Source organism: Terrapene carolina, unplaced genomic scaffold (assembly GCF_002925995.2).
Source record: "Terrapene carolina triunguis isolate 2854851 unplaced genomic scaffold, T_m_triunguis-2.0 Scaffold69, whole genome shotgun sequence".
In the NCBI taxonomy this organism is placed as follows: Eukaryota; Metazoa; Chordata; order Testudines; family Emydidae; genus Terrapene; species Terrapene triunguis.
Genome location: NW_020664420.1, coordinates 27,771,198 through 27,915,376, shown reverse-complemented (window position 1 = coordinate 27,915,376; position 144,179 = coordinate 27,771,198). Strand labels below are relative to the sequence as shown.

The following is a 144,179-nucleotide window of genomic DNA, read 5'->3' as shown; positions in this document are numbered from 1 at the left end:
CTGGGAATACGGGTACTTCCCACTTATGTGCCAACTCGTGATTCGCTAGACAATACCAATGTTCATTTTCGTTAACCAGTAACATAGAAGATACCCTATTGGTATCCAATAAACCTATGTACAAAATCATGAACAAAAAAGGGGTCTTCATGCTTTCCTTCCCTATAGGCAAACAGAGAAAGAGACACAATTAAAACCTTATGGTGGCTTAGCATCATCTTTTGATTGTTTTTTTACTGCAATTTCCCTGCTTTCTTTCCATGACTTTAATTGCGAAGAATGAAACCATTTGGGAACCCTCTTTTTCCCTGTGGAAATTTCTAATAAGTACACAGTAGGACTTGCCTTTTCCAGTATGACAGCCAGACCTGCCCATCTAGGGGAGAACGGATGGTGTTTCTCTGAAAAATATCAGAAGAGGACTTTATCCCCTAAATCCCATTCCACAAAAGATAAATTGTTCTTCAAATGCTGGTCCATTTTCTTGGTAACGTCCTTTAAATTAACAGCAACCTGCTTCTGCACTAAGCTGATGGTATTCAGCTGTTCTTTGATATAGCAGTCCAATTTAAACTGTGGCACATAGTTATCTGGAGGCATCCCTCCTTCTAACCACCAGTATTCTGGAGTTCTCATCATTCGTTCAGTAAGGGCTTCATGAGGAGAAAACCCGATCACACTGCAAGTTGAACGAATTGCCATAAGAATTAAAGGCAGCTTGACGTCCCAATTTTTTCCTGAGATTTCTACTATCTTCCTGAGAGCATTCTTTAATGTGAAGTTGCTTCTTTCAACTTGACCAGATGTTTAGGGGTGTCCCTCAACATGAAATCTTTGCTTAATGCCAAGTGCCACACAAAGCTCTCGCATTAGCTCGCCTGTAAACTGGGTACTCTGGTCCGAATCTATAACTTTTGATAACCCAAACTGGCTAAAAGCTTGCTCTAAAAGTACTCTAGTGGTGGTGTTTGCCATGCAGTTCTTCGTGGGATAGGCCTCTATCTATCTATCTATAGCTGCATGATTTGCCTAGCTTGTTTTGTCATTTGGGCAGTATCCATCTGATGTTGTGCCACTGCCTTCTCCAGTTCCAACCCATTTGTTTTCTCCTGATCTTTTGCCTGGTTGGCTAGGGCTTTTAGGTGACTCACCCTACCATCCAATTCCCTGCACACCATGGTGAGCCCATAAATCAATGCTCGCTTTTGTAATTTTTTTCTTGGGAACCGGCTTGCTTGCCAAATACTGTCCCCACAATATTTGTAATTTTTGTAGTGCCTCATCTCCCTGGAAAGCCCATTCCTTCCAAGGGTTTTGCGATTTCCCAAAAACAGACACTGCATACTCCAAACTATTTTTATTAGACTGCCAGGACCATCCTTCTAGGCTGAAGACCTTCTCCATCTTACCATGGGTAAAATAGACAGTAGTTATGTCAAAGCCCACTGTCCTAGACTTGTGGTGACTATTCGCTTATCGTCAGTAACTCACAAGAACCCACAGCTGCCTCCTTCGGAACCCAGCAGTGCTCGGTCATGACCACGGACAATTGTCCTAGAGATGGACAGTTAGGGCCTTACCCTCCACCTCTGCCTTAGATTAAGTGACTGGCCAGGTCCACTTAACTCAGGACTTGACAGTCTGCCTTGCTGCAGGCTGCTTGGGTCCGCTCCCTAGGCTACTGGCGTAAGCAAAATCCTACACTGCAGTGAGCCTCAGCCTGTGGGCCTCTAGCTCAGTCTACATAAACTACAACCAAATGGGGAGACAAAATATGTCTGAACAGGCAGTGACCTGGGGAACCCGTCCAACCAACCAGTCGACGCCCTCACTGATACTGTTCCAAACCCTTCCCTCCCCGAGTCTATGGACCATTAGCCGGAATCTATTCAACCTAAGGACCCCAATCAGGGAGCTAAATCTTTGAGGAGTCCTGCGCGGTCGCCAGTAAATTTTACCCCAAAATCTCTGTTGTAGAATAATAAGGAGGTGACATATAATAACAGGTTCAACTCCTACCAGCATCTATCAACTGGGAGCCTTAGAAATCTGTGTGCCTCCTGCCCGTGTTGCATTGAAATAAAGGATAGAGCGAATATAACCTTAAACAGAAATAAGATTTATTAAGGCATAGTTACAACTGGGGTGAGGGATCCACTAAGGGGATCACTACAAATACCCAAGAATAGATTCCAGCAAGGGGCCTAGAGCCTAGAACCTTAAACCGCCCCTTGGTTAAACTATTAAGTGCCTGAAAAACAATTACTGTCTCTCTTTCACTGCAGTCTCTGCAGATGAAGGTCACCAGCAACTGATGGACTGTCTCAGAGGATCTGGCTCTCTACCACCGAAGCAGGAGATCAACAGATCTAGGCTGATAGCAAAGTCTACAGGAATCAGATATCAGGTAAGTATCAAAGTCCTTGGCAGATATTAGCGGCCAAAGTCTTGATCCGATGCCCGCGCAAAGAAACTGAACGTGGCTGCCTTGATGGTGGACAGCCCCTGCGTCATCACTGACAGTTCCTCATATGCTCTCTGTGGTGCGAATTCCCGAGGCACACTCTGGCAGACACTGCCCCCAACCAGTTCCAGATAGCTCTCAGTCCCTCAGGTTCCAGCGGGAAACAGAGTTTTGGCGGGAAAATGCCATGAAGAAAGGATACCAAGATGGAGTTCAAACCTCTCCTACCACTTGCGCCAGCTTGAATTTTTAGACTCCATTTTGAATTGCAGTAATATTTATTATAATACATAACAAGAGTATAACCATACACCAATAACATCTTACATCCTGTACAGCTGAGTTGTTAACAGGCATCTGGAATAAAAGGGACCATGATGGTTTATGGCCATACACATTTGAATGTGACCGGGCAAGTTGGAAGGGAATATATCTTTATTAACAATATTATTAATGATGACATGGTCTTGACAACTTGTTGCTCAATTAGGGTACAGTGTGTATTTTCTCCCAACCTACCACCTAAAAGTTCTAGCTCTGTTGTAACAGTGTGCAATGACCCTTAATACTACAGCTTACCAGAATACAAGCACTCTTTTTTAAAATAACTTGTTTCACAGCCTTCCATGAAGGGTTGTCTGGAATAAAAACCAAAAGAAAAAACTAAATACAAAATAGTTTTGAAGCGTTTCACTGCAATACCAGGTGAAAGCTGACAGTTCCAACTGAGTTTTGCTTTGGGTGTTTTGGGTTCATTCATACCTGAAATTCAAGGAATGCCATGTGACTATAAACTGAAGAAAATATTTGCACAAACCTTTCAGAACTAGAACCACTGAGTTCTATTGTGTGGTCTATAGCAAGCATTTGTGTATTTGCTATTGCTGTGGCAGGTGTCATCAGGTGGCACTGTTACACAAAGTCTTCCACATTCTTTTTCTTAGCGTGTGATCAAATGTTCAGTCCTAAGAAGACATATGCTGTGTTGTTGTTGATTTATGTCATGCAACATTCTGGGAAGAAGCAATGGTCCATGAAGAAGAAGCTGTGTGAGCAACAGGAGAGTTTGCTCTCTGCCTTGGTCTTTGATTGGAGTCATTTCTTGAGGCAGAATTGCTCCCTGGGAAAAGTGTGTTCAGCTGAGATTCCTGAAAGAAGGGTTTACCCGGCTGTTTGAACACACCTGTGCTAGGGCTGGTATATTTGTATGAATATGACAAGCTACACTTACAATATACCCAGAATGTTTCACATCACTGATTTCTCCTCCACTAAGAAGCCGATCTGCAGGGCTCTGGATATCTGCTACTGTTCAGCAGCAGGGTAACTCTGGTGTAAGAACGGGACACTGGAAGATGGGTCAACTGTGTAAAATAACTAAAAAACAACCTACTGTAAGTTAGACGTGTCCCACATTGCCTTCACTTAACCATTGTCCTCTTTCAGACCACTATCTGCTTTTCCCTCCTTAACTGTATGTAAGGCCCAGTTCCAGAAGACTTACAGGCATGGAGCATTCTGTTCCCTCTAAAGTGAGAAGGGGAAAACCCAAGTCTGGCCAGCCTTATTTACATAATTATAATATTGCTTACCCATAATTCTATTTATTGAGTTTTGTTGCTTTAGTTGGAATTTGTTTATGTTTTGATTGTATCTGTGATAGATTATTATTATCATTACTGTATTCCTAAAAGGGAATAGGTAATGTGCAAGATATGCCCTGGAATGTGTGGGTGACCAGGTGTGTATAGGTTGTGGATTTTGGTTTGGTAACCAAAACTCAAGCTCAGCAAGGAAGGGGAAAGGACTTTGTGTTAGATACCAGGAACTGAATCCGAAGGAACAGAGATCCTATTTTGCTTTAGGTTCCTCACGATTCTGGGTCTTGTGTGGAATGAGGTATAGGTGCTGAACTGAGCTTTTAGGGAAGCCTGACTGGACTAGTAGTGACAGTGCAGAACTGACTTAGCAGTGCACTGGCTCACTAGGCCAGCAGAAGCAGAGCTGACCTCACAGACCTGGACAAAGTAGCTGTATGTCAGAGCAAAACCTGGTAGAGTAGATCTTCATGGAGTGGAGCAGACTAGCAGAAAAGAGGCACTCCCTGACTATCACTGAGCCTGGACCTGTGAGTGTGGTTCAGTTCTGTGGGGTTTCTGGTGGGACTAAAGATTCTCAAAAAGTCAGATACTTATTGTTCAGAATTGCGGGGGTGAGCACACTCCTGATGTACTGGTTTGAGTGACTTGTTTTCCTATATGTAAATACAGAAAGAGTTGTCATATTTCTTTTGATTGTTTCCCTTTTCCCCAAATACAAAGATACTTGTCGTTCCATTTTCCAAAGGACTCTGTATGCTTGTGAATGGGGACGAACCATCTGCAAAGGTGACCAGACAGGTTATAATTTAATTTCACAGAACTAGTAGCAGGAAAGGGGATTGAGAAAAAGGACCCCTAGCCAGATTGAATCCAGAAGTTGTTGCTGCCATTGCACCTGATGGAAGGCATAGTTGTATTGACTTATGAACAAGCACTCCTTTTGCATGTGCGCCCATTCATGTTTGTGTTCTTCTAACTAGCACAATTCCAGGAATGGCCAATAATGATCCACCACAGAAAACAAACACAGAACAAATTCTCCCTCTCTTCCAGGTGGAAGATCCCAGTTAATTTGAAGCCCAATCCTTCAGCCCTAACACCGATGAGAAATGTTCATTCACATAAGCAGTCCCATTGAAGTAACAGAAATAAGGATTAAATGCTTGAGAATTATGGTAAACTATTAATTTACTTGAATAAAAACCATTGAGATCTTTTATATTTTAAAAGTTTGGACTAAATAAAAAAAACGTTTTAATAAATGTAAGGAAACGAATATTTTCTGCAGAGGAGAACAATAGAGGGCCCTTCCTGTCTTGTTCTGTGAGCTACCTTTTGAGTTTGGAAGTTTGCTTATGTTCCAAAATACTTGTTGTGCTCTGAGAATAGTAACACTCAACAGTTATTTCTAGTGTGGACTATAATAGAGAATAATTCAAGGCACCCACAATCTATTTCATGATGCAGGCATTTCTCTTTCACTTATGCAGTTCCTAGGCTGTGGTGCCATTCTGTTCACCATTCTTAAATAAACACTACCCTGGAGATTTCTTAAATAGTTCTAAGTTGTGCCTGAGGAAACATTAGAAACACATACTGAAAGCATGAATATGCTGTTGATGAAACTACTTTGAATGTCCATTTTTGTGCACATACTGGCCTGGAAGATCATGTAAAGCAAGAGTGTTTAAGATAAACTTGTCAGTAATGATACTATAATAGCAAAGCTTCCTAAATATTTATTCCTGATAAGCTTTTCACAAGCCCTCCTTGGCTTGTGAGTTCATAAATTTTTAACATAAGAATTGTTTGAGAAGGAATAATTAATTACCATCAATTTTGCAATCTGCTTAGTAGACCTGATTGAATGGAATATAATTTACTATTTATTTTTAACAATTCATTTGTTGTTGTAATGCTTATCTTATTTATTATAAGGAGCATATATAGGTCCCTTAGATTTCAGAGCCTAATGTAAAATGGTCACCATTTAAAAAGTCAACATTTTGAGAACAGATGCCACAGAGTTATTCCTTATTCTAAGTACAGGAAGAAAGTATGGAAATCCAGATGGGATCATGTGGTAGATTTGCAGATTTGTTAATGGCAATTGCAGTCTTCAGAGCATTGTAAAGCAGTTATTATGGATGCCCGGGGACATTTGGATAATCCTTTGCTGGAGAATTTGAATTTTTCCTTTACTTTTCAAGATTTGCAGGAAAAGCAGCAAAAATAATGAAGTGAGAAGTTTCCTTGGCAGGTGATGCTTCTTGATTTTATCTGATTTTTATTCTTCTCTGGGGAAAGCTTTGGGAAACTTATTGTGTGTGAATGTGTTATTTTCCCTTAACCTTAACCACCCATTTCTAGTTCATGAGGAGGTCAGAGCTTACAATAAAATAGCCCTCCCCCTTCTTGATGCATTCCAACTCTGGGTTAAATCTTGCCTCGTAGGTGGAAGAAAGCACAGGGAGCCTTTAAACCACTCTTCCCCTGAACAGTCACCTCAGGCAGGGTAGGATTCTTACCCTGAAGGGGCAGTAACTAAGGCAGCCACTGGCCCCCTGCCATAAAGTGTTGTGCTCTCTTGGTTAGCTCCCACGTAGCAAGGAGGAGATGAAGGTTTCTCCTTTTCAAAGGAATAATAAAGTGCACTGCAAAACATGTTCCCTCTTCACCCCCTGCCCACTAGCAGGGTGCCTGTAGGAGGCTGGCACCTTCTGCCCCTCCTTACAATGCAGTCCCTGTGGGTGAGGGAAGGGCAGAATTTTGTTCTATACTCACAGAGGGTTTCAGGGAGTTCAAGCTTACTTTCTGAAATAGCAATACAAAGGCATGTGAGCCTGAAAATGATTCTAGTGTGTTCTGAGTGACCCCTGGCTTTGAACCACAGAAACATTTACTCAAACAGAACACAGACAATCCAGAGGAGTGCCCAGGCAATAAAACATTTGTAGATGCATGTGTTATCAGTACACAGTGAGTGTGACTAAGGTAGACAGGAGCACTTACACCGGCTGGTAGCTTGATGAGTTGATGAGGTAATTAGCTCACCAGCTGGAGAAGCCAGGAAGGAAAGCAGGTAGTATAAATTGCAAACCCAGGGACCAGGAGAGGGTTCCTTATAACTGCTACTATAGAGTTGTATTGTACCTAGAGTTTAAGGTAATGAACCATAAACACAAGTGGTCAAAGTACCTTGGTGGACCCGTGTGCTGCTTAATTCACCAAGAGGGCTAACTAGTCCAGAGTTTCTAGGCACTGAATGGGGGCTTCTCTGGGCTTCACTTGGCAACCAGGAAGGTTGAGAGGCAGCCTGTGTGAGGACAGGCTGAACTGGAAAAACGGGGGAGCTGATGTAGTGGCCAGCAGAACAACTGAAGGAGATATAGAGGACACTGCAGGCCTTCTAGCTGACCCAGCAGACAGAGCGACAATCCCTGCTGGGATGACAGGTGGAGCAACAGTGAGTATTTCAGTAATTCATGATGGAACAGACCTAGGTACAGCAGCATATAATGCAAAATGTGACACGTCCTGCCATGGGGAATGGAAGTTGGGGGATGGGAGGCTGGGATGCTGTAAAATGGGCCCTGGGGATGAGCCTGATGCATTCTTTCTGACTTTTTTGAAAGAATTGCTACTAATGAGGGCTGAGATAAAGGGTTATGGGCTGTACAGTTAGTCCCTTATCTGGTGGGAGAAGCCCAAGTGGCTTACATGGCATTCTGTGAAGAACAGGCCAAGAACTTTAATATGTTAAAGGCTGCTGTATTGGACCATGTAGGTTTGTCAGCCAAAAGATACTGGCAAAAATATAGGCAGCCATGTGGTAAAGCAGAGAGGATTTGAGCAGAAGTTAACTGATTGGGCCAATCAGCAGCTGAGATGAAGGGGGCAAGATGTTGAAGTACTGTGATCTTAAACAGTTTATGCAGAGCCTCCCAGATACCACTAAGGTCTGGGTGAGGAGACACCAACCAGAGACACTGAAAGCAGCAGTAAAATTGGCCAAAAAGTGTATAGAAGCTGATTTTCCGCCCCCCCCCCCCCGCCCCCGCCCCCGGCTAAAGAAAGTGGCTTGTTCTATGCTAGTAGGTGAAGGGGAGGGGAAAAAGGCAAGATTCCTTAAGCAGTAAGGCCTGTGGAGTGTGAGATGTGGGGAGGGGGGAAGCCACTTCAGAGAGCCAGGATAAAACCATTTGCCCCTCTCACAGGTAGCAGGTCACTTTAAGTGGGACTGCCCATATATGGAATGCAGACTGGGGAGATACTGCAGCGGGATAGTGCTCGCTTGTGCAGAGCATGCTGGCTGGTTTCAGGAGTGGAATGCTCTAGGCAGAGAATACATACATGAGGGGTGGGGGAGAACCTACCCAGTGGCACCAGTCCCATTGGAAGTACATGAGAGGTGTTGGTGGAAAAGGGCTGGGGCAATAAGAACCTTGCCCCATCCTGTGGTCATGGGGACTGATTGGAACCCATTCCTTATAAGGAGAAGAACGGACCCTGAGGGAAGGAACCTCAATGGAGAGTCAGGAAAAGAGGCCTTGGGGTTAAGCATGGGATCCAGAGCCTATGGGGGGAGATATGAGATCCCTAAATGGAAGACAACAAGCCAAGAAAGTGGGGACCAGGTAGGAAAGGCCCAGGCAAAGGGGAAGTGGGAAAATGAAAACTCTAGACAAATATCGAGGAATTGAGGCCCAGATGGAGAATACTGGAGCAGAAGAGAAGCTGGAAAAGGGGGCAAAGGAGCTGGGTGACCCACACAAGGACAGCCTGAAGAAAGGATGGCAGGCCATGCCATAGCTGGGGGGTCTGGAGGAAGGAGTGACCTCCAAAGGCCTAACTCCTAAATGAGATCAGAGACCCTTGGAGTGTGAGGGGTTAGTTGAGGAAGAAACCCCAGTGTGCTTCCCACAGGATGGGGGTAGATCTCAAGCCAGAATCTGTAGGTCGTCCCTGGTGTGATGACCTGTGGGACTAAACTGCATTGTGGGATAAACCCCTGCCTAAAAAGTCCTTGTTCTGTGGATGACGCATGGGAAACCCACACAGTTGGCCCATGGAAAGGCAGACTAAGGGAACTTCAGGGGCAGTGTGGGATTGCTGCCTCCACAAGGAAGGTAGAGCTTGCTCAGGGAGAAAACGGCCGTAGTGGAAAGGAGGTCGGGGGGGGCTAGCAGGGAACTTAAAGGAGGCAGGTATGTGACAGGATGCTGTTAATGGATTTAAAGGGAGTTCTGCTAGCCTGTACCCTGCTCACTTAACTGGGTGTTCTAAGGTAGAAGGGGGGCACTTCCACCTGCTGATAGCCTGATGAGTTAATGAGGTAATTAGTTCACTCGCTGGAGAACCCAGGAAGGAAAGCATGCAATACGAAAGCCTAATTCAGGGAGCAAGAGAGGGTTCCTCGTAATTGCTGTTATATGGCTGTATTGTACCTGCTGCTTAAGAAGGAGATGAACAATAAACACGTGGTGTAGGTACTTTAGTGGATCTGCAGGCTGCTTAATTCACCAAGAGGGCTTACTAGCCAAGGGCTGCCAGGAGCTGAAGAGGAAACCCATTCACCCTGTGGCAAAACTTCCATTAACTTCCAGGAGATCAGGATTTGAACCTAAAAGCATTTTGCATGTCAGAGAACACTTTGCAAGGTTTTGCCCCCTACTAGTCCCATGAGAGATGTACTACTTGCCATGATGATGCATGCGTATGATTTGGAAGATGGAATGTAAACAGAAAACTGTTCAAGTAGAAATGCTTTAACTTTATAATATTAAAAACAACTAACATTCACAATCGGATACAAGGAAATGACCAGAATCCTTCAATATCATAATAAGCACTTCATTATATACTAGACTTGCTTTTCATAATTGGTTTGCATGATATAAATATTTGTTTAAGCGATATGCACGGAAGATTGTTTCTGGTTGTTTCAGACATTTATGATGTCCCATTAGCAACTGTATTTGCTATCCTCCCAATCTGATTGTTTTTATTTGCTGTTGTACATAATGCATGTACTAATTAATAGTATGTAAGTAAAATAGATTGGGCAGAAAATGTTATTTCAGTTACAAAAGTCTCATGTCAGGTAGAAAATTCTAAACTATGCTAATAAGGTATTGTAGCAAAGTAAGTGTAGAGAGGAAGGTGGCCCAGCAGTTAGGGTACTAGCCTGAGACTTGTGTACTCCTGGGTTTGGTTCTCTGCTCTATCACAGACTTCCTATGTGACTGGACAAGTCACTTAGCCTCTCTGAACTTCCATTCCCCATCTGTAAAATGAGGATAACTGCACTCCCCTATCTCACAGGGTGTTGTGAGAGTAAATACATTGAGTTTCTCAGCTACTATGGTACTGGAGGGCACAAGTATCATCTATTCTATACAGGTCTATGCAGTGTTGTTGTAACTGTATTGGTCCCAGGATCTTAGAGAGACAAGGTGGGTGAGGTAAATTTTTTTTTTTTATTGGACCAACTTCTGTTGGTGAGTGTCTCGTCTACCTTGTCCCTCTAGTCTATATAGGCTCGTTTAGCATACTCGTCACTGTCGTGTCTGAGCATTTTTCAGTAGTGCATTAAGCAACATGGCTAACATCTATCCTGCATTCTTTTTTCTCTCATCCTTCCCCCTCCCCTCCCCTCCAGTGGGGAGTGTGTGTAGTGGAGTCTCTTGTTTTGGTAGGGATCTTTGTTTTTTATTTTGGGGGAAGGTGGTTAATATGCATGTTGCAATGTATGCCTGTTGGAGAAGGCAAGGTCCAAGAAACATGCCTTACACTTGGAGCAGAAGGTGGTGAGCTTTGTGATGCTCTTTAGTTTTTGCGGGAGTTCGTTCCCTATCTCAGATCATCTCTGAGATAGTTCTGTCTCTCGCACAGAAGAGTTTTGTCCTTATGATAGTGTTTCCACCCTCCATCTTCATCCTGCAACTTTAGGAGATCTCTTAGAGAACCTGGGCCCAGGCTCTCTGAGTGCCTTGAACATAATTAACAAGATACGTTAGAGATCTCACCATGCTCGAGACAGACAAGTGGAATTGGCCGTTCATAACAGACCAGAAAGTTCCTGGGGCCTCATTTTCCTCTGTGTTCTACCTGTAAAATGGCCCATAGTCTCCCCTGGCATATTTTTATTACGAAGCTTTATGGATTGGTTTGTCAATAAAAAGTATAAGCAGTAGGGGTGGACAAAAGGGTTGAGAAATAAGGAATACAAGGGAACTTTCATTAGATTTTTGGATGAAACAGAACTCTTGAGATTACAGCAAGTTCAAGTTTCCCTGCTTCCACCTTCTTGCAAGAATGGAAAGTGGCTGCAGCAATATATTGTGAGAGGGGGGCTGCTGTTACCAGCATTGCTAAAACCACTCAGTCGTGGAAACCTCACAGGAAAGCATGCTGTGACATTTCTAAACCAAGGAGCTGAAGAGACAGTTGACTAAGGTCTGGTTATCTTGGATAAGTGTCTGAAACTCAGCACCTGAATCTTTAGAAATGATCCTGCTGAGTTTTGCACTGCTCAGGTGTATTGTACATATATGGTTTGGACAGTGTAGTATGCTCCTGTGCAAACTGTATATGAAAGCTTGGGGTAGGGACTATCTCTATGTGGAAAGCATCTACCACTATCTGGGCCATGCTGCAGTCTAACTCTGTGAGTAGGATGGGAGTGAGCCAGAGATCCACAACTACCTGGGTCCATTGGCCGACCTTCCACCATGTCTGCCAGCTATGGGAACACAATTAAATGGAAGGAAGAGGATCTTTGGCCCAGTAGGAAGGCTCAGCAATCTGGTAGTGGGGTCCTTGGCCAAGCAGAAGTTGAGTTAGGGAGCACGAGGGTTTTTTTTTCTCCCCTAGAAGGGAAGAAGGGAGTAGAGCAGGTGGAAGTTTTCATGGGGGTGGGGGGAAGGGGGGTGGGGGCAGGGCCGGCTTTAGGAAGTGCGGGGCCCAATTCGAACATTTTCGGCGGGGCCCCGGCAGGGATGACTAAAAATAAAAAAACATTAAAAAAAGCCTTTCATTTCTTAGCAACCGGTTCCCTATAAAAAGTTCTGATTTAAGGGATGTGCCACAGTATGTATTTTTTGTACCAATAAGGGTTACCATACGTCCGTATTTTCCCGGACGGCGATTTAAGAACCAAAAAGCCTGACATGTCCGGGAAAATATGGATGTATGTTAACCCTACTTAAAGTTCTTTTTTAAAAAGATGGGCCTGAACTAGAAATGAGCTCCGTTTCACATGTGTGGGTCCCCACCACTCCCTGGGGGTGTGTGCACATGTGTGGGTCCCAGCTGCCCCCTGCCCCCCTCATTGAAGCAGGTGTGCAGGGTTACTGCCCTGGGAACTGCAGGGCACCACTGGACATGGGGCTGGCTGGAGGCAGGACAGGGGCTGACTGGAGGTAGGGTCTGGCTGCAGGCAGGGCAAGGGGTGCAGGGCTGAATGGAGGGGGGTGTGGGGTGGGCTGGCTGGCTTCAGGCAGGGCCGCAGGGGGATGCGGCATGGGTTGGCAGGGCTGGAGACAGAGGAGTGCGGGACTGGCTGGCTTCAGGCAGGGGGGTGCGGCAGGGGCTGGCTACAGGCAGGGCAGGGGGTGTGGGGCTGGCTGGAGACAGGGGCTGGTGCGGGCAGGGCAGGGGGTGCAGGGCTGGAGACAGGGCAGGGGGTGCGGGGCTGGTGCGGGCAGAGGGTGCGGGTACAGCCCACCCTGTACGGTAAGTGCTCCCTCCTCCACCGGGGTAGCAGCAGGAGCCCGGGGCTTGGGGTCTATTTAAAGGGCCCGGGGCTCCCCTGCTTCCACCACCTCGGCCCTTTAAATAGCCACGGGAGCCCTGGGGAAGTGGCAGGGCTCCAGCGGCTATTTAAAGGCCCAGGGCGGTAGAAGCAACGGGAGCCCCGGACTTTTTAAATAGTCCCCAGAGCCCCGCAGCCCTACCCCAGGGCTCCAGTAGTGGGGATCTGGTGGCAATTTAAAGGGCCTGGGGCTCCAGCCCCTGCTGGGAGCCCCAGCCCCTTTAAATTGCCCCCTGGGGAAGCCGGGCCACCCCGGTACGGCGCACCGGCTCTTGTCGGTACGCCATACCAGGGCTTGGGCGCGGGACCCTCTTAGGGGCGGGGCCCGATTCAGGGGAATTGGTTGAATTGGCCTAAAGCCGGCCCTGGGTGGGGGGAAAGCAGCAAGGCAGGATTCCACCACATAGTTTGGGCAACAGCCCTCAATGCCTCTGCACATAGGGGACACTGTAGCTTCCCTAGAACAGCTCCAGTACCACTACATGGCTAGGGGAAAGGGCTGGGGTGGGGGTAGAAGTCCATCATAGAACACCCTCGTCCTCCACCCACGCCACACGTTGGGCCTTAATGTCTCCAAGCAGCATTATGCCAAGAGAAATCAACAGGGACTGCAGCATTGTGTAGTGCAGTGAATTGAAAGAAATAGGATGCATCCTGTATGTGTTGAGGCTGGAGCCTCTTCTCAGATATTGAATAAACAATGACAATGAGGTAAAGATCCCAAAAAACCCTGACAGGATATGGCCCACTTTTCTCATCACTGCTGTCTGGAAATTCAAAATGTGATGCCAATTGAACATGCACATGTGTTTCTAAGTTCATTCATGCCAAGTGGGGCTTCTAATCTTTTGAACTTCAACCAGTCTGAACAAAAGGAATACGGTTTCCCTTTAAAGTCCACTGGCTCTTTGTATTGCCTTTGTCTTTTCACTAGTTGCCCCTATGCCTTAAAGATCAAATAGCATTATTACTCGTTATAACATCCTATGTCAGCTGTAATTTTTCCCCATAAAAATTTCAGTGAAAATTGAACTCTTCATTTTAATCTAGATTTTTTTTGCAAAAAAAATCTTCAGCTTTTCATCAGAAAGCCAAGAACCCAAAGGACCAAACATTTTTCCGTGCCAACAAAAACCTCAATATTTTGGTATTAAAATCTTTTTTGTGAAAACCCCACTTTTCAACAAACCACTATACAAAACTTTTTGTCAACTATTTTTTTAATGGTTCTGCTAATAACTATCCCCTTCCCTTCCCCAGAAAAATTGCTCAGGGCTGTGCATAAACACTTCAAAAATCAGAAAGTTCCAAACAAAATGAAAGAGCACTCACAAATATCAAAGAGAAGCAATGTATGATGAGTCTCTAGTGAATATCTAAACTTCCACTAAAAGGTGCCATTATGGCAGTTTAGTGCAACACTTTTTCTTTCCTAAACAAACAAAACAAAAAATTTTTTCATAGCTCTGTTTTTGAGATGGAGTTATGATTTAAGGGCATGAATGCGGAAAGGAATATCCAGTGAAAGTTATTGTCTCTCTGCGTATAATGCAAATGCCACTGTGATGCTATCGGAGTGCTAATTTCGCTGTTTTGTAAATACTTTGAAAATTGATAAAGGAGTAAAAGCATTTTTAGATGCACTTACCACAACCAAGTAAGATTTAGATCATAAAACTAATTATGACCAGCCTAAAAAATTAAACATTCCTTTCTTGTGTGATGATGTTGGAATCCTTCATTGCAAAGCAACTGCATAATCATCAGTAAACAGCATGTATGTGCCTAGGCATTTGCCAAGTGCAATAAATAACCTTTGTTCTTTGAGAATCTTTTGTAGGCTTCCTCAATAACGGTTAAAAGATTATAAATAAAAACACAGCATTTTAAATGGCCATTATTATTTTCTTTGGAAGCTCACAGGGTTTTTTCCTCGGGGGGGGCGGGGGGAGAAAACCCCAGAAGATGGCAGTTGACTAAGTGCTTCTACAAAACTCAGGACAAATGCTCTTTCTGGGCTGTTTGCACAAAGCAGAAGTAATTCTCGATGATGAGTTAAGTTAATTAGATGTCTGCATTCCATAGCTCTATTCCTAGGATTTATACTGTACCAGCTCATTTCTCATACTTACAGTTGCTCTAGAATCTAATCAAAAAACAATTTGCCTTTTGTGGCAAGTGTCCAGCAAATTCTAGTGGCACCAGTTGCACCTATCTAGGTGAATTGCATCTAATCTATCACTTGCACACAGACACTCACCCCTCTGTATTTTCAATGAACTTTGAACAACGCCATGCAAATAGACTTGCGTGTAAGTTCTTTGACACAAGCAATTTATTTGCCATTTAGGCTTAAAATCAGTTCAACCAGTGTTTAGTGCATCAGTTCATTTCTGAAGCAAGAATCTATATACATTTTATCCTTTAATGAGTAGATAGCAAGATTTGGCCTCATTAGAGCCACAACACGTGTACATGCCCAAGTTGTCAAAGTACAATGGTGTACAGATCCAGGGTTTGTGTTTGGGGTTCATCCCTGGTTTTATCATTCTGCAACCCTTAAGTGTTCGTTTGCAGAATATTTTTGAAGCATACTGATAGACACAAATTTTCAAGAACACAGCAATCTTTCACTTGCGTTTAATTGTGAGTGCTAACTAATGCATGCAATACATAGGTAGGGTTGAGGGCAGCTAAAGATCAGGAGCCAATATATACTGCTTTGAATATATAAATTATTCAACTACCAGTGTGTGGAAAGAATCTAGCACCTCTCTGGGCCACATTGCAGTCTCCGGTATAACTAACCTGGTGGTGGAGAAATGTGAGAAACCTAGTGCGAGTCAGAAGGAAACCTTTCTTCTCTGCTCTCGGCAGTTGGAAAGCCTGATGTTCAGGCTGCAAGGATCGCATCATGGACATAATTCTTAAAAATGATGAACCTCTTCAAAATCCTAGAGGTGTACGTGAAACTCATTACTTTCAGCATGTTTCATCTGAGTAGCAAATAGCACAACTGTTGCTGTTCTAGACCAAATGCTGCCTTCTCTGGGTTGGTGCAATAGCTGGGGAAGGTGCAAGGAGCCTTTCACAGATGTTTATGCACCACCACATACACCCTGTGCAGGGGTGAAGCATAATCCTCATGAAGAATGCAGGCACCATGGATATAACATGTAGTTCTCCTATATCACTTTTCATTAGTACATCTCAGAGCACTTTAGAAAGGAGATCGGAATCACTATCGCCATTTCACAGATGGGGAAACTGAGGAATGGAGAGTGAAGTGACTTGCCCAAGTAAAAGCAAAGCCAGTAATAGAGCCCATGTCCCTTGAGACCCACTCTGGTGCTCTATCCATTAAACCACACTACTATGAAGAGAAACCAGAATATTCGCTACTCTGTGATGGGATGTTTAACCCACACAAACATGTTGTGAGAGGGTTAATATGGGCCTGAGAGGCCAAATAACCTGCCTTGAGGGTGAAACAAAGCCCAGTTGTGGAAGAGCCAGCCTTCTTTCCATAAAGAGTTGGGTGAGTGCTGTCGGAGGTAGGCAACCTAGAAGAGAGGAGATGAGAAGCAGGCTAAGAAGGTACAAGGGAAGAAGACTAGATGGACTTTGGCAGGGGAAAGCTGGAAGCCTGACTGAGATGTGGGGGACTTGATGAACTGGAGCCTACCTGAACCCCTCTGAGTAAGGGAAGGAGGGTCCTAGATCCTTGATCATGAGGTGGATTGAGGCACAGTGTAAAGCAGCAGAAGTAGGCTTATGATGAGGTGGCTGCTGGCTGAGGAGGCTGAAGGTCTGGTTTTGTGTACGTTTTTGTTGTCCTTTTGGTAAAGGACTCCATGGCTCCAGAATGGGCAGGACTCTGTAAAGTGGTCTGGCTGGAGGGCCAGGACAACCTATGGTGAAGTAGGCCAAAGGAAAGTGGGGGGCTGAGGGGGAAACTGAGGCACCGCTGCTGCAATGCCACATCTGGCCACAAAGGAGGGTAGCAACTTGTCACATACCCAAAAAGTAGTGCAGAGAGGGCACAGCCCTGGTCCCATACCAAGTCCAGCTCGTGGGGCACTCTGTACTCATTGAAAGTGTGGCAGAACTCCCATTGCAATGTGTGCTTCTGGGGGACTCCCAGGAGGAATTCTGAGTAAGTCCCCCTGCTTCAGAGAAGTGCTTCTGCATCACAGCCTCTGTACATTGCCTCCAGCAGAGATAATGGTTTAAGAGCCTTAGTTTCATAATTTTCTCCCTTGTCCTGCGCAAATCTGGTGCCCTTAAAAATGTCAGTGTTTAAAAATCAAACAAAGAACAAGGGAAGGTCTAACTGGTTATGAAGGGCAGTGCCAGGTTCCTTGGCCGCTGGCCTAGAGGGACAGAAACTAGACAGTTTGAAAGGATTAGCTGTATTAGTAGGAGAACAATAAAAATAATTTGAAAGAAAAATGAATTTTGTGTCAGTCACACAACAATGTGATACAAAAAATTCTAGATACAGAAAATAGTAATGATATGGCAAGTTTATAACCAAACTTCTCTAGCATAGCTGATGCCTGGTACAGCTTTAATATCCAATTGAAATAATCTCAAATGTGGAGCTCCCAAGGAAATCTAAATTCAGAAGTGAAGGGGTTAAAACCAAGTCAATTGTTTTTGAACTTACAGGCCCCACTAAGCAGTGAACAACACTTCATTTTATAGCTTAATGTAGGTCTTTTTCCTTTTGAAAAATGATCTGACAAGAAATATAAACAGTCCTTTGTAGAACCCCTTTATCTTCCTTCATCATCATCATCATTCCTAGCAGCTATGTTTTATTATAAACAGTATAGGCAGAGTTGGGGAAGCAATATAGAAGGAAGAGCACAGACTCTCATGAGAGGTTGAAACAAAGTGCATTTAGAAATTCTTATGGGGGCTTTTGACCATTATTTATCACTGCAGAATTAGATGGAAATGCACAGATCTCAAAGAAAAACTAGTAAATATAAAGAAGAAAAATAAAGATCACATTCCACAAAAGTTTCTCCATTTGGAAAAACACTTGGCATCCATATTTCCGGTACAAGTCTATAAGTGGTATTTTTACAAGCTAAGAATATCTCTCACACAGACAAAGATGTTAAGAGAACACAATTAAATTGCAAAGTTAACAAAAGTTAAGAAATGCCAGAATTAAGGTTGCCTATGCAACTTTAATTCAACTCCCTTGTGTGTTTGGATTATGATAGTCTTTAATTACATGACAACATGCTATTATTTCCACAGGACCCTGCCTCATTTCGTGCACAGGATGGATGGGGCTCAGTTAAGGAGAAGCTATTCAATATTCTGCTTTCTCCTCATTGTTTAATGTGTGCCCCTATGCCTTAATTACTGCCCGCTATTCATCCTCAGAGCAGGGTTTGGAATTATTAATTTCTTCACAGGCTTTTCTATGACGCTCATTATAGTACCCGAGTACTTCACACACATTAATGAATTTATTTTCACAACAGCCCTGTAAGGTGAGCGTCTTCTGTTATCCCCAATTTGCATTTGGGGATCTGAGGCACAGAGATTAAGGTCAAATGTATCCACTAATTTTGGATGCTCAGTTTGAGACACCTAGGACCTGCTTTTTTTTCAGAGCGCTTAGTATTTTATAACACTTTATACGTTCAAAGCACAGCTCCCATTGACTTCAGTTGCAGCTGTGGGTACCCAGCACTTCTGCAAATCAGATCCCAAGACCGGCACCAAGAAAATGACAGAAACACAGGCTATATGCACACTGTAAGCTAAGGATGTGATTTTGTTTTTTCCCTTGCTTGTGTGCACCTACCCACGCTAGCTCTCATCGAGCTAGTGCAAGTATAAATAGCAGGCCAGCATGACCATCAGCAGCAGAGGCAGGGGTGAGCCATGCTGAGTATAAACCCACCTACACCAGTGGGTATGTACACAGCACATGACTCTGCTACCCATGCTACTGCAACTACACTGCTATTTATACTCCCACTAGCTTGATGAGAGAGAACGCAAGTATGTGTGCATAAGCAGGGAATCACATCCTTAGCTCATAGCGTAGACATATCCTTAGTGACCAACCCTTGTCACCCATGCTAGTACCTCTTGAACTTTTAAAGCTGCGAATTCAACTGCATGTTTACAATCAACTTTTCTTCATCCAAATGATTTACATTCAGCTGGGAATTTCCTTCCCATTTTTTTTTCATGTCCACTGCCCTGTAAACTGAAGCTTTCTAGGGTAAATGCATATTCTTTCACTTTTACCAGTGCCCTTCTTGGACTCAGGCCTTGTCTCTGCTACCGGGGTAAATTGACCTAAATTATGCTAAGTCGACGTACCTTAGGTTGACTTACCACAGTGTCTTCACTGCGCTGCATCGATGGGAGATGCTCTCTAGTCGACTTACCTTACTCTTCTCGGAGCTGGAGTACCGGGGTCAACCAGAGAGCACTCTGCCATCAATGTAGCGCAGGGGTAGTCAATAGGCGGACCACAGGCCAAATCTGGACCGCCACACACTTTTTTTTTTTTTAAACAGACTGTGAAATCTTTTTATTTACTTATTATCATTATTGTTATTGGGGTGTGAAAAGATGTTACCCTGGAGTCTGGACCTTAACTACACCTTGACCAAGAAATTTGAATCTTGACAAAAAATAGACTACCCCGATTTAGTGGATCTTCACTAGACCCACTAAATCGACACCCACTGCATCTACTGCAGCAACTTTGATCTCCCCAGTAGTGAAGACAAGCCCTCAGATAGGAGATGTATTTCATCTTACTGTAAATCATGGTCCTTTTCACTGATGTTTTAGGTGTCTGTATTTTCCATTGAAGCATGTGGACGTTTTTGAAGTGTTGTGCTGCATCTACTCTTCTGCATACATTCAAGTACAGGCATCTTGGGAGCCCTGTTGGGCGTCCTGGAGAAAGGAGGCTATCTTATTTAATGTAGACTGAGATAAGGCACTGTGGGAAGATTTAATTCTTGTTTTTAGGACTCAACACCATTCTTTTTAATTTAAAAAAAAAATTGTGGGGAGCATGTACAGTTTGCAAATTGGAATTTCTCTTCTGCTTGCATCACAAACTATTCTCACAGTGTAGCTATCATCAAAGTATTATGTGATTCAGCCAGTGAAATGTACAGAGACACTGTTGTCTGTATTGTGTATGTGTTAAGAAAGAAAATGAAAGATACAGGGTCTGATCCAAAGTCCACTTAAGCCAATGGATGTGAGGAAAGTGGAGGTGCTCCTAATTTATTTTTTATTTTATACTGCAAAGTTCATATGTATTCCATGCTGTGATCTTAACCACCTCTGAAGCAATTTTTCTGGTAAGGCTTAGTCACCAAACTAATGTTGGCACAATCAGGGCAATCTGACATGGAGACAACAGCCTTATTCAAGAGCTGGCAACCACTTTCTGTGGATGGCCCACAGAGTAAGGATTTCCCAGTACTGCTTTGTTTCAGGTAGATTGGGTGTGCTATGGAAGACCAGACCAGAGCTACCCTGTATGGATAGAAACCTCTTTAATATTTTTAATGAAATAAATACTACTAGGAATTGTGTGATTATGGGAGACTTTAATTTCCCAGCTATAGATTGGAGGACAAGTGTTACTAATGGGCGCAGACCTTCCTCGATGTGATAGCTGACAGACTTCTTCACCAAATAGTCACCAACCCAACAAGAGGTGATGCCATTTTAGATTTAATATTGATGTCCTCAGAAGAATTGGTTGTAGGGGACAACCTTGGTTCAAGTGCTCATGAGCTAATTCAATTTAAACTAAAGGGAAGGATAAACAAAAATAGATCTGCAACTAGGGTCCTTGATTTTAAAAGGGCAAACCTTAAAAAAATTAAGGGAATTAGTGAGGGAAGTGGACTGGACTGAAGAACTCGAGGATTTGAAGGTGAAGGAGGCTTAAATTAATTTAGAGTCAAAGTTGCAGAAGCTATATGACTCTTCCACCCAAAAAGGGGGAGAAAATGAGTAGGGTTGCAGACCAAACTGGATGAGCAAGCATCTCAAACAGGTTATTAAGAGAGAGAGAGCCTACAAGGAATGGAAGATGGGAAGGATCAGAAAGGAAAGCTACCTCTTGAAAATCAGAATGTGCGGGGGGGGGGGGGGGGGAATTGGAAAACCAGTAGTAAAAGGTTCTATAGCCATATAAATAAAAAGAAAACAAGGAAAGAAAAAAATGGGACTGCTAAACACTGAGGATGGAGAGGAGATTCAAGATAATCTAGGCTTGGCCCTACATGAATGTTTTGTTTCCGTTTTTAATAAGAGTAATGAAGAACTTGGGGGTAGTGGCAGAGTGGTTATTGGAAATCAGGCTATGAAAATGGAAAGTACCACATCTGAGGTGGGAGTCAAACTCAAACATCTTAATGGGACTAAATCAGGGACCTGGATAATCTCCATCCAAGAATATTAAAGGAACTGGCACATGAAATTGCAAGCCCAATAGCAAGGATTTTTATTGACTCCATAAACTCTGTGGTCATACCCTATGACTGGAGAATTGCTAATATAGTACCTATTTTTAAGAAGGGGGTGGGAGGGGGGGAGGTGATCTGGGAAACTACTGGCCTGTTAGTTTGACCTCAATTTTATGCAAGGTCTTGGAAAAAATTTTGAAAAAGAAAGTAGTTAAGGACATAGAGGTGAATAGTAATTGGGCTAAAATACAACATGGTTTTACAAAGGGTATCATGCCAGACCAACCTGATCTCCTTCTTTAAGAAGATAACTGATTTTTATTTATTTATTTTAGACAAAGGAGATCCAGTAGATCTAATTTACCTGGATTTCAGTAAGGAATTTGATAACTAATAATTTCTCATTTGGAACTATGTTAATCCCCATCTGCTCCAATTTGAGAATTGAAAGGTGGATAAGGAACTGGTTAAAGGGGAGATTACAGTGCATCATACTAAAAGGTGAACTGTCAGGCTGGAGGGAGGTTACTAGTGGAGTTCCTCAGGGATCAGTCTTGGGACTAATCTTATTTAACATTTTTATTAATGACCTTGGCTCAAAAAGTGGGAGTGTGCTAATAAAAGTTGTGGATGATACAAAGTTGGGAGGTATTGCCAATACAGAAGAGGACCAGAATATCCTACAAAAAGATATGGATGATTTGAAAACTGGAGTAATAGAAATGGGATGAAATGTAATAGTGCAAAGTCTAAGGTCATGCACGTAGGGACTAACAAAAAGCATTTTTGATACAAGATGGGGACTTATCAGTTGGAAATGACAGAAGAGAAGAAAGACCTGAGTGTATTGGTTGATCACAGGATGACTGAGCCTCCAGTGTGATGAGGCGATGAAAAAGGCTAATACAGTCCTAGGATGCATCAGGTGAGGTATTTCCAGTAAAGCCAGGGAAGTGTTAGTACCATTATGCAAGGCACTGGTGAGACCTCATCTGGAATACTGTGTGCAATTCTGGTCTCCCATGTTTAAGAAAGATGAATTCAAACTGAAAAAGGTGCAGAAAAGTGCTACTAAGATGATCAGAGGGAAGGAAAACCTACCTTCTGAGAGGAGACTCAAAGAGCTTGCCTTATTTAGCCTAACCAAAGGAAGGCGGAGGGGAGATGTGATTGCTCTCTATAAATACGTCAGAGGGATAAATATCAAGGAGGAGAGAGGAGTTATTTAAGTTAAGCACCAATGTTGACACAAGAAGAAATGGATATAAACTGGCCATCAACAAGTTTAGGCTTGAAATTAGACAAATGTTTCTAACCATTGGAGGAGTGAAGTTCTGGAACAGCCTTCCAAGGGGAAACATGGGGCCAAAAAACCTAACTGGCTTCAAGACTGAGCTTGATAAGTTTATAGAGGGAATGGTATGTTGAAACTGCCTGTGGCTCATCTGCAACTGCTAGTAGCAAATATCCCCAACCACTAGAGATGGGACTCTAGATGGGGAGGGCTCTGAGTTACTACAGAGAATTCTTTCCCGGGTGTCTGGCTAGTGGGTCTTGCCAACGTGCTTAGGGTTCAACTGATTGCCATATTTGGTGTTAGGAAGGAATTCTCCATCTGGTCAGATTGGCTGAGACAATGAGGGGGTTTCGCCTTCATCTACAGCCTGCAGCACAGGTCACTTGCAAGTTTAAACTAGAGTAAACAGTGGATTCTCTGTAACTTGAAGACTTTAAATCATGATTTGAGGACTTCAGTAATTCAGCCAGAGGTTTAGGGGCCTATTACAGGGGTGGGTAGGTGAGGTTCTGTGGCGATATGCAGGAGATCAGACTAGGTGATCATGATGGTCTCTTCTGGCCTTGAAGTCTATGAACTAATAACGGTCTGCCTAAGAAAATTATGAACAACACAGTCTTTGATCCATAGCAGAGCTCTTGTCAGTGTCAATAAATTATGTTCACCCAGACTGAAGGCAGTTGACCTTTTTAAAAAGTAGTATTTAACAGGGACAAACTTGCAAGGAGGTTTCAACCCTGGCCCTAGTATATTCTAAATAGCCTTAAATTACTGAAATATATTACATAGTTTCAAATGTTTTAAAAATAAGCAAAGCATTTTGAGACCATAAATATATGGAGCACTCATTATTTTGCCAGTTATGGGACAGTTATGGAAGAGCTACAAAACATCACATGTAAGGAATCTGTCAGAAACCGCCTAAAACAGGCCTGAATCCAAATTGAAGAGATCCAAACAAAAGATAAGGCTTAGAGAGAGCAAAAAGGAGCTGGCCAGTAGCAAGTGGAGGAGAATTGGTGAGTCTCTCTGACATCCCTGTTGTGAAAACCTTGGATTGTCTTCCTTGTAGATTAGTCTTTGTGTGCAAATCATCATAGCCCATGGGAGTGTGCCTGCCAGGAAGCCTCATGTCAGGGGTTTATATATGCCTGACACACCGTGGATGAGGTTGAGAAGAGGGAATCCACAATTAAATTTCTAACAACTTGTGGCACCAAAACAGCACATTAAAATCAGACATATGGGAATCCCAAGAAAGTAAATGAAGATCAGTATATCTCCTTTACTGTATTTCTTCCAGTTTCCCTGTCAAGATCCAATTTTATTAATTGATACTGCCCTATAAAGGCCGATATCTAACTTTTTAATAGGATCTGTAAGTGCTTTCCACCCCATCATACTATTGAAGAGTGGTTCATGCTGTTAATGTGCAGAACCTGATGTGTTTGCAATGGAAATCATAAAGGGCAGATTGTGATTCTAGGCAGAGCACTAAGCAAGGGGTAGCACATAAAGTGCATCTCCTCATAAATAGCATTGGGAAGCACTGTGACTGACACACATCCTGAGTTGCATTTCCTCCCCTACTTCCTCCTTGCTCACAGAAAGTATTCATTTACTGCAACAGTAGTCCAAATTTCTTGGTCAAGGTATAGTCAAGGTCCAGACTCCAAAGATAACAATGATAAGTAAGTCAAAAGATTTCAGGGTCTGTTCAAAAGAGTCTGGTGGTCTGGATTTGGCCCATGGTCCACCTATTGACAACTCCTGATTACTGCTTGCCGATATTAGCAGTAACTTACTACCCACCTCCTTTGTGCTGCCTTAGCTACTCTGGTGAGTGAGTATGAGGGAAGTGGAGCCAGGCTCTACCCATTTCCCATCTACTTGCTCCTGGAAGAGTTATCAAGCAAGTAGCCCCACTTACTCCTGTGCACCTGGATGCAAGATCTGGGTAGCTCATAAAGTGTACAAGAGCGTGTCTGTGCATGGGGGGAATTCTTACTCCCTCTTGTTCTCTTGCACAGGCATGTAATCCAAGTGTCTGGCTAGCCCATAGTTTGGCTTGGCAGAATTCAATTTTTATTTTATAATTTCAACAGATATCCATTTATTTTCAACCTTTTAAAAAAAATCTGTTTTTTGTTTAACTTTCACAGTTGAAATTATGGGGAGGGGGTGTCAGACAATAATTGTTTAATGACAGTAGATGTTGAAGTTCAGAAATTTAAAGGTCTATAACTGTTAAAACACAAATTTGTCAACATCACCAGACAAAATATACAAAGTAAATATCCTTAAATCAAAGTTCTTATGCAGAATTTTTGTACTCTCCCTATCTGGAAATATTTTTTTCATAGGTTTGTGTATGTGTGCAATGAAATCACCATATGCACACATTGTTTACTGACATTTGCCAATAAAGATCGAATCTGTCCAAGCCTGCCCATAGTGATGCAGAACAAAAGCTACCTTTCAGCGTGGTTTTTACCATATCTTTACTCCTCACTGTAGAATGAGTTCTGGCTTCTAGGAGGTACGTTATGTACAGTACTACACGAGGGCCTGAACTAATACCCCAGAGTGAAACACTGGTTCTGGATTTAGGATGTCTTTTAAGACTACCCGTGTTAAGAGCAGGGGTGTCTGTTTGCCTTATCACAGAGTTCAGAGGCAGCTGCAATATTTGCATACAGATGTCAATCCATTCTCCTCCCTCTTCCCCATTATGCTTGGATCCTCTTTGGGGTCTGCCCCATCTCAAATTAAACGCATATTCTTTCTGAAATGCATATTTAGTATATATTTCATATATATGCAGGGTCTCATCTGTTGCATTTTTTTCAGGCATGTGGAACAGGATAAAACAACATAAACCCTGTGATGCACAGGGTGTCCACTTGAATACAAACTCAGACTAATATAGTATATACCTCAGGGCCTGTGAGTGCTGCCTGTTTGCACTGTTGGCTAAACTCTACCCTTGACCTTTGCATAAGGTCAAAGGGAGTTAAACATAGATCTAGGGCAATGTATGACCCACAGGCACATGGAGAACATTAAAAGAGTTAATCTTTAGGTTCCCTTCCTACCCCGGTAGTTTAGTCATGCCAAAAGCAGGTTCAATACTGTTTAGATTTAAAAAAAAAAAAAAGTCAGATGAATTAAGAAATGCTGATAGTAGACATGCTGGTAAACTGGTTTCTTCTGAATTTTTAAAAGCATGAGTGTTGATGGAAAAGGGTTGGAGGGACAGCCTGAAGCCTTTGTTTATCCATGGAATGGGTACACTAATCAAATAGAGATGCAAACTTCCTCACACAGCCCAACCAACCAGCCTCAATCCCGTCTTGTAAACCCCTGTTTCTCTAGGGGTCCTGACCCAAAAGGGAGTCAGTCACAAGACTATTGTGTGTGTATTGGGGTGAGGGGAGGGGGTTGCAGTATTTTTACCCTTACTTCTGCACTGCTGTCAGAGCTGGATCGCTGGAGAGCAGTGGCTGCTGGCCAGGCACCCAGCTCTGAAGGCAGCATTGCCGTCAGCAGCAGTGCAGAAGTAAGGGTGGCATAATATGGGAGGGTTGTCACTTTTTAGGTGCATGGGGTCATCACAGCCTAAAATATTTTCAAAGGAGGGCCCAGCCAAAAAAGCTTGAGAGCCCCTGCCCAGGCCATCTCACTCTCTCATGCATACCCACTGTGAAGGGGCAGCTTTAGCCCTACATGCACGCACTACTCTAGCACTTTCTCTGTACCACCAGAGCAAAGCAGACAAATGGCCCACTGAAATGAGCCCACGGTTGGGCTTCCTGAATGAAATGTTTTGTGGTGTTTTTTTTGTTTTTGTGTTTTTGGGTTTTTTTTAAGTAGGTATTTGAGGGGGAGGGGAAGGGGAAGGAGAATGTTCGGCACACGGAGGTGGGAGGCTGTCTCAATGTGTAGTGGTGGCAGAAAAGAAGTTACAAACCACTGTCTTAAGGGATATGCTTATATTTAATCCATTGTAATTGACAGAAGATGAAAAGCAGTCTAAAAGCCAGCTGGGAACCAGTGTTTCTTCCTGTGTCTCTAGGGCTGTTTTCTTGTTGTAACAAACCAGAGCAGAGTACTGCTTGGACAAAAACCACAGCCTTTTGATTTTTCTCTCATCTACAGCATTCTGTATTTTTATCAGTATTGCTATGTAGATTGAAGAAAAAAAAACACTATATCAAATGGACCTTTTGGCTAAAATGTGGCAGCTGGTTTATGTCAAACGTGAATAATTTTACATCTTTGATCTTGCAGCTAGGGCAACTAGGCCTGCACTTTTAATGACTCTCACTAGACAGAATGAAGTCTGTTGCTGAGAAAACAGGAGGGGTACCATTAATCTATTTTTTTAAAATAAACAGAGTTGTAATAGCTCTTTAAGCTGAAGAGGATAGATCCTGAGCTGGAATGAAGCACCTAAGTATCAGCCAAGTTCTGTGAATAGTGTGTATATAATAACTTATTGTGGTAGTGCTTTTTTGTGATCTACAAGAACGCGTTCATGGTGTTACCAATTTAGCAACTGCATGAGAGAGAGAAATATTTGTAATCACTAGGTGCATTGGCTACACATTTCCCCCCCTTCCCCCCCCCCCAAAAAAAAACATTTTAGTGGCTTTTTTTCTTTATCTATTCAGCTTACAGACTATGTATGTTGTATTGTCCTTTCACCTAAAGGACCTCAACTTAAAACTAATTAAAATCAGACATTTCTGATGCATGTTAGTACTATAGTGACTAGAACACATCAGGCTACATCAAGAATTGCTGTTAACTAAATCTGCCCCTCTTTGTATTCACTGCATACAAGTTCCACTAAGCAGAAGCCCAATATAGTGACTATGGCAAACAGTTTCTTTCTCTCTTTCTAATCTAATCTGGGGTGCCTATCCCAATGGCAGCTAAATGTCATTTTCTTCTGAACCTTAAGAAACAGGTGGCTTTCAGGGTGGGTCAGGCACAAGTCAGGCTACAGGGACTGTTCAGATTGTGGTCTTTTTACAGCGTAATCCCCTTATGACAAAGGGCATGTCTACACTTTCCATTTAAAGTGCAAAAAGTCCCTTTTTTGCGCAAAAACCATGGGAGCGTCTGCACTTGCCAATGACTTTTTGCGGTGAAACTCAGAAGTTTCATCACAAACAGAAAACCACCTCCACGAGAGGTGTCTAGCTCTTACCAAGCAACAGAGGGTCCTGTGGCACCTTTAAGACTAACAGAAGTATTGGGAGCATAAGCTTTCATGGGTAAGAACCTCACTTGCATCTGAAGAAGTGAGGTTCTTACCCACGAAAGCTTATGCTCCCAATACTTATGTTAGTCTTAAAGGTGCCACTGGACCCTCTGTTGCTTTTTACAGATTCAGACTAACACGGCTACCCCTCTGATACTTAGCTCTTACCAGTAATACTTTTGTGGTGATGTGCAAGTGAAGACACGTTCTTCCTGTTTACACAGCTTTTAGCCTCCAGAGGATATCCCATAGTGCCTAGATGACCACTGTGGCCAGCAGCTCTGCTGCTCTGATGCCAGGTAAACAGACATCCGCCCCTCCCCCTGTAAAGCCCTGGGAACTTTGAAACTCCCCTTCCTGTTTTCTTGGCAAGTGCTCACTTATCTGGCCAGGTGACAATGCCTGCTCCACATGATCCCCTGCTTGGAGCAATGCTGAGCTACTGGAGCTGACCTGTGTTTGGGGAGAGGAGGCTGTGCAGGGACCCAGGATGCCCCATGATCACCCCCCCCCCTCCACAAGACCTATCCTCAAAATGGAGAGAGCTGCCCTGTGGATAGCTGCCCTCAGTGGTGACAGAAATGCTGCAAATAATGCCTGTGGAAGTAAGTGAACACAAACCAGCTCTTTTCTTTTTACCGGTTCCCTATTACCAGTGAAACTGCCAGCACAAAAACTCTGCAAGTGTAGACATAACCAAAGAAAAGGTAAGCCTCTGTGTTGGTGGTTGTTTTTTTCTAATCTTCTATACAGTCTGGGCTGGCTTAGTATTGACCATGTGCTCAGGACCTTGCTAAATGCAAAGTAACTGTTTACAAGCTGTTCTGGAAAGTCACCAGTTCCCTTCCAGTGGACTGTCTTAATATGGTTCGCTAACAAGCTTCAAACTTGTCAGCCTGCAACAGTTCACTGGGTTTTCAGTTGTTAAGCCATAAATCCATTTAGCTAACAAGTCTTCATGGAGCCTAAATCGTGTCTTGATGGGCTTTCGTCAGACTGAAACAATAGCACCAGTAGATTAAAATACGTGTAAGCAAAAGTGCCTGTAAATGGCAACAGGTCACAAGAGGTAAGTCACTAGCATGATGCAATGTGGAGAGAATTCCCTGATGTCACTAGAGCATTTAACAATCACTAGAATTACCTCAGGGTTCAGTTCCAAGTTTGTTGCCTTTTCAATTTTTTTTATTGATGACTTTGACTTAATGAGTTGGAGCTGTGTATGGGGTCTTTCCATTGACTGGAGCTGGATCATGCCTTTAGAGTGGTAAAAATTTAATATCCACAATGAGTATGTATTCAGTCTTTACTCGGTCCTGACTCAAGCAATCTCCCATTGAAGTCCACAGTAACACGCCCTGCCCCGCTGACCAGAAGTACCAAGGTGGGACAGCATGTAAAGGGAGGGCTCTGTAACTCAGTTGGGGCTGGACCAGGGAAGGAGGTGGACATTTCCTTTAGGGAGCCAACCCCTCTGGCGGAGCCCAGACCAGCAGCCAAGCAGATCAGCGCCCTACTAACTGGGAAGCCGGAAGGTGTCAAGGAGTTGCTGGAGAGGATGCCGAGCCCCCCCCCCCCCCCCTCAAAGCTCGGCCCCGTCACTCACTCCTCTCCTCCCTCCCCCCGTTGCTTGCTGGATTGTCAAAAGAAGCCTGCCTGCAGGTAGGAGGTGGCCCTGGGTGAGCAGGGGCTGGCGCTGGTCAGTGACCCGGCGCCACATCCATCCTGCAGTAACCGGACTTTTGGTTTGGGTGCCATTTAAGGTTGCCGGGTCCCCAAAAATCAGGCACCCCTGGAAACCCTAAATGGCACCTGGACACAGAAGCCAAAAACCAGACTGTCTGGGTAAAAAGCGGACAGGTGGCAATCCTACTCCCTCCGGACCCGAGAGAGAGGGACCATTACAGTCCTGTATGTATTTTAATGGTGACATTTCAGTAGGATCTGGTTTGATTTCACATAGGGATGTATTTTTTACATGAGTCCTGTTTAGATAGAAATACAGTGTGACAAAAGTATTGCTCCAGCACCCTTAACTAAACTAACTTAAAATATAGCACACTGTATCCCATTAAAATATCAGCAAAATGGGCAGTGTTGTAGCATGGTTCCCCTTTTGCTTACACCAGTGTCCCTCATCTAACCAGCAGTAGCAGATGTTTGAGGCTTTGCTGGTTGGCTTCCGAATGGAGGAGAAATCAGTGATGTGAAGTCTGGGTACATTCTAAGTGCAACATGTTTTATTTACACACATCCATCCATTCTGGAGCAGAGAGCCTGCAAGGCAATTGGGAATTTCAGCCTAATTGGTGTCCTGTTCCCAGAAAGCAGAACTGCCTTAAGAACATTCTCTAGTCAGAGACCACCACAGGCAGCATACTCTCCTGCTGCTCGCACAGCTCCCTCTTCAAGGGCAACACCACCATCTCAACACAGACCCTTCCACATCCAAAACGAACAACACAGCATGTCTGAACATTTGCTTGCACACTGAGAACTAGGAAGACTATGTAACAGCGCCACCTACATGGCACCTGCGATAGCATTGCACTATTTATAAATATACACTTATAACAGAATATTAAACTATCAAAAGTACAATAGAGAATATATTTTCCCCAGAAAATATTTGTAACATCAAAAATAATAATTTCATGGTCAATAACTTACCTCCAGCTTATTTTAGTGTTTCTTAGTCAATGTATTATCATCACTCCAAATGTACAAGGTTTTCCACCATTTCACACAGTATTTTATGTGGTGGGAAGCAAAATCCAGACAATAACTATCTTCTGATGGAATTGGAGTTCTGTTTGCACCAAAGGTTCTGTTAATGCTTTTCTATATTTATTGATTAAAACTTGTTTGTGCTGTCTCCAGCAATTAGACATTTGGATCAGCTAGCCAGGGATCAGACCATGTACTGTAACATGTAACAGATGCCCTGAAAGCACGTCCTGCTCTCCTAATCTTGTGCCCCTTTCTTTTGCTAGTTAGTAATGTGAATTTGTTTCTAAATTAGCAAAAGGTCAGTAATCAGCAAACGTGTACAGAATGAGGTTGAAATGGATGGGAGACAGCCTGTTCCTTTTGGACTAGTTATTCAGTCCAGATGTGTCTTGCATAATTATTTTGCATAAAACCTTAGGTGTCTAGACATGCTGAGCCAGATTTTTGTTTGGTGTAAATTGTCACTGCACAATTGACTTCAGTGGAGCTATGCTGATTTACACCAGCTGAGGATCTGACCTGCTCAATAGATATATTTTTGGAAAGAAGGAATCTTATCTATGTCCTTCAAATAGAATAACTCCAGGTGCCACCAAACCTGCTGTGTCTGGAGACCTTGGGCAAAGCAGACATTTTGAGTTCTATTTGTTTTGACTATAAGTCTGTATCAGCCCTAGAGGAGCTGGCATAATGGGGAGTCTGAAATAGGGGATTTCCTTTGCCTCAGAACACAAGCCTCTGCTACTTAGCTGATCTGTATCTGACATCCCAGCATGGCCGCCTGGCAGACATTTCAGTTCACCTCTGCCTGAGACATAGCAGCATTGATTGTGTTCATGGTAGCTAGTAGAAAAGTTCAGGCCAAACCGAGCCCAAAGAACCAAAAACTGTTCTAGGAAGGATGTAAGGGAAGTATTTTTTATTATTTAAGCTAATTTACATGGGGGGGGCGGTTATTTTAGAGAACTTTTATCTGAGGGATAGCTACTCACATGAGCTCCACTAGTCTTAGCAATGGAGGAAGAAAGGAAAAATAACCCATCTAAATATATTTTAGACTTTGGAAGATAAGGAGCTGAGTGGAATATTTCTGGTGGGACCAGGGGCATGACTTTGATCTTGCTAACACTAATGTATAAAAGAAGTAACTCAGTGGAGTTACAACAGGCCTATGGTTTCCAATCATGTGTGATTTATTGAGCTGAATATAGTATGTCTGTGAAGCACAGGAAAAATAGCCCAAGCTTCTATTCACTTGGAGCTGGGCAGGGAATCTTCCCCTCCTCCACTGAACAAACTGCTAAAAGACATACAGAAAGCTGTTGCAGAGATAATAACTAAAGGATTTGCAGCAGGTGTTGAGCATTCTAGTACCATCTGGGCCGGTCTAATTCCAGCCAAAACAATCTCCTCTGCAATTGCACAGAAGGGTAGAGATCTGATAGTAGCTAGTAGTAAATCAAAGTCAGGACAGGGGGAAAGGAGAGCAGAAGCCCTGGCTCAAGCATGGAGACTGTTACGGAGGCTAGTAAGGTGGTGGTGGTTCCATTAATCATAAGGAAATGTTAATGCTAGTGACCAGCTCGCATTCTTTGTGCAATAACTTTTATTTATGTATCATGAAATTTTAAATTTGCTCTGGCTCAGAACTGTTCGGGCATGTGCCAAGTTACAAAATCAATGCAAAACACACCAACAAATAAATGAACAAAGGGTCCCCTGCCTGAGTTCAGTTAAAATATTTTCCCTTCACTTAACTCTGACATAAGGCTGATAAAATAGATGGGCCATACACCATGCCCTGAAACACAACCATCACTTAAAATTCACAGTCACAATCAGTGTTCTGTATTGCAGCCAGAAAATGACTGGAAATCAGTAGAGACTTCAGATCTAAAAACTTCAGCAATAGGGAACTCATGACAACTGCCCCAGGACTGATGGGGTGGGGACAGCTGGGGAGGAGAGACCATTGTAATGAGACCCTGAGTTCAGGGGGCTCCCCAAAACATATACCATCTATGTAAATAAAAAAATGGGAGGGGTACCGTCCCAACAAACATGATGTAACAGGGCCCCATACTTCCCTTGACAAGCCTGTGGGAGTGGCATCACTAAATAACCTGCATTCTGCACCAGCTGCAGCTTTTGAGTGAACTTAAGGACTCTCCCTCTCACTCTAAAATGTGGCAGCTGCAGGATGTCTGTGCAGCAGCTACACAGGGACAGACAGACCCACACCTCAACCCTGCACCCCAAACCCCTCATCCCTAGCCTAGAGCCCCCTCCCACACTCTGAACCCCTCATTCCTGGCCCTACCCTACAGCCCTCACCCCTGCACCCCAACCCTAAGCCCCTCCCAAACCCCTCATGTCCAGCTCCGTTGGGTCACGGGCATCAACAATTTTCTTCAACTGGGTCCCCAGGGAAAAAAGCTTGAAAACCACTGCTGTAGGCTACATCGCAATAGCAAAGTTGGGGAAAATGCTCATAAATCTCATTACTGCAGAAATGTATTTGATTCTGCACTTTTTCTTACTCGAAAAATAAGAACTAGACAATGGATAGTCATTAAGAAACCTATAATTCACTGTTATTGAAATATAAATGTAAAGGTGGGATCATACTTCAAACACTTATCAGAAGCCAGGGCCCTCTGTACTCCTCCATGAATTATTTGTAGTAATGTATGTTAGATAAATGGACATGAGCAGGAAGTGAAATACTCTTGTAGCTCACAAGGTTTGAAATAAGGCACTATGACCCAAACTAAATACCCAGAAACGGTTAAGAACTGAGCGCCTGTTTCAATAACTAACTTATGACTCCTGATGCTGAATCTTGAAGCAGAAGATGTAACAAGGAGACAGGTATCAGGACCCCCAATGAATGTCATGCCAGTTGAGACTCTTAGTCCTTAATGCTGCTTCCTGCAATGGTCAAAACTTGATGTTTCAGAGAAAGGTTGGGAAGCCCATTACGTTACCTTACTGCCATAGACTATGGGTGGGATATTCAAAAGTCCTCCGTATTGGCCTAACTGTACTCTCTCTGATGTCAATGGGAGCAGAGTTAGGCTGCTTTTAAAAATCTTACCCTATAAATGCAGAATCTCCTTCCAATGTAAATATATAGCCTGGAAGCCTGTATTAATTTAGTTACTATGCTGTGGCTAATCACCAATTCATCAATATTTCTTGATCGCTTTCATAGAGGTGACTGTATTGAAATATTTTCTCCTTGATTCTGTTTTTCTCTTATATATGTTAACATTTTTGTAGAGGAAAAGAATTTAATAAAAAGATCTTACAAAAAACTTGGGCTACAGAATGTTGCGATACAAATTAGCCTGGATATTTGTAATTGCAGCATTTATAGTGCCTAGGAGAAAATACTGTGCCAGTGGGGCTTGAGCTAGCATGCTAACAATAGCAGTGTGGACGTTGTGGCTCGGGCTCTCAGGTCCCCCAGCTTTCGATCCGGAGCCACACTGCTATTTTTTAGCATACTAGCTCAAGTCTGTCTATCCAGGCTGAGTGGGTGGCTCAGTTCTCCCACTATGGTTGTTTCTGCACTGCAGCTGGAAGCAAAAGTATAATGAGCGTATGTATTAACTTCCAGCCCAGCACGTCATAGCCTGCAATTTTGCAGGTCATGGAATGCCAGCATTCAGTAGCCAGAAGCCATATTTTTTCCTTGGCAGCTGAAAGTGTTAATTCCCATGACGTGATAACACAATCATGTTATCTTGTGGTGCTGAGGAGATCATGCAGGTCTCCATTGTGAATCTTTTATATCTTGCCCATTTTTTTTCACAGATTCTGATTTTAAATGAAGTGTCTACACAGAGTTTTCTATGATCCAAATGCAGATTTTGGTCATAATTAGTACAGTTTGGGACTCTCCTATCAATAGGTGGGTAATAGTACTCCATTATTTATTAATAATCATGTTTGTCACAGTTTCAGGATTAACTGCACCTTTGACACACAGTCTTCCTTGAGAGCACCCACTTAAGATTTTATGCTTTCCACCTGTTTCTCTAAGGGTGGAGATTCATGTGTCCCTCTCTTCAGATGGGGGGGTTTAGGCTTGGAATCCTTCTACACCTCACTACAATTTCCCAGCAGGTCTGATCAGTGTCTGGCACCTGTGTTTAACTCTTTCTTCAGGGGATAATACAGTATATGCCAATTACCAGCCAACTTTCACAAAGCAAACCATTTAATCTTAGGGCAAAAGCATTTACAGAGAAAACATATAAAAGAACCTCCATGTATGCTAAAAATGTACCAAAGGTCATCCCCAAATCCAACCTAGGGCTCTCATAGACATCAGTCTTTTAAACTGGGTTGCAGCTACCAATGCAGAGTACTAAAATGTTCAGTCTAGAAGTGGGGTACCAGAACATCAGAGCAGGAGTACACAAGTACACTAGGGTTTGTTCTTGAAAGGGGGTTAGCAAGGTTGTGTCATGTCTCTGCCAGGCCAGAGACAGTGGTGAGTGATCAGCAGTCAATAATGATCTAGTCAAAGTAGCACAGCTTGGGACAATGGGTTTGCTCTAGCTGGGAGAAGACACTTCCTCCTCTTGTCTGAAGGGATGGGGTTTGGGAGTAATGTGAAGTTACCAGAAGCTTCACAGCTTTGGATGGAGTGCTGGGGTGTGTTTAAGTGTGCCCAAGGGGCTTGGTGGCTGGACACTAGGTTCCAATGCTGAGGTGGGGAGTGCCAGACATTAGGTTTGCAGAGGGGTTCCTAGTGATCCTGAGAGTGGGGCACTGGCTGGACTCCATCCAGGCTCCAGGAGCTTGAAACACCCCAGGGATCCAGAGTGGCAGAGGCTTCAACTCCTCTCACAACAGTCCTGTGGGTAGCCAGGAAGGGGTGGGCACTCACTAAGATCAGTAATGGTTTATTACAATATTGTGTAGGAACCAACTGAGATTGGACCCCATTATGCTAGGCTCTGTACAAACACAGAGTAGTAGATAGTCCCTGCCCCTATCCAACAAAATAATTTCCTAAACTCTTTTGCATCATCTCTCAGAGCTCTGGAACAGCTCCCTATGATTGATTATGTATATTGCTTTAAACTTGATCCAAACTGTTAGTGCCTGTGCTTATAAATACTGGCCTCGCTCCATACAGCATGTTTTCCTATGTCATATCACAGATTATGGAAACTAGATCTTTTTCCATCTTTTATTTTCTATCATCTTGTCCCTCCCTCTGTCAGTTCAGGAATGTTCTCTACAATATATTTCAGAGTATCTTTTCCTGTTTAGTTTTAAGTGACCTTCAGGCTTCCATCAGACTATTTTGTAGTCTCATAGATCATTGCCAGGAAAAAATTCCAGATTGCCTAAACTTTACTTTGTTCAGTTTCATCCCACTATTTCTAATTGTTGTCTTTGCTTTTACTGGTAAGTAAAGGACCTGGATCCCTTTAGGTTTTGGCTTCTTGGGAAGTGTGAAATAATTCTGGAGTTAGGTGCTATGGAAAATCCTAAAATAGATAGGAAGTATAAGCGGGACACAATAGGTAGAACATTACTAAATATTTTGGAGCTATGCAGCGTGGATCTGCCTCAAACTTAAAACAACAAATTATTGACATTTTATGTTTCTTCTATGAATAAGCTTTCTTCCTATTATCCCACTTACTGCCCATACAACCCACCTCTGCTTCAAAATTCAGTGGATAGAATTTTTCCTGTAAATATTACTTTTTTCATCCTTCCATCTATTTTTAATCCATTGCTTTAAAAAAAACATTGCCATGTATGTTCCATGTTTGCATTCAAGCCCATAGCCTTTGACCCTATTCTGATAGAGCCTCTTTTTTCTTCCAAATCATTCTGCTCCACCACCATCCCCTTCAGAAAGAGTCCAGTGGATAGGCCACCCTAATTAACTAGCAGTATTATCTAGATAATCTCATTAGACTTCATAATCCTGATTAAAATGTGCAGCCAACAACAAATGACAGTGTGTGGCTAAAACAGTTTCACGGGACTGCAATTTTTAGTTGTCATTCTCAGACCGTAAAATAGTGCCTTTTACATTCAAGGGATCTTAAAAGTTAGCACTCTAAAAATAATAATCATTTAGAGACCAGTTATGCAGTGGCTATTCAGGCAACTACAGTGCCTACGGTCTTCAGTAGTATTTTATACACAGCCTTCAACAGTTGGTACATTATTGTATCTAATCTAGCTATTACATTTATATGCCTATCACCTTGGTTATTGGACCTGCTTCTTTTGTAGAGAGAGGAATATTGCCTGGGATGCTAGGTATATTACCACATTGCCTACTTCTGTAGAACAACTAAAATGACAACTCTGCCAGTGCAGTATCCCTTAATGCACTCATGCTACATCTCTTTCTACTCTTTGCAGCTGAGGCTGTACTCGCTTTGCTCTGCAATGTATCCTAAAGAGGTGCTTTCCAGCTCAGTGTTTGGCCCAGTGACATCCGGTCACCACTTGCTCTGCTTCTGGCTGCGCTCTTGGAGGTTGGAGCTTTCCCTTCACTACTCTGATAGTTGCTGGCTCAGGGGAAGAGAAGTTAATGTTCTTTGAATCTTCACCCCTATGTTGGGGAGGATTTGTCTATAGCCCCAAGTCAGAGCAGGAGAGGAATGGTGCCTTGCATTGCTGACATCTCAGCAACAAATGTAGAGCAAGAACCATTCTGTATAGGGAGGGCTGTTCTGGGCTGGACTTCTTTCGGTGAAGCAAAATCAAGCAGGCAATATAGGGGAGAAACTCTGAGTGGAACTTCAGGCACACCCCTTTGGCATATTGAAACTTTGGTCCTCATTCTCATTTCCTGTGCTTCTGATAGAATTTCCACTGGTCTTTGGCCCCCACCTCTTCTCACTCCTGAACACCAGGACAGTGACATGCTAATCATCCTTGCACCAAACCATGGCAGCAAGGTTGCAAAGGAAATGGCCTTCCTGTAAGCTGCTGTTTGCTTATCTTTGCCAGGCAGTCTTATGTATGCTGAGCTTTCTATCTGCTTTCCAAGTCGGAGAACCTTATCTTCTCCCTTCGCTTGAGTACTCTTCTACTGCAGGAAGAGTAAACCTGCTGAGACATCTGATATAGCACTGACAGCTATTGTGTGCAATATTTTGTTACTGCCTTTTCAGATGATTTGTTGGACTAAATTCACCCCCAGTGAACTCCACTGATATCCATGAATTTCTGCCAGGATGGATTTGTCCACTGTATTTAAGCAGCTCTTGTACAAGCTCTGGCTGAGAGCTATACTGACCTTTCAGTCACCTATCAAAGCACTGATGAAACATCTGTTTTCTATTCCCTAATCAGAGAATTATTCCTTTTGAGGGTCTCTTTGTAGTTTTCCTCACTTCTGATTCTCATTTGTAAAAGTTTGGCAGAGAAAATGCCACTGCACCAAACCTGATGTAGAACTTCATTTCTCAGCGTGTTCCATTAAATCTAAACTTCAAAGTAGTATACCTTAGACTATGTGCATCTTAAGACGCATGTCAGTTTCACGACGTAACTGAGTTCCTGATGAATATGGAACAGCCTTTATTTCTCATTCTTTGAATTCTTTAAAAAAGCACTGACAACAGATGGCTTTAAAAAGCATGTGGGGAACTGGAATGCATTGGGGGACTGGTAATGGCATACAGAACCTTTCACCTCTAGGTCACCAGATCAAATCTAAACAAGCTCGGTAGTGACTGCAAGTCATTGCTATCTGATAACTGTTTGGTGGCCTATGAGAAATGAGTTGGTGGTGTCACTGTTGTTCCTACTGGACAAATGTCCACATCACTAATTGATATTAATTTGTATCCTGACAGCCAATCTCCGCAAAGAAGACAAGGACTTGTTGGGGAAGAGATTGAACCCTGTTCCTGTAAGGAGGTTAGGTAAACCGATGAGTAGCTTATATTGCTATTATCTGCACTGTACTAGTTCTGTATATTACTACTACCTGTACTGTACCTGCTCTGCAGAGACAGCTGAGCTCTTCAGTACTGAAAACAATTAGTCCAGCCTCTTTCCAAGAACCAAATTCACGTCAACAAATAGTATCTGGCTACATAATGGTGCAGTGGTCACTGCGGTGCTTGTGCATGTTCCGGTGCCCCTAGTGTGATCCTCAGCTCTTTAAGGAAAGCGTATTGCGGGGGATTTATGTGACTGTGCCAAGACTGTATAAACTAGTCTGACCTCTAGTATAACACAGGCCATAGAACTTCCCCAGAATTGCTAAAAGACTTGCTCTCAGAATTAAACATCCAATTTTGATTTTAAAATCACCCATGATAGAGAATCCACCATGACCCTTGGTAAATTGTTCCAGTGATTAATCAGCCTCACTGTTAAAAATTTACAGTTCTGAGGAAAGAATCCTTGGTGTTAGAAGGGGAAGATGGCCATTGAGAGACCAGAGTGAGAGAGGTCAGATTTAATCTGTTGCTTTCCACCACAGAAGTTGGGAGGCACTTGGCCAAGGCAGGACATCATCCTTTCTACAACTTCTCTCAGTGGAGGTAGAATTCTGCTAGAGTTGTTGCAAGCTGCTCCATCCTGATTATAAGTTATAAATCTGCTGTGATGTAAGAAAGTTCAGTATATGGCTCTCTATTATCTTTGTTTAATAAAAGGCATTTGTTTCAGTTTCTACGTTCATTGCAATCTTTCTTTTCATAAACTTTCCTATAATCAAACTTAACATCCAGTTAAAGACTGTGTGCGTGTTTGTAAGTAATACGAGTTAGAGTTGATTCAACACTAGATTACAAATAATATTCATTGCAAAATTAGCCCTCTTCTAATTAATGAAAATTATTTTTGGCTGATCCTAATTTTACTACCCTCTCCTTTACTAGGCTGACAGGTATTCCTTCAAAACCCACAAATAACTATTCATGAAAAATTCTCTTTAAATTGCTTGATTGCTCATCTAAGGGATTGTCAACATGGGAAATTTACTGGCAGAAATATAACAGTACATTATACCACTCTAGCTATGCTGGTATAACTTCCCATGTGGACACTCTGATTTCAGAATATGTGGGCATTTTTTTTCTGGCATAGTTTCACTCTGAAAGCAGTAAAGTATGACAGGAAAAGGTAGTGGACAACAAATAACACATTGCCAATTCAAAATTAAGATAACTAGATATTAATTCATGTTAAAATTAGTTTGTGAATCATGAAAGTTTCATGATTCACAAACAAGATTATCTGGTCACATGGCTGCCAGAATACTTGTGAATAACTAATGACTCCACAGTCTCATCAAACCAAACTAAAGGCTTTAAACATTAAAAGTATGTACAAATCAGTTTCTTTACTACTTCTGGACAGCACCCCTAATGTTGATGCACCTCAAATCCAAGCATCTTTTTCTAAAAAAAAAAAAAAAAAAAAAAAACCCACCAGATCTAATCCATAAAAATCAGCCTTGAGTTTATAACTTGGACTATTAGTAATAAAGTTAGTCTCTCATGTTTTCTCCCATACACACAGCCTCATTCCTCCCCCAGATAATGTGGTAATTAATAATTTGGGATTATAATCTTCATAATTGTTACCCAGTTAAAGAAAAGAATGAGCTGCTATTCTGTAGGAATGCAATTGTTCCACAAAGTGAAGATTAAAAACCTGCTTAAGAAACTTTAAATACTACTAGGACTAGTAAGTGACACTACCATTTAAATAGACATTCACGCTATCTTGTATGTTTCTTTCAGTGCTGTCCAAAGGCTTGTCTTGCAAAGTCATCTCTTTTTGTGGTGGTTTTTCAGAGTCAATGAGCTAGTGAGATGACAGCCATGCCTTCCTTCATACCAGGCTACACTCAGATTCTTCTCTTTCTGCTTTCACTGCCTTTCTGTTTATTCCTGTTATACCTTAACACTACATCAATACTCTGAAAGATTGAGACACATGTTACATAGCTTGACCTACATGGAGAGGGGGAGAGTGAAGGGCCAGATCACTCCTTGCTTTGTTCCCTTTAAAACAAAGATGAAGCAGAAATGCCTGCATGACTAGCAGTAGCATAGTACAATCAAAAAGCAGGTGGAGCGTGCCTGACACTTCAGTAATACATGTTTAGCATGTGATTAAAAAGCTTTCCTTTGGCACCTACTCTTCATGGTCTTCTCTCCTAAAGAGTTAAATGATCAGTGTTATTTGAGACTCTTGTTTTGCTCTGCTCAGGAAGTCATGTGACTTGCACACAGCAGGTGCTTCAAATAGTGTGTAGGAAGAAGGGTGTGCTTGGCAGCTGAGCTACAAGCAGACATGCTTGGGATGTGCTCTGATGCTATCTGTATCACAGCTACTATTTAGTGAGAAACTCAACAGGTGATCATAAATGTGACTAGATTAAGTATCCAGAATAGGGGATATCTCAGAATTCTCTGAGATAATCAACTGGAGGGGGGGGGGGAAACCGGCATTGATCTCTTATCTCTCTGATTTTCCATCATAAACATAAATGTGCTTCAGAATATGTCTCCTAATTAGGAAGATACTTTGTGTGGTTTTAGGATGGAATATCGCTCAAGAGCCTGTTCTGTATTTGGCAGCCAGAACAAGCCAACATATGCTTTAAATCTTACCCAAAAAAATGGGGTCAGCTTTTGACAGAATATTAACCATGTTTTCTCCAAGCAAATGAGAACCCCTCTGACAGTCTGATGTATTTACTGAGATTCATGTTCCCACTGCCTCGCTCACACACAGATCAGCAGCCAATTGGGAGAACAGCCTGGGTGTCTTGTCAGCAGAATTTAGCTCTTAGGATGGATCTACACTTGGCAAAATGAGCAAGTCACAGTGACTTTTCTTAGTCAGACAAGGAGCGTCTCTGACACCAGCTGGCCGCTAGAGTGTCCTGCATCTGAGGATCTCAGGCACACAGTTCTATTGAGCAGTGAATATTATGTTTTAGTTACTGGGCCTTTCTGTCCTTAATGCTGCTTTAATTGAATAAACATTGCAAGAGTATTTCCCCTGAACAAGACACTTGCAGAAAAGTTCATGTTTGTTTTGCATTGTTCCTAAGGGAGTAAAATCTCACCGTTATCTTTCCTAACACTTGTTTTCCCTCTCATCCTGTCCAGTACATGCTTTACTTTAATTTTTGTTGATCAAAGTGAGAAATGTTTCTCTTTCTACTGAAAACAGAAGAATGGCAGTTTTGCCAGAAAAGGATGTGTTAGTGTGATATATCTTGAGCATCACTGCTAATGCAGACTCTGGATTTGGGAGGAAGATTTGCAGTTTCATGTGTCACCTAGTGTGCCACATAAAACTTAATCCAATGTGACGTACTTTGCACTTAAATATTGCACTGCGCCATGCAGCGCTGCTATTCTGATCAGGTACTCTGGCTCCATAAAATGCCAAGCTAATTATTGCCTCAGTTCAAACTGCAGAGTTCCAAAGCCCTAGCTTAGGGGCTGGTTATGTCATATGGACATAGTCCTGTATGTGGGGCTGTGCAGAGCCACAGTACTCTAGAAGGAACAATGCCTTTGAGAGCTCCCCATTATACAGAGGCAGCATTCTTCTGCTATGCTCACAAGGTTTAGATTCCTACTCCCTCTGTGGCCAAATGCTGAGGTGAGCGGAGTCATAGCGGAGTCATGGCCACACACTCCCATACTTTCTGAAGTGCCTATGAGAATAAAGAGGGAGCTGTCCCTGCTTTTTTTTTCTTTTTTTTTTTTTCTTCTTCTTCTTCTTCTTCACACGGGTACTCCAGGTCTCCCTGCCCTTATAAACATTGCACAAGGGGTTGAGGCTGCTCTCGCGCTCCCCAACTCTTGGATACCCATATAAAAGTCCTGCAGAATCTGGCTTTAGTAAGTACAAGGTGACCTGAATATTCCAAATATCTCTCACACCATTTACATGGTATTTCATCATGATTCAGGATACAATTTAGTCATGAATATTTTTAGTAAAAGCCCTGGACAGGTCATGGGCAATAAACAAAAATTCAAGGCCTGTGACCAGTCCATGACTTGTACTTAGGGACCTACCAAATTCACGGTCCATTTCACGGTCATAGGAATTTAAAAATCATAAATTTCATGATTTCAGCTAATTAAATCTGAAATTTCATGGTGGTGTAATTGTAGGGGTCCTGACCCAAAAAGCTCACAGAGATTAAGGCCTTGATCCTGACATCAACAGGCTACATACACACACAGTGGTCTGCCCACTCTGGTAAACTGCAGGAACAGGGCCTATGTGACTTTCCCAAGGTCACACACAAGGCTAGTGGCAGAGGTGGGAGGGATAGCTCGGTGGTTTGCGCATTGGCCTGGTAAACCCAGGGCTGTGAGTTCAATCCTTGAGGGGGCCACTTAGGAATCTGGGGCAAAAATCAGTACTTGGTCCTGCTAGTGAAGGCAGGGGGCTGGACTTGATCTTTCAGGATCCCTTCCAGTTCTATGAGAGAAGCATATCTCCATACATTTATTTATTAAACTTAGACCTCCTAAGTTCCCGGTCCAGCACCTCACCCGAAGACCATCATTCTTCTCTCTACCATCAGCCCTACTGTAGATTTTCTTGAGAAGCACACTTTAAGCTTGTATGCTTGCATTTTCACTGAGCGCACACACTCTGAATTGTGCAACTAACCACCAAGTGTGCAAATTTCAAACTGGGAATCTTACATGTCCTCTGTTGGTTAATAATTTAAGTTCTCCAGTGAAGGGAGAAACAATTCCATGTGATGTGTAACTAATCCACACAGAGCAGAACAGACTGAGTCTCCATTTGAGAATCTGCAGATGAATATTTACCCATTGAAGCAGTCTTGGACAGCTAACACAAAAAGACAAATTCACCAAATAAACTGTTTGTTGTGAATTGTCTGCCTGTATTCGCAGTAAACAAAGTCAGATGAGTAAAGGTGTTAACCCCTTGCAAGATAAGTCTAATGGATAGCACTGGCCTGGCACTCAGGCAGATGTAGGTTCTAGTCTCAGTTTTCCCACTGGCCTGCTGTGTGACTATAGGCAAGTCACTTCACCTCAGTGTTTGTACAGTAGAGTCCTGGTCTTAGCTTGGGCCTCTAGGTGCTATAGTCATATAAATAATAATTCCAGTGATACAGCTGGACAGGTGAGTTCATACGTAGATAACAAAGCCCTTGGGGAACTGTCTATATGATTTGTGCTACATCAAAGTAATACCTAAAATCATCATAATTAATTGCCTCTTTCAGAGCCATATTAAGTGTGGACTTCATGTGCACTCAGCATCTGGAATTGCATCAACTCTTGATACCTGTAGCAGTGCTTTGTGATGCAGTTATAATAGCAATTTGGGATACTTAGTGGCTGATCAGTCACATTTTACTTTTCTTCCATTTTGTTTGTTCTGAAACTACTTCAAATGCTTCATCTTTTAGTTCCTCCTATGTGTGCCCATGTTGATTCTGTTCAGTCAGCAGGGTTAAATATTCTCCTTGTGGTTTGAGTTTTGTGGATACGTGCACAGGATTAAATCGAACACTACAATATAAATGCAATAATAAAATGTGCAGATCTACTGTGCCCAGTTACTGGTAGTACACGTAATGCCTTTCTGATCGACAGTGCTGAGAACTAGCAGTTGAACCAGCACTCTGGTCACTGTAAATCCAGTTAGTTCCCTGGAGAGGATCTGATTGATGGATGGGAGTGGCTAATTACTAGACTGGGAAGGGCTAAGAAGCTAATTAGCCTGTTAATTGCAAGAGTAGAAAAGAAGTACAGGAAGGAAGCGCACAGTGAGAGGGAGAAAGGTCAGCATAGCCAGGGCAAAGGGAGATCTCTGCCCCCTCTTATGATTATATAACACTGTAAATAGAATTGCTGCATGGGGCTGTAAGAGGATGATTAATAAAACACAAAGTGCGCCGTGGTTGTGACAAACCAGAGGTGTCAGAGCCATTTATATGAGAAGATAGGAACAGAAGGCAACTGATCAAAAGACAAGTTAATGAACTAAGGTCTGAGCTCAGTCAGAGTTCTGGGTGTGCAAGGAATGCAGTGCTAGGCCCTTTGTGATGTAGTCAGGCCGCAGTTTCTAATCAGCTTACTTGTTCTCATATTTGGGGCTTAGGGAAGCACTTGCTTTGAAATGTAAAATATATTTGATCACAAATTTAACATGGATTAAGAAACATCCATGTATGGGAGAGTTTTTGTTATTTTTTTTATATATTTATATATGCCTTATAAATCTGATATTTACCTAGTTAAACATGGACTAACCATGTAAAAAGCAAAGTTAAACAAGAAATTATTAGGCTTATATCATTTGACTTTCATCTGCTTCTACACAGGTTTTTATGTTTGAGTTTATGAACTATGGGATAGGGATCAAAGACTGAAAAGTCAAACTAATTTGTTATGGTTTATACTAACAAATAGATGCTGCTGCCTGGTCGTTGTATACAGTCTCTGTATACTGTACAAAATCATTTTGGTTTTGTTTTAGAACTGTGTGAAGTTCCATTCTTAATTTTTAATTATATTTGCAGCTGCAAACATATCCCAATCTAAACAGGTTTTTCTTTTTAATTTTGCAAAAAATGTTTTACCTTTTATGTAAATAAACCTAAATTCTCACTGGTTTTAGCAGTATCCCAGTATCTTCCACTTCATTCAAACTGGCTTCATAAGATAGAGATGAAGACCCTGGCACATTCCCAATTACTGGTGCTAGGAGCACTGCTAGACAAGGGTAGAAGGCACTCTCTAGATCGTCATGTGTCAGGCAGAGGGGGAAAAAATCATTCCAAAGGCCTGGAACTACTGGAGTGCTAACATAACCACAGCAGCATGAAACAGAAATCTTTACTACACATGTTGTTTAAAAACATGAGCCTTCATGACTGGTATTCTAGGAAAACTTATTTGTACCCAATATAGTGTAGCAGTTGATGGCTAGAGCTAATGTTTGCATCTGCGTATAATTACATTTCTATTACTGCAGAGGCCAATGTCTGAATGGATTTGATCACTATTTGCCAGTCATATAAGCAAAGCTGCCTAGGAGCAGACTTAGATGAACACCTAGGCCTGGTCTACACTTAAAAATTACATCGTGATTTGTGTGGGGGGGGGGGGGGGGCAAGCGTAGAATTAAATTAAGTAAAAATCCTAAATGAACCAAGCTGTACTATAGAATTTCTATGGATAGTAATTCCATGCTCTAATAATAAGAATATAGAAGTAGAGATATATTACCGATCACCTGACCAGGATGGGGATAGTGACTGTGATATGGTCAGGGAGATTAGAGAGGCTATTAAAATAAAAAAAACTCAGGAATAATGGGAGATTTCAACTATCCCCATATTGACTGGGTACACGTCACCTCAGACGGGATGCAGAGATGAAGTTTCTTGACATCTTAAATGACTGCTTCTTGGAACAGCTAGTCCTGGAACCCACAAGAGGAGAGGCAATTCTTGATTTAGTCCTTGGTGGAGCACAGGATCTGGTCCAAGAGGTGAATATAGCTGGACCGCTTGGTAATAGTGACCATAATATAATTTAAATTATAACATCCCTGTTGCAGGGAAAACACCACACCAGCCCAACACTGTAGCATTTAATTTTAGAAAGGGGGACTACACAAATACGAGGAAGGTAGTGAAACAGAAATTAAAAGGTACAGCGCCAAAAATGAAATCCCTGCAAGCTGCATGGAAACTTTTTAAAGACCCCATAATAGAGGCTCAACTTAAATGTATACCCCAAATTAAAAAACATAGAGAACCAAAAAAGTGACACTGTAGCTAAACAACAAAGTAAAAGAAACAGTGAGAGGCAAAAAGGCATCCTTTAAAAGGTGGAAGTTAAAAATATGTTGCTATTACTTTTTGAGTCTTTGGCTAGCTGTACTTCAAATTCTTTCTTGGCCTTCCTAATTATAATTTTTACACTTCATTTGCCAGAGGTTATGCTCCTTTCTATTTTCCTCACTAGGATTTAAGTACCTCAGAAGCAGGAAGCCTGCTAAACTACCAGTGGAGCCACTGGATGATTGAGATGTTAAAGGAGCACTCAAGGACGATAAGGCCACTGCGGAGAAACAAAATGAATTCTTTGCATCGGTCTTCATGGCTCAAGATGTGAGGGAGATTCCCAAACCTGATCCAGTCTTTTTAGATGACAAATCTGAGGAACGGTCCCCAGATTGAGGTGTCATTAGAGTTCCATTAGCGTTTTGGAACAAATTGATAAATTAAACAGTAATACGTCACCAAGACCAGATGGTATTCACCCAAGAGTTTTGAAGGAACTCAAATGTAAAATTGCAGAACTACTAACTGTAGTCTGTAACCTATTGTTTAAATCAGCTTCAGTTCCACATGAGTAGAGGATAGTAATGTGATGCCAATTTTTAAAAAGGACTCCAGACATGATCCCAGCAATTACAGGCCAGTAAGCTCGACTTCAGTACCGGGCAAACTGGTTGAAACTATAGTGAAGAACAAAATTGTCAGACACATAGATAAACATAATTTGTTGGGGAAGAGTCAATATGGTTTTGGTAAAGGGAAATCTTGCTTCACCAATCTACTAGAATTCTTTGAGGGGGTCAACAAGCATGCGGACAAGAGGGATCCAGTGGATATAATGTACTTAGATTTTCAGAGAGCCTTTGTCAAGGTCCCTCACCAAAGGCTTTTAAACAAAGTAATGGGATAAGAGGGAAGGTCCTTTCATGGAGTTGGTAACTGGTTAAAAGGTAGGAATAAATAGTCGGTTTTCAGAATGGAGAGAGGTAAATAGTGGTGTCCTCCAGGGTCTGTACTGGGACCAGTGCTGTTCAACATATTCATAAATGATCTGGAAAAGTGGGTAAACAGTGAGGTGGCAAAATTTGCAGATGATACAAAACTACTCAAGGTAGTTAAGTCCCAGGCAGACTGCAAAGAGCTACAAAAGGATCTCTCAAAACTAGGTGACTGGGCAACAAAATGGCAGATGAAATTCAACGTTGATAAATGCAAAGTAATGCACATTGGAAAACTTAATCCCAACTATACATATAAAATTATGGGGTCTAAATTAGCTGTTACCACTCAAGAAAGAGATCTTGGTGTCATTGTGGATAGTTCTCTGAAAGCATCCACTCAATGTGCAGTGGCAATCAAAAATGTGAACAGAATGTTGGGCATCATTAAAAAAGAACTAGATAAATTCATGGAAGATAGGTCTGTCAATGGCTATTAGCCAGGATGGGCAGGGATGATGTCCCTAGCCTCTGTTAGCCAGAAGCTGGGAATGAGCGACAGGGAATGGATCACTTGATGATTACCTGTTCTGTTCATTCCCTCTGGGGCACCTGGCATTGGCCACTGTTGGAAGACAGGATACTTGGCTAGATGGACCTTTGGTCTGACCCAGTATGGCCATTCTTTATGTTCTTATCAAACTGGCTACATTTTCTGCCCTGAGCACTGTAGTTAGAGATCTAACCTCCGATGTAGATGCAGCTAGGTCAACAGGAGAATTCTTCCATCACCCTGGCAAAAGCCTCTTGGAGAGATGGATTAACTACAGTGATGGTAAAACCCATTCCTAGGTTTCTTCTGACAATTTCTTTCAACCTAGTGCTCCCTGTTCTCTGTTTAGTTTTGCCCATTTAGATTTGCACACTTCCCAGGTTAAACCATCTAAATGTCCCATTCCACAATGAGAAGAGGCAAAATGATCAAAGTTCACCATCTAGTGGAATTTGGCAGCATTACACTAATGCTATAAATCGTTGAGCGGAATTGCAGTGTTGACTGTGATATGTTACTGTCTAATAGAATCTTGGCAATGTAACAAACATACTGTGCCAAATCCTAGTCCCGCTGAAGTCAATGGCACAATTCAGACTGATTCAGTAGGACCAGGATGTGGCCCTGTATATCGGTGGCCAAATGAAAAATCTGGGGGGAAAAAAACACCATTTTTAGTTCAAACCAAAACTGAACTCTTGTTTCACATGACAAAATGAACACCGCTCCCCTCCCCCCCGCCCAAAATCATTTGAGTCCAACAAAATTCCATTTGATTCAAAATGAATTTTTTTCAGGTTTTGTTGCTACTGCTGCTATGGTTGTTACATTATCAAGTGGTTTTTACCTTTTTTAAAAAAATTAAAGAAATCTAGCTAAATTTCTAACCCCTATCACTTCAAAACAGAGTAAAAACGTTTTGTTTCCAAATGGTCAAAATGATCTGTGTTTTGACTCTTTAAAAAAACATTTTTTAATTCATCCTAAACTGTTCTCGAATAAAATTTAGTGAATAGTTTTGGTTGTCCAGAAACTGCCTTATTTGGCAAATAAAACGTTTGACTGAAAAATTTCTTTCAGCTCTAGTCTGATTATTTTATATTTCATCTGCTATATCTCAAGATCCAAAATTGGCTTCATTCTTTACTTCTCTGGCCACTTTTTTTTTATCTTTATCATTAACTGTTTAGTAGAGGAGCATACATAGGACTGGAACTTAAACTCTCCTAGTGGTACATGAAGCAATCCATTTTCCCACTGCTGTCTATCCAGAGCAAGATGTTTGACTCCATTGTGAGTTGTCTCCATGATGGGAGCCTCGTTTTTGATCATCCTGCAATAGGTCATTCTTTGTCCTCCAGGTAGAATCCTATCTAAGTCATACCTTGTGCTGCTGTCACAGGATTGCCTGATGACATGGCCGAAACACTACAGCTGTCTTTGTCTAATTATTGAGTCCAGTCTGCTGACTAGGGTTGCCAACTTTCCAATCGCACAAAACCAAACATCCTGCCCCTTCTCTGAGGCCCCACCCCGTGCTCGCTTCTTCCCCCCCCCCCCCCTTTCCCCGCCCCCCCCCCCCCCCCCCCTTTTCCCCCCCCCCCCCCATTGCTCGCTCTCCGACGCTCTCACCTACTTTCACCAGGCGGGGGGTTGGAGTGCGGGAAGGGGTGAGGGCTTGCTCTGGGGTGGGGTTGGGGATGAGGGGTTTGGGTGCAGGAGAGGGCTCCAGGTTGGGGCAGGGGGTTGGGGTGCAGGACCGGGTGAGGGCTTGGGCTGGGGATGCGGGCTCTGGGGTGGGGCAAGGGATAAGGGGCTTGGGGTGTAGGAGGGGGCTCCAGGCTGGAGCAGGGGGTTGGGGTGTATGTGGGGGTGTGGGGTCTGGGTGGTACTTACCGCGGCTCCCAGGAAATTGGCCGCCAGGTCCCTACGGCCCCTAGGTATATGGGCAGCCAGGGAGCCTCAGCGCACTGCCCTCGCACTCACAAGCACTGCCTCTGCAGCTCCAGTTGGTCTAAGTTCCCGGCCAATGGGAGCTGTGGAGCTGGCACTCAGGGCGGGGCCAGCGTATGGAGCCTCCCTGGCTGCCCATGTGTTTAGGGGCCGCAGGGACATGGCGGCTGCTTCTGGGAGCCGCAGGGAGCCTGCCTTAGCCCTGGGCTTTTAATGGCCCAGTCAGTGGTGCCGACCGGAGCTGCCAGGGTCCCTTTTTGACCAGGCATTCCGGTCAAAATACAGATGCCTGGCAACCCTACTGCTGACCCATGTAGTGCAGCACTTCCACATTGGTTACACTTTTTTCTCCAATGAATTCCCAAGATTTTTCTTAAACAATGCTAGTGGAATGCATTCAGCTTCTTCTTTTTTACTTTTTTAGTCATACAGCAGTGTTGGAAGGACAGTAGAATTATACAATCTAATTTTAGCGTGTAGATCTATCTTCTTACTCTTCCAGATATTTGACAAATGGGAAAATATCAAGAGGCTTTACCAGTTCTTACCTTCACTTTAGTGAGCTGGCCACTATCCGCTATTGTACTTCCAAGATAGACAAAGTCATCAACTTTTTCCTAATCTTTTCCATTAATCACACATCCACCAGTGTTGACAGCATTCTCTGTCTCCATGGTCTTGGGTCTTCTGCACATTCATATGAAGTCCCACTTTAGCAGCTTCTGTTTTTATGGTCCTAAAAAGCCTTTCATTCCATCCAAGTTAGTATCCAATATGTTTGTGTCATCTCAAAATCAAGTCTCTCAGCTTCTCTCTCGCCCAAACAATACCAGTGTCTTTGGCAGCTGCAGTCTATGGCAATGCAGAAGAGAAGTGGGGATAGTATGCAACCTTGCCTTATGCCACTAACAATTTAAACGTTCTGTGTCTCCACTCTGTCCTGCTTCAACCAGCAGATTTGTCCTAGAAATTTTATACTAAATTAAAAATCTTTTTGCTGGAATTCCACAGTGTCTCAGGGGATCTTCCAGAGGGTTTCTCTGTGGACACTATATTAAATGCTTTTCTAAAATCAAGGAAGTTAAAAACCATCTTAGGCCCTGAATACCAGCAGTTCTCAGTAAGTCTTCTCAAGGTGAAAATCTGGTCTGAATATAACCTACCAGATCAAAATCCAGCTGCTGCTTCTCTGAGTACTTCGTCAACAGCAGTTTTCATCCTATTCAAAGTGATAATGCAAAACACTTTTTATTGCCAGGTACAAATAGGTGTGTCACCTCTCTCCAGGTATCCCAAATAAACTGTTCCCCCTTTTTAGGGAATCGATAGATGACACCTCTTCTCCAATCTTTAGGATAGATCTCCTTTTCCCAAACCATCCAGCACATGTAACTCACCATCACTTGCTTTCCAGCTTTTTACATTTCACTTCTGTCTCCTCAAAGCTTGGTGCTTTACCACACTGGAAGGGTCCTCCTGGGTCATCAAGTCCAGGCACTTGCTATTGCAGGCAGCCCCATTAGATAATCCCATTCATAAATGTATCAAGCTCCATCTGAAAACTAACTGATGGCCCCCACTGCTCCTGTTGATTACAGAATGTCACTCCTCTGATGGTTAGAAACCCTCTTCTAATTTCCAGCCTGAACTTATTCATGGCCAGTTTATATCCATTTGTTCTTGTGCCAAGATTGTCCTTTAGCTTAAATAGCTCTTCTCCCTTTCAGGTATTTAACCCTCTGATGTATTTCTACAGAGCAATCATATCCCCTCTCAGCCTTTGTTTTGCTAGACTAAACAAGCCAAGCTCTTTGGATGTGTCTGTGCGGCAACTAGGAGCCAGCCTGGGTAGACAGACTAGGGTTGCCAATTTTGGTTGGATGTATTCCTGGAGGTTACATCATGTGACAATCTTTAATTAAAAAGATTAATCTTGGAGATTCCAGGACAATCCTGGAGGGTTAGCAACCCTAAAACAGACTCGTACTAGTTCCGCTCAAGCTAGTGGGCTAAAAATAGCCATGTGGATGTTGTGACTCAGGTGGCAGCGTGGGCTCTCAAGCCCACTTGATCCCCTTCGGTCCAAGTTTTGGTCACTAGTCCAAGGTGCCGCAATGTCCACGCTGCTATTTTTAGCACACTAGCTTGAGTCCACCTAGCACAAGTCTGTCTTCCCAGGCTGGGAGGTGCACTCGCAGGTGCAGTGTAGACATACTTTGAGACTTTCTTCTGAGCCTCAGCTAAATATTCAGATCAGGGAGCCACAAGGCCCACTTGAATTGAGTCAGTAATCAAGCCCTATTGTAATACTTATCCACATGTGGGAGATTACTGTTACCTTTGTCACTTCCTGACTTGCGTGCTTAACCATGGAACCCTCATGTTCTCTGATTGCCAGCTGTCTTGCACCAATTGCTACTCTTTCACTCCTTGTTCTGTATCAACCATCAACTCCTCTGCCTCTACAGCTTTAGAAGGCAACATAGTGGCTAAAGCTGCACAAAAAAAATCTTGTATTTCAAACAGTTTTCATGAAAAATTACCAAGTGTTGAGACTTTTTAACAAAAAGAATACACTGAACTTTGTGGTGGTCTTCTCCCCCCCTTTTCTAGTGGCACAGTGGAAGAAATGGTGGGAGGAGGAAAAGGGGAAAAAATTGAGGTAAGGTTTTTTTTTTTTTTTTTTTTATCAGAATACTGAAAGAGAAAAATTTCCCCCAAAAAGCCCCTTTGTTAATAGTTTAGAATACAAAATATTGTCCTGCTCTAATAATGACTGATTTGTCCAGCCAGAAGCACAAAGTGATTGTCTCCTGGCTCTATACTCAAACAGAAACTAATTTAGGTTTCAGAAGCATGTAGTTGAATGTTCATATGTAGAATTTGTATGTGAAGTTAATGGTCTTTCTTCAACACTGCATCTTTCATTCATAGTCAGTTTTAAAACTTGGATTCAAACTACAAAGCTATGGAAAACTGTACAGAAACATCTCCCTATTAGTTACCATCTGTTGCCATGGTCCCTAAACTGTGGGGCGCACAGGAACGTTCCGGGGGCTGGAGAATGCGGCAGGGCCCAGGTCAATCCCAATCCCTACATGCTGGTTTTAATCACCAAGTAAAATCCTATACTGCTATAAGGAATCTTTCTTGTGCCTTTTACAGGATCCCAAAACTAATTTTCTCTCTAAAAGGCTTATATAGGTTTATCTCCCTACTTCAAGGGAATGTTGTCAGTCAGTCAATGGCCATATGCTCTACCGTGTCTCTTGTCCTCAGGGTAACTATTAAAATTAGGAATATATAGATGCCCTCCAAACCATCCATTCAGGGAAGAGGATGGGTGGGAGGGAAAGACTCCTAGTGACTGTTGGGGGTAGGTGAGGCCATCGGGTATCAAGACAGAGAGGAGGGAAGGTTAGGAGAAGGGGTAGGAACAACAAATGTAATCAACAAAAGCTATTTCCTGTTTTGCAGTAGCATCTATTGGTTCCACTATACACACAGATAATGAAAAGATGGAGCTTACACTCTATGTATCTAATATCAACCTAATATCACTTTGAACCTTTACTTTTATATTGCTAGGTTTCAGAGTAGCAGCCGTGTTAGTCTGTATCCGCAAAAAGAACAGGAGTACTTGTGGCACCTTAGAGACTAACAAATTTATTTGAGCATAAGCTTTCATGGGCTATAGCCCACTTCTTCAGATGTAGCCCATGAAAGTTTATGCTCAAATAAATTTGTTAGTCTCTAGGGTGCCAAAAGCACTCCTGTTCTTTTTATATTGTGGTTTGTCTGTTGGGACTGTAAGCTTCTCAGGGCATGACTACTGGAAGGGACTCAGATACTACAGTGATGAGGGCAATATAAGAATCTATACGGAATAGACTCTGTTCTTGTGTCTAGATGCAATGCCTAGTGCATAGGGAAAGCTACTGCAATATAAATAAGCCTGAGCTTATTCAAAGAAAATAGAGTGAAAATTCCCTGTATGAATACATTGGCAGTCAAGGAAAGAAAGCAGTATAAATAAGTCGAAACTTTGACATCAAAATACCACAACAAGGTTTCTTTATGCAAACCAGTGCTCTGGATCTGAACACCTTCAAATGTTAGAGAACTTCAGAAGTGGCCTGGAATTTTGGGGCGTATTCTGTCTCTCAAATTGCTTGTTGTAACTTAACAGCCCTGAATTTTAGGCAGTTTGGATTCAGACTCAAATTTTAACATTGGAGTTTCTGAATGTTTGACAAGTCTTATTACATCCACAGTAGGTTCTTCGCAGCGAAGCAATGTTTGTAACTATTAAATAATAAAACTACATTGTTAAAAATGCAAAGGAAGCAATCAAGTTAAGAAACACCAGTGTTAAGGCTGCCCTACACAGTCTTAACTCTGCCCTGTGGGTGAGCATAATGATCCAGTCTTTGCACCCGAGTCTCTGGTGTGATCCAGCTCCTTTTCACCACTTACCCAGCCAGCACAGAATCTTCTTGTGGAGGAGAAAACTCTGATGGAAAGCTGGGCATGATGGGGATATAGAGCAATCAAGGTCAGGCAGAGCAGAGCTATGCCTCGCTGATCCACCACTAATGTGAGTTTCTCTAGGCTTCTCTGACTCATAGACACTGGCTCTGTGGGTGCTCTGCGGCTCAAGCACCCAAGGAAAAAAATAGTGGGTGCTCAGCACCCAGGAGTCAGACCTTGAGTGTGGAATGTGGTGAGTTCTGTGCTGCTACCAACTTCCATCCTTGGGGCAGGGAGTTTGTCTATAAAGAGAGTCAGGGTGCTTAAGATAACAAAAGGTTTGTCATTACATTAACTTAAGGATCAGTAGATGATCCTGAAAGCACTCCCAGGCACTCTAGTTAAAAGAGAGGAAACAAAGGGTAGGAATAAATGGTCCATTTTTAGAATGGAGAGAAATAAATAGTGGTGTCCCAGGAGGGGCTTGTACAGGGACCAGTGTTCTTCAACATATTCATAAATGATCTGGAAAAAGGGGTTAACAGTGAGGTGGCAAAGTTTGCAGATTATACAAAATTACTCAAAATAGTTAAATCCAAAACAGACTGCAAAGAGTTACAAAGGGATCTCACAAAACTGGCTGACTTGGTAACAAAATGACAGATAAAATTCAATGTTAAATGCAAAGAAATGCACATGGCAAAATATAATTCCAACTATATATACAAAATGATGGGGCCTAAATTAGCTGTTACCCGTCAAGAAAGAGATCTTGGAGTCACTTTCAGTACTCTGGAAGCACGATGCTTCCAAGATACTGCAAATTTATAAGAATCCTTCTCATTGTGCCCATATCATCCTGAACTCATCCTCCAACTTCAGAAGAAGTAAAAATTATCTCCAGTCATTGATGGGACAGACGCAACTGAATCATGTAGCTGTCCTTAACATGCATCAAGATAATACCAGGGAACTGGATGTAAATAAGATTGCTGACAGTATCATCCAGAAAGCTACAGTGAGACATAATGTCTTTAAACTGGGATGTTAGTGAAGACACCTTGTAGGTGATTGCAATGATTTTAATATACTGTAATTCATGATAATGTAATTATGTAGTTCATAACAATTTAATCATTAAAATAGTAAAGATATCAATGATAGACATTTAATAACTAGAATATGAAAGAAGTGTATAAATATGCTGAAAATAGCCTCCCCCCCCCCCAACTGGCAGAGTATCCCTCTCAAATATACACACCTCTTCAAAAGCACCCACCGGCAAAAACAAAAACCCTTTTTCCACCTCTGCTCTGAGACATACCAGAACGGGGTTGATGGAGAATCAGGGAACTAGATTTGGCTTTCTGACAGCTTTTCCCCATCCCCTGTGTCAGCACTGCTCAGCTTTTTAATTGAGTAGGACCCCTAACTCATTCATTGTACAGGTTAGACGGTGCTCAGTGAACTTATTTTTGCCCTTGCTGTTCACTGAGCAGGTTCCTGCATCATCCACAACTCTGTCCTTTGCTGGCCCAATTGTGTTCTCATGAGGCCAAAGTAAATTCAAAGTAAATCCATTTGATCATACTTACACAATGGTAATTGCCACTAGACATTGACCAGTGTAATGCAATGATCTGAAGGGCTTTTGTCTCATACATTGCACAGAGACCAACCTGCACACTGAAGGAGGCAGCCAGGCACAGGTCCTGCAGAAAAATATATAACACAGGCCTTAGAACTTTCTCAAAATAATTCCTAGGGCATATCGTTTAGAAAAAACATCCACTCTTGGTTTAAATATTGTCAGTGATGGCAGATTCCCCATGACCCTGGGTAAGCTATTCCAATTACCCTTAGGGCATGGCTACACTCGAAACTCCAAAGCGCTGCTGCGGGAGCGCTCCCGCGGCAGCGCTTTGAAGTGCGAGTGTGGTTGCAGCGCCAGGAGAGAGTTCTCCCAGCGCTGCAGGTACTCCACCTCCCCGAGGAGATTAGCTTACAGCACTGGGGCACTGTTTACACTGGAGCTTTACAGCGCTGTAACTTGCTGCGCTCAGGGAGGTGTTTTTTCACATCCCTGAGCTAGAAAGTTGCAGTGCTGTAAAGCGCCATGTAGCCATAGCCTCACTGTGTGACGGGGAACACACTGGGACTGCAGGGGTTAATTCCTCTCTTTAGGCCAAGGAGGCTCCACCCCTTCGACCCTGCTGGGTATGCTCTGGCTGGAGGCCAGGTATAAAAGGGAGTCGCCCAGTTCATTTGGGGCTGACCACCAGAGAGGAAGGAGGTGTGCTATAGACTCCTGCTGAAGGATCGCTCACACTCCACGACGCAGAGGCCAGCCAGATTGCAGCGACCCAGGACGTCCAGGCTCCAGATGCCACAGAGGGAGGAGAGCCCAAGGGGACCACGAGACCACAAGCTGCAGAGAAGTGGATAGGAAGTAACCCAGGGAGGCTTTGCAGGGAGGTGGTTGGAAACCAGCTCGTTGTATTTTGGCTGGATCCCCACCGAGCTGCTGGCGGGCAACCCCACCACCGACAGGGCCCTGGCTTGGCACCCCCTATCCTGGCTGCCGCCCACCTGGCTGCTAGGCCGCACAGCCCTGATAGAGAGGGCAGATAGAGTGACTTTGGCTGTTAGGACACATCACTCTGAGACAAGAGGGGTTGCGCAGACTTGTCCACTGGCCTCTAATGACCCCATGCCCCATCCCAAAAATGGACGGGGCATGTATGACCCACAACACTCTTTTAAAAAATATATGCCTTATTTCCAGTCTGAATTGTCTAGCTTCAACTTCCAGCCATTTGAGCATGTTATACCTTTCTCTTCTAGAGAATATTTATTAAATATTTGTTCCCCATGGAGATATTTATAGACTATAATCAAGTCACCCCTTCTCTTTGTTAAGCTAAATAGATTGAGCTCCTTAAACCTTTTAGTAATAGGCTTGTTTTCTAATCCTTTACACATGCTCAGGGCTCTTCTCTGAACCCTCTCAAATTTATTAATATCCTTCTTGAATTGTGGACACCAGAACTGAACACAGTATTCCAGCAGTGGTTGCACCTGTGCCAAATAGAGGTAAAATAACCTCTCTACTCCTACTTGAGATTCCCCTTGTTTATGCCTCCCAAGATCACATTAGCCCTTTTGACCAAAGAATCACACTAGGAGCTCATGTTCATCCCCCACAACCTCCAAACCTTTTAAGTCACTGCTTCCCAGAATAGTCCTCCATCCTGTAAGTAGGGCCTACATTCTTTGTACCTAAATATATACCTTTATATTTAGCCATATTAAAATGCATAGTTTGTTTGTGGCCATTTTACCGCGTCATCCAGAACACTCTGTATGAGTGACTTGTCCTCTTCATTATTTACCAATCCCCCAATTTTTGTCAGTGATGATTTTGTGTTTTCTTCCAAGTCATTAATAAAAAGGTTAAATAATGTAAGACCAAGAACAAATCCCAGTGGGATTCCACTAGAAACACTGTTCAATGATGATTCCATGTTTACAATTACATTTTGAGACCTTTCCAGATTTTAATCTATTTAATATGTGCCATGTTAATTTTATATCTAGGTTTTTTTTAATCAAAATGTGTAGTATCAAGTCAAATATCTTACAGAAGTCTAAATATATTATATCAACATGTTTACATTGTAATCTCTTCAAAGAAAGTATCAAGTTAGTTTGATGGGGTCTACTTTCCATAGTCCTTGTGTATTAGTACTAATTATATTAGCCTCATTTAAATTCTTTATTAATCAAGTCCCATATCAGCCTCTCCATTATCTTGCCCAGAATTGATGTCAGACTAACAGGCCTACAACTGGACTCCCTCTCCTTTGGCTTGGACATAGGACTAGGAGAGTAAATATAAAATGTGTATATTACAAGTTGCATTGGAATATCTCATTAAAACACTGCCTAAAACAAACCAAACATGTTTACATTAAAAAGGATTTCTATTGCAACTGACTGTAGTTACTGAGAACAGTTATATTGAACTTTTAAACCTTATCTATTAAATACAGCAATAAACGTCACTCCCTTTTATTTACGTTCTTCATGCTATTCAAAACTCACTCAGTTAAATAGGTGGGTGGCTGATTAATTAATAAACTACAAAATGTATGCCTACTACAATATTTATATAATAGTCAATTAAGACAGCATTGTCTGTGAACACAGCATATGCCGTTTGGCTTCTAAAGTGAGTACATCCAGCATCCAAATTGCATTGGCAGTTTTGCACATGCTCTGTTTGCCATAGTGAATCCTCATTCACTCATTGAGATTTCTGTTTGTTTAAAGCCAGCATTCTTGTTGCTGATGCTGGGTGATCTGCAGTGTCTTTCTCAGGCCTGATCATAGACAGCTTGCCCTCTTAAGCTAGTGTTTTTTCAAGACCTAAAAGCTCAATTAGATCATTTCTGGAGACGTCTTTTTAACAGGGTCCTTAACTAACAGAATATACCATTCTCATTATGTGAGTGACAATGTCTTTGCCTTGACAACAATCTGCAGCCGTAAAGCAAATTTAATTATCAAACAAGAAGATTGGTGACAGCTATCATTGCATATATTGTTTACTATAATATATGGGATTCTTCCCTGGAAACCACGGAGATGGTATTTGCCTGGTCTAACAGTAAATAATGAGATAGACCACAATGGATTTTAGTACCTCATCGGTCTTTGATCAGCACAAAGGTAAGTCACTTGCTACTAATTTCAAAAGCAATTGGTCCCAGCATGCCTGTTGAAATTGTATGGTTTTGGCTGGTAAATCAATGCCTCATATTTTATGGTGGAGGTCTGGTCTAATGTGAATTTCTTATATGTTTATCATATGTTGCTTCACTGTGTCTGTACAAAAGGGACCTTCTTCCATCAGTGTTAAGGACAGATATTTCTGCCTACTAGTATTGCTTTAAAAATAAAGCAATGAATTCATCAGGAAGAATGACAGCATTTTTTTTTAAGGTCAGCTATGAGATTTGTATATACAACAGTTGTTACCACATTTTTAACTGGTTCTAGTTTAATGTATTTGACTTGTACAAAACTAAGTGCCCATTTTCCTAATTAAATTAATGAATTTTTGAATTATAAGCCGTATATAGTAAAAGAAATACACACTGACAAGTGATTTATCTTCAGGAAATCTTTAGATGTACTGCACAAATATTACGGTGTCTTAACATAAGATATCTAAAATAAGCCCTAACGCAATGATACATTTTCTACAGGAATAGGTTGCTATGGAAATATAGATGGATCTTAGTTATCTATTTTGTAGTTAGATTATTTGAATGTTATTTGTTGGGGTGGGGGCTATGATGTATCTAATATAATTTACATCCTTTCTTGCTTAATTCACTAAAATTCTATATTCTCTATATTCCCCTTTATTCACAAAGCAGAAAATTTTCATTGTTTAAACTGTTACATCAAATCTCTGTCCATTTACAAAGCCCCAAAATGACTTATGTACAATCTTCCCAGTCACCAGTATGCACCTGCAAGGTGTACATGCTGATAAAGCAGAGTTGGCCCTAAAACAAAAGGTTGTGGCTTGCTGCGTATGTGAAAAGGCTAACATCAAAATTCTTCAAAATGCAAGTGGTACACCAAGAATACTGCTTGTTTAGTCTCTTTAACACATCAGCATCCCATTCTGGTATTTGTGAATAAATTGATATAAATCAGATACATATGCATCAAGTTGCAATGGGAATCAGTGACTGTGCAAAACCCAGTTTTGTCACGGTCATTTTCTGGATCCATTTTGATTTGAGTTTTTCTCTTAAAGTGTTCTATAGGATTAGAGCATAAGAACGGCCATACTCGGTCAGACCAAAGGTCAATCTAGCTGAGTATCTTGTATTCCGACAGTGGCCAATACCAGGTGCCCCAGAGGGAATGAACAGGAAATCATCGAGTGATCCTTTCCCTGTCGCTCATTCCCAGCTTCTGGCAAACTGAGGGTAAGGACACCATCCCTACCCATCATGGCTAATAGCCATTGATAGACCTATCCTCCATGAATTTATCTAGTTCTTTTTTTGAACTCTGTTATAGTCTTGGCCTTCACAACATCCTCTGGCAAACAGTTCAACAGGTTGACTGTGCGTTGTGTTAAGAAATACTTCCTTTTGTTTGTTTTAAACCTGCTGCCTATTAATTTCATTTGATGACCCCTAGTTCTTGTGTTATGAGAATGAGTAAATAGCAATTCCTTATTTACTTTCTCCACACCAGTCACAATTTTATAGACCTCGATCATATTCCCCCCTTAGTCGTCTCTTTTCCAAGCTGAAAAATCCCAGTCTTATTAATCTCTCCTCATACGGCAGCCGTTCCATACCCCTAATAATTTTTGTTGCCCTTTTCTGAACCTTTTCCAATTCCAATATATCTTTTTTTGAGATGGGGTGACCACATCTGCATGCAGTATTCAAGTACCATGGATTTATATAGAGGCAATATGATATTTTCTGTCTGATCATCTATCGCTTTCTTGATGATTCCCAACATTCTGTTTGCTTTTTTGACTGCCGCTGCACATTCAGTGGCTGTTTTCAGAGAACTATCCACAATGACGCCAAGATCTCTTTCTTGAGTGGTAACAGCTAATTTAGATCCCATCATTTTATAGTATAGTTGGGATTATGTTTTCCAATGTGCATTACTTTGCATTTATCAACACTAAATTTCATCTGCCATTTTGTTGCCCAGTCACCTAGTTTTGAGAGCTCAGGAGGCTGGACACAGAATATCTGTAGTAGCTAAGATAAGAGGGAACATCATTTACAATGGACAAGATAACAATGGATAAAATAAGCCTGGAATATAAATGAGGTAAAGAGTAAATTGTGCATGGACAGAGCACGCTGTACAGGGATTGGTTCCTACAAAGTAACCAAGCCAGTCCCAAAACGTGTAATGCAAGGTATAGTAAATGCAGTGTAATGTGGAAGTGTGGAAGAAGTTTGTTTTGTAACTTTGGAGGATTGGTATGCCCTGTACTTCCCCCTACACTTAGCCTGATTAACTCAAGTGTAGTTTGATTGTATGCTAATAAAGAAACCTCGGTGACTAGGTCTGGGAGGCTACTGAGTGCATAAGTTTTCAGAATTCACCCCAACAGACTCCTGAGTGGAAAAGGTCTCAGAGGCTACCCCAACATACTGGTGCCATGACTCCTTGATTGTGATCTTACATCTAAAGCATGCCTTGTAAGGAAAAGGTTATGATCTGCTGAAAGTCATTTCTCTATCCATATATGTATATGAAGTTATGAGAATTGTGTTGTATGGTTGTCACTAAAACATGCTGTAAGTTGAGGAATCAGCCACATTTTAGCTCCCTGGAGGCAATAGCAAGGAAAGTAACCAACACCCGGTTGGGGTGTCAATCAGCCCATCAACAACCATTGCCCAGCAAGGGAGCTACAATGCAATGACTCACCTGCATGAGGCCACACCAGAGGAATTGCTTAACCTTGCCTGGAGACTCAGCAATGCCCACCCAGACATGCCTGGACTTGTGTTTTCCAAGCACATGGACTGAGGGTATAAAACTGAACACAGGGGGCCCAGGCTGGGCAATCAGCTCCAGGGTCAGGCTCCAGCTGCCAGTTACCCGGCCTGGCCACCAGGCCCCACGTGGGGGCGGTCCCATGGTACAGCCACCCAGCCCTGCGCTGCAGGGTCCAGGTCCAGTCTGTCCAGCCCCACGCCTCGGGGTCCCAGGGTCTGGCTGCTGGCCCCTTGGCCTGCACAGCGAGGTCCCGGGCTCCAGCTGTCTGGCCCCACGCTGCAGGGTCCGGGTCCGGCCCCGCACAGGGGAGGGGTGTCCTGCATTCCGGATGCCCAGCTCCACGTGGGAGTCTGGCGTCTGGCCCTGCTGCAGGGCACAGGGTTCAGCTGCCCAGTCCCACGCGGGGGTCTGGGTCTCGACTGCCCGACCCAGTGCCCGGGGCTCTGCTTTAGCCCCGCAGGGATTGTGGAGGGGTGGGAGGGGGGGGGCATGCAGTGGTTCTCAGCCTGCGGCCCACAGTGATAAACAGGTTGAGAACCACTGTGCTATACAAAGTAAAAGCAGCCTTAAATGCTATGGGAGCAAGAAAACATGCGCTCTTTTATCCCAACAGAAAAGCTAAAAATTTGGCACAAGAGGTGACACAAGTTGGTGCAGGGTAAGAAAATTAATGAGGGCCTAATACTATGAAGTTAAATGTGAAATCACTGTAACAATGTGGAAGAAATTTGTTTTCCCTCCTCAAATACTGTTGTAAGACAATGCAAGGTCTGGAAAGTGCCAGGCTTGTACTGCTGTTTGCACCTGGAGGACACTTGCATGTGCAGGTGTAATGTCTTACAAACAGAGTTGCTGGCATGTGGATTCACTCTGGGGGAACAGTCTCCAAATTTCACAGTACGGTTGAGATGCTGAGAGGTTGGTAAAGTAAAAAACTGCTTATGCTGGTGATAAGTTTTATGTGGTGCCTAAAGAGGGCCACTTCTGGTATAGACCCAGGGAATGCTATTTTAATTGGCCTATATTCTATTTCACACCCAAATCTCCTGTGGTAATAAATGGAAAGATTTTTTTACATTTTGTACCAGTTTTTTATATTATAATGAAAGCAAATTACAGAAGGCTGCTTTAAAGGCAGAGCAAGTTTATAATGTGGGATTACACCCTGGAGAACTATACTGGAGGAGGTGAGCTAGCACCGCCTGGTTTGTATTTTGAGCCTGGTATCAATGGTGGTTCAAATGATTACAGCTACCAGTCTTGGGAACGTGTCGCTGGGTAGTGAACTTAAAAAAGAAAGCCCAGAAAGACAGGAATATAATGTAAATGAAACGAATGCTAATATAAAAAAAAGAAAAGCAGTGGAATGTAAGCCTGGCTTGACATGAGTAATTGGACATGGGTGGGGCCTCATTTCTTGAGGGAGATGATTAGGGAGGTAAATAAATCAGCAGGCTGGAAACAGAATGTTGGTACTAGCTAAAATAAGGGGAACACCTTGGACACCATTAACAATGAATAAGACAAGCCTGGAATGTAAAATGAGATAAAGAGTAAGGCGTGCATGTGACAGGTTGGACCCCCCCCCGTCCGGGGTGCCACCTGATGTGCTGGGGTACCACTGAGCCCACCCGTTCAACCAGCCTGGGCTTCCTCCCCCTGTCCTTGCTGAGCCAGGCCCTCGAGCCTTCTCTAGCACACGCTCAAGTAAGGCCACACCCAGCTGCAGACACAGACTGAAATCAGCTCTGTGTGGGAGGATTCATCTCGGGGATTTACCCAGCACTCACGTGCACACCTCCTTTGGGGAGTAAACCCAAAATAATATTGTCTTACACTGTATAGAGAGATCTGTACCGCGCAAGCTCATAAAAATTGACCCCTCCCTCAATGTGGAGGAAGATATGCACAGCATCTTGTCCCCCCATCCCCCAGATATAAATTGCACAAACTGGGTTTTGGAGTAAACAAAAACAAGCTTATTAACTACAAAAGGTAAATTTTAAGTGATTATAAAGGATAACAAACAGAACAAAACAGACTACTGACATAAAACAAACACACAACCTAAGCTTAATTTACTATAGAAACAGGTTACAAATAGTAATTTCTCACCCTAAATGTTGTTTTAGGCAGGTTGCAGAGTTTCTGCAGCTTAGAGTTCCAGTTATTTCTCTTCACAGGCTAGACTCCTGTCTCAGCCTGGACTCAGCCCTTACCTTTCCCTAGCTTAGTTCCTTTGTTTCTTCAGGTGCTTTCAGCAGTTTTCCTTCTTGGACGGGGAGGCAATGGAGAAAAGCCTTGATTGACTCACTTCCCAGCCTTCAATAGGATTTACATAAAGTGGGAATTCTTTGTTTCCAGTGGAAAAATACCAGCAGTGTCCAAGGTGGTACTCCGTACTAGGTGACATTATCACATGACCTTACAGTGTTAAAGCAACTATGAGACAAAGTTTATTTGTAATGACCACAGGAAGGAACTCCATGAAGATGAGAGATCAGCATCTTCATAGACCTATTGTCTTTCCTAATGGCTCATCCAGGCTGATTCCATACTGTCTGGTGGGTGTTTCCCAGGTGTAACCACAGTTGTAATTGTTACATAGTCAATATTCCTAACTTCAGATACAGAAATGATACATGTATACAAATAGGATAATCATATTCAGTAAAATATAACCTTTCCAATGATACCTTACATGACCCATCTTGCATAAAACATATTTTACTTATGCTATATTTATATCATAACAATATTTATATGACGAATATGGGGTGTAGCGACACAGAGCATATGGTACAGGGATTGGGTCCTACAAAATAACCAAGCCAGTCCCAAAACATTTGAGGCAATGTAATGTATAAATGTATATAAAGGAAGAGGTTTGCTGTGTAGCTTTGGATGTCTGGTACACCCTATATGCACCTCCTACACTTGAGCCTGATCAGTTCAAATGTAGTTTGATTGTATGCCAATAAAGAAATCTCAGTGATGAGTTTGGAGTTGAGCTGAGTTCTTGGGAACCGAGTGAACGAAGTCTCAGAGGCTACCCCAACACTGTCATGGGGGAGGTCTAGGTTGGATATTAGGAAACACAATTTCACTAGGAGGGTGGTGAAGCACTGGAATGGGTTACCTAGGGAGGTGGTAGAATCTCCATCATTAGAGGTTTTTAAGGCCCGGCTCGACAAAGCCCTGGCTGGGATGATTTAGTTGGTGTTGGCCCTGCTTTGAGCAGGGGATTGGACTAGATGACCTCCTGAGGTCTCTTCCAGCCCTAATATTCTATGAACACATCGATAACACACCTAGGTACTCTAAGTGTCAAGAAACCAGCCAGTGGCAGTATCCAAAGCTGAATTCTAACACAAGTGGTTACCCATGGAGTCGCAACCTACTAGGATTATGTAAACATCCATTATACGAGGGCCCATGCAACTTGCCTTGAACACACAGCCCATTGTTTAGGGATTAAATACACTTCCATTAACACCAGGGAGCTATGCTAATGCTAGTGTAATGGCACCCTTCCCTCCCTGCAGCATGTCATTGTGGGACACCACACCCTTTCACAGATGTAGGCCCAGTCTGCGCTAGAAAATTTGGTCAGTTTAACTACATTGCTCGGGAGTGTGAAAAATCCACACCCCGGAGCAGCATCGTTAAGCCGACTTAACCCAGTGCTGTCTACACAGGGATTTGATGGAAGAATTCTTCTGTTGACCTAGCTACTGCCTGTCAGGGAGGTGGGTTACCTACGCCGACGGGAGAACCCCTCACATCAGCATAGGTAGCATCTACACTAAAGCACTACAGCAGCGCAGCTTCAGTCATTGTGCCACTGTAGCATTTTAAGTGTAGACAAGCCCTTAATGGCATATCCAGTAAGCTACAGTTTTGAAGGCAAGAACAGTAGATACTCAAGTGATTCTTTCCATAGCCACTGGGGCCTGGGTTCCTCACAACTTGGGAAGTTTGTTTGTTTGAGTTTACTATGCCCCCTAGTGCCCATGGGCTGGGCTGCCTTTGCCCAGAACCCAGCTCTCCTGTCACAACTGTAGCTCTCCTAGCCCTCTCCCAGCTCCACGATGGGGTTGCACAGCAGCCTACTCTGTTATCTGCTCTTCTGTTCTCAACCTTGTTCTATGCTGGTTCATGGCTGTATCAGTCAGCCTTTCATGACTGCTTCTCATGGTCCAGTTCTACCTCTGGACAGCTATCAGGACCTACTGCTTGATCTACAGCAAACATAAGAATGGCCATACTGATCAGACCAAAAAGGTCCATCTAGTCTAGTATCCTGTCTTCCGACAGTGGCCAGTGCCAGGTGCCTCAGAGGGAATGAACAGAACAGGTAATCATCAAGTGATCCATCCTCTGTCACCCATTCCCAGCTTCTGGCAAACAAAGGCTAGGGACACCATCCCTGCCCATCCTGGCTAATAGCCATTGATGGACCTATCTTCCATGAACTTATCTAGTTCTTTTTTGAACTAGATACTCAACTGCTGTATCCAGGTTCCTGCTGACAAATACTTCTCTCTCACACACTTCCTGTTCTTCATTCCATGTCCTCTGCAAAGTATGCTACCGCCTCTTTCTGGTCACTATGGTTCACCTGGTATCTGGGATGATTTAGTTGGTGTTGGTCCTGCTTTGAGGTCTCTTCCAACCCTAATATTCTATGATTCTACCCCCCTGTTGGGGGTGCTCCCAGGGTGGATGGGTACTAAGCTAGTCGAAGAGCATGAAGAGGAGAGAAGATAAAACACATGGGGGGCGGGGAGAAGGAGGGAAGGAAATGGAGGGGGAGGCAGGGATAACACTGAAATAGACAGATTGACATTTCCAGTTTATTTACCAAGCATAGGAGGGAAAGTGTCCTATTAAAAGTCTGTGAACCATTAGGTTAAGTGTTGTTTAAGCTCCTGCAGCTCCTAAGATGATCTCTGGGTTATCCATGTGGGATGGAGGGGGCACTACCTGGTAATGGGCCAGTGGGGCCGTCAACCAAAAAGAACCTGATACTCCATTAACAGTACACTCTGTTAGATTGTCTCAGAATGACATATTGTTGCATGTAACTACAGGTTTAAGAACAAAAAATTTGGGCTATGAAAATCCTGCTGTCTTTCCCTCAGATAGTAATGCTTATTATAATTTATTTGTATTATGGCAGCACCATTAACCAACCAAGATCAGAGTCCCATTGCTGTAGGTACAGTACAAGCAAGTGAGCACCAGTCTCAAAGAGCTTCTAGTCTAAATAAGAAAAACAGAGACTTGGGAGAGGAGGGGAAAAGACTGAACACAGAAACTGCATGAACAATGTGACGGTGAATAAACATCATGTTTAGGTTCAGGACTTTGGGGGGTTCTCTAATGGAGCACAGAATCAAATATTGCACTCCTGTCTTCTAGGTATAATTCACTTTCAAAATGACAATCCCAAAGAACAACATGTAGTTTCAGGACTCTGCAACAAGAATTTTATCTTTCTGGATTGAAATTGTCATGTCCCTACTCTGGCACAACCAGTGATGGTTTTGTTGGGGTGTGTTTTTATTTATTTTCATAAAGAAACAAACAATAAAAAATACAAAAATAACAAAAAGGCCCACAACTTGTATATGTTACCAAATGCCCCACATTTCACATGATATCAATAAAATTATGCAACTTGTCAAAGTTGTGAGACCAGTCAATATAAAATTGGAAAATGTTACACAGACATAACATGTTAGGGTGGTGGTAACAATAATACCAAAAAAAAAAAAAATAAGCAGAGAAGGGAACTGGGGGAGAAGGGGTAGGAAGAGGGAGGGGAAAAGCAGAGAGGTATTATTTGACCTATCTTAGCATTCTTTATCCAAATGTATCGAGACAAAGTCCAATTTTTTCTGAATCCATACAATTGGTCTCTACATTAATAAGTTGTTCTTTCTTATGTTGCTAACTCACAGGTCTGAATAACATAAGGATGTTTTAAATAATCAAATCCATAAAATAAGAGAATTAAGTAATTTCCGAATTCTGTATTCATACACTACATGCTGTTACTTGAGTATTAATTAGCTGTTGCTGGAGGGCCAAAGAGAATACTAATATTCATGAAACAGGTTATCACAGTACTGCCAGAAAGGAAAGTATGTCCCATTACTTCAAGCATCAAAGGGCTGGGGGAGATGGACGCTTGTTGCTAAGCACTGTTGTTCATGTTGAATTGCTGTGAAGTGAGCCTGATATGACATACTTCACTATCTGCCAGACACTGGTTGTCTTTATGAGGAGACCAAGCAGCATCTTATTGATGGTGGGGAAAGCAAATAATAAAAATACATAATTCTTCACAACATTGAACATGTAACACCTGGATTTTCAACTTTCCTGTTTTACAATCGCTAATAATAATACTGTAATTAATAATGTATAAATGTCTTGTTGTCAGTAAGATCATATACATTTAGCTCCAGCAATTCTTTGTGGATGTTAACAACTAAAGTCTAGTCTAACAAAAAGATCACATGCACATAACACATTCCTTGTAAAACACTACATTAAGATCATATTGTATGTATTTTATATACCTCCTTTTAGAACAAACTGCTAGTATTTAATGTCTTGAAAGAAATTATATCCTTGTGGAACACTACTACATATTTCAGAAATGCTGAACAGAAATGTCAAGTTTTAACATTCCTTTTTCCTGAACATTAAAGATACACTAGAAGTGTTTTTTTTTTTAAACTAAACACAGATTTGTAATTATGACAGCATCCTGTAGCCATACATCATTTGGCTCTTTGCCCACAATGGTACCTGCAGATCTTTCTGTGGCAGTGCTATGTATAGCCACACTACAGGCTTCTCCTACCACTTGACCCATACGTACCTTTTGTGCTTCCCAGAAGATGAGTGACAGCTTCCATTCAGCAGTGCCAGACAGTAATTTCCCAGATAAAACAGCCTAACAGTCAGCTTAGATGAAACAAATGTGGCATTTATTGGTGTTTTTAACAGAATAGTGAGAAAGCAAATTAAGTTAGGTAAAGACACTTGAATGCAGAGGACCTGCATTTTTGTTGTTGTTGTTTGGCTGCTTGGGGCGGCCAAAACCCTGGAGCTGGCCCTGCTGACATGTCTGCAAAAAGAAATTAGGTGAGCTTAGCAAAGAGAGCATTTATAGTTCAACTTGTCTGTGATGCAAAAGTTTCTGAAATCAAATCAATGGAATTAGCATTCATTAAAATGTGTGTCAAATGATATATTATGGCTTCGATGCAGTTAGGAATACATAATATGCTCATTTAATCATTCCTGTTATTGGTTAAGGATTCCCCACCTATCCCCATGCCTTGTGCTAGGATTTACTAGCTTTGGGCTATGTAAATCTTATGAAGAGCCCTATGCCACTGACAGCAGTAGAGTCAATATTTTTTGGAGAGGGAAAAAGGGGAGAGAGTGTCACTGAATATTTCTCTGGCTCTCCTGGGGTGGGAAGGAGGTTGCTATGATGTTGCTATGGGGAGTGGGATGGCAAGGTTAGGTTATTGTGGATAGGAAGGTTTGTTTTTGTTTTTCTTATGTGGGAAAGTGCATCTAAGAGCCACCTGCTGTAACTTAAATATTAATGTTCTATTGCTTTCATTTTATTGCTCTGTGGCAGAGTAAGTGCCTCACATACTCAAGGACTAGAGAATTTGGCTTCCTTTTCTAGATGGATCACTCCATGTCTCTGCCAAGAGTAGGCCTGCCTACATTGTATAAAGCTTGAGGATTTTTGCATAAAACTTGCATATGCAAAGTGTATGCAATTTTAAAATCCCAGGTGAGCACCCAGGCTACAAATACCCCAATTTCATTAGTTATCCTCACAAAAAAAATTGATCCTGCTCCTTTGTTCCATCAATTTCTTCCCCTTGCCACCCCCATAAAGTTTCCAACCATTTATAACTGTGAAAGACTCCCACTGACAGCACTCAAGATGGAATTCCCCAACTAGCTGCAGAATAGATACAGCAGGGGTACCAGTAACATAAGCGTCACCTCTCTGCCCTGCCAATTTGCCTCAAACCTAATGCAACGGATACTCCTCTTGGAGTAAGAGATTAGAACTAATCTCCATGAAACAATCAAGTCTTGGCCTCTCTGCCAAGATTACCAGTTGTGATAGTGGTTTGCGTAATGTGGAAATCTGTCTATTATTGGACACTGAACTGAAACCACTGCCATTATTTCACATACTGGTAGGCTGCTGAGCATCCATCAAACAGTAATGGCTCTTAGTCACTTCTGATCCCAGCTATCTTGAAAGCTGTGACCTACAGATCAAAGGCTCAATATCTACTTACCAACCCCAGAACATTCCTCTTCCACTACTAACTGGATTTTAAAGTAAAATTATCAATTTTTATTTATAAGTTGTTTAAAATGTGCAATTTAAGAGACTAACTGAAAGAAAAACAGCCTGGGCTTCAGTTGCAGTTTAACAGTAATGGAATGGGAGGGTCTGTATTTTTGGAGGCAGATTTCATGTCAGCTGTCTAAATCTACCAAGACTATAAGCACTAACCCTGAGTGTGACAGACTAACTTTTCTCAGGGTGAGGGTTGATTCAGTCTCCATGGTAGCCAAGTTTTAAAAGTAAGAATGATGATTGTTTCCTAAGGAGAGAAGGTCATGTGTGCGGAATTATGCTGGATGGGAAATTATAATGTGGAGCTAATGGGAACGGAGCCGAGACCACATAAGATCACGGATTGTATTTGTATGTCAAATAATTTTAAAATATTTTAAAGACGTTTTATCATGTATCCATCCAGGAAATAATAATAATTGTTTGTTTGTATATTAGTAAATGGTTTGAACAGGCTTCTTTAAAGCTGCTTGGACTTTTTTAGCCGACAAACAATTTTCAAATGTAATTATGTTAGCACAGAAAATTCTGTGCATAAGGCCGTGCCACCCTTAACTTAGATTCCCTTTCCATTGGTCAACTCCTCCCATTCACATTACTTAAACATCACTTTTCTGTTACCTTCCTTTGCTCACATCGTAGTCCAGTGGCCTGTCAAACTTCACTCTAAAGAACTAAGGGCCTGACCCTCAGTTACACTAATGGGCCTTAAGGTAGCTGGTCAGCTTATGTCACTCTGGTAGTGTAACTGAGCATCAGGCCTGAGATCTATTGCATAACTGAAGCGGCTACTTTGTTGTGCCAGGGGTATGTCTACGTTGCTGTTGGGAGCAAGCCTCCGAGCCCAGATAGAGAGACTTACACTGGCTTGGCTTGAGCTAGTGCATCAAAAATAGCAGTGTGGACATTGTGACTCGGGCTGGAGCTCAGGCTCTGAAGCCTAAGGGGTCAGGTGGGCTTGAGAGCCCAAACCTCAATGTCCACACTGCTATTTTTAGCATGCTAGCTCAAGCCCTGCTAGCATGAGTCTGTCTACCTAGTCTGGAAGGCTTGTTTCCAGCTGTAGTGTAGACACACCTTAAAGACCAGACTGTAATAGGCCAGCAGCATTTACCTAAAACATCACACCATAATAGCAGGTGTGAGCCTGTGGAGAAAGGGTAGGAGAGTTCTGTTGACTTACTGAGAAAGATGGCTCCTTACCCTACCAGATATAAGGGAAGGTGGGGAGGGCTTTCTAGACATAGAAGCTCTAGGGTGGGAGCTACACAGGTTGAATGGAGGAACCCTAGAAGGAGAGAGAAAGTTTGAGCTGAACTTTATCTTATTATTAACTTCTATGGTAATAAAAATAGACTGCATTAAGGGGATGAGTTTGGACTGTATATAATATTTTTATTTAATATTTTAACTGTGTTGGAGAGCAGGTTCAGAAAGACATGTTCACATGCACTTTTTTGGTATTGTAAAAGCAGTTCACTCTCAGGCTTACACTCTTTTAAAGTTTATTTAAAAACTCAGTATGAGATCATAAAGAAAATACAGAAACATCCTTAATCATTGTGTCAATAAATGATAGGGGACTGCAAAGGAAATTCTGAAACGGCCTGAGACATGTTGATGCTACGGAGCGCTGAAGAAGGAGATTAAAATTGAAAATACATTCAGAGTCCAATTTAACATCTTAATGCTAGAGCTTCATAAATGCTCATCTTCATTTCCCAGCAATTTTGCTAACATGCAAAATGAAATTGCCATTCACTGTGCCGCATGAAAGATTACTTAGATATGTCAGAAGTTTGGGTAATAATAATTAGATCTAGTACACTTTCAAAAGCAGATTAGTTGAAGTGAAAGAAACTCTAACTACTAGGAAATATACCCCATGTGGCTCTTTAATAGGCACCCAGTGAAACCTCTGAAATGCACAAAGATATAATTTGTCTGTAAGAATTACTCATGGTCAGTGGAGGACATGCTTATTTTTCATTAGCATTGGAACCAATGCCATCTGTGGGCTTGGGCAAACAACCTGGTTTCTCTGGACCCATCCTGAAATCCTTTCTAAGCATAAATATCCCGGCCCCCTTTGCCTTAGTGCCCCCTTCTGTAAAATACAAATAATAATAATTATCTACTTCACAGAGGTGTTGTGAGGCTTTGAGGGGTGCTGTACTGTGAAGACGTAAAGTGTAACCTAGCAACATTTATTACATTATAAGTAGGGTTGGCAGAATTTGGGGGAGGTTGGGTTTGGGGTTGGGGTTTTTTTTGTTTTTTTGTTTGTTTTTTTTTCAATTTTGACGATCAATATAGATTTGGTTTCAGTTTTTAACTATCTTTATTTTTACAGGTGCTAGAAATTAAGGAGGATAGGGCTGGAGTTAGGGTTAGGGCAGGGCTGCAGGGGGCTCCCTGCATGGCCAAGGGGCCCAAGATACCCAGGCACAGGGTGAGGGGAGGCTACAGTCCTGGCCCAGCAGACCAAAGATCTCTGTCAGGACTGCAAGGAGGAGGACAAGCTCCCAGCTATCAGGGAGATCATCCCCTTCTGAACTTTTCTTGCCCATACTCCTAGCTGATGAACGAGTGAGCAGGGCCATGACAACGGAGCTGCAGAGGGCTCCCTGCATGGCCACTGGGTGACTGACACCTGAACCCTGCAGGCACAAGGTGCAGGGAAGGCTGAGGACCTGGCGGGGGAGAAAAGACACCCCCGGTTAGTACTGTGAGGAGGAGGGCAAGCCCCTAGCAATTGGGGAGGCCATCGTGCTGCTGAATGGCTCTTGCCTGGGGACAGCTCCAGCACTCCCAGCTGGTGAATGAGAGAGCAGGTCCATAGGAGTAGGGCCAAAGAGGCTGCCACAGGGCCAGTGACACCTGATCCCTGCAGGTACAAGGAACTAACAACAAGAATTTCTGCTATAAACTGAGGATGTATAAGTTGGAAGCGACTGAAGAGGAGAAAGACCTGGGTGTATTGGTCAATGACAGGATGACTATGAGCTGCCAATGTGATGCGACTGTGAAAAAGACTAATGCAATACTAGGATGCATCTGGCAAGGTACTTCCAGTAGAGATATAGAAGTATTATTATCCTTATATGAGGCACTGGTGAAATCTCATCTGGAATACTGTGTGCAATTCTGGTCTCCTATGTTTAAGAAAGATGAATTCAAACAGGGACAGGTGCAGAGAAGGGCTACTAGGCTGATCAAAGGAATGGAGAATCTACCTTATGAGAGGCGATTTATGGTTCTTGGCATATTTAGCCTAACCAAACGAAGACTGAGAGGATGTATAAATTCATCAATGGGATAAACACTGGGGAGAAAGGAGAGGAATTTTTTAAGTTAAGGGCCAATGTTGACACAAGAACAAATGAATATAAATTGGCCATTAATAAATTTAGGCTTGAAATTAGAAAAAGGATTGTAACTATCAGAAGAGAGAAGTTCTGGAACCTTCCAAGGGGACCTTCTGGAACCTTCTGGAGCTGTCCAAGGGGAGTAGTGGGGGCAAAAAACCTAACTTGTTTTCAGACTGAGCTTGATAAGTTTCTGGAGGCGATGGTATGATGAGGTTGCCTACAATGGCATATTGTCCCTCCACAACTATTAGCAAATACCTCCAATGTCTGAAGATGGGGAGGGCTCTGAATTACTACAGAGAATTCTTTCCCAGGTGTCTGGTTGGTGGATCTAGCTGATGTGCTCATGGTGCAACTGATCACCATATTTGGGGTCGAGAAGGAATTTTCCCCAGGTCAGAATGGCAGAGACCCTGTTTTTTTTCCCTTCCTCTGCAGCGTGGGGCACAAGCACTTGCTGGTTTGAACTAGGGTAATGGTGGATTTTATGTAACTTTAAGTCTTTAACTCAATATCGAAGGACTTCAGTAACACAGCCAGAGGTTATAGGTCTATTACAGGAGTGGGTAGGTGAAGATCTGTGCAATGTTTAGGAGGTCAGGCTCATGATGGTTCCTTGTCGCCTTAAAGTCTGAGTCTGAGTTCAAGAAAAAACAATGGCTGTTTTACAGCCCTCAAATCAGGCAATATCACATGCACTATATAGTCTAGCCAGTCTGTTCTCATTCTCCCTCTCTTATGCGTACAGGCTGAATACCAGAGATAATGGGAGAAGAAAAGAAGTTACCAAAATGACAGGAGGCTCAGATGAATTCATGTCAGTGTTAAGTGAAATAACTTTCAGTGAGGAACTCACTTATTTAGCTTTTTAATTTAGCTTTATCATGAAGCAATTTTGCTCTTAAACTACTTCTTTCCTTAAAAAAAGACTTAAAATTGACTCGTTGGCATGTTACTTAAATGGTGTTGTTTTTGCTGATGAAACGAGTTACATGTTCACACCTTGGAAGTATTCTAGTAATTTGCCCTATAAGCAACATATATGCAACGTATGTAAACTGGGAATACTCTTCACAACTTCAGGCTCCAACTGGTGTTTGTGCCATCTCATGCAGTGTAGATTTGGCAGGTGGCTGAGGGAAGATATTGGGTGGGATTTTCAAAGTTAGGACCAAGCAATCGTACATGTACCCTTCAACTCATTTGCAAATATTCAGTGTGAATACACAAATAAGGTATTTGCACATGCACATGGACAGATAGGCACCTACTGGCTATGTGGGCATGAAAATAACTTGTTTGTGTACATAAATAAGGCACATACTAATATGCCATGTTAGACACCCACGCCTAACCTTGAAAATGTAACGTATAATATGGGAGTTAATCATAATTTTTATTTATTCAGATAACAGGCCACATTCTCACCAAAATGAATGTATGTGTGTGTGTGTGTGTGTGTGAGAGAGAGAGAGAGAGGGACTGACTATGCCTATCGATCATTTACTTTTTCTCTTATACAGATAGCTGAATTTTTTTAACTATTTCTGGGAGTGGAGTGAGAATGTCACAGATTCAGTGACTTTCAACTATGTCGCTACACTTTTGGATTATAACACACTTGAAAATCTCATCATGGTATGATGAATTAGGAGTCTTTTTAGTTTTAAGCTTATATAATACTGTATTAAAAACATGAATTTTTTTACTTTGTTTTCATTGTTATTGAAATTTACTTGGACATTATTTTTCCTCATCACTGGTACAGAAGAGTGTGCTCATAGTTCAGTAATAGATGTCACAGAGACTGCAACCTCTGTCTAATGAGACAAAGCTGCCTTTTGGAATAAGGGCCACCAGTGAAATTATAGATAAATTCCAAAAGAATCCCAACATGAAAACAAATAAGATTCCCAGAAATGAAGGAGTAAATTAGATGAAAAGAGACTTTCACCTGCATTTTCAAAATGTTTTGACTGGTGAAGTTCGTTGTAATTGAAGCAGAACTCAACTATTGCTAATAAGCAACTGCTTTGCACTTGGTCTTCTGTAACTGTTCATGAAACTAGTGTAACCTCCTCTGAAATGAGACTCCTGGTCTTTTCCTCTGACCAAGCTGTTATCCCTGAGTAACCATAGAGGCCTTTTTGTTTGCCTTCTCTATGAGTTGATGTTGATGATTAATTTTAAAAGTATTTTTTTCTGAAGGATTGCACTTGGCTAAATTAAGTAATTTCTCTAGTCAATCCATGATTGTTTTTTTGCTTTTTACTTTTTCCTTGCTAGGCACACAACCCTTTTAGGACTCTAATCTATGCATGGCAGTAATATGTAAGCAGGACTTATGGTTGCATGAAATCCAAATGCAGGCATAGGCAAAGTAATGACCAACCATTCACTCTGGTAAGGGTAGACTCTATTTACCGGCCTTTCTGAAACAGAATTAAAAACCCAGCTGCTAGAATAAAATGACACATGGAGCACAATCAAGAGAACCCTGGAAGCAAAATTTTTTGTTTGCAGACTACAGCTGGGTACTTATGATATGTGATACAGGTGAGCCAGGGAGCAGTGGGAAGTGGTAGAAGGGAAGTATATAAACCCTAGGTTAATTAAGGCGTGGTTCCCTGTAGGCTAGGGAGGGTTGCTACAGGTTAATTGGAGCACCTGTAATCAATTAAGGCCCTGTTAGAAACCTAATAAAACCCCCTGCTTCAGGCAGTCAGGGGGAAGGAAAGAGGACTGGAGCTTGGAGATGTGCTGTGGGACTTGGAGGAACAGAAAACTGGAGCAAGGGAGACCCTGCTCCAGCGTTTAAGGACTGAAGGCACCCCTACCCAAGGGGTAAGAACCTGCAAGGGTTGAGAGGGGCTGGGACTCAGAGTGAGGAACAAACCCAGACCGCTTCCCCGCTTTACCACCTTCCTGGGCCACTAGTGGGGCCCTTGGTGCCCCAAGAGCAGGGGTAAGGTGTGGTATTTTAGCCCCCTCACCACCAAGAAAAGTGCAGGACCCACCATACTATATTGACCATCTTGTCACAGATATAACAGACAAATGGTCTGATTATTTGAAAATATTAGGTGCAAAGCCCTGCTTGTGGCTAGCTTCCAGTGTAACTTTACATCACCTGTGGTAATCTGCAAAGTAAAGTTTTGGAGCAAACAGGATTTCATTCTTCAGTATTAGATTGTGCAGGGAAGATATGTTAATCCATACTTTTTATTCTTTCATTTTTAAGTGCAGTTAAATAGTGCAGAATGTTGTAACAGAGGTGCTTTACAAACAGCTAAGTCTCACATCCCTGTACGGTACTTGACTGGATTCTCCAGCAAACTAAGACCACTCTGCATGGCCATGGTACAAAGTGGCCTTAAAGCAGCTGGAGATGACCAGTGTCATAGTCCCCGCACAGGTGAACTCTGCACTGATGGCATTCTGGCAGAGATGGCTCCAATGCTTTCTTCACCAGCCACCCCACCTTCACCCCTCAGGGAAGCTTATTTTAAATTGGACCAATGTCCATGTCAGTTTGCAAACTATCATCAGGATCACCTGTCGGAATATGTTACTTCAGTTTTAAATCAGCATTTTTGTACCACCTGGCACTATAGAATGCAAAGAGAAAATGAGGATTATACAATTCTCATTGATCTTCACCAGCCAGTTTATGCTTCCTTGTTTTAAACACTATTTGCCTTTAAAACCAACGTCGAAATTGCAAACATTTATATTTCCTGGAGGAGGATCAGAATACTTCAGAGGAAACAAGAGCATAGTCTCCACTTCATGTTTTGTGGTGAGGTAATAAAGAAACTGAAAATACCTGTATCCTTAACATACATTATATCATTCATACATACATACGTGGCTGCTAATCTTTTGAGAAATTTGTCATAACTTAATTGATGGGTTTCTTTTTTTACAACTTAGTGTTTCTCACTCCAGACTTGATTCTGTGCAATTAATATGGCTTTCATGAGTTGAGTCAGAAACCTAGCCCCGTCAGGAAATTGCTTGTGCATACTTCTCAGTGACTCTGTCTGAGAACTCGTAGGAGGCTGTTGATACTGAAGAACATGATTTAGATGACCAAATGCAACATCATATTGGTTGGATCTGTTTTTGGTTGGACCTCTCATGAGTTATGTGGTCAACCTAGCCTCATGAAAATAAATGGGATTATTTTCACCATTCATCATTTGTAGAGTTTCCCCACATAATTACTTAAATGTGTCTGTCTCTAGGTGATTCGGCAGAAGAAATTGACCTGACTGTGGTTTACCAAGCAGCTGCTAATGGTGACGTCAACACACTGACTGCAGTGATTCGTGAAGATCCTTCAATATTAGAATGCTGTGACAGCGAGGGTAAAACTGTTTAGATTGTTCCCAATGGGTTAATCAATACAATATGTGATTGAGCTATCATCTTTTTTCCATTTTTAATATTGACTTTAAAAATTAGTGAAACATCGTAAGTAGAATTATATCTAGTTTTCCCCTTTATGAGCAGTAGAATGGGAAATTGGTATTTTCTTTGGGATATCCATTGGGAATATGCATTTTGGATGTCCCTGGATGGCCATAAAATAATATTGTTCTTCCTCCTTACAAGTTTATTTATTTACCTATAAATAAAAATATCCTGTGTATCAGACAGTGGACATGAGAGACAAAGTCCTCTGCCATGAATTTATATTGTTTGTCATAGGAAGAGAAATACTGGAAAGTTGCTGAAATTTCAGCGGAGGATGGAGAAATCATTTATTCTAGTCAAATCCAAATTATATATATTTGTGGACATCTTAAAGACTCATTTGGCCAAATTTTAAAAAGTGGACACCAGCAGTTATTTGTGCTTGCTGAATATGGGCATAGGTACAAACAGACAATTAATAAAATGGTAACATATGCAGTTTCTTGCCAAAAGAGCAATTGCATGTATAATTAGTTACCTGTTTTATGCTTGAAGCTGCATACTTTTTTCTATTCAGGTTCTCGTGCCATGCCTGACATAGTGCCATCTGAGTTACTTGGTTGTCTTTACAGGCATGTATTTTCCAAGTGAATCTGAACCAGAGAACTTTGAAAGCTTGTCCCTTGAAGTATTTTGTGTTCAATCAAGAGTCTAGTTTTTACCACAGTGGCATTTTCCCAGGATTAGCATGAAAATTGCAGGGTTCCCAATCATTTAAAAAAAACACAAACCCCTGCAGATATCTATCTGTTTCAGAAAACTGGTTGTAAAATCTAGATTCAGAAATTGGGATCCTTGTATTATCTTCAGATCGTTCCCTGGATCTCAGTAAAGTCAAGATGAGAGCCTTTTGATCTTCCAGCTCCTAAAGCAGAAGAATAAAGTCAGGATGTCTAACTGCCTGCAGTAGACTAATCATTACATTTCAACTCCAGAGTAACTCGGTTGAAATGGATTCACACACTGATGTAACTGAGATAAGCTGTGTGACACCCTGGCACCCCCATATTCACCATTGTCATATAATTATGATCTGTTTTACTCAAAGTATGCCTTGTGAGGTGGTATTCTAAAAGTCTTGATCTGTGAGACATTAATATATCATTGGATTGTATATGCTATCATTGTATGTGAAGTTATGAAGTTTGGCTATGTATGTGTTACTGAAACATGTTGTGAGGTTGAGAACACCCACAAGCAGCCTTTCAGGTATAGCAATAAAAAGGCAAAATAATGTTGATGGCTTATTGTGGAAATACACACAAGCACCAGGATTACCCCAGGAACTGTGTACAATAGAAACCTCTCAGAGATAGCCCTATACAATGGGAAATGTTTGACCCAGGTCACAGCAAAAGAGCTTTCCAGCAAGTTGGAAGAAGATATAAAAGGGAGAAGTATTGTAGGGAGAGTGAGATCCAGGCATGATGATACAACACTTGAAAGTACTAGAAGAAAAAGTACTGAACTGCGGGGGGAGAAATACTGGTCCCAGGCAGGAAAGAAGGAAGCCTGCCTGTATATGCAAAAGCTAACCTGCTTGCACTATCTAACTGGATGAGACACTGCGTGATTCAAATCCTAACTAGTACATTAGGCTTAGATTGCGAAATCTATTTAATTAATTAGTATCTATTTCCCCCCCAAGGTTGTACCCCCTTGATGCATGCTGTTTCGGGACGCCAAGTTGATACAGTGAAATTGCTGTTGAAGATGGGAGCAAATATTAATACTCAAGATGCCTGTGGACGCACCAGTTTATCTCTTGCAACATATATGGTACCAAGACTTCTGTCTGTTACAGAGCACTTTGGGAGGGCAAGAGGGTGAAGTAATAGACTAATTTTGAGAATAAGACTTGTGTGGTCTTAGAGAGCTGTGCAAAGAACAGTGCTTCACTGAGACATTTTCAGCTAGAAAATGTGTCTAAAGTATCAGAATGGGCAATCGGTTCAAACATATTAAATATGCGTGTTGTTTTCAAGAATAGATATTTCCTTTGCCAGATATTTTCAAAAAATCCTGTGATTAGTAACATGCTGTTTTTTTCCCCCCTTCAGGAAAAGAGAAAGGGAAAACACAGCATGTTACTAATCACAGGATTTTTTGAAAATATCTGGCAAAGGAAATATCTATTCTTGAAAACAACATCTGTTGAAAAAAATAAATGACTGGAAAACATTCCCGTCACTCAGGCTGGCCTCATGGCTTCACAGTTTCCCCCGTTTTAGCTGAACTTCTTATCCTTACGGTCTCTAAGGCTAAACAGGAGGCATAAGATAGGATGACAATTTGCTTTCCCACCCCAAAAGGTTAATTAAGTTACAGCGTGACCAGTGCCACAAAATTTACATGGGCTAAAACCCCCATGGATGTCCTAAGGATTAGGCTCATGATCCTTTGCAATTTAATCAGGTGCCTGAGGTAGGGAGAGTGAATCATTGTAATATACTCCTGTGGTTAGCGTTAAAGAGACAACGAGAGTAAGACTTGGATGCATTGGGAAATTTCAGATCCATGAGCCTTATGTGAGTGTGCTACATGTGATTTAAATTTGTGAGTGGTGGTTTCTATGCTGTATGTAGTATGAGACCTAGTGAGAATCTGGGTGTGATGTCTGCCTAGAGGATTGACTTCAATGGGATTGCATGTGTGCATGAATGCAACTGAGTGCTGGAATTAGCCCAGTTTGCAAACTTCCCTGCAACAAAACTTTGATCAGTGGGCAACACAAGGGTGCTTTAATTCCCTCATTCCATCTCTCCCCAGGAAATACTGCTCATGCTTGGCAGGCAGATGACTTGAGCTGCAGGGGAGTGACCCTGCAGAGGCCCCAGCTTGAGAAAAGCACTTAAGCACGTTTGACTTCCTTTGGACTGAAGCACATGCCAAAATACTTTGCTCAGTGAGAACCAGAGTGTTCATTTGTTTTGGTTTGTTTTTGAAGGTGACAGTGCAGCATTTTACTCCCGTCAGTGACCAGCCCCATAAATGATGGTGCCATTTTCAGTATAACACTTCTATTTCAACTCTGTAAAAAGCCACTTGCTAAAACAAGAAGGAATTGCTGAAAGCAAAACCTAAAATAACTCCAATTCTCAGGCTTTTCATATCGATTTACTACCTGTGGTAACCTCTTATAAAGAAAATGAGATCAAATGCTCAGGCTTTTGGCTGACTCCCATTTAATTAAAATCCATATGCAGGAATGTACATAAGACTTTCTAGTACAACAGCAATTAGCAACATTTTCAGTGCCATGTCTACTGCAAATCTTAAAACAGCCCTCCAGCCCCACCACAGCCAAAGAAAGGCCAAAATGCAGTGGAACTAAAAAGTTTAATTACAGCAATGGATGGATGGACCAATCCAGGACATGAACCATCTTTGAAGCCCTAACAGGATGTTTTTCTGAAACCAAGGGACACATCCTCAGCTGGTGTAAACAGAATTACACCAGCTGAGGATCTGGCCCCAAATCTTCTCTGTTCCTCTTTGACCTTCAGTACTTTCTTTCCTAGGGGTGGCTTGAAGGCTGTGTCAGTCTGCTCCGAAATGGTGCCAAGCAGAACATACCTGATAAAAATGGGAGACTGCCACTGCACGCTGCTACTGCAGAGCCTAATGTGAGGTAAGCCCCCATATTAAAAGGGCGTTTGCTTATTTGAGTAAAACATCTCCTTGGTCCGGTACGTAGTCTCCAAAAGACCATGGAGATTGACTGATTGGAGGCAGCGTAGGCAGGCAAGCTAGCTGTGGCAATTACTCTTGTGATTTGCTATTTCATCTGGTGATTATCATACATTTAAATGAAGAGGCTATTGGGACTTTAGACCTAAGTCTAGGGCTCTTTGTGCTGCACTTGTTTTACAGGAACATGTTCAGGCAGGGTGAAGAATCTGATTTAAACCTCACAAAAGCAATGGAACTCAGAATGGAGGCTGAAGCTCCAGATTTCCCACAGTGAACAATCACCACCAACGTGATCAAGCCGTCCTCTATACTAGAAATACCACAGGAAATTTGTTCCCAGGATAGTTCAGTGCTGTATTTTCCCTAGCTAACTTGGTGCCAGTGTTCAGGGTGTTCTTCTTTAACTCAAGCTTCAGCATTATTTACAAATGCAGGTCTCCCAACAGGAGTCACAAAAGCAGTTGCCCTGTCCGCTATGTCCACTGCATATTATATAAATTAAATGTTACAGGTTATATGCTAAAGCAGAGGTTCCCAAAATGTGGTTCTTGGTCGTGGTTAATGGAGCGGTGGCTGGTCACATGGTTCTGGCTCCTCGTTTCCAGCTGCATTAAAAGGCAGATAAAAATGTGTTAAATATTTTCCTAATGTTACTTTCTCGTGTAAGTAATTGCTACAGCTGCCACAATATTATATGGATGATAATGGCATTAAATAATATTTGTAGTATTAGAATTTATTAGTATTATAGTGCCCTGGAGCCCCAGTCATAGAACACGTTTCTGTTATATAACATGTGTGTATATATAATATATTTATAATATGATGTATTTATATTGTTTTGAATACAATAGTTTATTATTGGGAGGGGAGGCAACCTGTGGGATTATGAATGGGAGGAAAGTTGTCCAAAAGACCAACTCTGTTAAGATTTGGTCCATCCTATGGAAAGTAGTTCTAAAGGATCAGGTAAGATGTAGTACAGTTGATTTTTGACAACTGTTACTAAAGATGTATCAAAAAGTCTGAAGGGCAGTTCTCCAAAGCAAGTCACAAGCAAATGTGCTATTTGTATCAGGGTTTCCTTTGTGAACAGGAATGCTTCTTAAAGCCTTTCAAGTCCTGATTTATATAAGCTGATTAAATTCATGCAAAATCTCTCCTGAGTAAATCATTTATGGGTAGCTGAAAAAGGCTGGTTGAAAATGTAAGTTGCAAGAAACCCATAGAACTTAGTGGCGGTTTGACACATCTGAAGCAGCAAAGCTGTAACTTGATGTTCAAGTTACAGGTGAGTATTGTGACAGTCTATAATGTCTCCATATGTATTAATTTTGCACCTTCATAATTGTTTTTCATGCATCACTTGGATGGTACAGTTGGAAGGTTTCAGAGCAAGAGTGCATTATCATTATACAAAGCCTCCGAAGAGAAAAGGCTGTTTGTGCAACGCTGCACATGCAGATATTAGAAAGGAAACAGTAATTTACTTTAACAGCAGCACACAGAGTTCCCTGGAGTTTTTTCAGTCCCCATGGAAACAAGCAGACCTTTGTTCCACACAGGAGTGTGCCAGCTGCTCAGCTCTTTTTCTTCTGTCTTATTAGCCCAAGTCAACGAAATTAGTTCTGGATATGATTGCCCTGTTACCAGAAGGCACAGTTGGAGTGCCATACCCATTAGTGACATTTTCCTGTGTACTCATTTTTGCTCTCTGCCAACTATTTAGATTTGAAAGGAAGACAAAATGGAGTGGCTAATTATGAAGTGCTTCCTCACCTGAGTTTAAGAACTGGCAGCCCATTGTTATGAGTCAATGCGCTGGAGGAATAGTTAGCAGCACACAGACCACACTGAAATCGACAGGCTGTAATCAGTTCATTTAAACACTTCAGGCACAAGGGCTGGCAAATTTTTAAACTTCAATATGTATTTCGTAGAGTGGCTGAGCCTTCAGTGAGAAATGGGATAAAAGGACCCTGCTGACTCTCCACATGCTACATGTGTAGTTAAAATTAGCACAGCTCATCTGTGTGGTTGCAGAATTTCAGAGGTGGGAGGAGTTGTATGTATATTTACACACATACATACTAATTTCATCAATTACATCCCATGTTAATTTGTGGAACTATGTAACAAATTAGAGCCATGTGATAGATGAATTTATCAAGCACCTTTTGATCACCTCTCCTTCTTTCTACCCACTAATCCATTTCCACCTGGACTTATTTTAATATATCAAACTTCCGAGCTGTCAGTCTGGGGTTTTATTACACTTATCAGTTTACTGCAAAAATGTTTCTTCTGCTTCCCACCAAAAAAAAAAAAACCTACACCCTTTAAGGCCCAGAACAGGTAAGATTCAGGCCTGCAGCAATCTCAAAATGACCTGACTTTTAAGTCCATTATAACATGGGCTGACTATGCAATTGGCTGCATGCCTCAGGAAAGGGCTGTAACACCCGTTTGCTTTTTAGTGATCATACCAGTCTGAGTCCAGGCCCTGGTGTTGCATTGGCAGACTATTTTTAATTGATTTAATACTTTTGAAGAGAGTGTCTGGTTAGAAAAGAATCTGGGGGTGTTACACCCTAGTTCTGCCACATTGGTACGTCACTTCCGAGCAAATCATTTTTTTGCCACCTTGGAGAATTGTAACTTCTGCAAATGATCACTAAGCAATTTCAAATGCAGCATCTTTAAAACAGTTGTACTGTCTAATAGCTTGCAATCCATGACTGCAGAATGATTTTTTTTTTTCAGGCTTAATGCACAAACAGCTAAATAAATGGCAGGACTGCATTTCATTATAGGTTTGTGTGGCAGAGCTCTGGGCGACAGCATCTGTACCAGCTCTCTGATCACTGGATCACCAATTACATTGCCATGGAGTAAACCTGAGAGGAAAAGCTGTGCCTAGTAATTGATAGATTGGGATGGGCTGAGAAGAGCCCCAAAGGCTAATTAGCCCATTACCCAAGAAGTAGAAAAGGCACAAGAAGGATGTGCTCAGGGGGAAGGAAGAGACTGGCGGGTCCGTTAGGGTCTGAGTCTGGAACTGACTGGAGGTGTGTATGCTAGTGTAAATATAGACCTGCGAACATTTATAAGGGTGGTGAGAAGAAGACTGTGAATGAATTGCACAAGATGTTTGACCAGAAGAAGGTCTCTGGGTGGTTTGTGGCTAGAAAAGAGACAGGAGTGGGATGATGCTGCAGGGTCACAGTTGGCTATATTTTTGCAATCCACACTGCTAAAGTTAATCATACATCCACCTGAGCTTTACCTGTTTTCAGATGAGCATGAGGTATACCACAGGAATACTGTAGAGGAATGATAGGCTTTGAATTTATCAAATGGTGTTTATAGAATGGTATGAAATAACTAATGTTCTAATTTTGGACATGTATTTATTGCTTTAGTTACATAGCCTGTCTTCTGTTAAACCTAAGACTGATAGAACACGTTCTAGGGCAACTTGATGCAGAAAATATACTGTAAGCAATTCAGGATTGCCCAGCTAAGAAGTGGAGTAAAAAATTTCAAAGGAGAGAAGAGCCTTTCTCTTGTATTTTGTTTGAAGGGGGAGCAAGTACTCTCTCATAACTCACCATGCCTTGGGTGAGCATTATGGTCCCAATCTGACAATGGGCTTCTGCTAGCACAGACCCTTCCATCTGCCAGTGTCACATGGATTCTACTCTGGTATAAGGGTCTATGTTAGCTGATTCTGATACAAGATATGAGGTGGTGACAAGATTGTCTGGATAACCCTGCCATCTCCACACTTTAATGAATGCTCAGCACCCTTCTATAAAACATAATTCTGCCTCCTCCAAATCCAGTGACTTCAGACTATTTTCAGAGTTAACTGCAGTAATTGAAAGGTGATTATGAAAATCCTGGGGCAAAATCTTTCAGGTTATAAAACATTGCTCCACCTACAGCCTGGTCTACACTATACAGTTAGGTCAATGTAAGGCAGCTTATGTCAACCCGATTATGTCAGTGTACACACTACTGCCTAGTCCTGCTGATGTAAGTGCCCTACTATATAAACATAATAACTCCACCTCCATGAGAAGCGTAGGGCTTATGTCGGTGTAGTTAGGGCAACGCAGTGTCTGTGTAGACACTATGGCCTGGTCTACGCTGGGGGGAGGGGATCGAGCTAAGATACGTCGACTTCAGCTACGCTATTCTTGTAGCTGAAGTTGCGTATCTTAGTTCAACTTATCTCGCGTCCTCACGGTGCAGGGTCGATTGCCGCGGCTCCCCCGTCGACTTTGCTTCCGCCTCTCGCCGAGCTGGAGTTCAGCAGTCAACAGGAGAGTGATCGGGGATCGATTTATCACGTCTACACTATACTCGATAAATCGATCCCCGATAGATCGATCGCTACCTGCCGATCCAGCGGGTAGTGTAGACGTACCCTATGTTACTTACGTCAGCTGTTGGCTGTCTTGTTAATTTCAGGGCTCCATAACATGAAAAACCAACATCTCATGTGTAAAAGTTCTAACTATTCTCTCCTCAACATGGGAGTGTTTATACTCCTCTACAAAAGTAAACAGATGTAGTGCTCCATAAACTCCGGTTTATGGCATAATAATTGCCTTACTCCCAACAGAGAGACTGTGACCCGTAATCTAACCCTGTCTCTGGCCTGGTCTACACTATGGGATTAATTCGGATTTAGCGGCGTTAATTCGAATTAACCCTTCACCCGTCCACACAACAGAGCCATTTAGTTCGAATTAAAGGGCGCTTTAAATCGATTTCTGTACTCCACCTCGACGAGCGGAGTAGCGCCAAAATCGATTTTGTTAATTCGAATTAGGGTTAGTTTGGCCACACACCACTGAATTAATGTGGTTAAAAACCGAATTAATGTGCTTAGTGTGGCCGCGCACAATCGAATTTATACAACCTGTTTCCCAAATTCGAATTATCTAAATTCGGATTAATCCCGTAGTGTAGACATACCCTCTGTGTGTGCGTGCGTATAGGGGCTTCTTAATCAAAGAATACAAAAGTGTAATAGGAAGGTAATACATTTGCATTTATGTTTGTTTAAAACTTTAAAACAGGATCACAATGAATAGTTCTTTTGATTTCTAGGCTATAAAAATGGCTCAGACATTCAATACATTCTGATATATTAATGCCCATTTACTATTTTGGAAACTAGCACTGGAATTATTCCTGATTGTATCCGCTTTTGCACTTGTGTAGAGGTGATCTCTGATTCCAAGTGTTGAGTTTTTGTTTTGGTTTTAGTTAGATGTAGAGTAAGAACTTCAGAACTGGATCTGGGTTTGGCTTTCAAACATGAACACGTACCAGATCTGGGGTTCTGGTTCACATCCATCACTGCTATTAATTTTGCTTTCAATTGGGGGTTCTGTTTTCTCTAAAAACCTCTCATCCAGTTTTAGCCTTGAAATGTAGCATTTTAAACATATCTTTGCTTTCACAGGCTTCTAACTGTGCTGCTGCAGCAATCGCATCTAAGTGACATTAATCATCGGGACAATGAGGTGAGTAAACATGCACCAGCTGTAATGGTCCTGTGCAGCAGGTAATATGCTTTCCTGTCACCTAAAATGGGTCCACAGAACTACTGATTTTATTATAGTAAATTATAATTAGGGTTGTCAATCGCAATTAACTGAAAACAAAATTAAAGCGTTAATCACATTCCTCTGGGTGGGGAGGGAGGCATCCACCCCAGGAGGGGGCCTGAAGCTCCAGCCCACAGCTTGGGGGCAGTGAAGGGGGCTGAAGCCCCAAGCTGAGCTGGAGCCCCGCATCCGAGATATGCTGGAGCCCCAAGAGCAGCTGAAGCCCAGAGCCCCGCACCCTGAAGTGGGGAAGCCCCGTGCCCTGGGGGGGGGGGGGGGTGGAAGGTAGGGGGGGGTCACAATTTTTTCTAGTGGGGAGGGTCAAAAATATTTTTTATTTATTTATTTTTGTCCAAACGGGGTCGCCACCACAAAAAGTTTGATAAAATGCTGTCATAGAGAATAGTGGCCTGGCGAGCCCACGCTCCCTGCATCAACCTTCCCTGGCCCCACTGCATACCAAGTTGAGGTAAAATCCACCCTCCCTTGCAAACGAGGGCTCACTCAGCTGAAGGGTGTTTTATGTAAAAATAATAATTCTACATTTGTAAGTTCAACTTTCATGATAGAGATTGCACTACAGTACTTGTATGAGTTGAATTGAAAAATACTATTTTATCTTTTTACAGTGCAAATATTTGTAATAAAAATAATATAAAGGGAGCACTGTACACTTTGTATTCTGTGTTGTAATTGAAATCAATATATTTGAAAATATAGAAAACATCCAAAAATATTTAAATAAATGGGTATTCTATTCTTTAACAGTGTGATTTAAAACTGCGATTAACTGCAATTAATTTTTTTAATCGCTTGACAGCCCTAATTATAATATTTTGCACTGATCTAGCACCTCTCATCTAATGGCCTCAGAGCACTTTACAGAAGCCGGTTTCATTTTTCATTTGCCTCACCATGGATCTCCTGGCTGACTACTCTCAAATGGAGCTGGCAGATGCAAATGGAATCTGGGCCGATTAAACCCACTCCCTCCACATGCCACCAGTTATGTTTCCCTGTACATCCTTCCTACCTAACCTGCCAAGATAGGGATTTCTTTGCTTATTTTCAAGTTAGACAGATTCTCTGCTTCGCTGAGCATCTCACTATCAGGCAGATGGTTCTTGGGAGATCTGCCTGAAGCCCTGTTGTAGGTTATAGCAACCATTTTATGCCAGATTGCTATGGTCCTTAATCATACACCAACTAAATATACCCCTTTGCCAGGGAGATGGATTAGATATGCTGGCTCCACATCCCACACCAGAGGAACTCGCAGTTTTCCACATCTGGCTGCTTACTAGCTCCATCCATTCAGCACAAAGGAGCCAGAACACAACAGAGAATCCGGTGCATTGTTTCAACTGTGTGTCTTCCAGCCCGGCAGCAGCTTGAGGACATTGCTGAAGGGCACTAACTTGCAAATTTCCTTCCTGCCTTGTACTTCGTGCCCATTTGCACTGTGGTTTGCAGAGCCTATTTACTTGGCTATATGGGACTTACAACAGCCTGAACAGGACCTAGGATTTGGCCCTATGTTGAAAATGTGGGGTTATATTGTCAGCTAGTTGCACAGAATTAAAACTTAATGTGAACCATGAAGGACACTTGGAATCCTCAACACTTTCTCTGTACGTGTTACCATGTTCAACCTAAAATCTCCAGGGTCAGAAGTATATTAAACACCACTTGGCATCAATGTTTGGTTGAAGGCTCTGTGCTAGACCCCTGGTTATTCATGTTTGCTTGAAAATGTGCTCAGAGTTTGTTTGTACTAAGCAAGCTCTTCTCCTAGCTATTGCCCAATTTAAAGGAAAACACTCAAGTTTTTCGGTAACTTTATAAAACCACTTCCCAAAAAACCCCACATTAAATAGTAAGAAATACAGCTGGCAGCTGCACTGTTTCTATGACTGTGGCTATCTCTAAGGACTTTCAGTGGAGGCTACCAGGAGATGTGTATCGAAAATCCCCCCAGAAGCAGGGCAGCTGAACAAAAATCAGAGGCACACAATTCCTCAGGAAGGCTTCCTGAGGGTGCAGTTTCCAACCCCTGTCAAGGTTATAAAGTGATTATCTGTCCCCACTTGCTCTCCTGATGGCTTTGTTTAACTTGCGTGGCAATGTGCTTTTCTTTGTCTTTGATCACACCTTGCTTAATTTATACTGGAGACTCATTCAAGTGCATTTCTTTGTCTGGAACTGGCACTGGTCGACAAATACATTTTCAGAACATATTTTCAGCACATATCTGTAAATTCCTTGGTGGGTTTATTGTATGTACATCACATGCAAATATTAATGATCAGGGAGTTATTAGTTTTCTAATACATTACATGCCACCTTTGGAGGGGACACAGACGGCAGCAAAGAAGTTTAGGTATGTGCGCTGCTGCCTGCAGGCCTGCTCATTAGGGGCCAAAATGGGAGCTGGGAGGTGGGTAACTTTTCAAGGGGACACTTACCACTTTTATCAGCAGATGGATGAGAGGAGACTGATCGGGAGTCCAGGAGCTTGCCCTGGTTACACTGACTCATTGTTCCCCGGAACTAGCTTCATACTTACTTCTCAGGGTGGAAAATGCTGCTGTAGAGCCTCAGGTCAAGAGTCCCAGGATTTTCAGTGTCCATCAGCAGTGTCAGGTCCCTGGGGTGAACTCCTGGCACCATTGAAGTCTGTGGAAAAACTCCCATTAACTTAAATGGGGCTGGATTTAACCCTTGTTTTTGTTTTTACAAAAAACAAAACCCCAATGATGAAGTCTTGCAAAACCAAAATAACCAAAACCTGGTTTGACTGATCTCTCCTCCCTATTTGTATTTGGACTTCCCAACCCCTGCCCATACCCGATGAGTCGAGAGAAACTAATGTTAAGGAATTTGGACTTTATTGGCAACCGTTTCTGTACACACGAATGGCATCATACAGGCAAAACAAATGACAGGTCTTTTCCCCAGGGAGCTTGTATTCTAACTTGTGGAGTTTTATTTGAAGTTTTAATTTTGCTTCCATTCTACATGATTTGGGTTTTTACCCTCTTGGAAACGAAGAGAAACAATGGAACTGATTTCCACACATTGTGTAGTCATTGATGCCTGTGCAAGGTGGGTGTATAACAAACCACCAAACAAAAATGGTGCTTATATTATGTTTCTTAAGACTGATGTTGCTTAGATAACTTGATAGGAAAAGTGTGTAACGTAGATTTAAAGTGTGCATGTGGACTTGCTTTTGATGCTGATTAATGTGCACATATAAGGTAGTTTCTTGGTCTGCTAAGACCAGTTTGCACTGTATAAGGACAGCTTGGATAGAGCAGAGAATCAAGTTCTCCGTTCGTTTTGGTTTTTTGTTCTCTTTCAAAATGGTGCCTGTGATGTGTTTTTATTTTGAGATTACTATTAAAATAATTGGCCCACTTTCTCAGCTGGCACAAACTGAAATCAGTGCGGCTAGACTGCTTTACACCAGCTGAGAATCTAGCCCATAGTAATTATTGTGAGTTAGAGATAAGGCTGTTGCATTGTGATAAAATACAAGCCTAAAAGAGGGCTTTCTACTGGAAACGGTATGAAACCTTAACCTATGAGTAACCTATTATACTTCTGACTGATGTATTGTTTATAGCCTGCTTATATTATAAGTATTTATAAATATTAGATACATGCCTCTTTGATATCAGTCTTCTATAGTAGTCAATTTTTTTTTATTGGCTACTTCTTTTTTTGATACAACCCCATTAAGCCAGAAACTGCTTCAAATTATTCAATCTTGAAGGTGGATTTCCCCACTCCAGACTGATCTCCAAATTGTCCAACTCATCTCTAATTAAAAGGAAAATTAAATCCTTTGAAGTTTTAAATCTTCCTGTGACTGATAATTCTTTACTGTCTTGGATTGTGATTTTTATTTATTTATTTTTTAAGGGAATGACCGCACTTCACTGGGCTGCTTTCCACAATCGGCCCCAGCATGTGCAAACCCTGCTGCAGAAAGGAGCAGATCCAACTCTGGTGGACAAAGACTTTAAAACAGCTCTTCACTGGGCAGTACAGGTGAGGGCCCTCTACCAATATTTTAACAATACGCCATGTGCATTACAATGATTGTCTGTTTGCAATTCTAAGTCATGGGACATCAGAACTGAAGAAGAATTTCAGTTGGAAAGACCTAGGGCAGGTATCCCCAGCTGTGTAAACTGGCCTGCATTGCTCAAAGCCAGTGGAGCTGTGCTAATTTATACTGGCTGAGGATCCAGCCCATGTTTCCTATGGCAAAACACCATTTTTATTAACAAATATTAAATACGGGCTTGATGCTGCAAGGTGCTGAGCTCTCTTGCCCTGATCCAGCAAAGCATTTATGTCCCTGGAACTAGTCCCGTGCTGAGCGTTAAGGACATGCCTGTTTTTGATGGATCAGGGCCAGAGTGCTCCACACCTGTCAGAACTGGGCTGTAAACCAGTGACTCCAGACCACTGAGGATAAAATAACATACCATGTAGTATAAAATGGCAAATGTTGTTGTTACAGGACAGTAACAAGGCTTGAAGCTCTCATCCTGTGGAAATCCTAACTTCATTAAGTAGAGTGTAACGTTAAACACTCTTCCTATCAAGTTATAAACAAATCATTGCTACATGGGGCAATCAGGGAGCTCTTTTGGGACCTCATAGGGTCTCTACTACCCATCACAAATGCTCCCCCAAATGTACAACAGCTAAGAAATTACTGAGGGACTCATTAAAGATAGAAAATATCAGACATGACTAGGCACTATAGTTAATACTTAAAATAATAATTAATAATAGCCTATAGAAAAGTGAATGGTTTCCTTAGGATGCATCATGTTAAGCAATTGATACGGTATCCTCTATAATACTGTTTAAGTAAGTGTCCTGCATGTACTTTGCTTCAGATAACTTTTTAATGCTAAATATGAGTTCTGTCTGTAGGTTACATTACAATTACCCAAGTACAATAAAAGCTGTGTTATCCAGCACTTTACCAGTTGGAAAGCTCTAGAAATTGGCATTTGATATCTCCCAATACAAATCTTCATAGGGTTGCCAGGTGTCCAGTTTTTGACTGGAAGCCCTGGTCGAAAAGGGACCCTGATGGCTCCGGTCAGCACCACTGACCGGGCCATTAAAAGTCCGCTTGGTGCAGGGCCAGCAGGCTCCCTTCCTGGCTCCGCGTGGCTCCCTGGAAGCGGCAATATGTCCCTGCTGCTCCTAGGCAGAGGAACAGCCACTGGGTATCTGTGCACGGTGGCTGCCCCTGCCACAAGTGCTGGCTCCACAGCTCCCATTGCCCAGGAACCATGGCCAATAGGAGCTGTGGGGGCGGCGCCTGCGGGCTGAGGCAGCGCGCAGAGCTCCCTGACCAGGCCTCCACCTAGGAGCAGCAGGGACACGTCATCATTTGCAGGGAGCCACCTGAGGTGAGCACCTCCTGGATCCGGCACCCTGAAACCCCTCCCATACTCCTGCCCCGAGCCTCACACCCAAACTCCCTCCATTGGTAAGTATAACTTAACCAGAATTTTTGACCAACTGGCACCCCCCATTCCCCAACATGCCTGATGACAAAGCTTTTACTGTACGTTTTTATTGATTTTACAGTGACAGTTATAGTAAGTATTCAAAACATCTCTGTATCATATAAACAGATAGGGTGACCAGACAGCAAGTGTGACGAATCGGGACAGAGGGTGGGGGGTAATAGGAGCCTATATAAGAAAGACCCAAAACTTGGGACTGTCCCTATAAAATCGGGACATCTGGTCACCCTATAAACAGAAAACACAAATTGCAAGGAGAAGATACACTGTGACTAAACATTCCCATTCTCACATTTTTGGTCTTCACTCTACCATGCTTAAAATATATCAAAACGTTTTTGTCTGGAATAGAATTCAGGTGTGGCCTCCATACGTATCATTACTTTCAACTACATTTCCTGTCTGATTTCATATTTTTCTGATCATTTCAAAACAATATTGTGTCGTATAGATTACGCCTTGGTATTTCAAAGGGATTTCTTCTAATAGTTATTAAATAATTCTTGTACATTTGCTCCAGTGTAGGTTCCATCCAGCTGAACATTTCTGAAATTCTGTACCATGCAAGCTCTGGAGGGTCCTGCATTCAAGCTTGGTGAGGGCCAAGCTAGTCAAAAGAACGGCAAAGTGGAAGCCTTATTGGGTATGTCTACACTGCACACTAAGCCCGGGTCTGTGGGACCCAGGTTTGTGGCCTTGGTGTTTCCAAGCCCATGCTTGATCGTCCACACTGCATTCTAAACGTGGGTTTACAATTGATGAACCCAGGTCTCTCAGCCATGCTAATGTATTCATACTGCACTACCCAGACCTGGCTTCGGTCTGCAGCTTGACCTGTGTGTACTCTGCAAAATGACAGGGGTTGGACCTGAGTCTCACTTGGGCTTTGAACCACCCCATTTGCAGGGTCCTAGGACCTGTGTCCTGAGCAACAAGGAGTCTGGTGGCACCTTAAAGACTAACTGGTGTGTTTTTTTTTTTTTTTTTTTTAAAACCTCACTTCTTCAGATACAATAAAAGCTGTGTTATCCAGCACTTTACCAGTCGGAAAGCTCTAGAAATTGGCATTTGATATCTCCCAATACAAATCTTCATAGGGTTGCCAGGTGTCCAGTTTTTGATGCATCTGAAGAAGTGAGGTTTTTACCCATGAAAGCTTATGCCCAAATAAATCTGTTAGTCTTTAAGGTGCCACCAGACTCCTTGTTTTTGTAGATACAACTAACACGGCTACCCCCTGATACTTGTCCTGAGCAATTGCTGACCCAAGTCAGATTGATTTGTGTGTGGATGCCCCAGCTTAGTGTGCAGTGTAGACATACCTACTCAGTCCATATCCCCCCACACCTTCCTCTCAGAACAACAAATGTGCAATGCATGTTTTGGGAAAACATGGGAGGTTGAATGGTGCAAATAAGCCCTCAGTTTCCTGTGGTTAACAAATCCCTGCTCTTGCTCCTTTCAAGTCACCCACTCACAGCTGGATTACTTTTCTGCCTGCCTGAGAGCAGAGGGAATAAGTGTTGTTTCACTGCTGTGATTTGTTCTGTGAAATTTGTTAGTGAACCCGGCTGGTTCGCAGTCTTTACTTCTTGGGGGTGTGGAGTGGAGAGGGATGGGCAGGTTTAAATGTCTGGACCAGGCATAGGCTCTTAGACATGGCTGCACTACAGCCCTAAATTGACCTATGTTAGGTCGACTTAAAGTCAGCACAGTAATTACTGCAGTGGCTGATGTCCATACTTCCCTCCTTCTGTCAGTGATGCATGTCCTCACCAGGAGCCCTTCCTCCGACAGAAGAGGGCAGTTTGGTGGGCTAAGAACCCTCCCGCCTGGCGCTCAGTTGCCCCACCCAGCTCTGAGCAGGGGAGGGGGACAGCTGCCCAGGCTTCTCACCTCCCTGAGTGGGGAGCCTCCCGGCAGCAGTATGGAGCCATGAAATTGACAAGACACCTGATGTAAGGTAGACACTGAATCACCCTAACTACACTGCCATAAGCCCTACACTTCTTGTGTATGTCATGTATGTTTGTCGGTGTAGTAGGGCAATTACCTCAGCAGAACAAGGCTGTAGTGTAGACACTGACATAATTAAGTCAACATAAGCTGCCTTGCATCCAGGGCCAGCTTTAAGCCGATTCGGCCAATTCCCTGGAATGGGTCCCCATGCCTAAGAGGGCCCCGCAACGTCTGGGGCTGCCGGCGGAGCGGGGGGGGGGGGGGGGAAAAAGCCGCATCCTACTTCTCCCCCTTCCCTCCAGCGCTTGCGCCGCCATACAGCTGATCAGTGCAAGCCTGGGAGGGAGGGGTGAGAAGGAGGAATGTGGCGTGCTTGAGGAAGACACGGGGCCAGGGCGGGGATTTGGGGAGGGATCCAATGGGGCAGTGAGGGGGTGGGGCTGGGGTGGGGCCAGGATCAGGATTTGGGGAGGGATCCAATGGGGCAGGGAGGGGGTGGATTCGGGGCAGGGCTGGGGCGGAGGGCCCTGCGAGACAATGCGTGTCCCGGCATGGGGCCCCAGGAGACAATTCATGTCCCGGCGTGGGGCCCCACACCTGCTAAAGCCGGCCCTGCTTACATCCACCTAACTGTGTAGTGTAAACCAGGCCTTAGTGTTCTTCTCTGACTTGAGCTTAGCCAAGGAAAAGTATCTGACCGCTGTTTCTCTCTACCTCCCTGTCAATATAAGGGCAGATAGAGGCTAATAACTGCTGCTAGGCAGGATAAGGCTTTGGCCTGTCTAAAGCTCCTGCCAAGCTTACAGACACGTGCTTAGACTCATTGCCACAGTCTGAGATCTGGGGAACTCTGAAAATACCCCCAAACTTCTTCACAAGAGCCCAGAGGTGGAGTCCCAGGACTGTGCTGTGGAGGCAGCAGTGGCAAGGGATGTCTAGTAACCACTTCTGGAGCTGCTGAAGCAGGGATATTTTTCCCGTAAGAGCTGCGCTAAACATCTGCGGAGCACAAGAGGCCTAGAGAACTCCCAAAGCCAGCAGCTGCAGGAGCTGTTTTCAGCTGAATAGGGCCTTGTGCTTTCTTTCCTGGGAAAGCAGCAGATGAAACATGAGGCATGGTAAAGAAACCTGTGCCAGAAGGCACAGAAAAGAGGCAGCGTGGGTAGATATTGCTAAAATATACACCATTACACCATCATGCCCCATTACAGTTATTGTGTGTGGGTGGGAGATAAATACACTTCCTCTGCCTACAGTTTCAAAGAATACATGTTTAGTACTCGGCAAGGTGCAAACAAAGAGTTTGTGCATCTGATGATTTCCCCACCAGGGTTCCAGGCCCGTGTGACACTAGAGAACCAGACAGGCCTTGCCTCAAACAGTAGTTGGTTGTACTGGAAGAGCAACAGTGATGTAGCGGCCCTAGTGTAAGCCCCTATTGTAGACATGCTGCATCAGAGTAAAAAAACAACTCCTTTGAAACTAGAGTAAGATGTTAGAGCAAGTCACAGTTTACACCTGTGCAGCAGATGTGCGCTAGGGGTTTGCACTGGTTCAGCTCCATCAGTGTTGCTGCATCAGTGTATACAGCTCTAATGGAGGCAGGCCACAGTAGTTAATCAGGCCCAAAGTATTTTCATTTATGCAACAAAAGTACCTAGAAACTGAAAATCAGGAAGCTGGGGGCAGGCTGTATCTGGTCCTGCATGGGAGCAATACAGGACACAAGGCACCAGCTACAGTCTGTTGAATTCTGACGACCTGGTGGGGTGAGGCGGAACCATGGTACCTCCACACACCTCCATGCACCCGGGCCAATTCCGTAGGGTAATGCTCGCTGCACCATAAAAAAGGGTGGTGAGAGCCCCTGCTCCAGCATGCACTCCCCCTGAGATAGCCAAAATTGCTCTAGAGATCCCTGCTGCCCCCCCCCCAACCTCTCATCTCTCTCATACATCACAACTCCAGCTTTCACACATGAAAATACTCCAGTTCATACCGCTGAACAAGTGGTGTTGAACTGGGCCTACCATTCTAACATGTTAGCACGGCTACTTCCATGTAGTGGAACAGTCAATCAGGTGCCAAACTGTGTACCTACTTAGAGTCAAATACTTCCCTTGCATATGTGTACACTCTTCTCCTTGGCTTCACTAGGAACTTTGCATGTGATTTCAGCACAAACACAGGAGAATGTCTGTACGTGAGTGAACACCCTGTCCTGTCAGACCTATAGTTTCACTTGCTCTATTTAAACAAGGCCTCAGAAGCTGTTTTTCCCCTTTCAGTCAAACAAGCAATAATCTTTGTAACCAGAAGGAAACTTAGTTGCATCATGAAAGCCTGTTTACTAAAGTTGAGACCAAATGTAATTTCTTTAAAATGTTCTAAATCCCAGATAATGCTGCCACTTAAATACTGCAGTGACAAAGGTTCTAGAAACACCTTAAAAAGGTTTCCTCACTGTGCTGTGTTGCCAATTCTCATGACTTTTACAAACAGCTTCACAGTATTTGGTCTTTTTCTTAAAGCTCCAGCTCCTGGAGTCAGGTAATTATATAAAAATCTCAGCTTCCATTTTTTTTAAAAAAGTTTCTAGGCCTCAGGGTTGCAGAGAGAAGTTGGAAAACATGAACTCTAAAGACTCAAAAATCAGAAGGGAAATAAAAAGAATTCACGTTTAAAAAACAAAACAAAACCACTCCTGATCTAGTGCAGCGCAAGTTCATGTTATTTGAATGATGCTAAGTTTATCAAACTTGTGCCCAGAAACATTTGCTCTTGGCAACAATTAAACTTTCATTAGTACATGTTGTATGATGAAATCATAGATTATTTGTTTGGATTTATATGGAAAGACTTGACAGCTTTTCTTAGTCCTACTTACTGAGATGTTAATTGAAGTTCAGGCTCTCTGAGAACAAGACTGTACCCTTTGGAGCTGCGGGTAGAGGGTGCCCTTTGTTTGTGGAAGGATCTTGGGTGCCTCTTCAGCAGTATTCTTTTCTCTCCCACTAGGCTCCACAGAAGACTCTCCCTTGGCTTGGGGGATTTCCATATAGAGAAGGTGAAGGGAATAGGCAGGCTCCGGGAGGTGGGAGCACTAGGCAGAGAAAATATCATTCTCCCCACCCTCCATCTCCCACAGACTGCCCTTGAGGAAAGTTAATATGGCCTGATGAGCCCCCTATGTGCTGGGGAACCCCTTCAGGGGGAATAGCTGGCAGCACAGACTGGAGGCAAAGCCACCCGTGGCAATGCAGAAGTGCAGGATCTGCATATGGATGGCCCTGAGTCCCTCCTGAATCCCATGATTCAGGAGGATCTTAGAGACCCCTGGTTTCTTTGGGGAGAGGCGATCCCTCCCTCCCTCCAAAGGTATACTAAAGAAAACAGTTTCTTAGTTCACAGTGGGTGTTTCCTTTAGGGCCATGGTCTAGCCCTGTGTGTGTTGGTGGATTAGGTTTGGATAAGGTGTGTAACCAGTAACTCTTTGCTAGGTAGAGTTTGCTTGTGGTTTCAGACAGCTTTCTCATTTTTAAACTTTATTTGCTCTCTGCTGGTTTCATGTGTTTTCCCAGGAATGCCTAAGGAGGGGGTGGTGACTATTTAACTTTGTGAAACTTTGAAGTAGAAATTTTCTTTGAAAAAATCGGAATCAAGCCTCACCCTCCAGTCCCTCATTCTTCAACGTACTCACATCAGTAATCTTTCCTCATGCAAATAGGGTCCTCCCCTTGAAGTGAAAGGGACTTCTGACATGGATAGGTTTTTTCCACAGAAGTGAGGGCTGGACGGTTGGGCTGTTGATATTCAAAAAGTGAATAAAAGAATTGCAAATAAGGAGGATTTAAGTAAATAAAAGTTATTTACATCTGTTCATACAGGGACTTTTCAAAAATTGGCCTCTACCTTTGCATATACACACTTATTTATTTCAATTTATAATAAACAAAAGGGCTTGTCCACTGCTTTGGATGCTAATATTCAGCTAGAAACTCACTAGCATAATCAGATCATCAAAACAACTAACCAGAGCTTAGATGATTTCCCCCCTAAATGCAAGTCCTTCAACGGAAGACATGCCATGTCGCTTTTCCAGTCCACCAGCTACTGTGGAAGAGGAATGGGGTCATGACACCTCCATGTTCCCTGCAATATGTCTAGCACTACCGATGGTAACAGTAATCCAGAGAGTACACGCAGGGCCAGCTGTAATCTAACCCTTAGATGAGCCACTGACAATTTAAGGTATGCCAGGGTGTTCAGTTGTAATGGGATGGGGCCATGTGATAGAAACAACAGGTGAATAACAGATGATTAACAGACATCTTCCTAGCAGATGATCTGTGTGTAACCCCCTCGCTGAATGCCAGAACATGAGTAAGAGACATGCCCCCACACCTTTTGCATGCCCACATATGTTTTAATTTTCTATATCTTATCAAAATGCAGCATCCATGATTCATCTTTTCCTAGGGTACCAACAAATGAATCCTCAACAACAAAAATAATGGAAAATTCTGCTTCTTCTAGTACAGAATAAAGAACCCGCAGGCACAAGCTCGTTCGTTAAAACCACATCAGTAACTCATCCACAGAAACCAGTTGATACAATACTGTGCTAAAAGGGGGAAAGATCGCAACTAGTTTTAGTCATAATCATAGTACTTGATAAACCCTGTGCACTCTTTACAGAAATTTCCATATACATATAAGGTGTCAAATAGACAATGTCAGTCATACAACTTTTATTTGAACAATACTTACAACAAAGACAGGGACAAACCAACACTTCAGCCAAACAGCTTTTCCTCAAGGAGTCCTTGGTCATTTGGTAGTCTTTGGAAAGCACAAAGGATATACAGTAGAACCTCAGAGTTATGGACACTTCCGGAATGGAAGTTTTCCATAACTCTGAAATGTTCCGTAACTCTGAAGAAGAGGTTATGGACTTCAGCCACATGGGGGGTTGGTGCTGCAGCTGCCGGGTGGGGGGAGTCAGGGCTCAGGGCAGGGAGGGGAAGTCGGGGCTTCTGACTCTCAGGGCGGAGGCTCAGGGCTTCTTCCCTGCTTGAGCACTGGGGCTCAGCACTTTAGACCTGGGGGGAGCGCCGCGGTTGGGGCTTCAGCCCCATGGCTCCAATCCCGGCTTCAGCCCCTCGGCGGCGCAAGGGCTCAGGGCTCTCCACAGCTCCGCTCCCTGCTTCACCGGGGCGGGGGGAGACCCACACCAGGGCTCGGGGCTTTAGCTACGGGGGGAGCACTCGGGCTGAAACTGGCACTCCCCTTATAGCTAAAGCCCTGAGCCCCAGCACCCCTCTACTTTTAAGGAGGAAAAATTGGAAAACCACTGGCCAATTGGATTAAATGTTCAGAAATATTTTAAGGGAGAAAAGATTCCAATCAACACACTGCTCAGGTTTGTTATCTTTGATGCAGTTACTGATTTGGCAGATAACAGGAAGCCAGTGGATATTGTATATTTGGATTTCAATGTGGCCATCAGTTTATTACAACATTATCAATTGGCATTTTTCCAGTTTATTTAGAAGCTTATAAAGTACCATTGCATGGAACACAAACAAGGTTGTAAAACAGAATAACCATCAAAGGTCCAACTCTCTGTCCCTTACTCTTGCTGAGCAGTACTTACAATTGTAATCCCATTGAAGTCAGTGGAACTATTTGCATAAGTACAACTCACCATGATGAAGGTGTGCAGAATTCAGTCCCAAGTTAAGATCCCCAGTGTGGAACAGAGAGAAGGGAATAACAGAGCCTAAGCCAGTCTGGGGACTTATACTACTTTGTATAGTCTTGATTAAAAACATAGAGGAGAATGTAAATGCTCTTCAAAGGGACACATGCATATATATGCTTGTATCCCTCTAAATTCTGTGTTTCATAAAAATCGAAACATTTCTGAGAAAGTATTCATGTACGTTTATATGCTGTCTTTCTTTGGATTTTTCTATTGTGGTACCTTATTTGTTATTTCTACAATGCCCAGAAGCATTCTAGGAAATTCACAGCCCAAACAATTTTGGGAGGGGCAGGAATTCTCAAATCTGAAATAAACCGAAAATGCCATTGTTGTATTTATTCCTCCCAAGGATAGACAGTGCAGCAAAACATGTGCTTCATTGTTAAATGTTTCTCTTCCCCTTGCTTGTTTTCCAGAGTGGAAACAGGATTCTGTGTTCCATCATTCTGAACCATCACCAGGGTTCATCGATAATAAACTATGACGATGAGAATGGGAAGACATGTATGCACATTGCTGCTGCTGCAGGTTACAGTGACATTATCAGCGAGCTGGCTAGAGTCCCGGAGTGCAATCTGCAGGCCCTTGATGTGGATGACAGGTACCCATGGAAATGTACTGAAAGTGCTGGAAACCCCCTGCTCTAAGTCCCATTGTGTTACCTGCGGCTAAGAATGTCTGTTTAATAATCATGTTTCCTGTTCTACAGGCCATGACCTATTTAATTTAACTGAATTTTCTGAGACTTATGTGCGCTTAGTGACTCTGGAAATCAGGCCATGATATTTATACAACTGCTGACTCATGTAAATGGTTTTTTACACTATATTTCTGGAAGGAAAAGAAGGTGATTATACACACGGGCTTGTTACTATTTGATTCACTAAAATTAGGCATTCCTTCCAAAATACCAGAACAAGAACCTACAACTTTGGGGTGACGCCCTGGCCCCATTGAAGTCAATGACAAAACTCCCATTGACTTTACTGGGTGCAGGCTTTCACCCTTAGTATGCTAAGATGTTAGAGCCTGATTTTCAAGATGCTGAGAACCTCATCTCCCATTCTCACAGGAAGCACTTTGCACCACTGTATTGTACATGTAGAAGATTCCTTCTCTTTACTGTTTAGGATCCCAATCCTGCATCCATCAAAGTCTATGGGAGTTTTGGCATTGAGTTCAGTAAGAGTAGAACCTGAGGGCTGTCAGTAACAGCTCTCAGACTTTATCCAATTATGGGTCTATCCTATTCCCCATGAAGTCAATGTCAAAAGTCTCACTAGCTTCAATGGGAGCAGGATTGCTCCTTTAGGATTTACACATTTAATCCTTTATGGAAAAGTCCTATAAAACTTAATAGAGATTAAACCAACAGAGTTCTATAGATTTTACCCTAAAAATCTTCAATATGCAAATGGGAAAACATTTTTGAATTAAATTCCCTCACGTTTTCCTTTAAGAGATATCATGTTGGAGACTGGACAATGCCTTATAAGCCCTCATTAGCTGTCCTTTCAATTCTGTTCCCTGTTACACTCATCTGAAATCAATGGGTTGCACCATGTTTACACACTTCCTCTTTTATTCACCTATTGTCATTCACAATCTTTCTTATCTGGCATGTTCTGTACCTTGCAGCTTATTTCAATTTCAGAAATATAAGCAGTAGTTTTTCTGTGTAATGTTAAAATTTTGAGGCCAAATATTATTTTCTATACACTAGGCCCAAATAATGCTTCTTCCACTGTGACTTCAGAGGTTTCTGGTTGCAGAAAATCAAATAGGTTCCCCTACACAAGAAAGGATCAGGACAGCTTGATTTAGAAAACGGATCTGCCTCTATATGGGTCTCCTGCTGGTCATCGTCCACTCTGTAATGGAACACAGCAGCAAAAGAAGCTACTGTAGTCTGATGGATGAAGTAGCAGTTGCAGAGTAGCTCCACTACTGCTCTGTGGCTAGAGAGAGCATGCTTTCCCCTACACCCTCACAGCTGGGTCCGGTGCAGAGGTGGGAAGGAGTTGCCACCAGACAATGGAGACTAGAAAGCTTTTCTTCAAACTCTGCACTGGGAATTTTAGGCAATTCTTTCCCTAGTTCAGATCCACCAGTGCTAGCAATCATGGAGTGTTAATGTAGATCAACCAGAGGCATTTTTACCACCACATCATTGAGAGCGCTAAATGATACACTCTGCATAGATGCAGGCTAGGTAGTACTGAAATAGTTCTCATTGGGTCATTAATTTGTTCCATATTTTCCCTAGGACGCCTCTGCACTGGGCTGCAGCAGCAGGGAAAACTGACTGTGTACAGACGCTGCTGCAGCTGGGGATAGATAGCAGCTCTCGGGACATCAATGAAAACACTCCTCTGACATATGCAATGTACTGTGGGCACACAGCGTGCATCAAGCTGCTCTCTCAGGAGAACAGGTAAAGGAACAAGAAATCAAAGAACCTCTTGCTTTTGCCAGCGGGTCACTTGCTAGAACAGTATATCAGTAGGAAAGAAATGACATTTCCTTCTCTCTGAATGCTACTGAAGAGTGCAAGAGCCATGAAACTACTGAAATTAATCTGCAGTTCCTATACAATGCTTGGTTCAAATTCTTCACTATAAATAGCAATGGTAAAGTCAGTCAACTAATGAATAACCTGTCTCAGGTAGGGTTCAGAACAAATCAAACATGAATGTAGTTGTAAATCAATACAGCAATGTCTCCTGCACAAAATACATGTGATGGGACAATTTTTGCCCTCAAATATCTGTCTTCTGTTGAAGCTCATGGAGGTTAGCTCTGTGTTCATGTAACCACCATTGGTTCATGTAACTACGGCAGAATTTGCTCCACTAAATATAATAGTCGTGTTCAATAAACGGCTAATAATATAAGCTTTCATACCCATAACTTTAAAATAGTTTTCACCCTTGATGTAATGTTTTTGTCTATGATTAGTTCTGTGCCTTGCTGTGTACATGTTTTCACTTTTCTAAACCTCTTCTATTAAAGAGGCTTTATTATTTGACTCTTTACGAATTATTTTTCCTTTTATCAATGGCCCCAATTTTGTTCATTTAGGTTCTCCTTCACTGGTAGAAAACTCACTTATAAAGAGTGAAAGCTATCATGCTGCTTTCTTTTTTTTTTTTTTTTTTTAGACTTTTGTTACATTTCTTTATCCTGCCCCTTTCTTTCCAGTCAACAGTCAGTATTATTTCCTGTGTTACAAAGGGTAAGACGAACTTCAAATGATCTTTGAGGCGGCTGCAAACTCTACTTCCTGAGCAGCCTCTAGAAGTTGATATTTAGGCAGCAGCAGCCTCCTGTAAAGCCTGCTGAGGCCAGACCACTGCATACTATGCTCTTGATAGAGCTCCCAAAACGGTGTGAGGTCTGCTCGGCACTTGGATGAGCGACCTCCAAGGAAAGAACCGGGCTACAGTAAAATGGTATTGATTTAATGGTCACTTTTTTTCTCTCTGGTCGATGCTGAACCATTGCCCCTCACGTGGTGCTAGTGATCGCTGTGCAGTTGGAAATACCAGCTTTCAAATGTGACATAAAACAAAGGCCGCTTTGTCTTTCAAGATCCCAATGCATTTTTTCTTGTTAAAAGGAGTCCCAGTGTACTGGCATAAAGTGCATTTATACTCTGAAAACTGCCCACAAAATTGGCATCCCAGGTTCCAAATCTATTAGTGTCTCAAAGATTCCAGACCAAATTTCCTGCAAATTGCCCTGCAAATTCAGCCTTGCATTTGAGTTAAGCTCTGTTATTTTTGGCTAATGCATCACCATCTAATGTACTCTTAATACACACAAAAAGCAGATCAGTTGAGTCAGAAGGCACCAGTCGTAGTTTCTTTTTTGATCATAAGTGTCCTTTACATTCCAGTTTTGGCAATACCATTCAACCTACTTAAATTACTCCTGCAGTTTCTTCTGGATATGACAGTCTTCATTTTGTGTGCTAAGACAGGCAAGATTTCTTTTAAGATTCAGTACATTTGTACAAAAACTCTGAAGGATTTCCACGTTCTGTTCTCATATTTATTTGTTTATTATTTTCTAGTAGATCGGAGCCAGTCCATCACCCTCCTTCACAGAACAATAAAATCCTAAAGAAGGAAGCAAGATTCAGTATGCTTAACCAAATCTTCTCCTGCAAAAAGAAGAAAGATGATCAGAAAACAAACCAGAAAGACAGAGGCAGAGACAGATATCAAAGGGAAGAGACCTCGGAAGTTGATGACATTATCACTACGTTTGATTGCATTATGGACACAAACTGTAAAGACAACTCCGAGGAATGTATGGCCACTGTTGACTTTAAAAGAAGGAGCACAGACACCCAGAAGTACCTCATATCAGAAAAGAAGCAGCCAGAGTGTAATGGACTTCCTCCAATAAGAACACAAAGTCTCCCCCCCATTACTATAGGCAATTCTTTTCTAACAACTTCCCAGAGTGCAACTTCAAGTGTCTCCTTGGGTACTAATGCCTACCATTTTGCACACAGATCTCAGAAAAGTAGAAGTGAACATGACTTGTTAGATCACAGAAGTAGCTGCCAGACTTTATCAGAATATCCTTGGAACACAGATGCTAATCAAATACTCTCGTATAAAGTCTGTACTGCAACTTCTTCAGATAAACTGATAGATGGTTTGCTCTCTGAAAGATCCAGCCATGTGCTTTTGTGCCCTCCCCACCTTCCCTATCTGCCTAGTTCTCCATCAGGTAATTTCTTTGTTCAATATCCCCCGTATCATCTAATCTCTACAGACATGGCAGGTTGGATAGGGGCATGTTGGAAATATAGGTAAGTCTGAGTGCTGATATTTCTAATTTTTTTAGTTTATTCTTCCTGTATGCAGTAGGATTCCCAAAACAGCATCTTAAGAGATTTTTAGTTAATATATTATCTTTTCAGCACTTCAGTTATATGTGCTGTGTTCAAGTTTATGTTGTCTTCAGTGCTGAATTAAAGTTGCTAAATTTACTGAGAGAGTAAATGCTTTTACCTAGTATTTTGTAAGCTGTTCTGTAATGATAATGAAACGAAAGATGAGTCTGAGCTACAAGGTTGTGAAGTGAATTTGGAGCTGATGTTTGTCAGTTTGGGATCCCATGTTTTGATTCACGTCTGTCTCTTCATGAATCTGTCTATCAGGCCCTGGTTCAGGAAATAATTTAAGCATACGAGCAATTTTAACTTCATTCCCAATTGTACTTCTCGCATGCTTCAATTTCAGCACATGCTTATGTACCTTCCCAAAGTGGGATCTTGTAGTGCACCAAGCATCATAAAAAGTTGACAGACCTTGGCTGATTAAGTTCACACAGTCTGGGACCCCAGATCTCTGCCTAGATGTTTTTTCCCCACCTTCCCCTTTGCCATCCTTCTCACTAAATGCACCCAAGACTCCAGGGAACTAGCCGTGATTGATGTGATGCAATCACCTCTAGATTGAATTCATCAGGGTTCACCTCACACAACCCCTATGAAACAAATCCTGTTGGACTTTTTTGCAACCCAAGCGTAAATAGCTACCAAGGAGGCTGAGGAATTGTTTAGGATCATGCAAGAGGTTTTCACTAAGAGAAATGGGATAAAACTGAATAAAGGAAAACGGAGGCTGAATATTTGGAAACATTCCCCAAAGGAATTGTCTGTTGACTGTGGAGTACTTTCACTGGGGAAATGATGAAAGCCTATCACTTAAGTAATTTAAATCTATATTGTTGGCTTTTCTTAAGAAGGCGTAATATGGTAAGAGTCAATCCTACTATGCTGGAGGGAGGGAGAGATGGAGGCACAGACAGGATCTATCTTTCCAAGAGTTTTCTGTGTCTTAAAACCCCAATCCTGCAAATGAATCTGCACAAGTGGACACTTGTATCCACATAGAGACCCCATTAACTTCCAGGTGTAAAGGTCTGCCTGCATGGGTCTGCTTGCAGGATCATAGCCCAAGTATGGAACCTACAGGAAACAGTTCACTCATTATGGTGGGAGCTCTCTTTGTGTATCGAAGGGAAGAATGTATCCCCTTATCTCTAGTGGTTTGCAATTTACAAATTACAGTTAGAAAATTAACTTACTAAATAAAGCTGGAGCGCTGTGAGAGTTCAGTAGTCTGTGTACAGGCTCAGCTGCTCTTTAACAAGGAAAATTTTCCAACAATAAGAAGATTCCCGTAAGCTAGAATAGAGGACATCCATTGAAAGGAATAAAACAAGGGCAGCTCGCTAGTTGATGGGAATATATTGCATAGCCCAGGTATTGTCTTAAAATATCATGATAGAAAAGAGCTGTGTGTGTTGTCTAAAATCTGTCTGCTGCTGTAATTAGGGACACCTGAATCCCTGTTATTAACACTCCATTTACTTTATGAATTCAGAGACTCATGGCTCTTACTTTAGCTCTGGCTTTTTAGTCCTCTGTAGCTTTCACAGCATTTCCCTGCCTGCAGAATGGTAGAGGTTTGGAAGTAAATTAAGGTTCCCCACCAGACAGCTGGGCTTGATATAGGGGAGGCCCATTTACTTCATCTTGCACAGGGGGTAGGGATTAGAGAGAGACATTTGGCTCTTTATAGTAATTAAATGTTAATATTCTTTCCCTCCATTTTCAGTACTGACAATGGTTGCTACATATAACTTCCTATTCACTGAAAATATAGGACAGAATTATGGTTATCAGTCATTTGGGGGGTTTTTTTAGTAACAAGTTAATTTGCAAGTCATTATCTCAGCTGAAATTCAGCATTTAAGACCTTATATGGAGTTATCTTTGCTAAAATTTAGAACTATATTTTATGCTAATGCTACTGAGACATCTGTCATGAAACTGGGGATTTTTTGTGTGTTTTTTTTTATACTCTTGGAAATGAAAGCTCAGCTGATCTATCTACTGATTGCCCTTTGAATAAATGTCAGGTGAGTTTGGTGTTGGTAGCATTGGGCATTTTGAGCCTTACCATCTTACCACTGGCACAAATTTGGAGAAAAAACACTTTATCTTGGATTGTCTCCATCAGTGTGTGACCTTGGTAGAACAAGGATGATCAACTATCCCAAAAAGCATTGGCAATATTGCAGCAGAAACTCCTGTCAACTGTAGCATTGAGTTGGCATCAGCAATACAGAACATTTTGCTTAAATGAGCCTTTCCAGTATATCCCTTTGTAAAACAGACACAACCTGTCATCCACTCTGTGGAACAGAAAGGAGATAAATTACGGAAAGGGAACCCATGTATGGGGTGGAAAGGCAGGTGCACAAGATGTTTCCCACCACCACCATGTAACCACCTCCCGCCCTTCTTTATCGTTCATTTATTTGTTGTGTATATTGCTAAGCCATCAGGCACAAGATTATACCTTGTTATGTGTTTGTACAGCACCCAGTACATCTTGAGTGCTATGATAGGTAATCTTAAAAAATGGGCTAACAATTAAAAAGGGAGCATGTTTTGGCAGAGAGGGCAAGGAACTGGCAATAGCTGATCTGTATGACCTGCTCCCCTTTTCAAAGCTAAGGGGTAACTTATGATATCCTATGCATCAGAAGTTATTTCTGTGCCACCTGAAACCCCACTGGAGGGATCATGTGCCCATTTGTAAATGGGGTGCAAATAGCAACAACACAGCAGCAGTGCCAGCTATCAAAAAACTCGCGATGTAATAAAATGCCAGCAAAGATTACAACATTTTGCAATCAAAACAGCATATCCTTACTACCCCATACAAAAACAAATGCCATCAATGTACTTTGGGCCCAAAGAAAATATTTGGGGGAAGAGAAATTCTCTCTGCATACCGATATACATCCACTTTATTCCAGACCTTTTAACCAACAACAAGGATTAGAATATTAGGGTTGGAAGGGACCTCAGGAGGTCATCTAGTCCAACCCCCTGCTCACAGCAGGACCAATCCCCAACTAAATCATCCCAGCCAGAGCTTTGTCAAGCCTGACCTTAAAAACCTCTAAGGAAGGAAATTCCACCACCTCCCTAGGTAACCCATTCCACTGCTTTACCACCCTCCTAGTGAAAAAGTTTTTCCTAATATCCAACCTAAACCTCCCCCACTGCAACTTGAGACCATTACTCCTTGTTCTGTCATCTGCTACCACTGAGAACAGTCTAGATCCATCCTCTTTGGAACCCCCTTTCAGGTAGTTGAAAGCAGCTATCAAATCCCCCCTCATTCTTCTCATCTGCAGACTAAATAATCCCAGTTCCCTCAGCCTCTCCTCATAAGTCATGTGCACCAGCCCCCTAATCATTTTTGTTGCCTTCCGCTCAACTCTTTCCAGTTTTTCCACATCCTTCTTGTAGTGTGGGGCCCAAAATTGGACACAGTACTCCAGATGAGGCCTCACCAATGCCAAATAGAGGGGAATGATCACGTCCCTCGAACTGCTGGCAATGCTCCTACTTATACAACCCCAAATGCCATTAGCCTTCTTGGTAACAAGGGCACACTGTTGACCCATATCCAGTTTCTTGTCCACTGTAACCCCTAGGTCCTTTTCTGCAGAACTGCTGCCTAGCCACTCGGTCCCTAATCTGTAGCAGTGCATGGGATTCTTCCATCCTAAGTGCAGGACTCTGCACTTGTCCTTGTTGAACTTCATCAGATTTCTTTTGTCCCAATCCTCTAACTTGTCTAGGTCCCTCTGTATCCTATCCCTACCCTCCAGCGTATCTACCAGTCCTCCCAATTTAGTGTCATCTGCAAACTTGCTGAGGGTGCAATCCACGCCATCCTCCAGATCATTAATGAAGATATTGAACAAAACCGGCCCCAGGACCGACCTTTGGGGCACTCCGTTTGATATCGGCTGCCAACTAGACATGGAGCCATTGATCACTACCTGTTGAGCCCGATGAGCTAGCCAGCTTTCTATCCACCTTATAGTCCATTCATCCAGCCCATACTTCTTTAACTTGCTGGCAAGAATACTGTAGGAGACTGTATCAAAAGCCTTGCTAAAGTCAAGGAATAACACATCCATTGTATCCCAGTCATTCATATCAAAGCATATAATTATACTCTATTGCCATTATGTCACCACACTGCCCCATTTATGAAATAAGTCCTTTTCTTTCGAGAAATAACAAAATCCAACAGTCACTCATACGCATACATACAAATTAAGCAAAATCAACAGTTTCCAATTTAAAGCATCGCAACACAGCAAACACAACTTGACTATAGTAATGGAAGCAGATGGACATTCTCTGCTACCTTGAAGCTTATGTAGTCATTTATCCTAGTGCAAAGTGGATGTAAGATAGTGACAGCATTTTACAGCTGTTTGGCACAAGTATTAGGGACTAAACAGAATGCCAACCAAAGGAAAAGCAGGTCTAGGGAGTTCACCGGCATTTAGACTCTAGTGATGGGGCAAAATCTCTGATTTCCACAGGTGTCCTTCATATTTTAGCAAAGCTATTTTGGCCTGATCCAAAGCCCATAGAAGCCAGTGAACAGATCCCCATTGCTTTCAGTGGGCTTTGAATCAGGCCTTTGGTCCAGGACTGGTGAGATGAATTACACTTGTCTACATAGAGGAGAGTAACTAAGAAACACAGACTTCAATGCCTCATTTCAGAAGTGAGAACAGCAAACTGTCTATACTACGGATGGACGCACACGGAAGTGTTCAGCCCTATTGGCTTCCTATGTGGATCTAGTTACACAATTTTGGGCCAGTTTTAAACAAGACAGTACAAATGAGTGTTACGCACAATATGAGAGAATGGGAACCAGAGTGACAGTAACAAGGTCATGTTGTTATGTAGACTTTCTATGTGCACAACTTAATGATGTGAACTCATTTTTATAAATGAATGTAAATAAATAAATATCAGCAATCACCACTGACCTTCTGTCTAGCCATTTTCAGTTGGTTTTCTGTAGACATGAAGGTACCCATTTCTGAATATTAACACAGAAGTTGTTAGTCTACCAGCAAGTAGAATACTGTCATGCTCCATATTATTTCCAAGTACATATAGTATGTATATATTTTTCTATCACAGGGAAAAGTTTTCAACAGATGTCCCTAGACCGACCCAAAGTAAAAGACCTTACTCCTGTACGGAACAATCTAGCTCCCATACCAGACCACTGTGTTCAGAAAAGTAAGTAGAGCATCTAAATTACTGTAGCACTCCTATGTGAATCTGTAAAGCATTTGCATTGGGATTGTTTTATTTTATCCCAGATGTGTTTGATATAATTGGTCTAGCAGCAGTTATCAGCATTATCATATAGGAGAATTTAATTCTAGGATAGCAGGGGCTGAAATATGTTGCAGATGTAGTATGCGCATCCTCCAGTAGAAGTGAAAGTGCCTTGTACCACTCTGGTAGCAGCCCTTCCTAGATACTCCAAAGCAATGTTTTACTACTGAAGCACAGGGATGTATATACAATGTGCTGTAGACCCTTATGATAGGTACAGTGCCACTGAAAAGTGAAGATGTATCCGGCTTGGTGCATTTTGGAGCAATGTTTGATGTGTGCGATAAAAACATGGATACACAATGGCTCTACTATAGATAATATGAAAAAAATCCATCATCTCCCATATGTCCTTGTCTGTGATCATGGCAGGAAAGAGAATTAGATCTCGAACTTTGGGTGCCAACCACACACCAAGTCGTTTTCTTGAGAGAAAGACGGTGCACAAGTGAGAAGGTGGTCTGTGCTGATCTTTTACTCTGTATTATGGTTTGGTGCTTAGACTTGATCTTAAGCAAGAGCATATAACTTTATATCCTCATTCAGTCTAATGTGCTGTATTATATATTGCTACAACAGACCTTTCAAAGCGTTAGTTTGTCTACAGTAACCTAGGTGTCAAGGTTTTGACAGTGTGTACCTTACCAGGGTGTCGGAGCTGCTAGGTAATTTGGGTCACTATTTCATCATAGACAGCTACAAATGTGTACAGTTCATGGGCCAAAGACTCACAATCCTATCGGCAAGTGAAAGGATGGGGGGTGGAACTTGAGGCTGTCTCCTCCTTCACAGGAAGCTGGTGGCAGTTGCCTTCACTCATTCTCTACGGCTCGGTGCTTGCAATTATGGCTGTCTTGGTAGCTTCTGCTGTAATCAAGGGGAGCAGGAAGATAGTGAGGGCCTCTCTTGCTGTAGACTGCCAGCCAGTTCCTCTTCATTCCCATGACAACCCCAAGAAAGCTGCTGCAAGAGCAAAGAGAGCCCGTCCCTGCCCCAGTTATCAGCACCAGCAGGGGAGAGAATGTTTAAAAAGTCAGGACAGAGGAGGAAGACCATAGGCCAGTGTCAGAGCTTTAGCTGGAGCCAGACACGGTGAGGCACTTGGTGTGTGATGCAACCAGTGCCAGCCCCACTCTCAGCACAGTAGCATGGTCTCACATTTCTGTGCTCCATTAAGCTCCAAGTCCATACATCTGTTTTGAATGAGGATTTGTGGGTTTGCCATTTACAAAAGCACAAATCAGCCAGCTCCTACAACACCAACGTTTTAGAGCTAAGCAAAAGGCTTCTTTCCCATTAGGACCTGAGTTCTACCACTCCGGAATCTATGTGTCTGCAGCTGAAGTTGACCACATTGCTAACAACAACAAAATAAAGGAAGCTGGACTCCTTACACTGCTCTGCACATTAATGATGTTTCCAGCCAGGGTGATAGGAAAACAGAACCCTAAACTCTGCTGTTGTCTAGAAAGTAAAAGAGAAACTAATGTTCACCTCTTCTCTTTTGAAGTGAAGACATGAAGAATGCTTAAGTGACACTACATGTCGTCAAGGAAAAATTCTTTAGCTACTTGCAGAACCAGAGCTTCAAGTTGTCTCTTTAATTTTAAACTCTGATGTTTAAATATTCTCTGCTCATCCCCAATTAGCATACTGTTGTTAGGTATAACTTTCAACGGTGGATTTCATAGTCATCGGTATTTATGTACACTTAATAATTCACACAAGCAACCAGGGTATTTTCAGCTACAAGCAGCATATTACTGTTAAGCATCACAGATAGAGGTAGCAAAGAGTCCTGTGGCACCTTATAGGCTAACAGACGTATTGGAGCATGAGCTTTCGTGGGTGAATACCCACTTCGTCGGATGCAGGTCATGTAGGTATTCACCCACGAAAGCTCATGCTCCAATATGTCTGTTAGTCTATAAGGTGCCACAGGACTCTTTGCTGCTTTTACGGATCCAGACTAACACGGCTACCCCTCTGATACTTGACAGATAGAGGTGTGAGGTATTAATGTTTAGCAGCAGTGCCATATACAGGGTATCATCTTTCTTAGGGCAGATACAAATAATAAAAAGAAAAGCTATTTACAGGTTTCACTTGCTGTAGAAAACAGCAGAGAAAAACTTAAATATGATGGGTGAAATCCAACACTGTTGGGGTTTATCTTACTCAGGTAAACTTCCCTGGGAGTAAAACTGCAAGAGTGGAAACATAGATCTACTGAAATACTCCCAGGGAAGTTTACCTGAGTAAGAATGTTAGGATTCAAATAGAAAAGACAAGATTCCATGATTTTTTAATTAAATTGAAACAAGTGCTAAATACATAGAATAAAAAGGTGAAAGAAAACACAATAAAAGTATAAAAATAATTAGAAAGAGAACTGAAACCTCTATGAATGTAAACAGAAAAAAGTACATCCCCTCAAAAAAGGAAGTGAAGCAAAAAAAGGAAGATGTATTTGCCTTAAAACAACTTTAAAAATACCTTTTAGAAAAAAGTTTATAAGTAGCACTGAAGCAAGAACATAAGAAAAGAAAAACATATGGTGGGAGGAGGTACTAGGCTGGCTTTAAGCCATCATTTTGACCTCCCAATCTTGGGCTTCTTCTGGGAGCTGGAGAGGTTAGTCTCTAAGGTGCCACAAGTACTCCTCATTCTTTTAACCGCCTATGGCTGCCCTGTTGGCCTGAAATCTCTGCAGTGTTCAGTGCTGCTGTCCCACCCCCAACACACCCTTCCTGCCCCTGGTATATACCTCCTAAACCAAGGCTTGCAAAAGGGTCCTCAGAAGACAGCCTTAGGGCTGACTTTCATAGCTCCTGCAATGGAGGAGTTTGCCCCTGGCAAAATATTGAGCTTTTAAGGCCCCCTTATACTGCTCTGGCCCTTTCGTGTGGCATAAAGGAGCTAGAACTGTGGTGAAATTCTCACCTCTTAAATATAAATATGAGTAGATCTGGTTCAACAGGTCAATTTTGAAAATAGGAATAATGGTGATTTTTGCCATTATTCTTTATAACTGAAAGTTTCTTCATCAACATGGGCTGAAGAATAATGTTCTACTATAGAGAATTTCACAAAGAATTCTCCTCTTTCAGAATGGCTGCCATCTCCTATTGGTCTCAGTGGGAGGAGGCTAAAAATGCCCTTTGCAAAGAAACCCTCCTTCAAAATGACCGCTGCCTCCCATTTTTCTCAATGAGAGTGAAGCCAAGCTGCACTCAGGGAAGTTGTGGACTCAGGCCGCCATCTTCTTTGAGGGCAGGTTGGCATCACTCTCATTGAGAAAAATGGGAGTCAGTGGCCATTTTGAAAAAGGGTATCTTTGAAAGGTTAGCCCTCTACTCTCACTTTCTTCATGTGTAACAAAGTGGTTGAATCTCCGCTTTAAGTGAAAATCTCAACCTTTAAGTTATGGAAGTGCCAGTCACTGTTCCAAATATTTCCCCAACCCTTGCCTTTCCAACCAGTATTATTTCATTTTGTCATGACTAATCCTGATACATTCTCCTTCCAAGTCTTACCTATGACGCCTTTGTCCTCACTCCACAGTTTTTCTTCTAGCATCCCCTGGGCACCACCTCTCTGACAATCTTCCTCTTGTCTCTGCAGACACGAGCAGTTCATAATAGTCATACTTGAGTATTGAGGAATGCAGGGTTGGACAGGGATAGAGTTGCTGCTGGAGTCTTTTTCTTCTCCAGAGAACTGACCCTGCCCTGTCCCTCCAGGGGTGCTGCCCAGCTAAGGCAGGCTAGTGCCTACCTGTTTCGACACCGCACTGCGCCCCAGAAGTGGCCAGCAGCAGGTCCGGCTTCTAGGCAGGGGGCCATGGGGCTCCACACGCTGCCCCCACTCCAAGCACCAGCTCCACACTCCCTTTGGCCAGTGGGGGCAGTGCCTGCGGGCAAGAGCCGTATGGAGCCGCTTGCGTGCCCCCGCCATGGAGCTGGACCTGCTGCTGGCCGCTTCCGGGGTGCAGCATCATCCACGGTGCCAGGGGACAGGCAGGAAGCCTGCCTCTGCACCCTGGCTACACCACTGATCAGGAGCCACCAGAGGTAAACCTGTGCTCCAACCCTGCACCCCAATTCCCTGCCCCAGCCCTGAGCATTCCCCAACCCGGAACCCCTTCCTGCACCCCAAACCTCTCATCCCTGGCCCCACCCCAGAGCCTGCACCCCCAGCCCAGAGCCCTGACCCTATCCCACACCCTAATCCCCTGCTCTGAGCCCCCCAACCCAGAGCCCCCTCCTGCACCCCAAACTCCTCATTCTGGGCCCCAGCCCAGAGCCCTGACCCCCTCCCACACCCCAACTCCCTGCCCCAGCCCAGAGCCCCCCCCCACACCCTGAACCCCTCATTCCTGGCTCCACCCTGCAGCCCTCACCCCAATCCTCTGCCCTAGCCCTGAGCCCCTCCCACACTCCAAACCCCTCATGACCAGGTCTGTTGGGTCACGGGCATCAACAATTTTCTTCAACTGGGTCCCCAGAAAAAAAGTTTGAAATCCACTGTCCTAGAGGGAGGTTTGCATTATTCAGGATCTGACCAACAGGGCTTGACTTCTGGCCATCTCATCTTGCCTGTTTGAAAGAATGTTACTATATAGTGGCTTCTGATGCTTGGTGGTGAAATCACCACAGCGCAGCAGGCCTGTGCAAGGTTCTCTAAACCACTTACACTTTTAGTTAAGGGCTTAAGTGGGTCCTTCTTGGTGTTTAGGGCCTTCTGCAGACCCTTTGCACTGGTGTGAATTTCACTTAGGTGAATAACAATCTGCAAATGTTGAGATTAGTGCTGTCCTCTTAAGAAATGAGTGAATGCTCCTCTGGATGTGTTTGGTGCAAAAGTCTCCGCTAAACCAATTCTACCACATGCCATAAAATAGCAATCCTGACCCTTTCCTTTTTTAGAACATCACAATGCATGTGTCCCAGGAGTCATCCAGGCAAATTCTGTACTAAGTGATTCAAACCATAATCGGTGCATTTTTTTCTTTTAAAAATGTTTCTTGAATTACAGTATTAAATATTAATGAACCATGAATCTGAGCTATGCATCACGTTAAACTGCAAAAGACCAGGCAGCTAGCTTACAATACTGCCTATTACACACCATGGTTTGTGTGCTTTGATCAAACTTGAGTTTGGAATGGACTTGTGTGTTTAGAAGCTAGTAAAAATTAAAAAAAAAAAACCTCCAGTACTTTTAAATCCTTTCTATAAGAATCTGCTTTGCAACAAACAGGACCCCTGTGGCCATTCTGGACTTATTGTTCATGGCAAATGAAGAATTATTAGATAGGGATGTGGCTTTACAAGGGGATGGTTGGGAGAACTTCAGCCTTTGTTGTATAATGCATACAGCAAAAAAAAAAAAAATCTATCTATGTATGGGGAGGGGAGCTCCTGTCTCTATGTATCTATGTCATACATAGATACATCTATCTATGTATGACAATTCCAGTGTCAATTGAAGTCAACAGGAAAACTACCATTGACTTCAATAGGAGGTGAATCAGGTCCTTGATGCACAAGGGAAAATTCTGCTTCCCTACCCCCTGTGTAATTCTGCAGGCATAGAGGGCCCTGAGCATGACAATACTGGTCTGATTCCACTCTGCAGGGGCAGGTGGGATTCAGGGATTCCACGTAGGGTTCTGCAAATCACAAAGCTTCCCTAGACATCAGCTTGGAAGGAAGTCAGGAGATTGGCTGAAGAATAGGCATGGAGGCAGTGAATCCTCAACTAGTTGGGGTATCTCTCTGGATTAAGTTTAGAAGTGTGAGCAACAAGGGTGATGTCGTGGTGGGAGTCTGCTATAGACCACCAGACCAGGGGGATGAGGTGCACGAGGCTTCCTTCAGGCAACTAACAGAAGTTACTAGATCACAGGCCCTGGTTCTCATGGACTTCAATCACTGCGATATCTGCTGGGAGAGCAATACAGCAGTGCACAGACAATCCAGGATGTTTTTGGAAAGTGTAGGGAACAATTTCCTCGTGCAAGTGCTGGAGGAACCAACTAGGGGCAGAGCTCTTCTTGACCTGCTGCTCACAAACAGGGAAGAATTAGTAGGGGAATCAAAAGTGGATGGGAACCTGGGAGGCAGTGACCATGAGATCGTCGAGTTCAGGATCCTGACAAAAGGAAGAAATGAGAGCAGCAGAATACAGACCCTGGACTTCAGAAAAGCAGACTTTGATTCCTTCCGGGAACTGATGGGCAGGATCTCCTGGGAGAATAACATGAAGGGGAAAGGAGTCCAGGAGAGCTGGCTGTATTTTAAAGAATCCTTACTGAGGTTGCAAGTACAAACCATCCCTATGTGTAGAAAGAATAGTAAATATGGCAGGCGACCAGCTTGGCTTAACAGTGAAATCCTTGCTGATCTTAAACACCAAAAAGAAGCTTACAAGAAGTTGAAGCTTGGACAAATGACCCGGGAGTAGTATAAAAATATTGCTCAGGCATGCAGGAGTGAAATCAGGAAGGCCAAATCACAATTGGAGTTGCAGCTAGCAAGGAATGTTAAGAGTAACAAGAAGGGTTTCTATAGGTATGTTTGCAACAAGAAGAAGGTCAGGGAAAGTGTGGGCCCCTTACTGAATGGGAGAGGCAACCTAGTGACAGAGGATGTCTGACTAACCTAATTGCCTTCTATGATGAAATAACTGGCTCTGTGGATGAGGGGAAAGCAGTGGACCTGATATTCCTTGACTTTAGCAAAGTTTTTGATACAGTCCTCCACAGTATTCTTGCCAGCAAGTTAAAGAAGTATGGGCTGGATGAATGGACTATAAGGTGGATAGAAAGCTGGCTAGATCATTGGGCTCAAAGGGTAGTAATCAATGGCTCCATGTCTAGTTGGCAGCTAGTATCAAGTGGAGTGCCCCAAGGGTCAGTCCTGGGGCCGGTTTTGTTCAATATCTTCATTAATGATCTGGAGGATGGTGTGGATTGCACCCGCAGCAAGTTTGCAGATGACACTAAACTGGGAGGAGTGGTAGATACGCTGGAGGGTAGGGATAGGATACAGAGGGACCTAGAAAAATTAAAGGATTGGGCCAAAAGAAATCTGATGAAGTTCAACCAGGACAAGTGCAGAGTCTTGCACTTAGGAAGGAAGAATCCCATGCACTGCTACAGACTAGGGACCGAATGGCTAGGCAGCAGTTCTGCAGAACAGGACCTGGGGATTACAGTGCACAAGAAGTTGGATATGAGTCAACAGTGCGCCCTTATTGCCAAAAGGCTAACGGCATTTTGGGTTGTATAAATAGGAGCATTGCCAGCGCATTCCCCTCTATTTGGCATTGGTGAGGTCTCATCTGGAGTACTGTGTCCAGTTTTGGGCCCCACACTACAAGAAGGATGTGGAAAAATTGGAAAGAGTCCAGCGGAGGACAACAAACATGATTAGGGGGCTGGTGCACATGATTTATGAGGCGAGGCTGAGGGAACTGGGATTATTTAGTCTGCAGAAGAGAAGAATGAGGGGGGATTTGATAGCTGCTTTCATCTACCTGAAAGGGGGTTCCAAAGAGGATGGATCTAGACTGTTCTCAGTGGTAGCAGATGACAGAACAAGGAGTAATGGTCTCAAGTTGCAGTCAGGGAGGTTTAGGTTGGATATTAAGAAAAACTTTTTCACTAGGAGGGTGGTGAAGCACTGGAATGGGTTACCTAGGGAGGTGGTGGAATCTCCTTCCTTAGAGGTTTTTAAGGTCAGGCTTGACAAAGTCCTGGCTGGGATGATTTAGTTGGGGATTGAAGAACCATTTATGCCAACGGGAAAAATGTACACCCAACACACAGTTGTCAGAATATGGGAACACATTTTACCAAACAGTGTCTTGTAAGGTATCTCATGAAAACTGGTGTCACACTGATCAGGAATATCATTGTGTGATGTATGTGCATGTTGTCTATACAGAGATATGTGAGCATGCTGGAAATAAGTTGTTAAAGTATGGTGTGGAGGCAGCTGATAAACAAGCCTGCCCTAGAAAAAGAAATGTGGATTTACCTGTCTGCGTGGACCCAATTCACAGGCACATGAAAAAACAGCATGGCTTGGTTACAAACAATGTACTCAAGCCAATCAAAAGAGCAAATTGACTGGAGGATGATAAAAAGACTTGGTACCTACACCCCAAAGAACAAGCAGCAGGGGAGAGGAACTTTATCTGGGCTTACTGTTCAAAAAATACAATTCAAAGGTTTTCTGGACTATAAAAGGTAAGAAAGGGGACTCCTTCGTTACCTATCACTTAAGGGACAAAAGGGGCCAGCACTGTTGGAATCTGTGAAAGGTGGTTCCCCCTCCCATGTGATGGGTTGAGGATACAGAACTGACTGTAGGTGAGAAATTTCCTGACATCAGGATTGTAATCTAAATTTTAGACTCTAGAAAACGTGTTTTATTTGTAAGTATTTTCTGCCTGTATTAGCTCTGCTTAGCATCACTTACATCTGTTCTTTATTAATAAACTTATTCTTGTTTTATTAACTTATCTCAGTGCTGTTATACTAAAGTGAGGGGTGCATTCTCAGTTGAGACCACAGGCTGGGGTGTATTCTGTCTCTTTGGATACAGCTGACTTGGTAATTTCTGGGATTGTCCAGCTGGAAGGGCTGGATACTGCAAATGAATGTTCTTCCAGAGGTTCAGGAACTAGGGTTTACTGAATGTTACCTGCAAGGCAAAGTGTGATGGGATGTACTTATCCCACGCCAGAACTGAAGGGATTAAGGAGTAACCCTGGACTCAGGCAGCCTTACCCATCTCCACCTGCAGAGCATACTCCAGCTGGAGGTGGAGTTTAAAAGGGAGCCAGACAGTTCAGAAGATGCCTGACAGGACAGGGAGAGAGACCTACCCTAAAAGCTCCTGAAGGATGCTACAAAAACCTTTCCCTGGGGGAAAAACCCTGCCTGCTGAGCCCAGAGGGGCAGAAATTTCAATTATTCTCCTTTCCTTTGCTACTGTGACAAACTGTAAGACTTTGCAGAGTAAGCGAGTGATAAGAAGTGGCCCCGGGAGGCAGCCTTAAGGCACTCCTGGGTGCCAGAGCCCAGTGGAGTGGGAGGGTCCATGCTCCCCTACCAACTACCTTGTTACGGAGGGCACGAAAACCTTCTCTTCTCTTCTCCCTTGGGGAAAGCCAGAGAGGGCAAAGACTTTGCAAACTGCCTGGCTGGAATTCAACACCCCCAGGGGTCACTAAACAGACTGAAGGTCATCTCCCTGCCACCCCTTCATGGGGGTGTGGGGCCCAATATCTTCCTTGAGACTCTGTTTCCCCACTGAGGATATGGCTAATTGGTGACCTGGCAGAAGGTCAGGTTAACACCCACCAAAAGGCAGGCCTCCCCAGGACATGACAGTAGCCAGAGGGAGACTTTGGAGGTGAGGTAAGTAAAGGCCTAGTATCTTAACCACTAGGCAACATCACCAGTGAGCCACCCTTCACAACTTGGTGGAAAAGGCGGGCACTCATCACAGGTCTGCAGTAAAGCCTTGAAAGAAAGAAAAAAATCATGGATATAGACAAACTGTTGAGGTGGCTGATGGACAGCCAGCATTAACAGAACCAAATGTTCTAACTTAAATGGCTACCCAGCAACAGCAGTAAGCACCACAATGACAGCAGTAGCAGCTCAACCAGGAGCTGATGGCACAACAGTTAGAGCAGCAACAACACCTGGTCCAGCAGGTGGTGACCCTTTCACAACCACCAGGTGCAAGCGCAAATCTTGCGTCCAGGACCCCAAACCCTGCCCAACCCCAAATCTTCTGGTAAGGTGTCTGGGGACAACTCTGATGCTTTCCTTACTAGTTTTGAGAAGATCGTGGCAGCAGCTCAATGGCCATCTGAACTCTGGGCTGTTTCGCTGGCACCTTATCTTACCAGGACAGCTCAAGCAGCATATCAGAGTCTCAATGCCATGGACGTGCAAGACTGTGCATGGGTCAAGGCAGCCATTTTAGACATCTTTGATATCATGGCTGAGACCCACCAGCAGCACTTTCCACCGGGATCCCAGCCTCAAGCAGTGGCTCAGAGCCTTAAAGAACATTGTTGGCTGTGGCTCCAGTTGAGCAGGTCATGCTCAAGCAATTCACGCAGATTCTCCCAGCTGGCAGACATGGGTGAGTGTTGTGACATAGGCCTGAGACATTGACTGATGCAATAAGGCTGTCAGAAAATTATATGGTGACCACATGCCTGGCCACTGGAACACTGAGGCCTCAATATGCTCATTCCAGAGTATCACAGACTGCAGATCTATGGGCCCTGCGAGGGGGATGCCCTCTGGGGTACTGAATGCCAAGCCCAGTCCCCTGGATGATCTGCAGCTATGGATGACCTGACCAGAGGGTCGAGTGGACACCCACCAGAAGGCAGACCACCAGAGAACATGATCGTAGCCAGTGGGAGACATTGGATGTGGGGCAAGTAGAGACCTATCATCCTAACCACTTAGCGACACTGCCAGTGAGTGCCACCTATCACACAAGTTTAAGACTGGCAGAGTCTCAAGGAGTTTGCTGGTGAGACAGGCAGAATGGTGTGGCAAGGAGTGGACACATGCAGTTTAAGCTCCAGTAAAGCTCTCGCTCACAGAAGTAGTGGGGTAACAGTGGCTTATGATTTTGGGCACCCAAAGAAAGACTCACAAAGATATCTGGGAATTCACATCTCAAACAACCTAGAAGAACTTTATAATTTAAATATCAAATCTCTACTTCAGCAAATGAAAAGAGATCTGGAGTGCTGGGGGAAGTATGCCATTTCTTGGTTGGGAGAAGTAGTCACAGTCAAATTGAACATTTTGCCAAGGATATCTTTCTTTTTTCAAAGTCTTCCTGTAATCATCCTGGATAAAAAGCCTAGCAGAAATACAGAGGATGGTGTTAGAATTTATATGGACTAAGAAAAGATCAAATGTGAGTGCAGATACTTTCTTTAAACCCATTGAACAAGGTGTATTAGCTATTACAAATATTCTGTGGCACTACCAAGCCAGCCCGCTCAAAGCAGTAGTGGATTGAGAGCACTCTAACCCAGCCAAACACCGGGTCTTTTATTTAACAAGAAAATTGGAGCAGTATAAACATTGCTAGGCTACCATGGACCAATTAAAAAACAAAAACACGCCCTCCAGAAATTTATACTCATCCTTAAGTGAAGACTCCTCTATAGGTTGGGATAGAGCTAAAGATAAAATAAATCCCTTTTCCCCATTGCAAACATTCCAGATTTTAAACCAAATTATGAATCAGAAAGTCTAAAGACTGAAAAGGCCATGGAGTACAAACAGTTGACCAGCTATTCATCAAAAAAGCTTTTCTAATTTAATTAGAGCTCAAAACTAGCTTTAACTGGCTCACTTTCCCATGGTATTGGTTACCATTTATTCAATACTCAAAGTACATTCACCTCTACAAAAAAAGCACACCAGATAATTTTTTTTATTAACATTCAGTAGACATGCCTGGTTTGTTAAATATAATTCAATAAATCACTAGAAACAATATGTCATGGATAGTGTAAAGATGCTCACTCCGTGTGTGTGATGCATGTTAAGTAGAGAGATCCAACAATAACATGTTTTGCCAAACCAAAGCTCACTGTCGTAACATTTATTGTATTGTCTCTAATATTTATATGGCTAGGATTTGTAAACCTATTAAAATATCCTAAATAAACATTTTTTTTAAAGTGCAATAGATTTAGATGTGTAACAAACAGGCCACTCTTTTGTCTGCACATTTTTTGATCTGCTGTTCTTTCTAAAGGTACAATTAATCAGTAAATATGGATTCTACAGTGTTTCATATATAGCAAATCTACTCTTAGGTAAATTCAAAGATTGTTTAAAGTGGACTTGTAGGACAAGATCCTCAGTGGATATAAATTGCCATAGCTCCATTGACTTCAGTGAAGATACTCAACTGACACCAGCTAAGGATGTGACCTGTTGATTCTAACAACAATTGCTCCAAATTCTCCTCTATTAAATCATAAGAATGGCAATACTAGATCAGACCAAAGGTCCACGAAGCCCAGTATCCTGTCTTCCGACAGTAGTCAATGCCAGGTGCCCCAGAGGGAATGAACAGAACAGGTAATCATCAAGTGATGCATGTCCTGTTGCACATTCCCAGCTTCTGGCAAACAGAGGCTAGAGACACCATTCCTGCCCATCATGGCTAATAGCCATTGATGGACCCATCCTCCATGAATTTATCTAGTTCTTTTTTGAACCCTGTTATAGTGTTGGCCTTCACAACATCCTCTGGCAAAGAGTTCCACAAGTTGACTGTGCGTTGTGTGAAGAAATACTTCCTTTTGTTTGTTTTAAACCTGCTGCCTATTAATTTCATTTGGTGACCCCAGTCAATCAATCTACATCTGGATTAATTCTATTGTTTTCAGTGGTATTACACCAGATTTACATCAGATTAAGAGAGAAGAATCTCCTCCTTGTTGGTTTGTAGAATTTATTTTAAACTTGTGCAAAGAAAATCCCAATCAGGTGGGTTGCGAGGAAGGAGCAAAGAATTGAAGAACTGTCAAAGGAAGGGAGGGAGTCATGAAGATTCATGTTCAGATAAGTTTTGGATATGTATCCATGTGTTTCAGTGATTATCAAAAGTGCAGCTATGCAGGCTCACAGAGCACGGAAAACTCCTTGTAAATCACCTGTCATTGGCATTGTTTGCTTGGTTATCACAAAGAAAAGTATTTCCACACATGATTAGTTCTGCCAGGATATGCTTTAAATTACTTTAGTAATTCTTTGCTCATTTTTTATACTGTTTCTAAGTTTCATGGGTTCAATTTAAGTGCACATGATACAAGATAAACGTACAAGAATAAGAAAGTGACAAACTGACAAATTATAGAATTTGTTTCTGACTTTCTGGGCACTCTTTTTCTCTTTTTTCCTCAGTCCAGCTACCACCTACTGAAGTTTCTCAGGGTGTCAAGAAGTCAAAGTCTCTGTCTTTAAACTCCTTAAGGACTGGCACATCTATACTCCCACCAGCACTTACCTCCAAATCCCAGAGAGGAGGACTTTCTCAAAGTCATTCACTGCATTCCTTCTTACCTGTTCTATCAGGGGACTCTCTCAGAACAAGCCGTGTCCTGCCTGCTATCCCGAGCCAGAAGGGGTCCACTCTCACAGTGGAATACTTTAAGAAATCTTCCAGCAAATCAGACAGTGAAAATTAGCTCATCTTGCTGGCCTCAAACACATAGATGGAAATATTTCTAAGCTTTTTATTACAAGATTACTATACAGTAGAACCTCGCTAATTCACACTAATGAAAGCTGATGTGAACTAGACTGTTAATGATTAAACAATTTAAAAAGCAAGGATACTGCATCACACACAGTATTTTGTACATTGTTTTGACATTTTTAGTGTCATTTTAATTTATTATTAATTTGATAGTAAGTAGTAAATATACTGTAGTATATTTTGTGAAAGGAGACCCTAATATACAACCCCACTACAGCACTGTGCTATTAAATCTTTGCTGAGAAGTAGGACTAGAATGCCAGGATTTGTGTGAGAGTCATAAGGTGTTTGGATAAGTGAAACATAAGTTTGTGAGGTTTTACTGTAGTTCACAAAGCAAAGGCTCTGATGCTGAAAACCAATTTTTTTTTAAACTAAAATTCTGAACTCTAAAGAAACATCAGTTTTGGTAAATCAGCTGTTATTTTCCAATTTATTTCTAACACATTTTCTACACTGAATTTGTGATTTTTGTGATCTCCACATGCCAAAAAAAATGTAATACAAAAAACAAATCTTTGCAGGACAGACAGGGACATACCACGGGCCTTTCAAAATGTTTGCTGATTGCACAGATTGATTTATGTATCTGATTTACTTAATACTTTATATTCTTCAATAACAAGACACTGTATTATTTTCATATAACAAGGATAATTCAATCAGATTTGTGTTATTAGCTGTTATTTCATCAATTTAATCCTTCTGATCTACAAATTAAAAAAAAAATCAAAACTGAAAGCCTTTTAATCAACAGTAATTTGAGTTGCATTATATGGGGGCATGCTCTATGGTCTTCTGCAAAACATTTTCTAACACTGTACTTCATTGGAGGCTGACAGAGTTAGTCAGGATATGATTGCTTCAGGGTGCTCATCTCATTACTTTCCCATATTACAACCTTCAGCTACCAATCTACTTCTCCATTTCCAGTCAAATACGTGGGTTGATTAGCTCCAAATCCCACTCTGCCAATGAGAATGGAATAAGAACTCCCAAGTAGTTCTAGATACATGTTTTATTAGCTACATGATTCTTTCTTAATTGCCTCACAGTAGAGGCCAAATCCAGCACAGCAGTTTTTTGTCTCAGGACACTTAACAGTCAAGAACTGTTCTTGGAAAGTAAAAGGGAAAGAACTCACATACATGGGTTCCTGATTCCTGTGCTTGCACCTAAGCACCTGATCCAAATATCAGGCCCTAAATGCATGGGCCTGAAAGCATCCAAATCCTCTGTAGCTAGGTGGATAAAAAGCTGCATCACTGAAGCACACTCAGTCAATGGTAAACCAATCCCACAAGGATGCAGAGCCCACTCAATGCATTGCACAACAGCCTCCTGGGCAAAAAGGGTGGCAGCCACTACAGAGGAAATCTGCAAACCTACCACTTGGTCATCTATGAACGTGTATAAAGCTCTACAGATGTGAACATGACAGTGTCAAGACCCACTCTCCTGGAGCGATGTTATTACATCAGAACCTAAGCTTTCACGAAAAAAGTAAGTTTCTAGCCCTCGTAGTTGCACAGAAAGTTTGAGAAGGTGATCCAAGTGTTACCAGAGTGATGTCTGCCTCTGTATGCACGCTGCCTGAAACAATAGCTCTGAGACATGTGAACTGCCCCTGCCTCTCAATGGGGTGTGAACTCTAAGGCCAGCCTGAAAGGGGCACTGTGTGTGGCCTGGCCCACCAAACATTCACTGAAGCAGATACACCCCGGCTCTTTGGGTAAGTACTTAATGACCCCCTGTTGCCACTCTTGTCCTTTGCAGGATGAAAGAAGCAGATGCCTATTGGCTTGCAGGGAGAGGGAGAGAAGGAGCCCCATGCCAAGGCCTTTGCCTCTCTGGAAAGCAAGGGGAATCCTTCTGCCATTGCCCCTGCTGCTCTTGCGAAGAATGGGGACTCAGCCCCTACTCCAGGGGGAAGTGTCTCCTCCCAGCTGTTGCCACTGCCTGTCCAGGGAGTAGGAGAACCCTAGGCTGCCCATAGAGAAGTGGTGTCTGGCCGCCTACCAGTCCAGCAGGTAGCTGTTATGTAGTTTTTCTCTACGATTCCACGTGGGGGCAAGGTCACAGCAGCCCCATATAATGGTGTCTCTAGGGCCCTGGATCGCCTTAATCTAGAGACTGGGAGAGAGGTCAGGATCCAGAATGGAAAATGTATTACCTGTAAACGTGAATAAAGTAGTATTGTTTCTTTTCTGGACTAACCACTTGCTTAGCCTTCCCCACCTAAGACAAGTTCTTCAGGTATCTGTGAAGTGATCTCTTCAGATTAAAAAGCATTACTACCTAAAACATTATATATAATCTACTAATAAGAATGGAATGTTTCCTTACAGCTTTGGGAGTACTCATGTGGATCAGGGGCACAGCCAATAGACCCCTGGACAAGTCTGAACTGCCTCCAATATTCTAAGAAGAGTGAGACAGCACGACCAAGCTTGGGCTAGGGGTCGGGTCATTCCCAGAAAATAAAGTATCAGGTAACAAATGTACCTGTCCATAAAGGTTTTATCAGTCTTGCACAGACAAAGCTGAGTAATGAACTAATGTTGCCAGCCATTTTCAGCTGAAAAGAGGTCTAGAGCAAAGAAAATACTTTCTTCCAAAGACCACATAAAATCCAAACTATGTAGAATTCAAGTAGGAGTAATTTGAAGCTGGAAGCACCATTGCTCACTATAATAACAATCAGGTTTCAGAGTGGTAGTCGTGTTAGTCTGTATCAGCAAAAGGAACAAGGAGTATTTGTGGCACCTTAGAGACTAACAAATTTATTTGAGCATAAGCTTTCTCTCATTATAGTTACTATGGCGACACCCATTTTTTCATGTCCTCTGTGTGTATATATCTTCCTACTGTATTTTCCACTCCATGCATCCGATGAAGTGGGTTTTAGCCCACGAAAGCTTATGCTCAAATAAATTTGTTAGTCTCTATAATAGCACTGTATCACACATCCTCACTATAATAATGTACAGTGTTTTGTATGCTAGCCAGGCGACCTCAGCCAATTGACATTTTCATACTGTATGCTTTTTCCCAAAAAGATCATTTTTCTTTTCTGGTGGTCCACAAATCAGGAAAGCATCTCATTTCAAGATGTAAATGCAAAACACATGCTTTAAATTAAGCATATGCTTAAGTTCTTCCCTGAATAGAGATGGACTTACGTAGGTGCTTCCCTGAATCAGGGTCATATACATTTTTGAAATGGTATTTTGATGCGTTTCCCTGAGGTTCTGGTAATTATACAATTGAGAGTAAGCCAAACATTGAATGTGAAAACATCCAGAACATGCTCTGAGAAAGCACTGAATGTTATTCTCAGAAGCAATCTCACCAGGAACTATCATGACCTCTTTGGCAATGAAAGCTAGTAATAACAGTGCAGTAAATAAATAAAAAGACAAAAAGTTTACAATCTCTCTCTTTTGACTGGGAACATATTGTTCATTTGAGAATATTGTATATAAGATAATAAATGAACCAGTAATTACTCCAACCCCAAGAGGTCATTGTGGCCTGAGTTTTCCTGGAAAATAATGACGAAATGGAGTATTTAAGGTTAACACAATTGATTATTAGCTGCCAAGAAATGCCTGAGGAGGCAGGCACAACTGGTTTTATTTATTTAATGGGTAAAATGACTTGGACAAGTTCTCCTGTCGATTACACCAATATAACTATTTGGGTGTTGCAGCAGTATCACTCAGAGGAGAGTTTGGCCCAGTGCAGAGATCTGGGAATGAATGTATACACATATGGAATATTTACCAACCAAAATACAATATGGTCAAATGCATTTACATACTGTAACATAGTTTACATTCAACATATTCTTACACTTACAATAGATTTGTAGAACCAAAGACTGACTCCTCTCAAAAAAACGTTTTCTTTTGAAAATAAGATGCACTCCAATCTGCCTAAGTATTTCGTCCGTTGCCCCCACCCAGTAATATATTTACCCCCACATGCAGAGTTCCACCTTTCCACTATATTGTGCAGGATGTTTTAACTGGAGTCATGATTGTTTAAAGAAAAAAAAATGTTAAAAAAAAAAATAATTTTTTGAAAAAATAACAAAAAAAAAAAAAAAAAAAAAAAAAAAAAAAAATTCTGGTATTTGGGGGAATGAATGCTTGTTCAAAAGTCTTCAGTTACCATAGTAGCGAACATACTATAATACCTAAAAAAGTAAGTTAGATTACCTAGGATTTCCCTAGGTTGCTCTCTTCTGTGGCTGCGGAAATGTGTTTTAAAAATCACATTTCTGCATGGCTGAAATTAGGTTGCAGCAAAACCAGTTTAGAATATGGTTCTGCCAACCTTCTATGAGCTGGACCCAGATTGCTGCTAGACCAGTTTTGCTGCAACTGCTCTTGAACCACATTTAAAGATGGTGTCACAGAATCCTTTATTCACCACAGGAGCACCTCTCTCTGGCCATATCTAGGGATTAGCTCTGGCACCCCGACACCCTCTTCTCACAGTTCCTCAGCCTGTCACCTCACTCTCTGGCCCCCCACTTGCTCTTCAGGAGCTGTCACACCTTGTCTTCATGGCTTAGTCTTCCAGCCAAGTCACAATAGGCCTCCTCGTCCAGGGTCTTATCACAGTCTTCCTCACCATCCCAGGAAATCCTTAAGTCCTCTGCCCTGGCTGAGCCACTCCCTCAGTGACTAGAGCAAACAAACCCAGACAGTCTTAAAGTTCACTGCCCAGATTGTGCCACTCATTCAGTGGCTGGTAGGGAAACCGAGGCCCACCCTCTACTCGGAGTTCCAGTCCAGGGCCCTATCGCCAGCAGCTAAGGTCTATACTACCACAAACCTTCCTGCCACTCCCATGGAGTGCTTCCTACCCTGCCATATGCATTGTGATGGGGGGACTACCCCCACACTCACCCTGCAGGGTTTAATACAGACCAGCTAGGCCAATTAACCCATTTGGCAGCTGATTAAGGAGACTCAGCTGGGCAGGAATGTGCGTGGTCTATAAAGTCCAGGAGCTGAAAGAAAAAGGGGCTGTTGGGAAAAGGAAGGAGTGAGTGGAAACTGCAATTGCTCCTTGGGAAGAGGGAGAAGGCTTTAGGGAACTAGTAGGCCCAGAAAAGGGGAACTAGTGGCAGGAAGCAGCCCAGGGATAGAGCAATGAGGTCAGAGAGAGAAGGCCCAGACTGTTGAGCTGAGGGTCCTTGGGCTGGAACCCGGAGAGGTTCCGCTGCCAGCCACTGGGCAAATGGTACCAAGGCAGTGGGTGGGAAGACTGCCTAGGGCTGTCGAGGAGCTAAACCTCTTCTGCAAGGGGGGAATGCAGACAGTGACATGGCCAGAGGGCTGAGCCACAAAAAGATCACTGTTGTTTCTGAGGCTGCAAGAGGGGCCACAGGTGGATAGCAGTGACAGAGTGATGGTATGCAAATTGCAGACAGGGCATCAGCCTTGAGTAATCCTCGGAGTACCAGGAGGAGAAGCCAGTCCAACGGTGAGTGGTCACCCCGTGACCAGCATATTGCAATGTACAGGTCTGTCGCATCTTACGCGTATTTAACATGCGCGATTTCAGCTTTACACAGTAGGCCAAAAAAAAAAAGAGAGAAAAATAATTTTAATACTGTACCTGTAGTGCGGGCGATTTTGCCCGTCATTCAACTCAATGTAATTTTGACTATACGTGGTTTTCGCTTTACGTGCTAACCGCGGAACGGAATCCCCACGTAAGATGAGACTCGCCTGTACTACAATGGCCCACACTGATCCATTCTCCCCTGCACTGGAAGGATGCCCTTTATACTGGACATGTAGCCCTTGAACTAGACTGTCTACTGCACCAGGTTTCCTAGATCAGAACCAGATTTAGATCTTAATCTTGAATGCCCAACCACAAAAATCAAACTGCTCTGCCTCTTGCACTTACGAGCAAAAGTAAAGGAAAACATAGAGATCTAAGGAAAATAATCAAAAGTGTTTTCAATCCTGCAAGTTCCTCTGGAATGGGTAGACCCCAGTAATTAAACATGTTTCAAATACAGTTGGAGAAAAGCTGGTTTATTACATGGCTTGAACTTCCCTCCATACAAGGCTGGACAAATCATGTTCTAAGTTGGTTTTGTAGTAACCTCATTTCAACCACATTGAAACATGCTTTTAAAACAGGCAGCTTGCAGGACCAGGTCCTAAATTAGTCATTCATCCTTCTGATGCTAGTTCCAGGAGGTGACCTTACAGTGCAACGCACCTGCTATTGCTGAAGCTTTGGCTCACCTGGAACATAATTTGACTTCTTATATGCTAAAAAAACTTCCAAAATAAGGCTGCATGTTGAAAGGTATGAAGAGGGAAAACTTTCCGAGGTACAAGAGGATTTTGCTACAATTGAAAAATTACAAAGTATTGGATCTATGTTTTGTAGATGAGCCCCATATAAATAAGGGGAAGAGAAGACTATTAAAAAGATCTTAAAATCACACTAGCAAAATCTTAAGTCACACTAAAAATACATACTTCTACAGACAAAGTTTCCCACTGTTAAAATTTCTTCATGTACCCAATTAAGGGGCAGTTCTGCTTTGTCCATGGAACTCTTACAAACATTTATGGTGTTCTGTGTCTGGTGCCCTTACTGGGTAGTAGCTGAATATCTTTAAAAGTCGTAGTATAGAATGTATTCATAGTTTGCGGTTTCGGACTCTCTTGAAAAAATAAGTGTCTAATGTCTTTCCACAGTTTTCCAAGTATGTCCTCATTCCATCTTTTTTCCATCTTCAGTGTGGCTATTTTTCAGTACACATGAGGAATCACATACCACAGTGGCTTAGAAAGCTATATAATCCTTTATCACTGTCCCTAGGGTCTTTTTCTCCCAGATATACTTCATTCTTTTGCAAGTGAGAGCACTATTCATTGGCAGTACTGAGGTTGTGCTATCCTAGTGGAGAAGTTTAATTAAGGTTACCATTTCTGAACCATAGGGCCACACTGCACTCAGCACAAAGCCCTAAAAGGGAGCAGAAGGGAAAACATCCCTGATATTCCCAAGGGCTGACCAATGTAAATCAGAACTGCCTCAAAATGCCTATAGTTACGCCAGCAACTAATGGCCCTCATAGGCCATTATGTTACTCAAGGATCATGGGAGCACTGCTGCATTCTACACATGCCAGCACCTCCTGGGCACACATGTCCTCTCTGCCAGAGAGATGGAGAGAGAGGGGGTTAGAGCTGGTTATGCCACCACCAAGGGATTCCCCAACACCAGGTAAAACCATTTGCAGGGTTAAGGCAATTGCATGCCCCCTTTGTGGAGTATTGGGGGGATAGGACCTAACCCATCTTTTATTTGAGACATACGTGGTTCAACCAAGAAGGCAGCTGACACAGTTTATTACGTGTTTGGAATTGTGAGGGGCTCTCAGGGCTCTGGAACACAATTACGATTTCTTATCTTGGTCCCTTTTCAATTAATAAATCTGCCTCCTTATTTTCTCAAAATACATTTACCATGGAAAACAAGACTTCACTGACTTCCTAGATTGGTGTTTCTCAACCAGTGGGTCAAAACCTCCAAGGGGGGGTCCCAAAAGGTGATCAGAGAGGTCGCAAGGTATTGAACATTTTAATACAATCTAAAGTAAAGAAAATCTCGCTTCTCCACTGCCCACATACACTTATTCTTAAAGGCCAAGTATTCTCTGTCAACCACTGGAAACACTCATATATAGGCTTATTGTTATCATTGCTATATTCTTGACTTCTACTTTTATAGTAAACATAAGAGGATCGTGAACATTTTTTACTTCAAATAAGGGGTCACCAACCAGAAGCAGTTGACAGACATTGTCCTAGACCATAAGGTCATAGTTTGTAACAGCCAGTTCCATTCTGCGCTTGGTTATTCTCTTTATTGCTAACCATCATGTGAAGAAGAAGATAAAATGTTTCCCTTCCATAAAACAACCAACATGGGAGAGAGTTCTCAAAAACCAAGACTGAGCTGCCAGTTTCCAAGAAATTCTCCCTGAAGTCTTGCAGGGCTGAGAAGGAGTTATGGCTTTAAACCTTGCAGGACATCCATTAAGAGAACTGGCTCTATCGTGCAACTCTCTCACAAGACACATGTCTATGCCCTACTGCCACCAGGACAGTTAAAGCTGGATATCTTCATGCAAATTTCTGCTCAGAAATTTACTTGTTCCACAGCTCAGCTTCCCTCTAGTATATGATCAGATTTGTTACTACTAAGTAACATCTGCTTTTAGTTCCCTTTTTTCCAAACTTGAGCCTGTTGCAGGATCAGCTCTTACCCCCAGAGTTGTGGTTATTGTGCAATTCTATCTCTCATGCTGCTGTTCTACTACAACTATTTTAAAGCATAACTCAGGCCTTTCCCCATACTATTCCTGATGCATGGTTTGTAATAATCAGTGTCAAAGAAAGGATGTGAAAGAACTAGTGAGTCAAGACTTGCAGCTGCATCTTCTCTGAACCCTTTGGAAGAAACAACCATGGAGAATTCCAGCACCACCTCCTCCATTATCCTTGGGATAATTCCAAGTTCCTCAGGCTCATTGCCTCTGACAGACAGATAAAAACTAAAGCTGGTCAGGAATTTTTGGACAAAACCTTTTTGGCAAAAAATGCCTGTCATAGGGTAGCCCAGCAACCAAAGGGTTAATATAGGCACTGCTGATTCACAGCCTCACAGCAGGAGGATAAAAGGGCTCGGAAGCAGAGGGGTGAGGTGGCTACTAGAGGCGTGGGCATGCTTGAGGAAGGAACTCCTGTTGGCAGACTGCTAGGGAGCCGCCCAAGGACCCTAGAAACAGACCAACAAGCTGGAGAGCTGCAGAGGCCCGGGGGAAGGAAGTCACTGTCAGAGTTGGCAAATCCTGGTCCTTCTTGTCTAGCTTGAGGGCCCTGAACTGGAATCCAGTGGAGTGGGCAGGCCTGGGTTCCCCTACCAACTCCTTGTCACATAGGCGCTGACTCCATGGGTGCTCTGGGTCTAGAGCACCCACTTCAGCACCCACCCGCAGCCCTGCTAATCAGCTCCTTCCCATCTTCCCCAGTGCCTCCCGCCTGCCATGATCAGCTGCTCAGTGGCGTGCAGGAGGTGGTAGGGAGAGGAGCAGGGGCAGGAAGAGGCACAGCAAGGGCAGGGTGCGCTGTGGGGGCAGAACAGGATGGGAAGGGGTGGGGTGGAGCCTTGGGGAAGGGGTGAAGTAGGGGCAGGGCCTGGGGCGGAACGGGAATCTAGCACCCCCAGGGAAATTAGAAAGTTGGCACCTCTGCTACTAGATACAATATTTGTGTACGAAGCATATGCAAGTTGAATGCACTTGAAGATTTTATGGAGAAAATGACAGGCTGAGAAACTGTGAGAAGAGGGTGGCACCTGAACCTATCATATAGCAATTACAATAGCTTATGGAGAAAATGAACAAAGGATAAAATCAATATGCAGTGACTGTTAGCCACAAGGTGAAGGCACAGTCAGGAGATGCAACAGCCATTCACTCAGTGAATAGTTTTATTTCCCAGTCCTTACACCATCTTCACAGCCAGACTTCCATTCTCCAAATCAAAATCAAATTCCAAACTAAAACTCTGTCTTTTCACATTGCCATCCTGGAGACACCAAATCTGACACGGCTCATCATCACATTGTATATTTGCCACCTCCAACATACTCTCTTCTTAAGGACATAGGCATATTGTTTTCATTCATACAAGGTGCCAAATGAACAGCACTGGACAATGAGATCTTTTATCTACAGCTCAGACAACAGTATAGCAAATTTCCCAGCAATGTCTCACCGCTGATTTATTGGATGGACTATCTCTGGGGTAAGATCTTAGTTCAGTTTCCATGTTCTGCTCTTCTGACACTGCCAGCAATGAGGGTGCCAACCCTAATTATGCATACAACTGTCCTCTGAGAATTGAATTGAAATCATCAGATCGGTTCATAGAGGTCACCAAATAGTCATCAGATGATGATAACTGTTAGTGACTAGTGGCCTGAGATGGATTTCAACGAGTGACCTAAACTTAAAAGCTTGTTATCCCATTACCAATACTCATAGCCATCCAGACCCCAGCTAAAGCATCTAATATTGCTGTAATACTATTGTGTATTAACCAGAATCTTAAAACATCAGTTTCAGTTTGAGATGCACAAGTAGGGGTTGTTTCCATCTATAAATCAAACTGCCTTTAATAGATGTATTTTCATAAAGTACTGGAGAAAGTCCTTATAGTGCTAACCTCTGTGTTGATATGCAGTTCAAATCTTTTTTTGAATTTCCAATTAGCTTAATATAATCTTAATTTAATTAATCATCTGTGCCCTGCTTCTCAAGTCTCTGTAGTTCATCAGTGGCTTCTCTGTCTCAATGTTAGCAGAAGAATTTGCTTTAACTTGTGTGTGTGAGTAAGATTCCCAATTCCATGCGGTATTTTCTGTTTTCTGGTATAGCCTATGTGTAAGCAAGACACGTTACATTTACAGTCTCTCAAGTCAATTTGTATTTCAAATTCTTTTTCCTTTTCTTTCTTTTTTTAAAAAAGGTCACTTTGTAGCTTAAACATATCAGATCTCTGTTCAGTTAAGAGCCTTACACAAGGCAGAGCTACAGGTGAAAACCCCTTCCTTACAAGCTCAGTCACTAACAAAATCAGTGCTAGATTCAAGATAAGCAACTTACACTGAAAACTCTTTTTGAAATGTCTTCTGCACAGCAGAAATCAGGCCTTGAAACGGGCTCAAGAAGTCATCTTAGGGAAAACATTATAGTGATATCTTTAGGAGAACACATAATTAGCCTTATGTACTTCTCAGGAAAAATTAGAGTTCAATTTTTTTATGCCATACACTTGAGAAACTTGGAAGCAGTCAGCATTGATCATCCAGCTGATTGAATTTGTGTACTTGGTGGGAAGGGTAGTGTTAATTCTTTGGTGCTAAGAACCAGGAATAACTAATCAGCTGTGTTAATTAAATGTATTGTGACAACTCACAATCAACCAAACTGCAGCATCAAATAGTTGTAATAATTTAGCACTCATCAGGGTTTGGAATACCACCTGCAGCCAATCACTTCTATTTGTTCAGGCTGTGTTTTTACAAATTAAAACTTAGTCTCCATTTGTTTGTTTTCTTTATATCTTTTGTGCATGTTTCCCAATCTTCACTGGCAAATTTCCAAGGGTGTCTAAACTTGTTTGTGTGGTTAGTAAGAAACCATTGAACAAGAGCACTTGGTGCTTTCTTTTTTTTCTTTTTTTTTTCTTTTTTTTTTTATTATTATTCTTGGGAAAAGAACACTAGGTGAGTGTCGAAATGCTCAGAAAACAAAGCCAATTATTACAGACAAGTTAACTCAGTCCAGCTCCGGAAATCTAAAATATTCCTTTCTCTATAAGCTCTTTCATTTTATTTTTACTTATTTGGATTAAGTTACCAGTGAGCTAGTAAGCTTTTTTCTTTAATGGAACTTGTTCACCAAAGGCATATGTCATTCTCGATGTACAGCCAGTAGAGGGGAAACGGAAGGTCCCTAACTCCATAAAGGGAGATTGTGGGTATGTGGTGGAGGGGAAGATGGTTGTGTGTTAAATTCTTCTCCACCATATAACCGTCTCTTTCCCCTCTCACCTGCTATAGAGGCACTCTGCTGAATATGGTCAAGAGGGAGCGTGGTCAGGAATAAAGGAACAAGTCAGAATAACTGCTGTATGTAGTAGCATGTTCCCAGAATTGTAGAACTGATTATACAATTTGACCTAAGTGGTTGCCAGCTTGTTTCCATTAAGGGGAGAAACTGATGAAAGGAGACAGGTTTTTCTTTGGTGCAACCCTGTGTTTACAAAGAATGTTCACAAAGTCCTGTTTCCCTGAACACAGAAAGAAACAAGAGGTAGGTTCCTTGTTCGGAAATCCAAGCCTTGTTTTCCACCCAGTCCTGTGCACTGAGGAGTTGTCTCTGCTCCCTCTCATGGTCATACTACCAGTGCTTCTTGGGCCTTTTCCTGGCTTTCTGGTCACTTTCTGCTTGCTTGCTGCTTCTGGCACACCCACACCCACACAGCAACCAATTAGTGCCCTGCGTTTACAATCAGTCCCCAGGGAAACCTTTCTTATTCTTTGAGTTAATTCTTGCTCAGGCTTTCCCATGTAGTCCAATGCCTTGGGCGATGGTTTCAGATATCTTAGTCCATAAAGGAACTTAATTGCTTCTTCCATTTAACCTGAATGAAAAGTGGTAGGCACACCGAGTGAGGTCTATGATTGCCCATAGATCATAGACTCACTTGTTAGTAGCCATTAACACCCTCCAGCACAACACAGCTAACTGGGAGAAGTGGGGAGGAATGTCTCTCATGCACCCTAGGAGGATTTGTGCCTACTTCAACTGTTGGAGAGTGAGTGGAAATTCATAAAATGTTACAATCTCACTGTGCTCTCATGCTCCAGATTATGATAGAAAAGGGTATTTAAAAGGGAGAAAGGAAAACTGGAATAGTCTGAACAAAAAGTCTGATGATAGAAGCCAAGGACTGTTTTGAGATCATGATTAGCAAACAAGAAAAGAATTGATCAGGAATTAATGGACCAAAATTGGGTCTGTCAAAAATTAGGCCTAACTGGTGGACAAAATAATGAGGGGATGGGCTATTCTACCCACTAACAACAACCTTTTGGGGTCCTTAGAGAGACTCTGGGATAGGGACTGAACTCCTGGAGGATTCCCTGGAGAAAGAGCAATAGGCCTCTGCTTTGCTCCAAAGACTTTGTCCTATATTGTTGAGCCTTGGTCAGTGGGATGTCTAGACCAGCACACTTATGAGGATGCCTGACCATCACTGTTAGACCAGCAAGGACCCTAGTCCAATATATGTGAGAGGCTTCTCTGTCTTCCCTTCCCTCATGTGTTCCTTTCCATCACCCACTGTTTTCCTTCTGTCCATCTCTCTTTCTTGTCTTTTCACCTGATCCTGAGACCAACTGCACAACAAGTCTCCAATGTAGTGGGCTAAAATGGCCATCCATCTCAGCTCAGACCGAGAATGACCAGTGAAGGAGAGGGACCTAACCAGACCAGCCTGATAGTGTCCCAGCCTAGGAAGTGAGCCAGGGTCCAGAACGGCAGCTGTCATGGCCAATCTGCCAGCCCAGACCAACCATCCGTGACTGACCAGCTGCCCGAGAGCAATGGCAAAATCCATATTTCCACCACCTTTACTATCCTATTTCTTCTCCCTTTTTGCCCCTCTGGTTTGTCAAAAGCTGTGCTGGGGTCTTAAAGGAAAAAAGTATTAAAATGCAGGGCAGTGAGAGGCTCAGCAAAGGACAAGGAGCAACAGATCTAGAATCTAGGCCTGCAGCTTCCCTAGGCAGCAGCTACTGCCACACTGCCATCTAACAAGGCCTGGTAGCAGAAACACTTGGCAGGTCATGAGCCTTAAGGACCCCACACATTGCAGGATGTGCCACCGCCCAGATGGCCCAAATGATAGGCCATTCCTGATTGGCCCAGACACTATTTAAGCCAAGGGATGCTACAGGAAACTTGTCTGTGCACATAGGTGGAACCTCAGCTAGCTGCTGCTACAGATCTTGCTTACTTGCATTGCTTCTGATACCTAGTTCCTGACCTTGGCTCTACTTCCTGGCTCCAATACCTAGTTTCTGATGCAGCTTGTCTTCTGCTTCTGATCCTCGGTTCCTGACTTTGGCTTTATCTCCTGGCTCCAAAGGCTGGTTTCTGACTTGGCTTTGTCGCCCACTTCTAATTTCTGGCTTCTGACTCTGGTCCTTGGTTCCTGACTGGATTGACCCAGGATTCCAATTCCTGACATCTGGTTCCAGCCACTAGGCTGGCCAGCTACAACCCAGCCTGACAGAGAGCCCATCCCATCCCTGCCTCCCTATCTGTGCCTGGCTTCTGCTCCCCAGGGGGCAGGTCCACTGTCCAGGTGGCCTCACTACCCAGCTCCTGACATTGCCCAGCTCTGCCCCAGGCTCCCAGCAGCTGCAGCCCTCACATCCCTCTACTTAGTCCTAGCTGCAGCATCCCCAGTTCCTTCCACACTGACCCACCACTAACCCCCGCTCCTAGTTCAGGGAATGCTCTGCAGCCAGGGAGGGGAAAGGAGCTGCCTGGCCTGGGACAAGCAGAAGTACCAAAAAGCCATTCAAGTGCCAAAAAACAAAAAAAGTGTTGGAATGGTATTCTGGAGTGTTCCACTGTGAGTCAAGTGAGAGTCAAAAGCAGGAAAAGTAATGACCGTTCACAGTGGTCAACTCAAAATTCAACAGAACTAACCCTTTCTTCCCCACTAAGAAGGACTGTTTGACAGAATAAGAGACTCTAACTGATATCCTCCCTCTGAAAAGGGGATTTTGATAAGTTTTGATGGCTTTGCATAACCATTCAAAAGCATTGAATTGTTTTGTTTTTTTATTCTTTTATCCTTGTGTATCTTAATCAATAAATTTTCAAACTTTGGCATGAATTTTCTAGTGCATTTGCCATGTGACTAAGCAGGGCAAGGTCTCTATATTTAAAACCCTGAACCATGTTGAACTGTGTAATGTTGCACAGTGACAAGGTCGTGATAACCTCTTTGACTCTCTGGGCCCACTTATTCCATCAAAATGACACCACAACTCTTATTGGCAGGAGCTCTTGCCTGTATGTAGCAAGGGTCACCAATATTTATGCTTATGAGGCTGTGGAATGTACAAGAGCAACAGGACACATAGTAGTAAGTTGCACTTGAGTTTACAGAAGATAAACCATTTAGGGAGCAGCTCATGTGACTGGTTTACACAATAAAAAGAAATACCCTGCATATTAGTCACTGTTTCCAGAAATACAGCTTGTGGCAAGAGTTGGCATAGCACCAAACTATACACATGCCTTCCCATGCTGCAGACTAATATATAGGCCTGTCTACACTTAAAAATTAGATCACCCTAGCTATGGCACTTGGGTTTGTGAAAAATGTTAGGTCAGCCTAACCACTGGTGATGACGTGGCCAGGTTGATGGAAGGATTATTCCATTGACCTAGCTATCACCTCTCAAAGAGGTGGATTAACTATATGGCTGGAAAATCACCTTCCATCAATGTAGGAAGCCTCTATGCTATGGGGCTACAGCTGCAGCACCGTAGCAGCTGTAATGTAGATATACCCGTAACATATTAGTGCTTGTTCAATTAGATGCTGATTTCACTACTGGCCGTGTGTGTGTGTGTGTGTGTGTGTGTATATATATGTATATATATATATGTGAGTGTATGATACAAAATCATCTATTTATATTACAGTAGCGACTGGAAACCCAATTGAGATCAAGACATCGTTGAGGCAGGCTCTGTATAAGTATAATAAAAGACACTCCCTGTTCCAAAAGACTGACAATCAATAGACAAGACAGATAAGGGGTGGGAAAAGAAACCGCGGTGATGTGACTTGTTCAAAGTCACACAGCAGATCAGTGGCAGAGCCAGGACTAGACATGACTCCCAGTTCTGTAGCCCACATTACTGATTGGCCTTGTATAATTAAAATTATACTGCCTGCTTGTAACTTGGACTGAAAACAGTGGTGTTCCTTTGTGGTAATCCTTTAATGCTGGTCATATTGTGTGGTTATTGAAATAGCTCATCAGGAAGTTAGCTGTTCCCCCATTGAGATACCTGTTCTGCTTATTGCCATTACATTTCTTTATTACATCTGTGAAGTGGCTTATTTGGCCTTTTACCTCCTAACACAAATAGTAAATTGACAAATAACATCCTACACTGGGAAGGATTTGTCATTTTTCCTTTTTATTGTAATTTGTACTAGTGTCACTCTCCCCTCTTGCCAGTGATCATATTGGTACATTCCACTTAACATCTTTATTAGCACTTCTTCATGATTATCTTACCTGCAGTGTGATCAGCTGCAGTGATGATTACTGACCAGTGTCTCAGTGGGCTAGGACTAAAAATATTGGATGGAGACGTTCCCAGTGATTTCTGGATGTGTTATAACTGGAGAGAAGGATGCCAAAAATTGATACAGAAAAAAATTTGAAAGGGGGAAAAAAGCTACATAAATGCACTGTTTGGTAAAAGGTGTGTTTGTTTTTATAACAAGAGTTCTTCTTCAAGTGATTGTTCATGTCGATTCCAATCAGGTGTGCACGAGCCACGTGCAGTCATAGGAAAGTTTTCCCTTAGTAGCTCCCATTGGGTCAGCTGTGGAGCCCCCTGGAGCGGTGCCTTCATGGTGCTCAATATATAACTGTGCCGACCCAATCCCCCTTCAGTTCCTTCTTACCATCCGTGACAGACGTTGGCACTGCATTCGCTTGCCTTGCGAGTGCTTCCCTTAGTTTTCTTCTTTAGCTTGTAGTTTTCTAGTCTAGATTTCAGTTAGTAGTTAGTTTAGTTTAGTGTATATAGTAGTTTGGGTTAGGGTGCAGAGTCATCCCATATCCCTTACCTCCTCTCGGCTCTGGGGCATGCCTCGGGGCCAAGGGTTTAAATCTTGCGGGACCTGAAGTGTCTGGGGGAAGAGCACCAAACAGACAGGTGCAAAATCTGCTGGTCTTTCCAAAGAAAGAGAGGGATTTCTGTCTGAAACAACTTCTGATGGCATCTGCTCTCCGTCCACAGCCGCCCGGACACTTTCAAAGCTGCCAGGGACCTGATAGCAATGACTGCTCCTCAGCCTCTGGCTATCAGGGACAAGCGCCCAGTACCACCATGCCCGGGGCCATCTAGGGGCAAGCCAGCCATGATGCGGCAATCACCTTCCCCGGCACAGCACCGTTCACCTCGGCACCGCTCGGGTTCACCATTCCCGAGACACTGTTCCCCAGCTCAGGACCCAGTGCATGGTTCCCTGCCTCAGTCTCCAGCACCAACGGAGCAGCACTGGTCTCCAGCACCAGCGGAGTGGCACCAGTCCCCATCATCGGCCCCTCGGCACCGATCCCCGGCGCGGGAGCATCGGCACCGGTCCCCAGCTCAATATCACTTGGCGCCGCCGTGGTCGTCACGATCTAGATCAGTGTCGTCTGACTCGGACGCAGACTCATTTTAGTCACGCCGCAGCAGGTTGCATCGGTGCAAAGTTGAGGCACCGGCAGCCTGGCCTCCACATTGGTAGCCACAGCCTCAATGGCCCTTTTGGACTCCCTGGGCTTATCACCAGGTCCAGGGCTCGTTCTCCAGGGGCACCCAGTCAGTAGCCTCTGATGCCCAAGCACCCCAGCCACATAAAGATTGCCCGGTGCCTCGGGGATCAGAATCAACGCCAGCACAGGGCCCGCAGCCTGTCCAGGACACCGTCAACACAACCACAACTACAGCCCCGACAGCCAGCCAGAGGCAGGGCCAGCAAGGACTGACTCCGAAATCCAATGAATCTAAAAGTTGAGATCTTTTTGGTAGAAAGGTCTACTCAACGGGGGGCCTGCAGCTGAGTTTAGCTAACCAACAAGCTGTCCTCAGCAGATACAACTTCAACTTGTGGGCCTCCATGTTGAAGTTCAAGGAGCTAATTCCATCAGACTCCAGGGCTGAATCACAGCCATTGTTGACGAAGGGAAGGCGGTGGCACGAACCTCTCTTCAAGCCTCCCTTGATGCAGTGGACTCTGCCGCCCACACCCTGTCATTGGGGTTAGCCATGAGAAGGGGTTCATGGCTGCAGGCGTCTGGGCTGCCCCCAGAAGTGCAGCAAACCCTTCAGGACCTGCTGTTTGAGGGCACAGGGTTATTTTCGGAGTAGACGGACTCCAAGCTGCACAGCCTGACGGACCCCCAAGGCTCCCATGAAGTCACTACCTATGCACACCCCTGCAACCCAGCGTGAACACTTCAAACCACAGCCTCAACGGCAGCATTCTTACCCTCCTCGACCCAGACGGGACTTCTATAGAATGAAAAGTAGGAATGGCAGGTGCAGATCATCGCACCCCCAGTCAGGTCAGGGCCAGGGCCCGACCAAACCTTCCTTGGGCTCTAAGCAGGCCTTTTGAAGGGATGCCCGAGGACTGTGCACCTGCCACAGCACCGGATCCTTCCTAGGGTGACTGGACAGCAAGTGTGAAAAATCGGGACAGAGGGTGGGGGGTAATAGGAGCCTATATTAAAAAAAAGCCCCAAATATCAGGACAGTCCCTATAAAATCGGGACATCTGGTCACCCTAATCCTTCCCCTTGTTTTATGAATCGTCTATCCTACTTCTACCGTGCGTGGTCCCAAATAACATCGGACTGCTGGGTCCTTCGCATGGTAGAGGTGGGATATTCTCTCCAATTCTGCTCCTCTCCTCCCGCCCACCCCCCTTCCCTGTCCCTCTTCAGGGACCTCTCTCACAAGCAACTCCTTATCCAGGAGGTGCAATCACTCCTCACCAAAGGGGCAGTGGAGGAGGTTCTTCGGGAGCTATGGGGCAGGGGATTCTACTCCCCATTATTTCCTAATCCCCAAGGCAAAGGGAGGTCTCAGACCTATTTTAGACATGCGAGGACTCAACCAGTTCATGGTGAAGTTTAAGTTCCACATGGTCTCCCTTCCCTGGATCCAGGTGACTGGAAGGCAGCCCTTGACATGAAAGATGCGTACTTCCACATAGCCATTCAGCCTGCGCACAGATGGTTCCTATGGTTTGTGGTCAACCACAAACATTATCAGTTCACGGTCCTCCCATTCGGTGTATCAACGGCTCCCCGAGTGTTCACCAATTGTATGTCAGTTGTAGCAGCCTTCCTCCGCAGGAGACAGGTGCAGGAATATCCCTACCTCGATGACTGGTTAATAAGGGGGCGCTCCAGAGAACAGGTAGAGTCTCAAGTCCGATTAGTCGATTCACTTTTGAGAGACTGGGACTCCTCCTCAATGTGAACAAGTCGACCTTATCACCGACCCAAAGAATAGAATTCATCTGGGCGGTACTGGACTCAGTACAGGCAAGGGCGTTCCTGCCGGAGACCCGGTTCCACGCCATAACAGACATTATTCAAAACCTCAGGCAATAACCGACCACTACAGCAAGGGGATGCCTGAGTCTCCTCGGCCACTTGGCAGCCTGCACTTACGTGGTCCGACATGCCAGACTGAGGCTCAGACCCCTCCAAGCGTGGCTTGTGTTGGTCTCCACCCAGGGCACGACAGCCTGGACTCAGTGGTCACTATGCCAGAGCAAGTACTCTCCAATGGTGGCTTGACCCTCGGTCAGTGTGTGAGGGAGTCCCCTTCAACAGCCCACAACCCTCTCTGTCCCTAGTAACGGACACGTCAACTCTGGGTTGGGGACTCACCTGAGAGATCTCCAAACACAAGGCCTATGGTCACAGGATGAGCTCTCACTCCATATAAATATCAAGGAGCCCAGAGTGGTGCGACTAGCCTGCCAGACCTTCCAGTCCCAACTACAAGGCCAGTGCGTGCCAGTGATGACCAACAACACCATTGCCATGTTCTACATCAACAAACAGGGTGGAGCCCGTTCCTCTCCCGATGTCGGGAAGCCATCCACTATGGGAATTCTGCATAGCCCTCTCCATTCACCTGGAGTTGGAGGCATCATATCTTCCGGGAGTGCAGAACGAACTAGCGGATCACCTCCGGCTGGATGTCATACATTCCATCTTACAAAGGTAGAGGTTTCCCCAGGTAGATCTGTTTGCCACATGGGGCAACAGAAAGTGCCCAATGTTCTGCTCCTT

General features: G+C 42.9%; 1 protein-coding gene across 1 annotated transcript; it reads left to right on the top strand.

The window, feature by feature from the left end:
• The first annotated feature begins 59,084 nt into the window (after positions 1 to 59,084).
• On the top strand, positions 59,085 to 124,359 carry ANKRD55 (ankyrin repeat domain 55). The gene is made up of 12 exons (XM_026649228.1): positions 59,085 to 59,124; positions 76,988 to 77,161; positions 77,994 to 78,116; positions 79,874 to 80,004; positions 81,747 to 81,856; positions 87,398 to 87,458; positions 91,470 to 91,598; positions 101,249 to 101,433; positions 103,099 to 103,266; positions 104,908 to 105,575; positions 110,893 to 110,994; positions 124,076 to 124,359. Exons 1-12 carry the CDS (start codon positions 59,085 to 59,087, stop codon positions 124,357 to 124,359), a joined length of 2,175 nt encoding a protein of 724 aa, XP_026505013.1.
• Positions 124,360 to 144,179: the final 19,820 nt, after the last annotated feature.

Bases quoted from the DNA above. Each gene is read 5' to 3' on its own strand.
- ANKRD55 (XM_026649228.1), top strand. From the start codon at position 59,085: ATGGATTTTAGTACCTCATCGGTCTTTGATCAGCACAAAG. The intron at 87,459-91,469 runs GTGAGTAAACAT...TTATTTTTTAAG, and splicing joins TTAATCATCGGGACAATGAG to GGAATGACCGCACTTCACTG. The intron at 101,434-103,098 runs GTACCCATGGAA...TATTTTCCCTAG, and splicing joins GCCCTTGATGTGGATGACAG to GACGCCTCTGCACTGGGCTG.